The sequence below is a fragment of the Ascaphus truei genome, unplaced genomic scaffold (genome assembly GCF_040206685.1).
Source record: "Ascaphus truei isolate aAscTru1 unplaced genomic scaffold, aAscTru1.hap1 HAP1_SCAFFOLD_786, whole genome shotgun sequence".
NCBI lineage: Eukaryota > Metazoa > Chordata > Amphibia > Anura > Ascaphidae > Ascaphus > Ascaphus truei.
Window position 1 is genome coordinate 10,151 of NW_027457121.1, and position 143,166 is coordinate 153,316.

At 51.6% G+C, this 143,166-nt stretch overlaps 2 protein-coding genes across 3 annotated transcripts; one reads left to right on the forward strand and one right to left on the reverse strand.

Moving 5' to 3' along the window:
* The first annotated feature begins 47,975 nt into the window (after positions 1 to 47,975).
* LOC142486213 (immunoglobulin superfamily containing leucine-rich repeat protein 2-like) lies at positions 47,976 to 52,274 on the forward strand. The gene is made up of 2 exons (XM_075584850.1): positions 47,976 to 48,038; positions 50,718 to 52,274. The coding sequence occupies exon 2, from the start codon at positions 50,733 to 50,735 to the stop codon at positions 51,855 to 51,857; it is 1,125 nt and encodes a 374-aa protein (XP_075440965.1). The 5' UTR covers positions 47,976 to 48,038; positions 50,718 to 50,732; the 3' UTR covers positions 51,858 to 52,274.
* Positions 52,275 to 53,244: 970 nt separating this feature from the next.
* Positions 53,245 to 106,053, reverse strand: STRA6 (signaling receptor and transporter of retinol STRA6). 2 transcript variants are annotated; one of them, XM_075584847.1, is made up of 18 exons: positions 105,937 to 106,053; positions 100,450 to 100,571; positions 99,374 to 99,440; positions 97,167 to 97,252; positions 96,942 to 97,081; positions 88,617 to 88,783; positions 87,981 to 88,100; positions 76,496 to 76,557; positions 75,702 to 75,772; positions 73,980 to 74,041; positions 73,182 to 73,344; positions 72,469 to 72,544; positions 71,800 to 71,933; positions 70,441 to 70,558; positions 70,075 to 70,170; positions 56,046 to 56,209; positions 55,668 to 55,784; positions 53,245 to 53,625 (listed from the first exon to the last, which is right to left on the reverse strand). In XM_075584847.1, the coding sequence occupies exons 2-18, from the start codon at positions 100,551 to 100,553 to the stop codon at positions 53,462 to 53,464; spliced, it is 1,911 nt and encodes a 636-aa protein (XP_075440962.1). In that variant the 5' UTR covers positions 100,554 to 100,571; positions 105,937 to 106,053; the 3' UTR covers positions 53,245 to 53,461. The 2 variants fall into 2 exon arrangements, with proteins under 2 accessions (XP_075440962.1, XP_075440964.1); XM_075584849.1 differs by having other exon boundaries at positions 105,932 to 106,024.
* Positions 106,054 to 143,166: the final 37,113 nt, after the last annotated feature.

Consider the following 143,166-nt stretch of genomic DNA (forward strand, 5'->3'; position numbering starts at 1 on the left):
TTTCAAAGGCAGCCCCCCCCCCACCCGAGACTCCCGTACCAGTTTAATTCATATCACGGATCCCTGGGAATCTGGGGAGACCTCCATTTTAAAATCCCGGAGTACATCCAATTTTAAACGCTTCTATCTCCTGAACAACAACAACAAAAAAACAACACCCTGCATTGGAAATGGACGATTAGAGATCGCATACAGTAAGCTTGCTTCTTATTTCTCCTCCAAATGGTGGAGGGGGGGGGGGGGGGAAGGGGAGTTTAAGTTTAAAAAAAAACACATTTTTGAAAAATTTGATTTTGGGGGAGAGAGGAGGTGTCTCCTTGGGTTGAGGGGGGGAGCTGCCCCCTCGCTGGCAGTGACGGGGTTAAGCCCACTGGCGCTGCTCCCCTGCTGCGAGGCTGTGACGGGGTTAATAAGGGAGGAAACTTGGAACTGTATATAGGCCACGAACTGCTGTAAAGTGTCACTGTGCACACCACAAAACACACATAAACAAACACAATCATCGCACAAACACACATACACACATTGCATATGTATATATAATCGCATGCGCACACATACTGTATTCAGTATATATATATATATATATATATATATATAAACACATACATATATATATATATATATATATATATATATATATATATATATATATATATATATATATATATTACACTACACACATCCCACACACATACTGTACAGTATATGTATATAACACACACACACAATATATACAGTGATGTGAAAAAGAAAGTACACCCTCTTTGAATTCCATAGCTTTACATATCAGGACATTATAACAATCATCTGTTCCTTAGCAGGTCTTAAAATTAGGTAAATACAACCTCAGATGAACAACAACACATGACATATTACACCATGTCCTGATTTATTTAACAAAAATAAAGCCAAAATGGAGAAGCTATGTGTGAAAAACTAAGTACACCCTTACTGCTTCCATAGGAATTGAGATGCTAAGTAGCAGACAGGTGCTGCTAATCAAATGCCCTTGATTAATTGATCATCAGCAAGTGTGACCACCTCTATTAAAGCCGAAGTTTTAGCAGTTTGCTGGTCTGGAGCATTCATGTATGTGTTAACACAATGCCATGGAGGAAAGACATCAGCAATGATCTTAGAGAAGCAATTGTTGCTGCCCATCAATCAGGGAAGGGTTATAAGGCCATTTCCAAACAATTTCAAGTCCATCATTCTACAGTGAGAAAGATTATTCAAAAGTGGAAAACATTCAAAACAGTTGCCAATCTTCCCAGGAGTGGACATCCCAGCAAATTCACCCCAAGGTCAGACCGTGCAATGCTCAGAGAAATTGCAAAAAAAACCAAGAGTTACTGCACCGACACACTTTATTCGAGCAAATACCCAGTATGTACCTGGCAGATACCTGGAATGCGCCGCTCCTCACCTCTAACAAGCCCCGTTGCGTTTGCCTTCCCAGCCTGGGTTCATGCCTGGCTGACGGGCGGCTGATCTGTTAAATGATAATGATTAGGATTTAATAGGCTGCAATGCTTCGCGTGTCTACCAGATGGCATAAATTCATGAATTATAATGCAGTATATATATATATACTGTGCAGTATTGCAGCCAGCGGGAATAAAATGCTTCAATCCCTGCTTGGAAAATACCTCAATGCACTCGGGCAGAAAACAGTCACAAACCTCAATACACCCTGGTATACCCGAATTCGTGGGACTAGCCAAGCTCGAATAAAGTGTGTCGCCAGTGTACATCTCAGACTCTACAGGCCTCCGTTAGCAAGTTAAATGTTAAAGTTCATGACAGTACAATTAGAAAAAGACTGAACAAGTATGGTTTGTTTGGAAGGGATGCCAGAAGAAAACCTCTTCTCTCTAAAAAGAACATGGCAGCACGGCTTAGGTTTGCAAAGTTGCATCTGAACAAACCACAAGACTTCTGGAACAATGTCATTTGGACAGACGAGACCAAAGTGGAGATGTTTGGCCATAATGCACAGCGCCACGTTTGGCGAAAACCAAACACAGCATATCAGCACAAACACTTCATACCAACTGTCAAGCATGGCGGTGGAGGGGTGATGATTTGGGCTTGTTTTGCAACCACAGGGCCTGGGAACCTTGCAGTCATTGAGTCGACCATGAACTTCTCTGGATACCAAAGTATTCTAGAGTCAAATGTGAGGCCATCTGCCCGACAGCTAATGCTTGGCCGAAATTGGGTCATGCAACAGGACAATGATTCAAGCACACCAGCAAATGTACAACAGAATGGCTGAAAAAGAAAAGCATCAAGGTGTTGCAATGGCCCAGTCAAAGTCCAGACCTCAACCCAATTGAAATGCTGTGGCTGGATCTTATGAGAGCTGTGCATAAACAAATGCCTGCAAACCTCAATGAACTAAAGCAACGTTGTAAAGAAGAGTGGGCCAAAATTCCTCCACAACGATGTGAGAGACTGATAAAGTCATATAGAAAACGATTACTTCAAGTTATTGCTGCTAAAGGTGGTTCTACAAGTTATTGAATCATAAGGTGTTTTTAGTTTTTCACACATGGCTTCTCCATTTTGGCTTTTGTTAAATAAATCATGACACGGTGTAATATGTCATGTGTTGTTGTTCATCTGAGGTTGTATTTAAGTTTAAGACCTGCTAAGGAGCAGATGATTGTTATTATGTACTGATATGTAAAACCATAGAATTCAAAGAGGGTGTACTTTCTTTTTCACATGACTGTGTGTCACAAACACACACACACACACACACACACACACACACACACACACACACACACACACACACACACACACACACACACACACACACACACACACACACACACACACACATACATACACATACTGTACAGCACAGTATACATACACACATAATCCCTATTTCTATGCTGGGATACACAAAGTAACCATTTGTCTTTTCTATTTGTGCCTGAAATCTGTCCTTTGTTTTTACCCACTTGCAGTGAGGGGATAATGTGACTTTGTATCTTTGTACAGATAATCTGTGTATTACTGTTACCATTCTGTCAGGGGTAAGGGGGGGCTGACATTTTTTGAGGGTGTTTAAAGGGCTTCTTTTATAGTCCAGGTTATTACAAGTACAATATTTTGTTTCAATATTAGGGAAATAATATGTATGTTTGACTAGACTTCTTCCTATTGCCCCTTATAACCGCTCCCTATAACTCCTCCTATTACCCCATATAACCCCTCCCTATCACTCCTCCTATTACCCCATATAACCCCTCCCTATCACTCCTCCTATTACCACATATAACCCCTCCCTATCACTCCTCCTATTACCCCATATATATATACCCTCCCTATAACTCCATATAACCTCTGCCTATAATTCCTCCTATTACCCCATATCCTCCACCTATAACTCCTCCTATTACCCCATATAACCACTCCCTATAACATCACTGGGGCAGTTCACTTACCAGTGTAACCCTACCGTTACCTTGCTGGGGTTAATTACGGGGAAGGGTTTAAGCTTTAATGCATACTATTTCCCTAAATAAGAGAGTGTCTCGTTATCAGTAAAATGTTTTGTCGTTGTGAAATGTCTATTAAAAAGGTTTAAAACCCCACAACTTGGGAGTGTGAAAATTCAATAAAACCCTGGAACAAAAAGCATCACTGGCAGAGTTTATTACTTGTGTGATCTATCAATTGTAGGGTTTGGGTAGGGGGGCAGTTAGAGACACCCCACATCTTTATCTCCCTCTTTCTTTCTACCCTCTCTCACCCTTCATCTGTCTCTAATTCTTCGCTGTCTGTCATATTATACAGTATATATATATATATATATATATATATATATATATATATATATATATATATATATATACAATAGAACAAGGGCAGTTGGCACACTGTGAACTGAAAATAAACTGATGCTTATCCCATATGCACATGTAGAACAGATATTTACCAGAAGTTGATCCGGAAAGCAGAGACGGCACACAGCCAGGTAAGTGTAACAACTGTATTCACATAGAAAATACAAGGCACTGCATCCAATGTTTCGGTCAGCGGAACGTGACCTTCCTCAGGGATGTGCACATGTTTACTGGATCAACTTCTGGTAAATATCTGTTATATATATATATAATATTAAGGTAATGGTGGGTAAAAAAAAGTGACAAAAACCCTCCACAGTAAAGCATATAGCAAATGGAAATATTACTGTATGCTCATTTGCATGTCTTAGACAGGTCTGCAACCCCGCCTTTCACCATTATCACCCAGCACACAGCACTTGCTGCAGTGGAAGTGCTGTGTGCTGGGTGATAATGGTGAAAGACAGGGTTGCAGACCTGTCTAAGACATGCAAATGAATATACAGGAATATTTACAGTTGCTATATGCTTTACTGTGGAGGGTTTTTGTCACTTTTTTACCCACCATAACCTTAATAAGTGTGGTGAATACCTACTCTTAATCTCAAACCAGCAGAGCCAGCAACCAACCTCACACTGATGATATCCATCAAGGTTGAAACATATCTGTGAGTGGGTTTAATGGCTTTGCATCTTGCCCCAGCCTTTGCTTAAAATCTGTGTTTAAAGGAGCATGCATTGATTTAAGGGTTGCTCGTGTAATATGAGCTTGAGACAAAAGGTGGCACTGTGTGCTCATTTGCATGGCATTTCCCAGAATCCCTTGCTGCAGTGGATGTGCTGTGTGCTGGGTGATAATGGTGAAAGGTGGGGTTGCAGACCTGTCTAAGACATGCAGATGAACATACAGTAATATTTCCATTATATATATATATAAATAAAAATAAATAAACAACACAAACAAATAGCAGTGCTAGTAGTGTGTTAATATATGAATGGTGATTTAAGGGGGTGATATAATAAATATTAAACTAATACAAGTGTGCGTGATGTGGTGAACAATGTGAGATAATAATAACACAATATAAAACGTGATAAATTATATCAAACCAATCCTTGAGAAAGTCACAATCATGACGAAACACGTTGGACGTATTGACATGGTGACGCGTTGTTTGGAGGCAGGATGGTAGCACTGCCGAGGAGCAGGAGCCCTGCTGAGTGGCGTCTGGCACAGAAGGAGACAGGAAATTGTCTGAAGTTCTCCCAACAACAGATGAGTATCCCTCACAGCCCTGCAATGTGGCTTCTGTCGTCTAAGTGATATTAGCACTCGATCCGTCCTCCAGCATCTAGCGTCCATACACAGATTGTCTCAAATGAATGTGTTATTGCCCACTGTGTGAGTGTAAGTCCTAGTGACTACTCCCTGTTATAATACATTCCTTTTACATACAGTATTATGCTACGGAGCTTGCGCTTCTTTTCTTTTTTGTCTATATATATATATATGTATGTATAAAAAAGACAAAATACAAAAGGCGCAAATCAGAGACAACTGGTGGTTAAATGTCTAACACCTGTGGGATAAATACGTAGAATATCCTTATAAGAATCCAGGACGAGATATGATCTATAAAAGAGAAAAATGCCAATATGGTGAAGTACGTTTTATCATATAAATAAAGCGCAAGAAAAGTGGCTACTTACAATGTAGCTGAAATAAACAGGCATGTAAGGATAAAATCCTTTCTGTGACTGCAGCAGAGGGGCTGGTGATGTCAGGAACTCCTGATTTTTCTCTCCCTCTCTCATTCTTTTCACCCTCCCTCTCTTCTCCCTCCCTCTCTCAATCTTCTCTCTTCCTCCCCCTCTCTCATTATTCTCTCTCCCTCGCTCTCTCTCATTCTTTTCTCCCTCTCATTCTTGTCCCTCCCTCTCTTCTCTCTCCCTCTCTCTCCCCCCTCCCTCATTCTTCTCTTTCCCTCCCGCTCTCTCTCTCTCTCTCTCTCTCTCATTCTTCTCTCCCTCCCTCATTCTTCTCTCTTCCTCCCCCTCTCACATTCTCTTCACCCCTCCCTCTCCCTCATTGTGCTCTCTTCCTCCTCCTCCTTCATTCTTCTCTCTCTCTCCCTCCCTCCCCCTCTCTCATTCTTTTCTCTCCCTCCTTCTCTTCCCCTTCCCTCATTCTTCTCTCCATCCCTCACCCTCGTTCTTCTCTTCCTCCCCCTCCTTCATTCTTCTCTCTCTCTCCCTCCCTCCCCCTCTCTCATTCTTTTCTCTCCCTCCTTCTCTTCCCCTTCCCTCATTCTTCTCTCCATCCCTCACCCTCGTTCTTCTCTTCCACCCCCCTCCTTCATTCGTCTCTCCCTCTCGCTCTCTTTCTTCCCTCTCTCTTCCTCCCCTCTCTCATTCTTCTCTCTTCCCTCCTCTCTCTCATTCTTCTCTCCCTCTCATTCTTCTCTCTCCCCTCCTCATTATCCTCTCTCCCTCTATCTCATTCTCATCTCTTCCTCCCCCTCTCTCTCATTCTTCTCACCCTCTCTCTCTCTCTCATTCTTCTCTCACCCTTCCTCTCTCTCATTCTCTCCCTCCCTCTCTCTCATTCTTCTCCCTCCCTCCCCCTCTCATTCTTCCCTCTCCCTCCCTCCTTCTTCTCTCTCCCTGCTGCTCTCATCCTTCTCCCCCCCTCTCATTCTTCTCTCTCCCTCCCCCTCTCATTCTTCTCTCTCCCTCCCTCATTCTTTCCTCTCCCTCCCTCCTTCTCTCTCCCTCCCGCTCTCATTCTTCTCCCCCCTCATTCTTCTCTCTCCCTCCCCCTCTCATTCTTCTCTCTCCCTCATTCTTTCCTCTCCCTCCCTCCTTCTTCTCTCTCCCTCCCTCTCTCATTCTTCACTCTCCCTCCCCCTCATTCTCCTCTCTCCCTCCCTCATTCTTCTCTCCCCCCCTCTCATTCTTCTCTCACCCTCCCCCTCTCATTCTCCTCTATCTCTCCCTCACTCTTCTCTCTCCCTCCCGCTCTCATTCTTCTCTCGGACTTATTCTAGCATCTCCGATTCGTGTAAATCTGTCTGTAAAGAGCCCTTTTCCGATGGGATTGACATGCTTTGCTGTAAGCCCTTCTCACATGTTCAAGCCGTGCAGAAAAGGCTTTATTTAAAGTGGTTTCATTCTGTCTGTGCCAATCCATGCGGAGTGACCAAACTCAGTCAATTCTAGTAGCTCCGAAAAATGCAAAAGGCGAAACCGATTCTGCAATAAAAATGGCAGGGAATAGTAAGTATTTTAATCAATCTGGTGCTTCAGGGGTTAATGCAGTTACAGTTTGTCTTAAAAATACAATAACTGGGTGTATGACAGATCAAGACCCGCCCTGTGTCTGTGCTGATCTACAAAGAGGTATTAATTGGGGGTGTATCACAGATGACCCACTAAAACTGAAATGTGTGTAGTTTAGAAGGCTGCGGACAATAGCCAGGTCCTGGGCTGTCAGCCTCAAAGAAAACTGCGACATTCTTGAAATATCCTCAGTGCATCCCAGAGAGAGGTGACAAATAGGTCACCACTCAGTCTGAGGGCTTTACCAATTCTAAGAAATTATGGGCTTGACAGCAATTCATAAGAGTAACATAGATATCTGTCAACGTTGCAATTAGACAAGTCAAATCATACACACACTGCATGGCTAAGAGGCGCAAAAGACAGATAACTGTTTCTCCCGTGAAAACAGACGTTAGGTTAGGCTGGCACATTTTGGATGTAGGCGTGCATGTGGAGAGCGCGGACGCAGTCGGGAAGATAGTGTCTGCCAAAGGATTGGGGAAATAAAGTTATGAGGCCTTTTATATATTGAATACAAGGAGGGATGCAGGCCATCAATGATGTGGATTATAAAGGTACTTAGCTGCCGGTGCTTTGTCCAAGGGAGTCCAAGGGTCCCAGGGTCCCAGAAGATGCGTGGATGAGCAGTGAGAGACAAGCACAAGGACTTAAGCAGAAGAACTTTAACGTGTCAAATTAGACCAAACTTTCGGCAGTATCACGCTGCCTTTGTCAAGGTGTGGCACATTAAAATTATTCTGCTTAAGTCCGTGGCCTGTCTCTCACTGCTCATCCTGTTATATATTGAGTCAGGCTTTAAACATCAAGAAACAAGAGTATTTGTTTTCCTCGTCATAAAACAGTCAACTCAGTGTCTGATTGATGACCGGGGTGGGCTTATGTTGTTTCAACGGGGGAAAAAATAGTACATACAGTAAGTCTCATCAAGGTAATATGAAAAATCAGAATTCAACAAGAGATGTGTTATGGGATCAGACACGCGAGTTCTCATCTTTCCTACGCCAGTGACCTCTCTGGAGATGTTTTGTTTTATCCTTTTATTTGAAGAAACTGTTCTACATTTATTGTCATTGTGTGTTCTTGTCATCGTCTTTTTCGGGTAATCCAAGCACTACCTTTTTGTATATTAAAGCCAAACTTTGGACACATTTTGCTACAACAGATTTTTGTGTGTCAAGTGCATAGTTTTCTTTAATAATCAGGGACCTTAGACCTTGGCAGATATATATTAATTACATATTTTATTTGCACACTTCTTGGGTGGTGGAAGCAGATAGATATGATTGCAATCGAGTAAGCGGTTAATATTAACTCATTGGAGGTACCTTGCGCAGTCGAAAGGTGAGTTGGCCATAGCAGCCGTGTCTATTAACTCCGGTTGCATATCTAAGTCACTTGCTTACAAGTGTGCTGTTGGTGACAGGTGGTACATGGGCACGAAGGGAGGGGAGATATTGTGAATTTGAGAGACCTTTGCGGAAGGTAAAGAGTGGGTCAGCCAGGTAGTGGTGTATTAACCCTTGTCCCATATACTGGTCACGTGCTCACAGGTGTGCCATACGTGACAGCATCAAACTAAGGTGGTGTTGACCATAAAGAGAACGCCAATCCCACTGATTAAAAATGATTATCTAAGTTCTAACAACACAAAATAAACAATACAAACCGGCGCCGATACAGTCCAAAGGTGAGTATTAAAGTCCAATGGTATTAAAGTCTCTAATGGTAGATAACTGTTGGTATGACTTCCCAGCTTTTCTTCAGGATGTTAACTCCATACATATAATGCAGAAAGAAAAGAGACAAAGAAAACACATCATATTGCAAAAATGCAATTAAGTAACATGCAGGACAAACAAGACAAGACAAACACTACATGAAACAAGCAAGGCTGACTAATACTAAAGAATTAGTTTATTACACACAATAAAAAACTGTAGCAGATGTGGGATCCGGTGTGTTAAAACCAGAGTCCTACTTACAGAACTGCCACAGATCATAAGCAGAGGTTTGGGTGAATGGTGACCGGCTACAGCTCCGTCCGAGCACGTGACATCCAGGGGTCTCCTTCGCTCCGCAACCGGAAGTGCGTCACTCCAGGCGACTCTGGAGCTCTCCAGGAACTGTCAATCAGCCTGCCGCCGGAAACACGTCACTAGGGGCGGGTGAAATCGCCGAAAATCCCTTCTCCAAATGACTACTGCGGCAACGTACTATAAGTCCTCTGCCTCAGTCTGAGAGTAACAACAAAACTGCCCAACGCGTTTCGTGCGCCTGCGCACTTCTTCAGGGGAATAGATCACTGATCATGAGATACCTATATACTGACAGCCCCCTGTAAATTGCAAAAAAAGAAAAAATGCACCAGAGGAAGAAGGGGAGGTGTTAATAGATATAAATTGAAAGATGGTGGTTCATCTCAAAATATCTTTAACATCAGTCAGTATCAACTCACCAGTGTTGAAAAGAGGGTGTTAGGTAAAGGCCTTACATTTGCACCTATTTGCGGGCCAAATAGCTTCAATCTCCATATAGATGTACATAAATTTGCACGGAAATTAGCTTTAAAGAAATATTTTTTAAATGATCCTATTACAAATCAAATGGATCCAAGGCCAAGTGACACTGAAACCAGTTCAATTCAACCGAAAAATTTTAAATCAAGATCCACTTTTTACCCAAAATTAGCACAGGGTCATTTGGTAAATGCATTTATTGACATAGTGACAAAGGATTTGGAAAACAACAGTAGATCATACAAAATTCATAGAGATAATCTAGATCCACAAGAAAAGATGGCACTGCGTCAACTGGAAGACAATAAATTAATCGTTATAAAACCTGCTGACAAAGGGGGGGGGGGGGGAATAGTGGTGATGGACACCAAGTACTATATACAAGAATCAATGAGATTACTTGGGGACACCACCACTTACCTTCCCCTTGCAACGGATCCTCTGGGCCAATATGAAACAGAATATAAAATGCTGTTGAGTAAAGGCCTTGAAGAAGGAGCAATAACACAGGATGAGTCAGAGTTTTTGTATTCACCTTTTGCACGTACACCCATTTTTTATTTCCTCCCTAAAATACACAAAAATATAAGTTTTCCTCCTGGCAGACCTATTATTTCAGGTATAGCATCACTTACGTCTAATTTGTCACAGTTTATAGACTATCATCTTCAGCCCTTGGTATGTCAGGCAAAATCTTACTTGCGTGACCCAACCCATGTCCTTCAGATATTGAGGGACTTGGAGTGGCAGCCTGATTATACATGGGTGACTGCAGACGTAACATCTTTATATACAACTATTAACCATTATAAAGGCTGTCAAGCTGTGTCACGCATGTTTGAATCAGATTCCACAATTTCCACAGTACGCAAATCTTTTTTGTTAGAGTATCCGGTTTATTTTAACTCATAATTATTTTCAATTTAATTCACAATTTTTTTTACAGATATGTGGAACAGCAATGGGCACCAGGTTTGCCCCAAGTTACGCAAACATATTTATGGACAGTTGGGAAGAAGATTATGTTTGGAACAACTTTCCACTTGGGGCTCACCTGGTGCTCTGGCGCCGTTTCATAGATGATGTGATTTTTGTTTGGTCTGGCAGTCAAGAACAGTTAGAACTCTTTTTTGTTTATTTAAATAATAATGATAGGGATCTTTCATTTACTTTTAATCACAACAAACAACACATAGAATTCTTGGACCTTAATATATCTGTGAATAACAATAAGATCCAGACAAAGACTTATTTTAAATCTGTACAGGCGAATAATTACCTACGGGCGGACAGCCAACATGACCCTGGCTGGATACGCAATATCCCAAAGGGACAGCTCATTCGCCTGAAGCGCAACTGCTCTAACCAGGAGGAGTTTGCTATTCAGGCGGGTGAGCTAAAAGAAAAATTTAAGGTTAGAAAATATTCTGAGAAACTGCTTATAGAGGCATCACAGCAGGTAGATCAAATAGACAGAAAAAGCCTTTTAGAATATAAGAAACCAGCAAGTGATAAGGAATCTAATGCTAGTTTGGCCTTCGTTACGCAATATAACGAAATGGCCCCAAAAATTCGTCAGATTTTAAATAAACATTGGCCAATTCTTCTGTGTGATAACACGTTAGCACAATGTCTTCCAGCTAAACTTAAAATTATTTTTATAAAAGCAGCAAATTTAAAATCACGTTTGGCACCCAGTTGTCCTCTGGATCATTCTAAATCTGTGTCAACAAATGCTAGTAAAGGTTTTTTTAAATGTACTAAATGCACTGCTTGCTCTTATAGCTGTAACACCAAAACATTTAGATCCAATGTGACTTTAAAGACTTACACCATAAAATCCTTTATTAATTGTCACAACTCATATGTGATTTATTTACTTCAGTGCCCCTGCGGCCTTCAGTATGTGGGCCGTACAGGGAGGTGCTATCAGAGGAGGGTATATGAGCACATATATAATATTAAGAGAGGTCTCACGACACATAGTGTTTCGCACCATTTTTTAATCCATAACAATCAGAATCCGGTTGGATTGAAATGTCAGGCTATTGAGACAGTGCAGGCCAGTTGGAGGGGGGGGGGGGGAATCAGCTCAATCAGATCAGTAGGTGTGAAGCTTATTGGATCTATGAGCTGAAGACCCTCTCTCCTAATGGCTTAAATATCGATTTTGAACTGGGAGTCTTTTTAAAATAGTAACATTTTTAAAATAATAATATTTTTAAAATAATATATATGTATATATTTATATATATAATTTTTTAACATTTTGATATGTATTTATAATTTTAAAATAATAATTATTTATATAAATTATACATTTTATATTATGGATAAAAATATGTCACTTTGTCACATGGATTCTAATTTTGCATTTTGTTTATGATTAACACGTAGGTTTGGAGTGTTATAATACCATGTATGTAAATTATATTATACTATATAACTTAATTATTTGCATTTTATAAGCATGTTTTAATATTGTATTGGTAATTGTATTTATTGTGATTGTTTGTTATGTGTATAGCAAAAAAAGGTTGGAGCTTGCGTGTACTGATTGATCTGTGTGGTTGATTGAAGTGCTGGTTGGTTAAAGTGTGTGCAGTTAGAACCAGAAGCAGTTAAACAAGGTATAGTTATTGAAGTACAGTTTACTGTTAGTACTTCTAAACTTCATAGTTGCTAGAATGAGCAGGATTGAAAATGCCACTCAATGCACATCTTGCCACATGTATGTGCACTTGGAGCAGTTGTTCCAAGGAGCATACCGCTGTGAGAAGTGTGAGCAGGTGGTCTCTTTAGAATCAGAGATTGCTGATCTGAAGAGGCAACTTGCAATATTGAGGGACATTGGCAATCTTGAAAGGGAATTAGAGCTCACTGAGCAGGCCCTTGCTTCGACTAGTGGTGCAGATGGTGGCGCTTTTAGTGAGGAGCAGGTAGGTAGCTTGGTTGCTGTTAGTGAGGAGCAGGTAGGTAGCTGGGTGACAGTTAGAAGGGGAAGCAGGGGCAATAGGGAGAGGCAGGTCGTTTCTGAGCTGACCCATCCCAATAGATTTGCCATGTTGAGTGAAGATATTGGGAATGTTGGGGCAGAAATGGCAAGGCTGGGGGAGACTAATTCCTCTAGCAGCCAGGGGAATAGTTCCTCCAGCACAGTGGGGACTCAGGATGCTCAGATGCAAAGAAAGATTGTGGTGGTAGGGGACTCCATTATTAGGAAGGTAGAAAGGGCAATCTGTTGCCGGGACTGCATGAACCGAACTGTTTGTTGTCTCCCGGGAGCTCGGGTTCGGCACATTGCGGATCGGTTAGACAGATTGTTGGGGGGGGGGGGGGCTGGGATTGACCCAGTGGTCTTGGTACATGTTGGCACCAATGACAAAGTTAGAGAAAGATGGAGGGTCCTAAAAAATGATTACAGGGATCTAGGCCAAAAGCTTAAGGCAAGGACCTCCAAGGTAGTATTTTCTGAAATACTACCAGTGCCATGCGCTACCGCAGGGAGACAGTCAGAGATCAGGGAGGTTAAGGCATGGCTAAGAAAGTGGTGCAGGAAGGAGGAGTTTGGGTTTTTAGAGCACTAGGACTCCTTTTCTGAGAGGTGCCATCTATATTCTAGGGACGGATTGCACCTCAATGAAGAGGGATCTTCTGTGCTAGGGGAGAGAATGCTAAAAAGGTTGGAGGAGATTTTAAACTAGGATGGAGGGGGGAGGGGAATGTAACAGATAATGAACTAAATGGAAAGATGAGGATACAAGGTGGTATGGAGGTAGAATGGGGGCAAGTGCAAGTGACAAGCAGTGAGATACCAATAGTAAATAGAGATAATACTAGAAAACTTCTAAAGACTAAACCAAGTGGGAGCAGAAAGGAAGGAGCAGATAAGATAATAGTACAGGCTGAAAAAAACTTAAATGCATGCTTGCTAATGCAAGAAGCCTGACAGATAAAATGGGGGAGCTTGAATTAATAGCTACAAGGGAGCAGTATGATATCATAGGCATTACTGAAACATGGTGGGATGAAACGCATGACTTGACAGTTAATTTAAAGGGGTATTCTCTTTTTCGGAAGGATCGAACAAATAGAAGGGGAGGTGGAGTATGTCTATATGTTAAACCAGATCTAAAACCTATTATAAGGGATGATGTCTATGAAGGGAATGATGAAAATGTAGAGACCTTGTGGATAGAATTTAGCAGTAGACGTAAAAGTATAAAGAAAATGTTTGTGGGAATATGCTATAATCCACCAAATATCTATGAGATTGAGGAAGCTAAAACACATTTGCAAATGGAGAAGGCATCAAAACTGGGTCATGTTTGCATAATGGGGGATTTTAATTATCCAGACATAGACTGGGGCAATGAGATTAGCGTTACAACAAAAGGAAACAGGTTTTTGGGGGTGCTTAAAGATAATTATATGACCCAAATTATTGAGGAACCAACCAGGAAAGGGGCAGTTCTGGATTTGGTCATATCAAACAATGTAGAAGTAATAACAAATATTCAAGTCCTGGAACATTTGGGTAACAGTGATCATAACATGGTCTCATTTGAAATAAATTATCAAAAAACAGATTACTTGGGTTCAACAAAGACCTTAAACTTTAGAAAGGCAGATTTTAATAAACTGAGGTCTAATCTAGTAGTAATACAATGGGATGATGTTTTTGCAGGGAAAAATGTAGAAGATAAATGGGCAGTCTTTAAAACATTGTTAGAAAAGCACACTTATTATCAGTGTATACCCTTGGGTAATAAGTATAAAAGAAATAAGTCAAAACCAATGTGGCTAAATAAACAGGTAGGGGAGGAAATGGACAAGAAGAGGAAGGCGTTTAGATTCTTTAAGTCAGAAGGGACAGAGACATCGTATCAGAATTATAAGGAACTAGCTGATATACCCAGCGTTGCCCGGGATGTAATTTTGGGGGGGCGGGCGACAGGGTTGGCCTTCCCCCCCCTTGACAGCTAGGTGGGTGACTCAGTTGACTGAGTGTGTGGGCGGATGGGTGACTGAGTGGGTGGGTCGATGACTGAGTGGGTGGGTTGGTCGGTGACTGAGTGGGTGGGTCGGTGACTGAGTGGGTTGGTGTGTCGGTTACTGAGTGGGTGGGTGGGTCGGTGACTGAGTGGGTGGGTGACTTTGGGTCGGTTTGAGTTTGGGTCGCTGGGTGGGTGGGTGACTTTGGGTCGCTGGGTGGGTGACTTTGGGTCGCTGGGTGGGTGGGTGACTTTGGGTCGCTGGGTGGGTGGGTGACTTTGGGTCGGTGGGTGGGTGGGTGACTTTGGGTCAGTGGGTGGGTGGGTCATTGACTTTTGGTCGGTGGGTGGGTGGGTGAGTGGGTGGGTGAGTGGGTGGGTGAGTGGGTGACTGGGGGAAAGTGGGTGACTGGGGAAAGTGGGTGACTGGGGGAAAGTGGGTGACTGGGGGAAAGTGGGTGACTGGGGGAAAGTGGGTGAATGGGGGAAAGTGGGTGATTGAGTGAAAGTGGGTGAGTGAGTGACTGGGTGGGTGTGTGGGTGGATGTGTGGGTGTGTGGGTGACTGGGTGGGTGACTTTGACTGGGTGACAGTGGGTGGGTGGGAGACGGTGGGTAACTGGGTGACAGTGCGTGGGTGGGAGACGGTGGGTGACTTACCTTGACCGGGTGGTGTTTCCTGGCGGTAGATGGTTCCCCTCCTGGCACGGATATCCCTGTGGCATCAGGCTGGGGCAGGAGGTGGGTTCGGAAGCTGGCGGGGGGGCAAGAGTGGCAGGCTGGGGCAGGAGACCCGCGCCACGTGAGGGTGAGTGCAGGAGGCCCGGCCCGCGCTTCCCCTCCGTCCGGGAGCGCACGTGATAGTGCGTGCAGGAGGCCGGGGGAGTGCAGGAGGCCGGGGGAGTGCAGGAGGCCGGGGGAGTGCAGGAGGCCGGGGGAGTGCAGGAGGGCCGGGCCGCGCTTCCCCTCCGTCCGGGAGCGCACGTGATAGTGCGTGCAGGAGGCCGGGGGAGTGCAGGAGGCCGGGGGAGTGCAGGAGGCCGGGGGAGTGCAGGAGGCCCGGCCCGCGCTTCCCCTCGTCCGGGAGCGCACGTGATAGTGCGGCTGGGGATGTTGCGGAGCGTGCAGGTTTGGGGGAGGTGGGGGAGAGAGTGAGGGGCACCGGGATAGGGGGGGGGAGGTGAGCTGCGGTCGACGGGGGAGAGTGAGGCCAAGCAACAGTGTGTGTGTGTGTGTGTGTGTCTCCCCCCCTTTGGCCCGTCACTCCGCGTCAGGCCAATGATAGGTGTGCGGGGGCGGGCGGCCCAAGGGACCAATGAGATTTCCCCTAGGGACACAGGACATCCAGACAGGCATACAGTGCTTTCACTAATATAGTATAAGATGTAACAAAAATTGCAAAAGGGCAATTAAATTAGCAAAAATGGATAATGAAAAAAGGATTGCAATAGAAAGTAAGGTCAACCCTAAAAAGTTCTTTAAGTACCTTAATAACAAAAAAATGAGAAAAGAAAATATAGGACCCTTTCAGTGTGAGATGGGCAGGCAGATTATTGGAGATAAGGAAAAAGCTGAGGTATTAAACAAATTCTTTGCCTCTGTGTTTACTAGGGAAGAATCAAGTTTAATAGTAGCGCCACAGGAGGAAGCCACAACCTCCATATTAATGAACAATTGGTTAACTGAGGAAGAAGTTCATAAGCGACTTGAAAAAATTAAAGTAAATAAGGCACCTGGCCCCGATGGCATACATCCAAGAGTTCTCAAGGAGTTAAGCTCAGTAATAGCAAAACCATTATATTTAATATTCAAGGACTCCATTTCCACAGGCTCAGTACCACAAGATTGGCGTAAAGCAGATGTGGTGCCTATATTTAAAAAGGGAGCTAGATCACAACCGGGGAATTACAGACCTGTAAGCCTGACTTCAATAGTAGGGAAACTACTTGAAGGTTTAATACGGGATAATATTCAGGAATACCTAATGGAAAACAAAATTATTAGTAATAGTCAGCATGGATTTATGAAGGATAGATCATGCCAAACTAACCTTATTTGTTTCTTTGAGGAGGGAAGTAGGAATTTAGACCAGAGTAATGCAGTTGATGTGGTCTACTTAGATTTTGCAAAGGCTTTTGATACGGTTTCACACAAGAGGTTGGTGTACAAAATAAAGAAAATTGGGCTCAGTAACAATATACTGCACCGACACACTTTATTCGAGCAAATACCCGGTATGTACCTGGCAGATACCTGGAATGCGCCGCTCCTCACCTCTGACAAGCCCCGTTGCATTTGCCTTCCCAGCCTGGGTTCATGCCTGGCTGATGGGCGGCTGATCTGTTAAATGATAATGATTAGGATTTAATAGGCTGCAATGCTTTGCGTGTCTACCAGATGGCATAAATTCATGAATTGTAATGCAGTATATATATATATGTACTGTGCAGTATTGCAGCCAACGGGAATAAAATGCTTCAATCCCTGCCGGAAAATAACTCAATGCACTCGGGCAGAAAACAGTCACAAACCTCAATACACCCGGGTATACCCGAATTCGTGGGACTAGCCGAGCTCGAATAAAGTGTGTCGCCAGTGTATGCACCTGGATTGAAAACTGGTTAAAGGACAGACAACAGAGGGTTGTCATAAATGGAACTTTTTCAGGTTGGGATAAAGTCGTGAATGGAGTACCTCAAGGATCGGTACTGGGACCCCTGCTTTTTAACTTGTTTATTAATGACCTTGAGGTTGGCATAGAGAGCAAAGTCTCCATCTTTGCTGATGATACTAAATTGTGTAAGATAATAGAATCAGAGCAGGATGTAATTTCTCTTCAGAAGGACTTGGAGAGACTGGAAACGTGGGCAGGTAAATGGCAAATGAGGTTTAATACAGATAAATGTAAGGTTATGCATTTGGGATGCAAGAATAAAAAGGCGACTTACAAATTAAATGGAGATATATTGGTGGAATCCTTGATGGAGAAGGATTTAGGAGTGCTTGTAGACAACAGGCTTAGCAATAGTGCCCAATGTCATGCAGTAGCTGCAAAGGCAAACAAGATCTTATCTTGCATCAAACGGGCAATGGATGGAAGGGAAGTAAACATAATTATGCCCCTTTACAAAGCATTAGTAAGACCACACCTTGAATATGGAGTACAATTTTGGGCACCAATCCTAAGAAAAGACATTATGGAACTAGAGAGAGTGCAGAGAAGAGCCACCAAATTAATAAAGGGGATGGACATTCTAACTTATGAGGAGAGGCTAGCTAAATTAGATTTATTTACATTAGAAAAGAGGCGTCTATGAGGGGATATGATAACTATATACAAATATATTCAGGGACAATATAAGGAGCTTTCAAAAGAACTATTCATCCCACGGGCAGTACAAAGGACTCGGGGCCATCCCTTAAGGTTGGAGGAAAGGAAATTTCACCAGCAACAAAGGAAAGGGTTCTTTACAGTAAGGGCAGTTAAAATGTGGAATTCATTACCCATGGAGACTGTGATGGCAGATACAATAGATTTGTTCAAAAAAAGGTTGGACATCTTTTTAGATGGGAAAGGTATACAGGGATATACCAAATAAGTATACATGGGAAGGATGTTGATCCAGGGATTAATCCGATTGCCAATTCTTGGAGTCAGGAAGGAATTAATTTTTCCCCTTAATGGGATTTTGTGTTTTCCTTCCTCTGGATCAATAAGTAAGTATAGATATAGAATAAAGTATCTGTTCTCTAAATTTAGCATAGGTTGAACTTGATGGACGTACGTCTTTTTTCAACCTCATCTACTATGTAACTATGTAACTATGTATATTTGTTAGTGAGGCTGATTGTATATTGGGCGTGACTGACAGACTTTTAGACCAACCACAAAGATGGATTTTGGTTTTATCATCCAATAGTATTGGCTCTGTCAGTATACAGTATAGGTATCTCATGCTCAGTGATCTATATCCCCTGAAGAAGTGCGCAGGCGCACGAAACGCGTTGGGCAGTTTTGTTGTTACTCTCAGACTGAGGCAGAGGACTTACAGTACGTTGCCGCAGTAGTCATTTGGAGAAGGGATTTTCGGCGATTTCACCCGCCCCTAGTGACGTGTTTCCGGCGGCAGGCTGATTGACAGTTCCTGGAGAGCTCCAGAGTCGCCTGGAGTGACGCACTTCCGGTTGCGGAGCGAAGGAGACCCCTGGATGTCACGTGCTCGGACGGAGCAGTAGCCGGTCACCATTCACCCAAACCTCTGCTTATGATCTGTGGCAGTTCTGTAAGTAGGACTCTGGTTTTAACACACCAGATCCCACATCTGCTACAGTTTTTTATTGTGTGTAATAAACTAATTCTTTAGTATTAGTCAGCCTTGCTTGTTTCATGTAGTGTTTGTCTTGTCTTGTTTGTCCTGCATGTTACTTAATTGCATTTTTGCAATATGATGTGTTTTCTTTGTTCTTTTTCTTTCTGCATTATATGTATGGAGTTAACATCCTGAAGAAAAGCTGGGAAGTCATACCAACAGTTATCTACCATTAGAGACTTTAATACCATTGGACTTTGGACTGTATCGGCGCCGGTTTGTATTGTCTATTTTGTGTTTTGTTCTACTAACTGTGTCTTGGTGTTAGTATCACCTGGCAGCCTAGTTTAATTATTGTATTATTATTATATAGTTAATTTTGTGCAGGGTCACCTATTATCACATACACTGTATTGTTATTTTTAACATCTTTTAGCGCTATTTACACCAATTTTTTCTTGTTTTAAGTTCTAACAACAGCAACAAAATTAAATCCCTGGAACAAAGAATGGAAACAATATTCATGACTGGTAGCTTATGCGTGTTACAACTTCTAGTGTATAAAATGTTTACATTTAATATATAAACGTCCAGGTGCGCTAAGACGACTACCCCACCCCCGCTTTATTTTCTGCAGCCCTTTCTCCTCTTTATGTAAATTATACATTAATAAAATACATATTAAATAAAAAATAAAAATACCCCTGTCAACGACACTGGCCCAAATTTCCTAAAGGTCTGGCTACCGTGGTTAGCACAGACAGATATTCAGGGGGTGAGCAATGCCACCATATGGCTATGATAAGGTTAGGTGAGTTCTCCTATAATTAAACGCAAACAGAAGAGGATTTAACTAAAAAATAGACTAGGTCCCCATCACAGAAACCTCTAGGACCTCCGTGGTAAATGAAGTCAAATTTTAAAGGATATCAGGTCAACGACACTGAAAAATTATGGAAACCCTGCCTCATCCTCCCCCCCCCCCCCAGTGCCCCCCCCACTGCCCCCCCCCCCACCCCCCCCCGCCCCCCCACGTGAGTTATGTTGTGAGTAATATGTTGTTAATGCAAAAAATGTTGGAATAACCACAAAATGGAGGAACTTTAATGCAAAAGAATTTATTGTAATACCATGTACTGCAAACAAAAACCAATAAACTTCAAGTTATAAAAAAACAAAAAAAACCCCACCCCTGTGACCATTTCCACTTCCCGGTTACCAGTTCCATGTACCCTGTGCACAAAAAGGAGCACAGCTGAAAACCCCGAGAGATGTATGGATGTATGGCTTTATTTCAATAGCGCCCACAGTGTTCTCAGCGCTTTACAAAGACGATACAGCACAGGGTATTATAATACAATAAGTGCCGCAAAGTCAGACAATAGGCGAGGAAATCTCTTCCCCGGAGAGCTTACAATCTACGTGGTATGATGGGAGACTTCCAGAGACAGCGGGTAAGGGAATAAGTGCTGTAGATGGCAGTCACAGAGAGATAACAAATGACACAAATATAACACAGACAATAATTCCCTGGCGCACTATCAGATAATAAACCTGACGAATCGGAGTAGTCCCATGAATCAAAAGATGGTATAAAGAAGATCCACAGTCCACAATGTCCCGTTCTTTTACACAGAATGCTGGTCTGAAAATACAAATAAAACAACCATTGCGCAGTACCCTATGGTCAGTAATCCAAGACCCCACCGTTGCTATCTACTTACTTAAAAATAGATAAGAATGGGCCTCAAAAGGTTTCTTTAAGTCCCCCCACGATTGGCTCCGACTGATTCCTGCTGCTGGTATCACGCTTTACACTTCCAGCATCAGCATCACCATACCGATTGGGAACAGAAAGGGGCACCAATAGTATAGCACTATAACATTTATTGTTAAAAAATGACAAGCATAAAAACATGCACTCACATGCGAGAATGCCCTATGTGCGTCCTACAACGTGCCGTCCGCTTCACATGGGAGGATGCCGAGGGATTGCAGGGGGAGGCTGGAGCCGGCGTGGGTCCCCGCTTCGTGGCCGCGACTCGGAGCGCCTAGTCCCTCCTCCGATGACGTTCCCCGTCAATCAACCTCCTTTCCTTCCACAGGGTCTGCACGTTGCAGCACGTTCAACAAGCTCCACCCAACGCGCGTTTCGTGACTCTGACGTCACTTCTTCAGGGGTAATGGAGCTGTGGGGGCACTTGAGGTATTTTATACCCTTGTGCAAAGCTGACAGGGAGTTCCCATTGGTTGAATGTCTGATTGGGAACTCCTATTAATTGTCCACTTGTTGGCTGATACCTGGCAATTCGTGTGTTTAGCAGGTTTAACCACTTCATGCCTGGATATACAATTGCACTAGATGATTACATTCTAGCATGCTGTAAAACACTTTACAAAAAATTATTTTATACATCAGTATCATAAAAACCATAATAAAACTCTATAAATTGTAGAAATAAAAAGTAATTAGCAACCTTGTGGCTTATTATTCAATGTGCGAGATAGCTATTTGTATTAATCCCTGTTGCTAACAGCATAAAGGACCCAGAGGTGGAAAGAGATTATTTGCATAGCAAAAAAACAAAAACAGATAACCTGGTTATGCAATATTCAACATCAGCAGTTACAGACCTAACTGTCCCTCAAGAATGCTGCCAGGTCAAATTCGATGTTTAGTCCTCTCGGCGTTATGGTTTTGAGGGTATATATCCAGTAGCTTTCGCGTCTGGATATAAGATTGATTTTATCACCCCCCCTCCAATTCTGCTTAGGGCAGTCGATCCCTTTACAGATTAACCCTTCCGGATTTTGCCCATGTTTATTTTTTTTTTTTCCAAACTTTTTTATTGGGTAGATACACAGTTACATATATGCAATTGTCAACATTTACATCCCAACATATTACACCATTTTCAAATTTTGTGGAAGAGAGGCAAGGAAACTTGCCCATGAGGAGCACTTCCCAAGAGGGGGAAGCTTAGTATAGTACCGAAGAAGGAGAAGAACAGGTGTGGGGGGGGGGGGGGAGGGGGAGGAAAAGAGGGGGCGGGGAGGGGCGGGAGAGTGTATCTTCTTCTGGGCGGCCTGCGTCCCAGTTTATTAGGGTAGTAGTCCTTTATGAAGGGGATTCCTGTTTCGACCCTGGAAGGGGACCCTAGTCCTGTAATGTCATCCACGGTTCCCACACCCTTTCGAATGGTTTAATTTTTTGCTTTAGGTAGGCTGTAAGCTTTTCCATAAGCATCACTTCGTTGATTCTTTTTTTAATCATTCCCTTAGTAGGGGGGGCTACCTTCTTCCAGGAGGACGCTATTTCACATCTCGCCGCTGTGAGGATAAAGGAGATCAATTTCCTAGTTGGGCGACCAATTTCCTCAGTTGGTCTGGCCAGTAGGTAGGTCAATGGCTCAATGGGTAACTCGAGGTCTGTGACCTCTTTTATTAAATTTTGGACCGTAGTCCAGTATTTCTTAATTTCTGGACATGCCCACCATATATGGGCCATGTCCCCCCTTTGGCCACAGCCTCTCCAGCACAGATCTGATGCCAGAGGGTAGATTTGTTTTAATCTCACTGGCGTGAGGTACCAATAGAAGAGTACTTTATAAATGTTTTCCCTTGTAGTGGTGCAGATGGATGTCTCTGCGGCCGCTCCCCAGATTTCTTTCCAGTCTTCCTCCTCAATAGTTATATTTAGGTCCGCGGCCCATTTAAACATGTAGTCATGTTGAGGAGATCCCTCCCTTGTTTCCATTTCCGAGTAGATCTTGGATATTAGTCCCCTTTGGTCCGAGTCAGACTTGCAGAGTCCCTCAAATCTAGTGGGAAAGGGGAATTCCAGGCTTGGCGATACTTTTTGAGCGAAATGTCTGATTTGGAGGTACTTAAACGCATCCAAGTTCGGGATCTTATATTTTGCTTTCAGGTCTCGGTAGCTTAGGAGACTTTCTAGACACATTATGTCCATTAGCGTCTTTATTCCTTCTGATTTTAGTTGGTCGAACTGTTTTGATGCACATCCCGGTGGGAACTTAGGGTTGTCAAATACTGTATTGGTGTAAGTTGCGAGCCCGTAGAGGCGAGCTTATATTTGTTTTTAGTTTTTAGCCAAACTTCCCATGTGTGCCTTGCTGTTCTTAGTTTAAATTTTTGCGGTGGCATGTCTCCCCTTTCCATACTCCATAGGCATGCTGGCAGAGAAGGCATTTTAGCATAGAATGTTTCTATTTGGAGCCAACATCTTTGGGTCGAGTCTGCGTTCCATAGTACCGCTTGCTTTAGTTGAGCAGCCTGATAATATTTTTGGATATCCGGGACTCCCATGCCCCCTCTCCCCTGTGATGACAGCAGAACTGATCGGGCTACTCTGGGTCTTTTGCCTTGCCAAATGAAATGGAACATCCTGTTTTGGATGTTTTTAAGCTCTGAGCCGGGGACATGGACCGGAAGGGTTTGGAAATAATACAGTAATCTTGGGAGAATATTCATTTTTAGAGATATCATCCTTCCGATCCATGATATTTGGTAATCTTCCCATTTGCTCAAATCCTTTTTGATTTTGTCAAAGAGAGCTGGTAGTTACACTGATATAGTGACTGGTAGTCCCTTGATACATTCACTCCCAGGTATTTGATGTGTGAAGGGCTCCATTTGTATGCAAAGTTTATTTTGATTAGTTTCACTTCTGGCTCTGTTAGACTGATGTTTAGGGCCTCCGATTTATCACTATTAATTTTGTATCCTGATATACCTCCAAAGTCCTCGAGCTCCTTCTGGAGATTGGGAAGGGAGGTCTGAGGCTTGGTTAGCGTTAGAATGATATCATCGGCAAACAGGGAGATCTTATATTTATTTTTCCAATCGTTATGCCCTGGATATTATATTGTTTCGAATTTTAGCCGCCACGGGTTCTATGGTGAGAGCAAAGAGGAGGGGGGACAAGGGGCATCCCTGTCTTGTACCATTTTTTATTTGGAATCTCTCTGAGTTTCCTCCTGGTAGTTTTACAATTGCTGACGGGTTTTGGTACAACGCCTTTACTCCTTCTAGGTATGTATCTTTTGAAACCGAATTTCTCCAACGTTTTAGTGAGGAAAAGCAATCAATTCTATCAAATGCCTTCTCTGCATCTAAACTTAATAGCATTGCCTTGGAGTTTGTAAGATGGAACGTGTTCAATGATGTCAAAAATCTTTCTGGTATTGTCCGAGGCTTGACGCCCTTGGACGAACCCAACCTGGTCTATATTTATTAATCTTGGCAGAATGGGGTTCAACCGATTCGCCAGGATTTTACTATATAGTTTCAAATCATTATTTAAAAGTGAAATGGGTCTGTAGCTCCCACACTGTGTTGGGTCTTTCCCCTCTTTATGAATAATGGCCAGGTTAGCTAGGGACATTGATGAAGGGATCGGGTTCCTTCCAGGAATGAGTTAAACAGGTTCATCAAATGCGGGGTCAGGATTGGGAGGAACTTTTTATAATAGGTATTGGAGAAGCCATCTGGGCCTGGTGCTTTGGATGTTTTAGAGACCTTTACCGCAGATATCAGTTCTTCTTTCGTGATTTTGGAGTTGAGGTGGGAATTTTCTTCCTCCGTCAACTTGGGTAGATCACAATCAGCTAGATAGCTTAAGATTGCTTCTGCCTTTGCCGACTCTGAGGCCCCCTTTTGAGTCTTCAAATTGTAGAGTTTAGTATAAAATTTAGTGAATTCGTCCGCTATTTTCTTCTCGTTATATAGCACCTCACCAGACCCCTTTCTGATCGCCGTGATCTGGGATCTTTTTTGTACGCCTCTTAGTTTAGAGGCCAACAGTCTATCAGCCTTATTACCCTTATCGTAATACCTCTGGTTTGTCCATTTGAGGGCCTTTTCCACCCTTTCAAGTTGGATGTTCTTTAACTCATTTCTAGTGGTGATCAGGGCTTATAGATTCTTTTTGAAGGGTTAATTTTATGTTGTTGTTCCAAATTGGTTATTTTTCTCTGTCAGATCCTTTGTTATTTTTGCCTTGACTTTTTTCTTGTGGGAGGCAATTGAGATAAAGTTACCTCTGATTGCAGCCTTATGGGCTTCCCACAGTATTGCAGGAGATGAGACCGTACACAATTGTTAATGAAGTACTCCTTAAGGGCCTTTTTGATCTTTCTCTCCACCTCTGGGCAATTTAGCAGTGTGTCATTTAATTTCCAATTGTAGGAGAATGTTTTTATGAAGGGGACCGATAGGGTTAAAGTGATTGGCGCATGATCTGACCAGGACGTTGGGCCTATGTCTGAGCCTACTGAGGCCTCTAGGATATTTCTGGATCCCAGAAAGTAATCAATACGAGAATAGGTCTGGTGAGGTGCTGAGAAGAATGTGTAGTCTCTTTGGCCCTGATGTTGGGTTCTCCATACAGTATATCCATCAAGGAAAATTCCTTTAGTATTTCTCTGAATCTCTTCCCTTTGCTAAGGGATTGGGGCAGGTGTGGTCGGCCTGGGGTGGATGATTTATCTTCTGTTGGGTCAAGGGCCATGTTCAGGTCTCCCCCCACTATCACTGATGACAGGTATCTCGGGGTCTAAGTCCCTCTAGTACTTTTTTCAGAAATACTATCTGGTTTCATTTGGGGCATATAGATTGACCAGAGCGATTTCCGTACCCGAGAGTGTGCCATACACCACAAGGAATCTACCCTCTGGATCTGTTACTGTTTTTGTTAAATTGAATGGGGTTCCTTGGCGGACTAAAATTGCAACTCCCCTTTTTTTACTGCTAAATGAGGAATAAAACCCCCAAGGGGAATGCATTTTGGAATGTTTTAGGCGGATCCTGAGATGTAAAATGCGTCTCCTGGAGGAAAATGATATCTCCACGCGATCTCTTCATTTCTTGAAGAGCTAATCGTCTTTTTCTATTATTTTGTAGACTTTTTACATTAAGAGAGACCAATTTAATTGCAGATATGCTAGCCATAGGAGCTTTTATCAGCATAGTTTTTTAGGGGCCTCACTTTCCCAACGGCGAGGTCCTGCTTAGCGCTTCGTTTATTTCCTTTAGGGTGTGGGGCCGTGCGGTCTGTGGGGCGTGTGTCTCTACGTTTGGGTCGCCTCCCCAGGGGAAGGGGGGGGGAGGAGGGGGGAGGGGAAGTACAGGGGTGGGTAGGGGGGTGGAAGTCCTGCTGGGACAGTATCAGCAGGGGTTGTGAGAAGAAAATGAAAAGGACTAGGCTTTTGAGTGGCCTAGTACAAGTAGTGACCGGTAGTCTACTCAAGCCGGTTGTTGGGCTTAAGGCCCTTGGAGGTGGTTCCGGGTCTGTCTCCTCTCTGGTCGGGCAGGGAGACGTGGACCTTTACCTAGTGTTTTTGAGTACACCTTGTTTCTGACTTTGGGTTTAATGTTGGAGTCACGAGTAGGAGGCCGGTTAGGTTCAGTTGGTTAGTGTGGGCGGAGAGGGAATATTTGGTCGGGGGGTTGGGATAAGGTGGAGGGTGGAGGAGAGGAAGGGGAGGCTGGGGTGAGAGGGGAGGGAGGGAGAGGGCAGAAGGGGAAGTGATAGCGGGTGGAGGAGGGGAAGGGTGGGGCGGGGGAAGGGGTGAATGGTGGGGGAGGGGTTAGGATAGGAACGTGTTTGTATGAGTAGTCCAAAGGGGGCCCCATGACATATTATAGCACATTTCAGCACAGAGGGGATACGTGGGCCACAAGCTAGAATCATCACATTTCAATAACTTTCAACATTTCCCCTTTGGGGCCACAGTGTACATATAACTTATGTTTAATTTGGAACACCCGTGCTGGCAAAACAGGGGGGGGGGGGGGTGAGGGTGGGAGTGAGGGGGGGGGGTGGCGAGGGGGGGGAGGGAGAGGGGGCGAGGGGGGGGGGCGAGGGGGGGGTGGCGAGGGGGGGAGGGAGGTGGAGGGCGAGGGAGGGAGAGAGGGGGGAGGGGGGGGAGGGAGAGAGGGGGAGGGGGGGGAGGAAGGGAGGGGGGGATGGAGGTGGGGGGGGAGAGAATAAGGAACATATCTTATATGAGTAGGTCAGGGGTGGTCTCATATTATATTATAACATCTTTTCAACTCGGAGTGGCTGTGTGAGCCTAGAACCAGATTCAACACATTTCAATAACTTTCAACATTCCCCCCTTTGGGGTGTCAGTGCACATACTGTATAACTTATGCTTTAATTTGGAGCACCCATGCTGGGCGGGTAGGGCGGGTGGGGAGGAGGGGGGGAGGGGAAGGAAGAGGGGAGAGGGGGGAGGGGAAGGAAGGGGGGAAGGGGAGGGACGTGGAAGGGGGGAGGGAGGGGGAGGGAGGGGGAGGGGAATGAGGGGGGGAAGGGAGGGGGGAGAGGAGGGGGGAGGGGGGAGAGGGAGGGGGGGGAGGTGGATGAAAGGTGGGGGGGAGAGAATAGGGAACATATCTTATATGAGTAGGTCAGGGTGGTCTCATATTATATTATAACATATTTTCAACTCGGAGTGGCTGTGTGAGCTAAAACCGGATTCACACATTTCAATAACTTTCACACATTCCCCCTTTGGGGTGTCAGTGCACATACTGTATGACTTATGCTTTTAATTTTGGAGCACCCATGCTGGCGGGTAGGGGGGGTGGGGAGGAGGGGAGGAAGGGAAGGAAGGGGGGAGAGGGGGGAGGGGGAGGGAGGGGGAGGGGGAAAGGGGTGGGAGGGGGAGGGAGGGGGGGGAGGAGGGGGAAAGGAGAGGGGGGGAGGGGAGGGGAAAGGGAGGGGGGAGGAGGGGGAAAGGGGGGAGGGAGGATGGAGGGGGGGAGGGAGGGAGTGGAGGGGGGGGAGGGAGGGGGGAGGGAGGGGGGGGGAGGGAGGGGGGGAGGGGGGGAGGGAGGGGGAAAAAGGGGAGGGGAGGAGAGGGGGGAAAGGTGGGAAGGGGGAGGGGAGGATGAGGGTGGGGGGTGGGGAGGAGAGGGGGGGGAGGGGGGAGGGGAGGAGGAGGGAGGTGGGGTGAGGGGGGGAGGGAGGAGGGGAGAGAGGAGGGGAGCCCATGTTTATTTTTAAAGTGACTGGAGACACTATGTGTCTCCAGACCCCTTTTTATATTATAAACATGTTCTGCAAGACGTCGTTTCAAAATGGTCTACCCTGTTCGCCCTACATATTGTAGTCCACAAGGGCACTCTAACAGGTAGACCACAAAAGGAGTCTTGCAGGAAATGAACGATCTTGATAGGAAATCTGACACCTGTAACATTGGATTGAAAATGTTTGCATTTACTGCTGTACCTACACAGCCAATACATTTGTCACATGTAAAGAATCCGTCCAATTCCTTAAGCCATGTTGTACTTTGTGTTTTTACGGAATTGAACGGACAGCTCGGGGACAGTTGAAGCTTTAAATTATTGGCCCTTTTAAACACTATCTGGTGGGTGTTTAGGTAGTATTGTTTTAAGTATAGCATCCCCCTGGAGAATACTCCAGTGTTTTCCTAATTATTTGTGTTATTTTGTTTGACATCCCATTAAACTTGGTTATAAAGGGATGAACTCTACACCCTCTATTTGTTTTGATTTCTTATTGTCCATACTGATAAGGTCATTTCTATCTATGTCCTTTACACTTTCTAAGGCCTTCTCAACCATTTTGGGATTATATTCCCTCTGGATAAATTTATCCTTAAGATCATTGGCCTGCATCTCAAATATTTCTGGTTGAGAGCAATTTCTTTTAGTTCTTAAGAACTGGCCCTTGGGAATATTGTTAATCCATCTATGGTTGTGATGGCTAGATGCCAAAAGGTATGTATTGGCATCTACTTTTTTATAAAAGGTCTTAGTTTGAATAGTCCCTCGCTCTATGAACAATGTAAGATCTAAAAGTCTATACTTGTGGGGCTGATGTTAAAGGTGAATTTTAAGTTCATATTGTTGTTATTTAAGTATTTTTGGAACTCCCCAAGTTTCTCAACACCTCCACCCCAGATACATAGCACGTCGTCTATATAGCGTTTCCATAGTACAAGGCCCGCCCCAAGTGGGCCGCCGGAATGGATGTATTCCTCCTCCCACATGCCCATAAAGATGTAGCATAACTAGGGCGAACCTTGTACCCATGGCAGTGCCACATATCTGGAGGTAGTGGCTGTTGTCATAGCTGAAGAAATTATGTGTAAGTATATAACGTATCCCTTCTATTATAAAATCTCGAAATCCCTGTTCTAGACTATTATCTTGATTTAACACCCTACTGATTGCTCTGATACCCAGGTCATGATTTATGACGGTATACAGAGACGTCACGTCACACGTGACCCAAATATAATGATCTTCCCTTTTAGGTCCCTAACTAGATTTAATACGTGTGTGGTGTCTCTTAGAAAAGACGGGATTTTAGGGACATATTTCTGCAGAGTGAGTCAATAAACTGCGATAAATTGGATGTCAATGATTTGATCCCCGATATTATGGGGCGTCCAGGGGGATTCCAAAGATCTTTATGGATCTTTGGAATAAAATAGAAAATTGGAATCCTTGGTTGTGATACATCCAAGAACTCCAATTCACCCTTTGAGATATTACCATCTAAGAAACCCCTACTAAGGTATTCCTGAAGTTCTGTCTTAAACTCTATGGATGGATTACCTGCAGTTTTTTTATATGTAACTCCATCACTTAGGATTCTCAAGGACTCTTTTTTTATAGTAGTCAGAGTCCATTATAACTATGCCTCCCCCTTTGTCCGCAGACTTAATTACAATTTGTTTGTTATTTCCAGACTCTTTACTGCATCTTTTTCTAACTTACTAAGATTGTTTTTGGGGATTTTAAACTCACTGGTTGCCTTTTCCATGTCCTGAATGACTAGTTCAGAAAAAGTTTCTAAGAAACTACCCTTCATGTGTTTAGGATAAAACACTGAGGGTCTTTGAATGGAGTGGTGAAGGACGATCTGCTCTCACTATTTTTATTACTCTGGAGAGTTTCCCTACTTACAGCATCTTTTATAAAGTACTTTTTAAGTGTTAACCTTCTTACAAATTTTTGGGTGTCTATGAATAAGTCAAACATATTGGGTCCTTTAGAGGGAGCAAAGTTTAAGGCCTCTGGACAAAACTTTTTCCTCAACCTCAGTGGTTTTGTAACTGCTGATATTGAATATATTGCCAACCTCTACCGGTGGTTGGCTGCTCTGACTTTTTTCTCTTTCCTTCTTCCACCTCTTTTTCCTCTGAATCCTCTATTCTTTTGCGTCTCGCTGACCTGGGGGTGTCTTGTCTCCCCACTGCGTTCTCTACCTCGCTGTTTTTCCGTATAGGGAAATTGTACTCTCTGTCGTGATCTAAAAAGACAATTGATGTTGATTATTTTCATAGTTGAAAGAAGGTGCATTAAAGGGCCTGAATTGTTAGATCTAAAAACATTATTATCATACCCTCTATATGCTTCTCTGGGTCCATCATGATAATAATCATGGTGCCCATACCCATCATTCCCATTGGCATACCCTCCTCATGGTGGGCCATGGTATCTATGATGTTCCTCCCTTACAGGTGCTTGTGGCCTAGCTCCCATGTAGGGCCTATGGGGTCCCCATCTTTCTATTTGATGTATTTTCTTTTTCATTGTCTTTTTTTGATTTTGGTTTAATATCTTCCTTTTGTAGCACTTTGTTATTTGGAGTGGATCTCACCTCAACTGTAACACTACAATATGTAGGGCGAACAGTAGACCATTGAAACGACGTCTTGCAGAACATGTTTATAATATAAAAAGGGGTCTGGAGACACATACTGTAGTGTCTCCAGTCACTTTAAAAATAAACATGGGCAAAATCCGGAAGGGTTAATCTGTAAAGGGATCGACTGCCTAAGCAGAATTGGAGGGGGGGTGATAAAATCAATCTTATATCCAAGACGCGAAAGCTACTGGATATATACCCTCAAAACCATAACGCCGAGAGGACTAAACATCGAATTTGACCTGGCAGCATTCTTGGGAGACAGTTAGGTCTGTAACTGCTGATGTTGAATATTGCATAACCAGGTTATCTGTTTTTGTTTTTTTGCTATGCAAATAATCTCTTTCCACCTCTGGGTCCTTTATGCTGTTAGCAACAGGGATTAATACAAATAGCTATCTCGCACATTGAATAATAAGCCACAAGGTTGCTAATTACTTTTTATTTCTACAATTTATAGAGTTTTATTATGGTTTTTATGATACTGATGTATAAAATAATTTTTTGTAAAGTGTTTTACAGCATGCTAGAATGTAATCATCTAGTGCAATTGTATATCCAGGCATGAAGTGGTTAAACCTGCTAAACACACGAATTGCAGGTATCAGCCAACAAGTGGACAATTAATAGGAGTTCCCAATCAGACATTCAACCAATGGGAACTCCCTGTCAGCTTTGCACAAGGGTATAAAATACCTCAAGTGCCCCCACAGCTCCATTACCCCTGAAGAAGTGACGTCAGAGTCACGAAACGCGCGTTGGGTGGAGCTTGTTGAACGTGCTGCAACGTGCAGACCCTGTGGAAGGAAAGGAGGTTGATTGACGGGGAACGTCATCGGAGGAGGGACTAGGCGCTCCGAGTCGCGGCCACGAAGCGGGGACCCACGCCGGCTCCAGCCTCCCCCTGCAATCCCTCGGCATCCTCCCATGTGAAGCGGACGGCACGTTGTAGGACGCACATAGGGCATTCTCGCATGTGAGTGCATGTTTTTATGCTTGTCATTTTTTAACAATAAATGTTATAGTGCTATACTATTGGTGCCCTTTCTGTTCCCAATCGGTATGGTGATGCTGATGCTGGAAGTGTAAAGCGTGATACCAGCAGCAGGAATCAGTCGGAGCCAATCGTGGGGGGACTTAAAGAAACCTTTTGAGGCCCATTCTTATCTATTTTTAAGTAAGTAGATAGCAACGGTGGGGTCTTGGATTACTGACCATAGGTACTGCGCAATGGTTGTTTTATTTGTATTTTCAGACCAGCATTCTGTGTAAAAGAACGGGACATTGTGGACTGTGGATCTTCTTTATACCATCTTTTGATTCATGGACTACTCCGATTCGTCAGGTTTATTATCTGATAGTGCGCCAGGGAATTATTGTCTGTGTTATATTTGTGTCATTTGTTATCTCTCTGTGTATGCCATACAGCCCTTGTGGATAGGGTTGTTATATTCCCAAGGCAGCCATTCCCCAACCTGCCACAACAGGCTGTGAGGAATTCACATTAGGTTTTTTTCTTATATTGGACACCTTAAATATTTATTTTTATTTTGTAAGCACCTGGTTATTTTAGCTAATATTTAGGTATAGTTTTATAGGTTTGAGCGCTGATCACATGCTTTTAGTTTAAATTTTCCTCACTATCTGTAAGTGGCAGTGCCTGGCCTTGATGGTGGGTAGGTGCAGTAAATGGCAGTGCTTGGTAGGAGTGACTGTGGATGTGGGACAGTAGTCAGGAGCTCAGTTATTGGGATGCTTGATTTAAGAGGTGAGTTTTAAGGTTGGTCGGTATGAAATTAGATGAGTTACCACCCCTTAGCAGGGAGGGAGGATGAGGCAGGGAGGTGTGAGCGAGAATATGTGACAGTGAGTTTTCCATGTTCTGATCCTCTTCGGTCTGACACCAGTACCTCCTTCATCACAAGGGCCCTTAAACTTGTCTGTATTGATCTTTTGGAAATATTTTAGGAGGTGTGACTCATTTATATATACTTTGCAAAGACATTAGCATATCTCCCATGGTACTTCAGGTGTGTTCATTTTTCAGCACAGGCATCTCTCCCTAAGTTACTTGGTTGGAAATTTTAGGGGACATATATACAACTGGAGACATTATAAAATTGGAAGTTATACTCCCCCCCTGATTTCATTCCACAACTTCTGAAAAGAACTTCACAGCTATGAGAATAGCCCCCCTCATACTCTCTCTGTATGTATGTATGTCTTTACCACAATTAGATCACTTTTGGTGGGTGAAAAGGTGTGCTCATTTGCATATAATTTCCCAGAATCCCTTGCTGCGGTGGAAGCACTGTATGTTAGGTGATAATGGTGAAAGGCAGGGTTGCAGCCAAGTCTACGACATGTGAATGTGCTCACAACTGATCTTTTTATTTGCTGTATATCTTTATATATCGATATATATATATACACACACACAGTATATAGGGCGTCACAGCGGTAATACACGTAACATGATAATATAACATAACGGGAATAAGCGATGAGACATAAAAGTAACATTAGGAAAAGAAGTCCCTGCCCCGCAGAGTTTACAATCTAAGTGTTAAGTAGGGTGAATTTTCAGAGACAGTAGCAGGGTGTTCTGGTAAGTGCGTCTGCAGAGGGAGAGGGTGCCAGTGGGATAGTGAGGGGGGAAAGGGCATTGCAGAGGTGTGGGGCAGTGAGGGAGGGAGAGGTGTGGGGCAGTGAGTGAGGGAGAGGTGTGGGGCAGTGAGTGAGGGAGAGGGTGCCAGTGGGATAGTGAGGGGGGAAAGGGCATTGCAGAGGTGTGGGGCAGTGAGTGAGGGAGAGGGTGCCAGTGGGATAGTGAGGGGGGAAAGGACATAGCAGAGGTGTGGGGCAGTGAGGGAGGGAGAGGTGTGGGGCAGTGAGTGAGGAGAGGTGTAGGGCAGTGAGTGAGGGAGAGGTGTGGGGCAGTGAGTGAGGGAGAGGGTGCCAGTGGGATAGTGAGGGGGGAAAGGGCATTGCAGAGGTGTGGGGCAGTGAGTGAGGGAGAGGGTGCCAGTGGGATAGTGAGGGGGGAAAGGGCATTGCAGAGGTGTGGGGCAGTGAGTGAGGGAGAGGGTGCCAGTGGGATAGTGAGGGGGGAAAGGACATAGCAGAGGTGTGGGGCAGTGAGGGAGGGAGAGGGTGCAAGTGGGATAGTGAGGGGGGAAAGGGCATTGCAGATGTGTGGGGCAGTGAGGGAGGGAGAGGTTGCCAGTGGGATAGTGAGGGGGGAAAGGACATAGCAGAGGTGTGGGGCAGTGAGGGAGGGAGAGGGTGCAAGTGGGATAGTGAGGGGGGAAAGGGCATTGCAGATGTGTGGGGCAGTGAGGGAGGGAGAGGTTGCCAGTGGGATAGTGAGGGGGGGAAAGGACATTGCAGAGGTGTGGGGCAGTGAGGGAGGGAGAGGTGTGGGCCAGTGGGATAGTGAGGGGGGAAAGGGCATTGCAGAGGGGTGGGGCAGTGAGGGAGGGAGAGGTGTGGGGCAGTGAGTGAGGGAGAGGGTGCCAGTGGGATAGTGAGGGGGGAAAGGGCATTGCAGAGGGGTGGGGCAGTGAGTGGGGGAGAGGGTGCCCATGGGATAGTGAGGGGGAAAGGACATTGCAGAGGGGTGGGGCAGTGAGGGAGGGAGAGGGCGCCAGTGGATAGTGAGGGAGGAAAGGACATTGCAGAGGTGTGGGACAGTGAGGGAGGGAGAGGTGTGGGGCAGTGAGTGAGGGAGAGGGTGCCAGTGGGATAGTGAGGGGGGAAAGGGCATTGCAGAGGTGTGGGGCAGTGAGGGAGGGAGATGGTGCCAGTGGGATAGTGAGGGGAAAAGGGCATTGCAGAGGTGTGGGGCAGTGAGTGAGGGAGAGGGTGCCCGTGGATAGTGAGGGGGGAAAGGGCATTGCAGAGGTGTGGGGCAGTGAGGGAGGGAGAGGGTGCCAGTGGGATAGTGAGGGGGGAAAGGACATTGCAGAGGTGTGGGGCAATGAGGGAGGGGTGTGGGGCAGTGAGTGAGGGAGAGGTGTGGGGCAGTGAGTGAGGGAGAGGTGTGGGGCAGTGAGTGAGGGGGAGGTGTGGGGCAGTGAGTGAGGGGGAGGTGTGGGGCAGTGAGTGAGGGGGAGGTGTGGGGCAGTGAGTGAGGAAGAGGTGTGGGGCAGTGAGTGAGGGAGAGGTGTTGGGCAGTGAGTGAGGGAGAGGTGTGGGGCAGTGAGTGAGGGGGAGGTGTGGGGCAGTGAGTGAGGGAGAGGTGTGGGGCAGTGAGGTAGGGAGAGGTGTGGGGCAGTGAGTGAGGAAGAGGTGTGGGGCAGTGAGTGAGGGAGAGGTGTGGGGCAGTGAGTGAGGGGGAGGTGTGGGGCAGTGAGTGAGTGAGAGGTGTGGGGCAGTGAGTGAGGGAGAGGTGTGGGCAGTGAGTGAGGGAGAGGTGTGGTGCAGTGAGTGAGGGGGAGGTGTGGGGCAGTGAGTGAGGGAGAGGTGTGGGGCAGTGAGTGAGGGAGAGGTGTGGGGCAGTGAGTGAGGGTATAGGACACGGGGCAGTGATGTGCATCCGCAGACGTCTTCGCTTCTGATAATTCCTAGGACAGAAACTCACACCTCTGCACACAGGCTGCCTGCCACCTGTCAGCACAGGGCTCCCAGCACTCTCACATTCCTGGAAAAAAGGATGGTGTGTTTAGCGCTAAAAATAAAAGTGTATACAAATGCAATGCAAATATTAACAACAACAACGTGGTGAATAGTATGATATTACAACATGGCAAGGCTGCCAGGAAAAACTAACCCAAACACAGTTAGTGATAGACAAAGAAAGCAATACAGACCGGCGCCTTAAAGTCCAAATGGGAGATATAAAAGTTCAATGGATGATTTGGAATATCCAATGGATGTTGCTCTGGTCCAGTGGACAGCAGGTTCCTCAGCAGCAGAAATGTTAGGACATGCAGGGGAGACAAGAGGACAAGATCATAGTGTAACACAGTGTGGTTATGACAAAAAACACATAGACATACTGTAGACAAACAGACACACACAACACTAAACAATAGGCTGACTATTAATAAGATGATTTAATAAACACGATAAAATGCAGCTGGCTGGTGACGAGCAGGTCTAGGATCCGGTGTGTAAAAACCGGATCCTACTTACAGCAGGTCCCTAGGACAGGCGCAGGTGAGGGTAGTGTAGGTGTCCGACGGATGGTGTTGGTGGACGCGTGCCACGTGTAGATGCCTGCAGGAGCTTCCTTGGATAGCTGCCGATGATGGCGACGCTTCCTTCTGCTACACGTGACGTCCTCCGTTGGCGCCCGGAAGTGCGTCACAACGGGCGGGACGACACACCGGGTATCACTGCCGATACCAACTCCTATACACTGCGACTCCAGAGACTGTCTAACAATAATACTTCAATCTTATATATGCGCAGAAGAGCTGACAATCTACCTGTTCTATCCTCCTCTTCGCTTCTCCATATGTATCAGTCTGTGTATGCTTCAGGCTCACCCTCCACGCGTGTCTCTCTCCCTCCTCCTCCGAGTTACCCTCTGCCTTTCTCTCTCATCTGGGGTCTCTCTTTCTATCCTCGGCTTCTGTTTTCTCTTACCCCTCTCTCTCTCTGTGTGTCACTCTCCCTCTCCCCCTCTGCGTGTCACTCTCCCTCTCCACCTCTGCATGTCACTTTCCCTCTCCCCCTCTGCGTGTCATTCTCCCTCTCCCCCTCTGCATGTCACTCTCCCTCTCCCCCTCTGCATGTCACTCTCCCTCTCCCCCTCTGCTTGTCACTCTCCCTCTCCCCCTCTACGTGTCATTCTCCCTCTCCCCCTCTGCATGTCACTCTCCCTCTCCCCCTCTGCGTGTCACTCTCCCTCTCTCCCTCTGCGTGTCACTCTCCCTCTCCCCCCTGCATGTCACTCTCCCTCTCCCCCTCTGCATGTCACTCTCCCTCTCCCCCTCTGCATGTCACTCTCCCTCTCCCCCTCTGCATGTCCCTCTCCCTCTGCATGTCACTCTCCCTCTCCCCCTCTGCATGTCACTCTCCCTCTCCCCCTCTGCACGTCACTCTCCCTCTCCCCCTCTGCATGTCACTCTCCCTCTCCCCCTCTGCATGTCACTCTCCCTCTCCGCATGTCACTCTCCCTCTCCCCCTCCGCATGTCACTCTCCCTCTCCCCCTCTGCGTGTCACTCTCCCTCTCCCCCTCTGCGTGTCACTCTCCCTCTCCCCCTCTGCGTGTCACTCTCCCTCTCTCCCTCTGCGTGTCACTCTCCCTCTCCCCCCCTGCATGTCACTCTCCCTCTCCCCCTCTGCATGTCACTCTCCCTCTCCCCCTCTGCATGTCACTCTCCCTCTCCCCCCTCTGCATGTCACTCTCCCTCTCCCCCTCTGCATGTCACTCTCCCTCTCTCCCTCTGCGTGTCACTCTCCCTCTCCCCCCCTGCATGTCACTCTCCCTCTCCCCCTCTGCATGTCACTCTCCCTCTCCCCCTCTGCATGTCACTCTCCCTCTCCCCCTCTGCATGTCCCTCTCCCTCTGCATGTCACTCTCCCTCTCCCCCTCTGCATGTCACTCTCCCTCTCCCCCTCTGCATGTCACTCTCCCTCTCCCCCTCTGCACGTCACTCTCCCTCTCCCCCTCTGCATGTCACTCTCCCTCTCCCCCTCTGCATGTCACTCTCCCTCTCCGCATGTCACTCTCCTCTCCCCCTCTGCGTGTCACTCTCCCTCTCCCCCTCTGCGTGTCACTCTTCTTCTGTTTCTCTTACTGTACCTCTCTTTCTGGATCCCCCCCCCTCCTTCCCTGATTCTGTAATGTCTGTCTCTCCCTTTCTGCACGCGAGAGAGAGGGCGAGAGAGAGAGGGCAAGAGAGAGGAAGAGTGAGAGAGGGCGAGACAGAGAGAGGGCAAGAGAGGGAGGGCGAGAGAGAAGGCAAGAGAGGGCGAGAGAGCGAGGGCGAGAGAGAGATGGCAAGAGAGGGAGGGCAAGAGAGAGTGAGAGTGAGAGAGGGCAAGAGAGAGGGAGGGTGAGAGAGGAGAAGGCAAGAGACGGCAAGAGAGAGAGAGGGCAAGAGAGAGGGCAAGAGCGAGAGGGCGAGTGAGAGGGCGAGAAAGAGAGAGGACGAGTGAAAGAGAGCACGCACCCGAGTGATAGAGTGCGCACGAGTGAGAGCGTGCTGTTTGAGTGAGTGAATGTGTGTCGCACTGTAACTCGACCCATCTGTTTCTATGTTCTCGCCCCCTCTCTGTATCGCACTCCCTCCCTCGGTTTGTATGTGTCACTCTCCCCCCTCTCACTCGCCCTGATTAGCTGTAACCACTGTCCTGATATCTCGGACGCCCTGACTCACGCAACACTCATCCTACAGTCATCGGGCTCATTCACTCTCCCCGTCTGGGAAAGTCTCGCGGTCAGGAACGCAGTCTGTTTCACGCGTAAGGGCCCTCACCTTGACAAAGACTGTGTGGCAGCCGAAACGTTGGTTCTATTGCTGAATACATATACAGAAGCCCGTGTGCCTGGATCTCGCTTCCTTCATGCGATTCCCCTGGGATTTCTCAGGACTATCCCTTCCAGCCGCGAGCCCCGGCAGGAGATATGTTTTGTACATAGAGGAAACGTGCGACAGGCGGCCACTCCAACGTCTCACGGTCACCCATAACCTGCGTGTCCTGTTCCACCTGCGCCCGTCTCTTTATTAGAGGAGTGTGACCTCCTCTCGTTCCGGATGACACGTTTTTTTTTTCCCACCTGCGACCTCTCGCAGAAAAAAAAAAGGTCGCATTTTTCCCGCCAGCAGCGTCTTCGAAACGGTTTTCCCAACTTCGGGGGGGGGGGGGAATGGCAAAGTATCCGTTTTTTTTCAGAGCGTTCTCACTCCAAATTTCAGCAACGCTTCTGTTGTTTCAGCAACTCGCGAACGAAAACGGCGCTAAAAATACCAGGGTCACGTGACCAGCGCGACTTGCCCGTTAGTCATGTGACTTTGCCAATGGAAAATCCTGCAATAAGTGTGCGCGTCTTTGGCTGCGCTTACAGTGCCGGCGACGCGACCGATGACGTCACCCGTCGCCATTGCGATAGATGCAATTCAAGTTTAGGCGACGTCGCTGGCTACAAGGCCAGTGACATCAGAAAGGGGGACGGCAGAGGGACGGAAAAGCTCTCTGATTGGCCGCAAGGAGAGACCGTCGCCGAAAAAATCAAGTAAGAGTGACTACCAGATTTTTGGTCGCGCTGTCGCTTGGTCGCCATCGCGCGCACTATAAGCGCCGACGCATTTGTTTTTGACGCGACGGAGCGTCGCTGTCGCCGGCACTATAAGCGCAGCCTCTCTCTCTCTCGCTCTGTAGCTCGCTCGCGTGGCCTGTCTCTCGCTTTTCGAGTGTCTCACTTCACCTCCGATGAGTAACCTCTCTCTCATGTCACTGCACACATCTTTCTCCCTCTCCTCCCTCCCTCCTCTCACCCCCCGCCCCCCCCTCTTTCTGAGGATCCCCCAGGCCGAGATACAGAGCACTGGAAAAGCTTTTATGAGAAGGTGTGACAATTATCTGACCTCAATCTGACAGCTGGGAGAGCAGAGGAGTGCAAGGCAGAGGAAGTAATGTGGGAGTGCAGGGAGGGGTAACGGAGGAGAGGGATATGTACCCTGTGGTGCTGAGCAAATGAGGGTCGTACTCAGACTAACCCCTGCCAAACCTTTACCCTAATATGAAAGCCTAACCCTAATATACCAGCCTAGACCTAATACACCAGCCTAACCCTATATGCCCGCCTAAATCTTACTCTAACATGCCATCCTAATCCATACCCTAATATGCCAGCCCAAGACCAATATACCAGCCTAACCGTTACCAGTATGGTCTCTGTGCTGACAATCTGAGAGAAAATCATGGCCGGGTAAATAAGGGAGAGAACGGGGGGGGGGGGGGAGAGAAAGAGAGGTGTGGGGGGAGAGAGAGGTGTGTGGGGAGAGAGGTATGGGGGAGGGAAAGAGGTGTGGGGGGAAGAGAGGTCGGTGGGGAGAGTGGCCAGGGAGGTGTGTGTGGGAGAGAGGTGTGTGGGGGGGGGGGGGTGGAGAGAGGTGTCTGGGGGGTGGAGAGAGGTCATGGGTAGAGTGGTCGGGGAGGTCTGTGTGGGGGGGAGAGGTGTGTGGGGGGGTGGAGAGGTGTGTGAGGGGGTTGAGAGAGGAGTGGGGGGGTGGAGAGAGGAGTGGGGGGATGGAGAGAGGAGTGGGGGGGGGTGGAGAGAGGTGTGTGGGGGGTGGAGAGGTGTGGGGGAGGGAAAGAGGTGTGGGGGGAAGAGAGGTCGATGGGGAGAGTGGTCGGGGAGGTCTGTGTGGGGGACAGAGGTGTGTGGGGGGGGGGTGGAGAGGTGTGTGAGGGTGTTGAGAGAGGAGGGGGGGTGGAGAGAGGAGTGGGGGGGGTGGAGAGAGGAGTGGGGGGTAGAGAAAGGTGTGTGGGGGGTGGAGAGGTGTGGGGGGTGGTGGAGAGGTGTGGGGGTTTGGAGAGAGGTGTGGGGGGTTTGGAGAGGTGTGGGGGGGTTGGAGAGAGGTGTGGGGGGTTTGGAGAGAGGTGTGGGGGGTTTGGAGAGAGGTGTGGCGGGGTTGGAGAGAGGTGTGGGGGTTTGGAGAGAGGTGTGGGGGGGGTGGAGAGAGGTGTGTGGGGGGGGAGAGAAGTGTGTGGGGGCAGAGAGGTGTGTGGGGGCAGAGAGAAAGGTGTGGGGGCAGAGAGAGAGGTGTGGGGCAGAGAGAGAGGTGTGGGGCAGAGAAAGAGGTGTGGGGGCAGAGAAAGAGGTGTGGGGGCAGAGAAAGAGGTGTGGGGGCAGAGAGAGAGGTGTGGAGGAGAGAGGAGTGAGGGGGGGGGGTGGAGAGAGGAGTGGGGGGGGGGTGGAGAGAGGAGTGGGGGGGGTGGAGAGAGGTGTTCGGGGGTGGAGAGGTGTGGGGGAGGGAAAGAGGTGTGGGTGGAAGAGAGGTCGGTGGGGAGAGTGGTCGGGGAGGTCTGTGTTGGGAGAGAGGTGTGTGGGGGGGGTGGAGAGGTGTGTGAGGGGGTTGAGAGAGGAGTGGGGGAGTGGAGAGAGGAGTGGGGGGTGGAGAGAGGAGTGGGGGGGTGGAGAGAGGTGTGTGGGGGGTGGAGAGGTGTGGGGGGTGGTGGAGAGGTGTGGGGGTTTGGAGAGAGGTGTGGGGGGTTTGGAGAGAGGTGTGGGGGGTTGGAGAGAGGTGTGGGGGGTTTGGAGAGAGGTGCGGGGGGTTTGGAGAGAGGTGTGGGGGGGTTGGAGAGAGGTGTGGGGGTTTGGAGAGAGGTGTAGGGGGTTGGAGAGAGGTGTGGGGGGGGGGGACTGGGGGGGGGGAGAGAAGTGTGTGGGGGCAGAGAAGTATGTGGGGGCAGAGAGAGGTGTGTGGGGGCAGAGAGAAAGGTGTGGGGGCAGAGAGAAAGGTGTGGGGGCAGAGAGAGAGGTGTGGGGGCAGAGAGAGAGGTGTGGGGGCAGAGAGAGAGAGGTGTGGGGGCAGAGAAAGAGGTGTGGGGGCAGAGAGAGAGGTTTGGGGCCGAGAAATATTTGTGGGGGCCGAGAGAGAGGTGTGGAGGCAGAGAGAGAGGTGTGGGGGCAGAGAGAGAGGTGTGGGGGCAGAGAGAGGTGGGGGGGCAGAGAGAGAGGTGTGGGGGCAGAGAGAGAGGTGTGGGGCAGAGACAGGTGGGGGCAGAGAGAAGTGTGGGGGCAGAGAGAGAGGTGTGGGGGCAGAGAGAGAAGTGGGAGCAGAGAGAGATGTGGGGGGCAGAAAGAAGTCGGGGGCCAGAAAGAAGTCGGGGGAGAAGAGGGAGGTCGGGGGAGGAGAGGGAGGTCGGGGAGATGGGTGAAGAGAGAGAGGTCGGGGAGAGAGAGGTCGGGGGGAGAGGTGTGTGGGGGGAGAGGTGTGTGGGGGGAGAGGTGTGTGGGGGGAGAGGTGTGTGGGGGGAGAGGTGTGGGGGGGGGAGAGGTGTGTGGGGGGAGAGAGGTGTTTGGGGGGAGAGAGGTAAGAGGTGGAGAGAGGTGTGCGGGTGAGAGGTGTGGGGGGGTGGTAGAGAGGTTTGGGGGGAGAGGTGTGTGGGGGGGAGAGAGGTGTATATATGTATGTCTTTATTTATATATTGCCATTAATGTACATAGTGCTTCACAGTAGTAATACAGTACATGTGACAAACATATAAATAACAAATAATACAAATAACACATAATGGGAATAAGTGCTTCAGACATAAAAGTAACATTTCGGAAGAGGAATCCCTGCTCCGAAGAGCTTACAATCTAATTGGTAGGTAGGAAGAACGTATGGAGACAGAAGGAGGATGTTCTGGAAAGTGCATCTGCAGGGGGCCAAGCTTTATGTATCATGTGTATAGTATTATCCACAGTGCTATTCATATGCTTCTTTAAGCAAGTGTGTCTTAAGGTGGGTGTTAAAGCTGGATAGAGAGGGTGCTAGTCGGGTATTGAGGGGAAGGGCATTCCAAGGGTGTGGGGCAGTCAGTGAGAAAGGTTTAAGGCAGGAGAGGGCTTTAGATACAAAGGGGGTAGAAAGAAGACATCCTTGAGCAGAACGCAAGTTGGGTGGTGCGTAGTGAGAAATTAGGGCTGAGATGTAAGGTGGGGCAGAAGAGTGTAAAGCTTTAAAAGTGAGGAGGAGAATTGAGTGCGAGATACGGGATTTGATCAGAAGCCAGGAGAGGGATTTCAGAAGGGGAGATGCTGAGACAGATTTAGGAAAGAGTAGAGTGATTCTGGCAGCAGCGTTTAGGACAGATTGTAGGGGAGACAGGTGAGAGGCAGGAAGGCCGGACAGCAGGAGGTTACAGTAATCAAGACGGGAGAGAATGAGGGCCTGAGTCAGAGTTTTAGCAGTCAGAAAGGGCGATATTGCGGAGGAAAAAGGGACAGGTTTTAGAAACGTTTTGAACGCAAGAGGAGTCGAGTGTGACCCACAGGCAGCATGCTTGTGCTACTGGGTGAATAATCGTACTTCCAACAGTAATGTTGAAGGAGGTAGAAGGGCCAGGTTTGGGAGGCAGTATGGGGAGCTCTGTTTTTGCCATGTTAAATTTAAGGCGGCTGTCACGGTGAGATTATGGCAGGCTGTATAAGGTCACATAAATATATATAACAGATGATATATATTTATCACTGGGTCTGAACTGAAACGAGTCTTAGATATAATAAAGTTTATTTATTCCTTTGGATAGGTGAACACACGAATAATACAGTAACAGACAAGAAGTACACTTACTTTGGGGTTGGGGAATGAGAAGTATATAGCATAGCAATTCTCTCGCAATCAGGTAGCCATCAGATGATAAATTGAAGACAAAGGATACAGGGTGAACAGCAGTTTATAAACCTTTTGTGCCCTATACTTAACATTGAGTACCTGGGATTGGTGCTCAATTACCTCTAGCCAGTGGCTAACGTGGGAACACTTTTTGACCCATGCCCCCCCGGCCAGTTGGGATATGCGCAGTAGAGCTCGGGGGTCCCATTTCTCTAACCCCTCCTCTATATCAGGAATGCCAGCTAGTCTACCAAATGGAGTACAGGGCAGGAAATCCTTTGTTGTGAGGTGTGAAATGGAACACTTGAAGACTACTCTGGTTTGAGGAGTCTCCACCCTCATGCAAACAGTGGAGGTGACAAAATCCTTTGAAACATACTAAGGTCCTAGACATGGGGTCGCCTTTCTGGCCATATGCTACTCTGGTATGCAAAGGAATTTCCTCTGAGTTGTACCCATATCTTGGAATACAGTATGTGGGATAAAAAATGAACATATTAAAATATCCGGTTCCTTTGGGTCCAGCAGGTCCAAACTTCCCAGTTCTCAATGCCGGAACTGGGACACCCTATGGTCCAATTTGCGACCTGCTACGACCTGGGAAACCAGAGATACACAAATACTCTTAAAACCGTTTTACATTTTAATACAAAAGTCTCCGCTAAAAGAAATCACGTTTTTTCACTAAATCCCCATTGAAAACCACCGGCTTCGCCGCCATAGACTTTCAATGGCAATCCGCCGCCATGGGCGGCTATGGGAATCCCCGCCATAGACTTTCAATGGGGCGATGCCGCCGTTGAAGTCAATGGGAGTTTTCCACCGTAGCCGGTCAATGGGGTTTGGCCGCCATTGGAGTCTATGGGAAAAATCCCGAACTTTCAAGGGGGTCCATACTCCATCGGGTTGGTCTCAGAGGGTCAAGGATGGTTCTGCAGCGATGCCGGAGCAGTGGCTACAGATACCCCAAACCCCGACTCTCTGGACTCTCCAGAACCGGAGCTATGGAATACCAAAATTCAGCCTTTCACACTTAGCCGTTTTCCTGAGCCGGTTCGGCCTGCAGCCATTGGAACCTATGGCGCGGCCCGCTCTTATGGGTTCGACCCTTATCGGGGGTCCAGGATACGGGGACCCGGTTGTGGTCGAGTGGGAGGAAGCCTAGGAACTAGGGACAGAAAGAATTTTATTTCTAGGGCCCCCAGAACTGTTTATTCCCACATCACTTGTCGTTGAACTTGACTTGTAAGTGATCAAAGCTCTCCTATTGAAAATGTATCCGCTTTGCGGTTAAGCGGTTTGGACGGCAGCCAACTCGTTCCTGGAAAGCTCTTTCGAGGGTTTCTCCATTGAAGTCAATGAGCCCATAGACTTTCAATGGGAAACCGCCGCTCTCCCTCTCGGACGCCATCTGCTGGTCTTCTCAGGAACCGGACTCCACAGCAAGATTCACCATTAAAAAGCATTGAGCCCTAATGGCGGCCTATGGGAACCTGCAAAATGGTGCATGAAAAGGCGGGAAAATCTACACAAAGGGCTATAATCACTATACAACTATTAACCCTGGTGCTCCCGGATGGATCCCAGTGTGTGTGGGCTGCAGACCAGATGTTACAATAAAACAGGGGAAACAGGGGAATACACATGTACATGTCATTACAGGGGTTAAATCACCGTTCTGGGTCTTAGCCCAGTTAACCCTTTGACTCCCGGGTGAGGTCAGGGGATGGCCAAATGGGGTGTAACCCCTTTAATCCCGGGCCACCCCATTTCTCCCTCTACAGCGGCGAAGGGCCATCCAGGGTGATATCGCAGAAACACATTCCGAAGCTTTGGTCTGTACAGCAGGTGTAAGGTCAGGGGTTGAAAAGTAAATTTGTGTTTCGTCAGCATGGAGGTGATATTTAAACCCAAAAGATGTGATTAGGTCACCTAGAGTGAGTGTGTACAGAGAAAAGAGGAGCGGTCAAAGGACAGAGCCCTGGGGTACCCCCACAGAGAGATCAATAGGAGGAGGTGTTAGTAGAAAAGACACTGAAAGTACAATGGGAGAGGTAGGATGAGATCTAGGATAGAGCTTTGTTACGAATACCAAGAGTATGGAGAATGTGAAGGAGAAGAGGGTGGTCCACAGTGTCAAATGCTGCAGAGGTTGAGTAATATGAGCAGAGTGTAATGACCTCTGTCTTTGGCAGCATGGAGGTCTTCGGTTATTTTAGTGAGGGCTGTTTCAGTGGAGTGAGCAGTGCGGAAGCCAGATTGTATAGGGTCTAGGAGAGAATAGGTGTTGAGAAAATAGAGCAAGCGATAGAATACAAGATTTTCAAGGAGTTTAGAGGCAAAAGGCAGGAGGGAGACAAGTCGATAGTTAGAAAGACAGGTAGGGTCAAGCTTGCAGTTTTTTAGTAATGGTATAACTGTTGCATGCTTCAAGGAGGATGGAAAGGTTCCAGAGTAGAAGGAGGAGTTAAAAATGTGTGTGAGCGTAGGGATTATAGTAGGAGCAAAAGGTTTTAGGAGATGGGAGGGAATGGGGTCAATAGGGCAAGTGGTAGAGGGAGAAGAGGAGATCAACAGTGATACATCCTCTTCTGTGACAGCTGAAAAAGAGTCTAGTAAGGCAGGAGGAGAGTTGGGAAGCGATGTAGGATGGGAGGAGGAAACAGAAGGGATGTTCTGACGTATGAATTCCACCTTTTCCTTAAAATAGTCAGCAAAGTCCTGAGGTGAGATGCAAGAAGTAGAGGCAGCTGAGGGTGGTTTGAGTAGAGAGTCAAAGACAGAGAAGAGTCAGCGTGGGTTAGACTTGTGTGTGTTGATTAGTGAAGAAAAGAAGGTTTGTTTAGCTGAGAGAGGGCAGAGTTGAAGCAGGATAGAATAAATTTGTAGTGAAGGAAGTCTGCGAGAGTGTTTTCCTCCAGAGGCGTTCAGAGGAACGCAGCATGCACGTGTGGGAATTTAGCCAGGGTCTAGGGTTAGAAGGGCGAGGACGGCAGAGAGAAAGCGGGGCATGTAGATCAAGGGAGGAGGATAAGGCAAAGTTGTAGTTCCTGACCAGGTTGTCAGGGTCTGTAGCAGTACTGAGAGAGGAGAAGGAGGAGCATAAAGTGGACTCAAAGGCTGGTAGATTAATAGAGCGCAGGTTTCTGCAGAACCGAGGGGTAGATGGAGGTGGAGAAGGGGAGAAGCGAGAGAGAGAGAAAAAGAGACAAGGTGATGGTCAGAGAGAGGAAAGGGGGAAATGGAGAAATTAGAGAATTTTTTTTAGTGAAAACCAGATCTAGATAGTGGCCGTCCTTGTGGGGGCAGTCCACTGTTGAAGGCCAAAACAAGAGGTTAGAGAGAAAGCAGGCAGCCCAGGGGAGAGGGGTCATCAATGTAGCAGTTGAAGTCCCCAAGGAGAAGAACAGGGGAGTCTGAGGAGAGAAAGAAAGAGAGCCAGGATTCAAAGTGAGAGAAAGGCAGAAGGGGGATGAGTAGAGATAGGTGGGCAATAGATGACCGCCACGTGGACAGGGAGAGATCTGGACAGTGTGAGCCTTAAAGGAGGGAAAAGCAAGAGAGGGGGGAATAGGAAGGGCATGGTAACGGCAAAGAGAGGAGAGCAGGAGCCCCACGCCTCTACCCCTGCCATCAGGGCACGGAGTGTGAGAGAAAGAAATGCACCATAAGGGAGGGCAGCTTCTAGAGCAGAGTCAGACAGAGTGAGCCAGGTCTCAGTTATAGCAAATAGGAGCAGAGTGAGAGAGAAAGAAGTCATGCAGAGAGGAACTTGTTAGAAAGGGAGTGTCCATTCAAAGAGCACAGGAGAAAGGGAGAGAGGAGGGAGGGTGGCAGGGGATGGGTATGAGGTTGGAGGGGTTGACACCAGGAGTAGAAGTTGCAATTGACAGGCGAGGACAAGCGCATGTAGGAATAAGACAGGGACCAGGATTGGGAGAGATATCCCCAGAAGCAAGGAGGAGAAGCATGGATAGAAAGAGGATGTGTGAGGATGATTTGTAGGGGTGTGATTTAGTGCAGGGTGTACAGCTGTGCAGTGTCAGAGGGCGCAGGTAAGAAAGGAGTTCAGGTGATCGGAGAAGTGGTGAAGGAAGGAGAGATGGAGATATATGAATAGAGTTAGAGACATACTGAGGCTGGTAGAAAGAAGTGCATAATTTTAGAAGTGAGGTCACAGCCAATATAAATAGTAAAGGCGGCATCACAGCAATAGTAACGTGCTGCGATGCGTAGTCTGGGATAGATAATATCCTCCTTTCCAGCGTAGTTCAAATCTGGGAATCAGGGCCAGTACGTGTTGTCCACTTCTTCACTTCTTCTGAACTTCCTTTTAAACTTCAGTTTTGCTGCTACTTACAATGTGCTACTTGGAGATGTGCTGCAGGGGGGGGGGGAGAGGTGTAGGGTGGGAGAGAGTTGTGGGGGGGGGAGAGGTATGGGAGGGAGAGAGGTATGGGAGGGAGAGAGGTATGGGGGGGAGAGAAATGTGTGGGGGGGAGAAGTGTGTGGGGGGAGAGAAAGGTGTGGGGGCAGAGAGAGGTGTGGGGGCAGAAAGAAGCTGGGGGAGAGAGGTCAGGGGGGGGAGGTCAGGGGGAGAGACAGAGGTCGGGAGGGGGGGAGATAGAGGTCATGGGGGGGAGAGAGAGAGGTCGGGAGGGGGAAAGAGATAGAGAACTAGGGAGGGAGAGAATTTAAAGATGGCCTCCTTTCTGCACGGAGCTTGATGTTATTCATCATATTTTCCCCCTCCACTTAACCCCTCTATTGCCAGACAGGCCTCACACTAAAAATTGTTTTTAAAATCAGTGAGTCTGACCTCAGGTCAGTGAGAAGGGACTCAGAGAAAGCGACTGCAAAGGATTCTGGGCCTTGTATCTGGCAGAGGAATGGAGTTTGGCTTAATGATGTTATTTTTGGGGTTGTTCCCAGCCCGTGGGGAGGAGGAGGGGGGGGGGAGAGGGGATGTGTTTACTTATTGAATCCGATTAACAGAGGAGAAGAGAAAAGACTGAGGTACTGCAGCGTGGCGCGAGAGTTTGGGGAGAGGGGAAAAGGGGGTAGGGAGGTGAGGGGGCGCTAGAGAGAAGGGAGGATAGAAAAAAGTAGGGTGGGGCGAGAGACAGAGACACAGAGAGAGACACACACAGAGAGAGACAGGGAGAGGTGGGGGGGGCAGATAGGGAGAGGTGGAGGGAAAGATAGGGAGAGGTGGAGGGAAAGATAGAGAGAGGTTTGGGAACAGAGAAATAAAGAGAGATAGTGGTAAAAGGGAGAGACTGATCAGAGTGCCTGGGAGTGTGGGTGAGGGTTCCGGGAGAGAGGGAGAGACTGATCAAAGTGCCTGGGAGTGTGGGTGAGGGTTCCGGGAGAGAGGGAGAGACTGATCAGAGTGCCTGGGAGTGTGGGTGAGGGTTCCGGGAGAGAGGGAGAGACTGATCAGAGTGCCTGGGAGTGTGGGTGAGGGTTCCGGGAGAGAGGGAGAGACTGATCAGAGTGCCTGGGAGTGTGGGTGAGGGTTCCGGGAGAGAGGGAAGAGACTGATCAGAGTGCCTGGGAGTGTGGGTGAGGGTTCCGGGAGAGAGGGAGAGACTGATCAGAGTGCCTGGGAGTGTGGGTGAGGGTTCCGGGAGAGAGGGAGAGACTGATCAGAGTGCCTGGGAGTGTGGGTGAGGGTTCCGGGAGAGAGGGAGAGACTGATCAGAGTGCCTGGGAGTGTGGGTGAGGGTTCCGGGAGAGAGGGAGAGACTGATCAGAGTGCCTGGGAGTGTGGGTGAGGGTTCCAGGAGAGAGGGAGAGACTGATCAGAGTGCCTGGGAGTGTAGGTGAGGGTTCCGGGAGAGAGGGAGAGACTGATCAGAGTGCCTGGGAGTGTGGGTGAGGGTTCCGGGAGAGAGGGAGAGACTGATCAGAGTGCCTGGGAGTGTAGGTGAGGGTTCCGGGAGAGAGGGAGAGACTGATCAGAGTGCCTGGGAGTGTGGGTGAGGGTTCCGGGAGAGAGGGAGAGATTGAGATATGATGCAAGTGAAAGAGAGGCTCGAGAGAGCGAGTTGGGGCGAGGGAGGACGAGGAGGGCGATAAAAGGAGAGGGGAGAGAGAGAGGTGGGGAAGAGAGAGGAAGGAGAGAGGGGGAGAGTTAGAGGTGGGAAAGAGAAGGGGGAGAGAAGAGGGGAGGAGAAAGTGAGGGGGAGAGAGAGATGGGGAAGAGTGATCGGGGAAGAAAGATGGGGGAGAGAAGGAAGAGAGAGGTAAGAGAGTGAGGGAAGAGAGAGAGGGGGAGAGAGAGAGGGGAGAGAGAGGAGGGGTGAGAGAGAGGGGAGACGGGGAGAGAGGGGGGAGAGAGAGGGAGGAGAGGGGAGAGAGAGAGTGGAGGGGGCGAGAGGGGAGAGGGAGAGAGAGGTGGGAAGAGAGAGAGGGGAAGAGAGAGAGAGGGGAGAGAAGGGAGAGGAGTGAGTGAGAGGGAGGGGAGTGAGCGAGAGGGAGGGGAGTGAGCGAGAGAGACGGGAGTGAGCGAGAGACAGAAGTGAGTGAGAGAGAGGGGAGTGAGAGAGAGGGGGAAGAGAGAGAAGAGAGAGATAGATGGGGAGAGAGAGGGAGGGAAGAGAGAAATGGGAGAGAGGGGATGGAGAGGGGGGAAAGAGAGAGAGAAGAGAGAGATAGGGGAAGAGGGAGAGAGGGGGGGAAGAGAGGGAAGAGAGAGATGGGGAGAGAGAGGGAGGGAAGAGAGAGATGGGAGAGAGGGAGGGGAGTGAGAGAGGGAGGGGAGTGAGAGAGGGGAGTGAGCGAGAGAGAGATGAGAGAAGGGGGAGAAAGAGAGAGGGGGGAAGAGGGAGAGGGGGGAAGATAGAGAGGGGGAGAGAGAGGGAGGGGAGTGAGAGAGAGGGAAGTGAGAGAGAGAGAAAGAGAGAGAGAGAGAGAGAGCGAGAGAGAGGGGAAAGAAAGGGGGGAAAGAGAGAGGGGAAGAGAGTTTTCACATCTCCTTCCAGACAGAGCATTTGCTTGCATCATGTGAGGGAAGCGTGTGAATCTGGGACAGGGGACAGGGGCTGCCAGAAATCTTATACTCCCACTGCCAAGGAACACAGAGAGGGGGGGGGGGAGGGGGAGAAGAGAGGCAGGGGGGGGGGGGAGAAGAGAGGTGGGGGAGGGAGAGAAGAGAGGGATGGGGGGAGAGAGGGGCTGTGGGAAGAGACAGTGGGGGAGGAAGAGAGAGAGCGCGAGGATGAGGAAGAGAGAGAAAGAGAGGGGGGAGGGATAGAGAGAAGGGGAAGAGAGAGGGAGGAGAGGGGGAGAGAGTGAGGGGATAGTTAGAGGGAGGGGGCAGAAGAGAGATGGAGGGGGGAGGAAGAGAGATGGAGGGGGGAAGATAGAGGGGGAGGAAGAGAGAGGGGGAGAGGTAGAGAGAGAGAGGATGAGAGAGAGAGCGGGGGAGGATGAGAGAGAGGGGGAGAGGAAGAGGGGGGAGGGCGACTGGGAGGGGTAGAGAAAGGGGGGGGAGAAAAGGAGGAGGGAGAGAGAGAAATGGAGGTAGAGTGTTAGATGGGGAGGGAGGGGAGGAAAGAGAGAGAGGGGGGGGGGGAGAGTTTTTACATCTCCATCCAGACAGAGCACTTGGTTTCACCAATGTGCCCCGTCCTGAGAGAGAAACATCTGTTGTAAGGACCCCCCCCCCCACATTTGACTGTCTCCTTGCAGGTGGGTGTAAGAAACATGGCGACTGTTCTCCTGTTCCTGGGCACTGTGTGGTACCTATGTCTGGCACCGGGCAGCCCCTGCCCTGCCAACTGCCGCTGTGTCACCCGCAGTACCCGCCCTTCCGCCGACTGCTCTTACCGTGAGCTGCAGTACGTACCAACAAACCTTCCGTTCAACATCACTCAGCTCAGCCTCTCTGTCAATGACATCTGCGCGCTCAATGCCACCTCCTTCTCCAATGTCTTGGGCGTCACCTCCCTGTGGCTAGCATATAACAAGATCGCCACCATAGACACCGGTACCTTCAGAGACCTAGTGCTGCTTCAGAGCCTGGATCTCAGCCATAACCAGCTCTCAGACTTCCCCTGGAGTGACCTCTCCACTCTCCCCGCTCTCCAGCTCCTCAACCTCAACCACAATCAGCTGGTCACTCTTCCACGAGGCGCCTTCAACTGGTCCCAAAGTCTGAGATCCCTCCAGCTCAGCAATAATCACTTCTCGGTCCTGGCTGATGGGACCTTCGACCCGTTGACTTCTCTGTCCCACTTTCAGCTCCACAGCAACCCCTTCCACTGCTCTTGCCCTTTGGTGTGGCTTAAGCACTGGCTGGAGAAGGCTAGGGCCACCATTAATTGGAGGAAAGATGTTACCTGCTCATCTCCAGAGGAGCTGAGTGGTACCTCATTGGAGAGAGTCCCTGATCTAGAGTGCACGAAACCCTCTGAGGTGCAAGGTGGAGGACCCATGGCGGAAAAGGTCTGGCTGCTCTGCCATGAGGCTGGCGTTCATCATTTGACGGTCCACACAGAAACAAAGGGGTCCACAGGATACAGGGAGCTTGAGGTAGCCATCAAAGTGTTTACGAACAGGAGCATCGCAGTGACTCCCATTAAACATGACATGGTCTATCTCTGCCGGGTCACCAACAACACTGATGCCACACCAGGGGAGGTCACCGTTTCCCTTGACGGCTCAGAGAGGTCAGGCTGGCTCAGGAAGCAGGGGGAGAAGCTCATGCTTGTACTGGTATCAGAGAGGTCAAGGGCAGAGAGGAACAAGGGGTCAAGTGCCCTGGCAGTGCCAGTGTTATGGTGGCTGGGACTACTCATGGTGTGGTGGTTGGCACTCCTGGGGCACTGAATGCAATAGGTCACTTGGTATGGAGGATGTCATAAGACACCCCAGCTTCGTGTCACCTTACAGTCCACAGGTAGCACACATTGTAGGGCAGGGTGACGTGTCTGTTTTATATTATACACATTACCGTGTACACTGGCAGCATTATACAGCACTGCTCATGTTAATTACACAATCAAGTGGTAAGAGACAGAGACCCAGAGGGAGAGAGAGAGACAGATACCCAGAGGGAGAGAGAGAGACAGAGTGACAGAGACCCAGAGGGAGAGAGAGCACGAGACAGATACCCAGAGGGAGACAGAGTGGCAGAGACCCATAGAAAGAGACAGAGGGAGAGAGAGAGAAGGGGGGGAAAGCGTGAGAGAAGGGGGAGAAAGCGTGAGAGAGAAGGGGGAGAAAGCGTGAAATGGGAGAAAGTGTGAGAGAGAAGGGGGGAAAGCATGAGAGAGAAGGGGGAGAAAGCGTGAGAGAGAGAAGGGGGAGAAAGCGTGAGAGAGAAGGGGGAGAAAGCGTGAGAGAGAAGGGGGGAAAGCATGAGAGAGAAGGGGGAGAAAGCGTGAGAGAGAGAAGGGGGAGAAAGCGTGAGAGAGAAGGGGGAGAAAGCGTGAGAGAGAAGGGGGAGAAAGCGTGAGAGAGAAGGGGGAGAAAGCGTGAGAGAGAAGGGGAGAAAGCGTGAGAGAGAAGGGGGAGAAAGCGTGAGAGAGAAGGGGGAGAAAGCATGAGAGAGAAGGGGGAGAAAGCGTGAGAGAGAAGCGGGAGAAAGTGTGAGAGAGAAGCGGGAGAAAGTGTGAGAGAGAAGGGGGAGAAAGCGTGAGAGAGAAGGGGAGAAAGTGTGAGAGAGAGAAGGGGAAGAAAGCATGAGAGAGAAGGGGGAGAAACCGTGAGAGAGAGAGGGGGAGAAAGCGTGAGAGAGAAGGGGGAGAAAGCGTGAGAGAGAAGGGGAGAAAGTGTGAGAGAGAAGGGGGAGAAAGCGTGAGAGAAAGGGGAGAAAGCGTGAGAGAGAAGGGGGGGAAAGCGTGAGAGACAGGGGAGAAAGTGTGAGAGAGAAGGGGTGAAAGCATGAGAGAGAGGAGGGAGAAAGGCAGAGAGAGGGCAGAAAGTGTGAGAGAGAGGGAGGAGGAAGAGTTAGACAGAGAGAGGGAAGAGAAAGCGTGAGAGAGGGGGAGGAGGAAGAGAGAGAGGGAAGAGAAAGCGTGAGAGAGGGGGCAGACAGTGTGAGAGAGGGGGAGGCCCAGAGACTGGAAAGAAAGTCAGAGAAGGGGGGAGAGTGAGAGAAAGAGGGGGAGCCCCAGAGACTGGGTAGAAAGTCAGAGAATGGGGGGGGGGGGGGAAGAGAGAAGGGGAGGCACATACACAGTGGATCAAGTCATCGGCACAAGAAGCAAGCCGGTACTCTTGGAGAAATATATTTTACTGACGTCTTTAAGAACCTACAAAAATAACGGGGTCACCCCAAAACCCAGGCAGTGGGGCGTGACCCTCCCCCCAGCACCCCCCCACTCCTGCCCAGCAGTGCCCCTGTGGTGTGAGTGGGAGGGAGAGGGGGAGGGGGAAGAGGTAGCTATGTAACAAGAAGTGCTTGGTCGGTGCCAGGCAGTGGCGTGTCCTTAGGTTTTGTGCGGGGTGCCCGCACCGTTGGCACAGGGGGGCACCCGTTGGGAGAGGAGACATGGGTTGTGGATAAGGGTGTATGCCAGGCTCCAGCGGGCACGGGCGAGGTGGGAGCGCCCACCCTTCTGGGGTCTGCCGCCTGGAGGCATCAGCTGCATTCCTGGGGGGGGTCAAAGGTAGAGGGTCAGTGACCTGTGTCGCCAGAGCGGTGGAGAGAGGGGGGGGGAGAGGTATAGGGAGCAGGTATATGGGGCAATAGGAGGAGTTATAGGGAGCGGTTTTATGGGGCAATAGGAGGAGTTATAGGGAGCGGTTATATGGGGCAATAGGAGGAGTTATAGGGAGCAGTTATATGGGGCAATAGGAGGAGTTATAGGGAGCGGTTTTATGGGGCAATAGGAGGGGTTATAGGGACAGGCTATATGGAGCTATAGGAGGGGTAATAGGGAGGAGTTATATGGGGTAATAGGAGGAGTTATAGGGAGCGGGTATATGGGGTAATAGGAGGAGTTATAGGGACAGGCTATATGGGGCAATAGGAGGAGTTATATGGGGTAATTGGAGGAGTTACAGGGAGGGATTATATGGGGCAATTGGGAGGGGTTATACAGGGTTAATATGAGGAGTTATATGGAGGGGTTGTATGGGGTAACAGGGGTAATAACAAGCGCTTATATGGGGCAATACGTTATAGGGAGCGTTAATATTTGGGGCACACCTGTACTGAATATTCGAACATCTGACCTCTCTTTTATGGCCTGAAACCTCTGTGAAACCAGCGAAGGAATCGTAACTAAAAAGGTTCACAGTATACCAGACGACGCTGGTCCAGAATTTGTTTTTTTTTGTACACTAACGAGATGAGCATTTTTCCTGCCAGCGAAGGGTTAATTGGACACACGAGAAACAGGAGAGTTTAATGGGTCCAGGATTTTTTTAGGTAATAGGGTTAGCGGCTTTTGATGGCCCCGTAGATCAAATTACAGAAACATTGGATAACAAGGGGTTGATTGTAAGGGTGTCTTCCTGTATCTTTTGAAAGGAAAGTGCTTTGATCCCATTAAATGCCCTATTTAGCATCCCTTTTCCCCTGTTGATCTCCCAGCTTTTATCTGTAAGTTTTTTAAACATCCCTTATAATAAAAGGCGTTATTAATGTGTGCGTGTGCTGGGTTGGTTTCTGCGGTCATGTTTATCTATTCCTGGGGCCCTGCTTGTTGGGGCTTGGTATCTCAGGGATGGGAGAAGCAAAGAGCAGAGTTGAAGAGAGCAGGGTTAGGTGTTTGTAGGGGACATAGATATACTACAGATAGGGAGAGAGACAGAGGAAGATAGACATAAAGACAGACAGACACAGATAGAGCGAGACAGAGAGAGAGACACAGAGAGAGAGAGAGAGAGAGAGAGAGAGACACACACACACAGAGACGCAGAGAGAGAGAGAGAGAGAGACACAGAGAGAGAGAGACACACAGAGAGAGAGAGAGAGAGAGAGACACGGAGAGAGAGAGCGAGAGACACAGAGAGAGACACAGAGAGAGAGACACAGAGACAGAGAGAGAGACACACACACAGAGAGAGAGAGACACAGAGAGAGAGAGAGCGAGAGACACAGAGAGAGACACAGAGAGAGAGACACACACACAGAGAGAGAGAGACACAGAGAGAGAGCGAGAGACACAGAGAGAGAGAGCGAGGAACAGAGAGAGCGAGGAACAGAGAGAGAGCGAGGAACAGAGAGAGAGAGCAAGGCACAGAGAGAGACACACAAAGAGAGAGACGCGCACACAGAGAGGGAGATGCACAGAGAGAGAGAGACCGCACAGAGAGAGAAACCGCAAACAGAGAGGGAGATGCACAGAAAGAGAGAGTGAGACGCACACTAAGAGAGAGAGCAAGATGCACACAGAGAGAGACACGCACAGAGAGAGAGAGAGAGAGACGCACACAGAGAGAGAGAGATGTGTGCACAGATAGAGAAAGAGAGCGAGACGCACAGAGTGAGAGAGCAAGACCCACAGAGAGACACAGAGAGAGAGAGCGAGAGGGAGATGCACACAGAGAGCGAGATGCAAACAGAGAGAACGAGAGCTAGTGAGAGAGGGTGCGAGAGAGAGACCGAGACAAAGAGACAGGCAAAGAGACAGAGACAAAAAGGTAGCGAGAGAGAGACCATGAGATACACACACACGCATGTCTCACCCTCCTCCAGGTCAGTCTGCGTGTCCCCCGGGCGTCTCAGGAGAAGACAGAACGCTCTAACCAGCGGGTGACCCTCACTGACCTCCAGCACCAAGAAGTGACAGTAATTCCTGTACCCTGCAGCAAGGGGTATATGTGACAGAGGCCAGGGAAGGGGTTAACAGAGCGACGCTTTGCAGGCCTATGGCAGGGAAGGGGTTAATGGAGAGATGAGCTGCGTGGTCTCTGGCAGGTAAGGGGTTAGCGGAGCTATGCTCTGCAGGTCTCTGGCAGTGATGGGGTTAATTGCGCAACGCACTGCGGGGTCTCTGGCAGGGAAGGGGTTAGCGGAGCAACGCTCTGCAGGTCGGGCAACGGGGTGCGACACGCTGCACATACCTGGGTCCCAACCCTGCGCGCTGTGCTGCAGCAGGCTTAGGTCCAGACGGCAGAAGTGGGTGAGATTAAAGATGGCGGAGACCAGGAGGCGACAGAGAGAGAGCAGTCCTCCCCGCAGGGCGTTCACTGGGAGCAGCAGGTAAGTGAGCAGGAAGAGAGCCCTCCTGAGACCAGCCGTAGGGGCAGAGAAACCCATTATTGTGTGTATATTACATCGTCATCAGAGACACACACACACCTTTCTCCGAGTCCCTCCATGGCAGTACACACAATGGGGGTATAGGCCTCTCCCGCCAGCGTGGTAGGTAGGACCATCTTTGCCACAGCGGTTAAATAAGCTCCTTCCACCTCAGATCCCCACTCATTTGTTTGGCCAAGCTTCCAGACTTTCCTCAAACTCTACGACATCCCAGAGCACAAATAATATTCATAAAAGAACTAGTCGGGACAGGAAAAGTCTGCGTCCTGCCATGGAGGGACAAAGAGAAAGAGAACAGCAAGCAATGTACTGTATACCTTTCCCCATCGTCCCCCATGACCGTACACACGATGAGGATGTACAAAAGCAATCCCAGTTAAGGGTGGGAAAAGTGTGTGCCAAGCTTCGATGATCAAGTCTCTGCTGTTCATGAGCTTCGTAAGGCTCTCCCACCAACTCCAACTCTCTCGACAGGTGGACTGTCTGCGAATGATTCTGGGGATCTTTGTCCCAACCTTGCAGAAGACTGGTCCGAAGTGGCCTGTTATGGAATGGTGCCCATGGCAATGCCTCGATGGCCAAAGTGAAGAGGCCCAGTACCATCTAAACTGGCCTGCTGAAACAGGAGAACCTGACTCCGCTCCTTTGCTGCCCATGAAATCTTGAGGACTTTCTGATGAAGCAAAACCACTTTGCCTATTTGGGCATTCAACTGAATTGCCAGGAACCTCCGGTTCATCGAAAGGAATGATGAGCTCTTTTCCATGTTTATAAGTCACCCAACTCCTAGAAGCTCTTGTTCTCTTGACAGGAGATCTTGCGTCTGGGACGAATGGGCTCTGATCAAGATGTATTGTATTGTATTGTATGTCTTTATTTATATAGCGCCATTAATGTACATAGCGCTTCACAGCAGTAATACACGTGGTAATCACATAATTAACAGATAATATAAATAACAGGTCATGGGAATAAGTGCTTCAGACATAAAAGTAACATTAAGCAAGAGGAGTCCCTGCCCCGAGGAGCTTACAGTCTAATTGGTAGGTAGGGAGAACGTACAGAGACAGTAGGAGGGAGTTCTGGTAAGTGCGTCTGCAGGGGGCCAATCTTTATGTATCCTGTGTTCAGAATATCCACAGTGCTATTCATACGCTTCTTTAAGCAAGTGTGTCTTAAGGTGGGTCTTAAAGGTGGATAGAGAGGGTGCTAGTCGGGTACTGAGGGGAAAGGCATTCCAGAGGTGTGGGACAGTCAGTGAAAAAGGTTTAAGGCGGTTGAGGGCTTTAGATACAAAGGGGGTAGAAAGAAGACTTCCTTGAGAAGAACGCAAGAGTCTGGATGGTTCATAACGAGAAATTAGGGCTGAGATGTAAGGAGGGGCAGAAGAGTGTAAAGCTTTAAAAGTTAGTAGAAGAATGGAGTGTGAGATGCGGGATTTGATCGGAAGCCAGGAGAGGGATTTCATGAGGGGAGATGCTGAGACAGATCTAGGAAAGAGTAGAGTGATTCTGGCAGCAGTGTTTAGGATAGGTTGTAGGGGAGACAGGTGAGAGGCAGGAAGGCCGGACAGCAGGATGTTACAGTAATCAAGACGGGAGAGAATGAGGGCCGGAGTCAGAGTTTTAGCAGTCGAGCAACAGAGGAAAGGGCGTATCTTTGTTATATTGCGGAGGAAAAAGCGACAGGTTTTAGAAATGTTTTGAATGTGAGGGGCGAATGTGAGGGAGGAGTCGAATGTGACCCCTAGGCAGCGTGCTTGGGCTACTGGGTGAATGATCGTAGTTCCAACAGTAATGTGGAAGGAGGTAGTAGGGCCAGGTTTGGGAGGAAGTATGAGGAGCTCTGTTTTAGCCATGTTGAGTTTAAGGCGACGGAGGGCCATCCAGGATGATATAGCAGAGAGACATTGAGAAACTTTGGTCTGTATAGCAGGTGTAAGGTTAGGTGTTGAAAAGTATATTTGTGTGTCGTCAGCATAGAGGTGATAATTAAACCCAAAAGATGTTATTAGGTCACCTAGAGAGAGTGTGTACAGAGAAAAGAGAAGAGGTCCCAGGACGGAGCCCTGGGGTACCCCCACAGAGAGATCAATAGAGGAGGAGGTGTTAGCAGAAGAGACACTGAAAGTACGATGCGAGAGGTAGGATGAGATCCAGGATAGAGCTTTGTTCCGAATACCAAGAGTATGGAGAATGTGAAGAAGAGGGGGGTCCACAGTGTCAAATGCTGCAGAGAGGTCGAGTAATGTGAGCAGAGTGTAATGACCTCTGTCTTTGGCAGCATGGAGGTCGTCAGTTATTTTAGTGAGAGCTGTTTCCGTGGAGTGAGCAGTGCGGAAGCCAGATTGTAGAGGGTCAAGGAGAAAATAGGTGTTGAGAAAATGGAGCAAGCGAGAGAATACAAGACGTTCAAGGAGTTTAGAGGCAAAAGGCAGTGAAAAAGGTTTAAGCGGGAGAGGGCTTTAGATACAAAGGGGGTAGAAAGAAGACTTACTTGAGAAGAACGCAAGAGTCTGGATGGTTCATAACGAGAAATTAGGGCTGAGATGTAAGGAAGGGCAGAAGAGTGTAAAGCTTTAAAAGTGAGTAGAAGAATGGAGTGTGAGATGCGGGATTTGATCGGAAGCCAGGAGAGGGATTTCATGAGGGGAGATGCTGAGACAGATCTAGGAAAGAGTAAAGTGATTCTGGCAGCAGCGTTTGTAGATAGATTGTAGGGGAGACAGGTGAGAGGCAGGAAGGCCGGACAGCAGGAAGTTACAGTAATCAAGACGGGAGAGAATGAGGGCCTGAGTCAGAGTTTTAGCAGTCGAGCAGGACAGGTCGATAGTTAGAAAGACAGATAGGGTCAAGCTTGCTGTTCTTGAGTAATGGTATGACTGTTGCATGTTTGAAGGAGGATGGAAAGGTTCCAGAGCAGATGGAGGAGTTAAAAATGTGTGTTAGAGTAGGGATTATAGTAGGAGCAAGAGGTTTTAGGAGATGGGAGGGAATGGGGTCAAGAGGGCAAGTGGTAGAGGAAGAAGAGGCGATCAACAGCGACACATCCTCCTCTGAGACAGTGGAAAAAGAGTCAAGGAAGGCAGGAGGAGAGTTAGGAAGACGTGAAGGATGGGAGGAAGAAACAGAGGGGATGTTCTGTCATATGGATTCCACCTTTTCCTTAAAATAGTCAGCAAAGTCCTGAGCGGAGATGGAGGAAGGAGAGGCAGCTGAGGGTGGTTTGAGTAGAGTATCAAAGACAGAGAACAGTCGGCGTGGGTTAGATTTGTGCATGTTGATTAGAGAAGAAAAGTAGGCTTGTTTAGCTTGCAAGAGGGCAGAGTTGAAACAGGATAGCATAAATTTGTAGTGAAGGAAGTCTGCGAGAGTATGAGATTTCCTCCAGAGGCGTTCAGAGGAACGAGTGGAGGAACGCAGCATGCGCGTGTGGGAATTTAGCCAGGGTCTAGGGTTAGAAGGGCGAGTGCGGCAGAGAGAAAGCGGGGCATGAAGATCAAGAGAGGAGGACAAGGCAGAGTTGTAGTTCCTGACCAGGTTGTCAGGGTCTGTAGCAGAGCTGAGAGAGGAGAGGGAGGAGCGTAAAGTGGACTCAAAGTCAGGTAAGTGAATAGAGTGCAGGTTTCTGCAGAACCGGGGAGTAGATGGATGTGGAGAAGGGGAGAAGCGAGATAGAGAGAATGAGATGAGGTGATGGTCAGAGAGGAAAAGGGGAAATGGTTAAATCAGAGAGAGAAGTTTGTAGTGAAAACCAGGTCTAAGTAGTGGCCATCCTTGTGGGTGCTGGCTGCAGTCCACTGTTGAAGGCCAAAAGAAGAGGTTAGAGAAAGAAAGCGGGAGGCCCAAGGGAGAGAGGGGTCATCAATGTGGCAATTGAAGTCCCCAAGGAGAAGAACAGGGGAGTCTGGGGAGAGGAAGAAAGAGAGCCAGGATTCAAAGTGAGAGAGAAAGGCAGAAGGGGGATGAGTAGAGGTAGGTGGGCGATAGATGACCGCCACATGGACAGGGGAGGAGAGAAGATCTGGACAGTGTGAGCCTCAAATGAAGGAAAAGCAAGAGATGGAGGAATAGGAAGGGTTCGGTAACGGCAGAGAGAGGAGAGCAGGAGCCCCACACCTCCACCCCTGCCATCAGTGCGCGGAGTGTGGGAGAAGGAAAGGCCACCATAAGAGAGGGCAGCTTCCAGAGCAGAGTCAGACTGAGTGAGCCAGGTCTCAGTTATAGCAAATAGGAGCAGAGAGTTAGAGAGAAAGAAGTCATGTACAGAGAGGAACTTGTTAGAAAGGGAGCGAGCATTCCAAAGGGCACAGGAGAAAGGGAGAGAGGAGGGATTGTGGCAGGGGATGGGTATGAGGTTGGAGGGGTTGACACCAGGGGGAGTAGTTTGCAATTGGCAGGCGAGGACGAGCGCATGTAGGAATAGGGCAGGGACCAGGATTGGGAGAGATATCCCCAGAAGCAAGGAGGAGAAGCATGGATAGAAAGAGGATGTGTGAGGATGATTTGTAAGGGTGTGTTTTAGTGCAGGGGATATAGCAGTGTGGTGTCAGAGGACGCAGGTAAGAAAGGAGTTCACGCGAACAGAGATGTGATGAAGGAAGGAGAGATGGAGATATATGAATAGAGTTAGAGACATACTGAGGCTGGTAAAAAGAAGTGCATAATTTGAGAAGAAGTGAAGTCACAGCAAATATAAATGGTAAAGGCCACATCACAGCAGTAATGATGCAGTCTGGTATAGATGATATCCTCCTTTCCAGCGTAGTTCAAATGCAGGAATCAGGGCCAGTTGGGGGTGTCCACTTCTTCTTCACTTCTTTTGAACTTCCTTTTAAACTTGAGTTGTTCAGTAGTCTTGCCACTTATAATGTGCCACTTGGATATGTGCAGATGTCTAGATCTATGTCTGAGATGAGCCTTGGTGACTGTTGTCTGAGCCGCGGCTAGTCAGAAAGGAAGTGCGACAAACTGATAATGCGTCTTCATCGCACAAAGTCTCACATACCTTTGATGGGATATCTTTATAGGGATATGTAGATATGCATCCTTTAGATCTATTGAAGCTAGGACCTCCCCGGGTTGAAGTGTGTTGAGAAAGGAGTTTAGGGATTTCATCTTGAAGCGACTGACCCTTAAAAACTGGTTGACGAACTTGAGGTCTAGAACGCGCACAATTCCTGAGTCCTTGGAGATCATAAATAGATTGGAATAAATTAATTTCCCTTCTGGGACCCTGTGAATAACGTTTTGTTGGCACATCTTGTCAATATCCCGTTTGGGGAGCGTTGAGATAAGAAAGCGGTTCCTCTAAGGAATCTCGTTGAATTCTAACGCACAGCCATCTTTGATGATCTGATCTGACCCATGCGCCTGTTATGATGTAGGCCCACTGATCCCTGAAAAGAGATCTTCTTCCCCCTACTGGAGAAGATTCTAGGGACGGACCTGCTGACCTTCAGGAAGTGGAATTTTTAACAGAGGGTCGGATGGTACCAGGCTTGTTCCAGCTCCGTAGTGCGGATAAGGCTGAAAAGTATGTTTGGGGTATGATTTCCCAGGTCTGTAAGCTCTGGAGTCTTGAAAGGAGCATATATCTGGATAAATACCTGAGGCCTTAGTAACTGTAGGATCTAGCGCCTCACAGAACAATGCATCACCTATGAAAGGCAGAGAAAGAAGTCTATTCTTGGAAAAAGTATCAGCCAACCAAGTCGGTAACCAGAGAGATCTTCCAGCCCAAACTGCTAGAGTGGGGGACTTGTCCGTTAGCCTGATGGCATCAAATGAAGCATCGCACATGAAATCAACTGCTTCCTTGATAGCATCACAATCCTTAAGGATTCTCGGTCTGTTCACACCCGACCCAAGTTGCTCTTCTATCTGGGCCTTCCATCATTTTATGGTGCGAGCCATGCATTTCATGGATATCATAGGCTTGAAAGTTGTTCGAATATTGTAATAATCTTTTGGGCGCCGACTCCAGCTTCTTATCCATGAGATTCTGGAAGGAACCATCCTGAGGAATCGTTGTCCGCCTTGCAATTCTGGCAATAGCCAGATTCACCATAAAAAGGAAGTTCTCACTGGTTCGTACCTTGATCAACCTTCTGGTCTGGATGTGTCTCTGACTACTTGGTGAACAGGAAAAACCCTTACTGTTTTTTTAGGGCCAAAAAATACCCTATCCACGGTTTTAAGATCCTGTCTGACATCCTGATGTCCATAGTTTGTTTCATACCTTTAATGAGATTATCCACAATTTCTGATGAAGATTGTTGCCAGCCAGACCAATAGGTGCCTTTCATATCAGTCTGCAGAAGGGGATTTTGATCTCGTATCAGACATGCTCTTATCTTCCAGTCTGAAAGCCTCACAGGTCTTCAAGACGGAAGTTTCTAGCCATGAGAAAAACGCCTTAATCTGAGAGAGATTGAATGTAGGTGGGGCAAGCTCTCTTATAATAATTATTAAGTAATGTGTACAGTGCTTAGATTTGGCCGTAGCCTTCTTATTTTGAGTAGCCACCTGCTCAGGAGCCCCTGTGTAACAGGGAAGCAACCCTGTCTCAATGAGGCTGCAATACAAAGCCTCAGTATGCTGAGAAACCAGCAGGGAGCTGGTTAATTGCAGCTACACAATTAACCAGTCTCCACCTGGTAATCAGACAGGTTTAAAACTCCTGCTGAAACTGCAGCCAGAGAGGCTTGAGCACACAGGAGGACTGTGTGTTGACAGCAAGACACGAGGGAACCAGACGTCTATGCCTGGACATAGAGGACGCAGGACCCTGCCAGAGGCTGGACCCTCAAGCAGACAACTATCCAGACCCCAGAGACTGACATGAAAGGCCGCCTGCATTGAGGTACCTTGAGACTTTGAGGTGATAGACTGGTAAGGGGCTTTCTTCCCAGGAACTAGACAGACTGGGGACTGAGAAGTGAGTTAGTCCTTACACAGGGATTGGTGTTTGTTTATTTTGTTTCTTGCTGTATGTTTTGCCTTGTTTAAAGGGACAGGCTGAATAAAGCCATGTTTTAATTTCCCCAAACCTGTCTCCTTGTGTGTACGTCTGCACCTGCCTCTTACATATGGTTTAAGAAGTGGGATGAGAGGTTACGCTTGAATTTCAAAGGGGCCGCGGAGACTGCCTGGGAATTTTTGTGTGCGTTTGCCTGCATACAGTTCCTGCAACAACCTAAGCAACAAAATAGAGAACAGCAGTGACTAGATTTAAAGGGTTATACATCCAGGCAGGAAAGCTACACTGCACTGGAGAAAGCCACAACACCACAGTTTGACTGGCGGGGACTGCGACAGACGGTGACTCACACAAGGTACTGATGTTGTGACCAGAGTCTACCCCACCACTTGTGAATAAAACAAACAAAAACCTGGGTTTTTAAAATTGCCGCCAAGCTGAAGTTAAGTACAAACTCTGCATGAATGGAGAAGAAAATGTGTTCCTGGTGTGGAGAGCCCAACCACACGGAGCAGTGTCCTTCAGGCCTTATTCGGATGATGAGGATGATCCCTATGTGGCCCCAGAAAAAGGGCTGCAGCCAGAGGAATATTTTTTTCAACGAGCCAAGGAACTGCAGCAGCAAGCAGTGCGCTGTGGTCACAAGGAAAATGCAGAAGTTTTTATTAGCAAGGGCACATCCAGTATCACTGATGAGAAAGAATGTGTGCACAGTACTGCTGATGTCTCAGAATCTACCAAAGTAAAGAAGAAAAAGTCTACAGACGCCTGTGAGAGCTACGAACTCTGCAAGCAAAGTCTGCCCACCTGTAGGACTACCAGCTGGGGTTCTAGCGAATTCAGAGAAAATCGCTGCAATAGCGCCTCCCCTAGGTCAGGGGGAAGAATACACCCGATACTGCCAAAATGGAGGGCAACATTTTGTGTTGCTGTACTGAACCCGGCCACACGGAAGAGTGTCCCTTCCGCTCCTACGAAGATACGGATGAGGATGAAGATATCTCTTATGTGGGCCCCCGAAACGAGACGCACCCACAAAGGACCCCTAGGATGGTGGAGGTGCCTAAACTCGGTACGCACTGAACAAACAGGTCTCTATGACCCCGAATATTCCTGCCAGCTAATGCAATTGAAAGAAAAGCATGGTGGATGCTGTGAAACTGCTGAAGTTTCAAACAAAGAAGGAGACCCCAGTACACCTGACGTAACCGAGTTGTCCAAAGCAAAAAGGCAGAAAAAGAAAAAGCGGTTCTTCGCTTACCGTGGAAGGAACAGACACGTCCGCAGATCCCGCAGGGAAAAGGGGGATCCGTGATGCCCTGCAGCCTAGAACAAATGGAGAATTCGTCCCGCGGATGACAGAATATCCAGAGGGCCCAAGGCAGAAGTCGTATACCCCAAAGCAGTGTCTATCTGGTGCTGGCAGTGAGAAACCCTCAAGCTATATCAGGGAAGCGAAGCCAGAACCAATGAGTGACGATCCCTTGACCAGCCCTGAAGATGCACTGCAAACTGCCAGGCCTGACTGTGATCTGCTCCGGGAACAATTGAGACTGGAGAGGGAAGATAATGCTGCGCTACAGAAGACTGTGCTCGCAATGTACTCTGAATCCAGGACCGAATTGGAGGACCTAAGGACGGATCTACAGTAGATACTGCAAACACTAGCTACTATTACCGCCATGGATGAAAAGCAGAGCAAGTCTGATCGAATGATTGCTAATCTGAAACAGAAGTATGAGGAGGCACTGAGAGAGATTAGAGTCTCTCAGCAAGAGGTTTGCAATTGCCATAGAGAGTTGGAAGTCTCTCAGAATGAGGTTCATACTCTCCGCATAGCACTGGATGCCTCACACCAAGAGATCAGCAGTTGCCGAACATAACTGGAAGTCTCTAAAAATGAACGTCACATCTCGCTGAGGAGCTGGACATCTCTCAAAAAGCTGTCTGCAGTATTAGTATGGATCTTAAAATCTCTCAGAAGGAGCTTCAGACCCTCAACCTAGAGATAGAAGTCTCCCGCCAGGAGACCGGAAGTCTCAACTCAGAAGTGCGTAAGTGGAAGGAGGACTATGAAGAGGCCCTCAAATTTATTGAGACTGTAAAAAGAGAAAATACAAGGCCGACCATGTCAATGATGGGAATGAAAAGCTGCACAAGAATATGAATATGAAAAGTTAGAAGCATTGGAGCAACGCACACAAGCAGAGCACATACTGCAGAGCCAACTGTTGGTAGAAATACGGGGAGCGCAGGTAGCCAGAAAAATAGAAAACAAAATATAGAGCAATATCGTCTAATACAGGTGAAAAAAAGGGGGGGGAGGGTCAGCTCTCGGCAAATGTGCACGCATAATGTATGTGAAGTCATCAGGCATCAACTCCCTACAATACAATAGCAGATGTGTGCCGTAAATGGGGAAAAAGTGTTCAGTATCACAGTCAGTGGGGTCTCAGCGGCTTCCTCCGGCGCTTGCGTCCTGGAGCTGGTGCGCTGTCAGCTCCCTGGACACCCGGGTCTCTCTGCCTCTCCTCCCCTCTCGTGACGCGATAGCGTGGTGACGTAGTTTCCTCTGAAATGGCCCTCTGCCCCGACCCTACGTGTTTTGCTCCTTGCTTCGTCAGGAGTCAGCACCAGCTCCAGGACGCGAACACCGGAGGAAGCCGCCGAGACCCCGCTGACTGCGAGACTGAAGACTTTTCCCCTATCCACGGCGCACATCTGCTATTGTTCATATGCTTATCACCGGTGGCTAAATTGTAAGTGTGTATTTGGCTTGCTATTGCTTGCAATATACTGCACCGACACACTTTATTCGAGCAAATACCCGGTGTGTACCTGGCAGATACCTGGAATGCGCCGCTCCTCACCTCTGACAAGCCCCGTTGCATTTGCCTTCCCAGCCTGGGTTCATGCCTGGCTGATGGGCGGCTGATCTGTTAAATGATAATGATTAGGATTTAATAGGCTGCAATGCTTCGCGTGTCTACCAGATGGCATAAATTCATGAATTGTAATGCAGTATATATATATATATATACTGTGCAGTATTGCAGCCAGCGGGAATAAAATGCTTCAATCCCTGCTTGGAAAATAACTCAATGCACTCGGGCAGAAAACAGTCACAAACCTCAATACACCCGGGTATACCCGAATTCGTGGGACTAGCCAAGCTCGAATAAAGTGTGTCGCCAGTGTAGTACCATTACCATCTGCACTATCCCGCTGCTCTCCTTATTTACATGGGACACCTGCGCTTCCTCATACTGCACCTTATGCTCGGACATACTGGATTGTGATATCACGAGGCGTGAGGAATATTGATCCAAAGCCTAAGGGAGTTGATGCCTGATGACTTCACATACATTATGCGTGCACATTTGGCGAGAGCTGACCCTCGCCCCCCTTTTTTCACCTGTATTAGACGATATTGCTCTATATTTTGTTTTCTATTTTCCTGGTTACCTGCGCTCCCCGTATTTCCACAAACAACTACCATAAGAACCACGGAGGAGCAATCAACGAGGGTAGAGCTGCGATAACTGGTCATTTATTCCATCATATTATATTTTATATGTTTTTATTCCTTCATTAATTCGCGTGTTATTATATACATTTATTTTTACATTTGACTCACTGAGGCTAGTTTCATGGATTGTTACTCACTATACAGTTTGGGGATTGTTGATCACTTATACAATTTGAGCGCCAGTTGAATATTCGTTCACTGGCAGAACCAGCGGCAAGGTCAGCATACTCACCTACAGGATGATGAAGAGAAGCAGCGATCTCTGCAGGAAGACAATCTGCAGGCTGCTAAAGAAGTACAAGTGCTGCAGGAACATCTGATTACCCAGTGTGTCCCCGCAGAGCAGCATGAGGAACTGAAGGCTACCCTGAGCATCACCAGAGCATCGCTAGAGACCAAGCTTAGAGGCCAGGTGACTCGGTACAAGAGGGAGCACAAGAAGGTCCAGAAACCGAGTCAAGCAGCTGCGGCCCGAGTGAAGAAATCTGCAGAGCTCCAAAATATAATGAAGAATGCGTTGATGCACACTCAGAGCAAGCTCCAGAAACAGGATTCTCTCGCTGATGAGCTAAACTTGTTAAAAAGGGAGAAAAGCAGAAATACTACAAAGCTCTTGTGCAAGCGAGGTTGGAAAGAGAAATGTATCTGTGCAAACACTCTGTAGCACTCACCATACAGGCTGCCTACAGAGGAATGGACACTTGTCGGCTAAACCACCAGAATAAAGTAGCCTGCCTTCTCCAATCCATACGGAGAATGCGACGACAAAGAAAGAACTATGAATATTTGAAGCAATGGGTTGTTTTGTGCCATACTTATACCTATTGTCTTCCACGTTACCAGACCCGGCTCACGTACCTTGACTATCCTTGTCTTCAGCCTGCCTCGACCTCTGCATCCACACCGACTACGCAACTCTGCTGCTAGCCCTGACCTTCGGCTTACGACTCACTACTCTATCAGGACTCTGTCCCTCGGCTCAGGTCGGTTCTTTCACCTCCCTACCTCAGCCTTGCGGGTCGCTTCTTGCTTGAGACGAGCATTGTTACACTTACACGGGGATAGGTGTTTATTTTGTTTCTTAGTGTATGTTTTGCCTTGTTAAAGCCATGTTTTAAATAATCCAAACCTGTCTCCTTGTGTGTACGCCTGCACCTGCCTCTTACACCCTGACTCCATGATGAGCTCAGGTGAAGCATCAGAAGCGGACAGAGCTCAGGAAGCAGCAGCAACAAGGAATAAACAGATGAATAAAAGGTACTGAAAAGAAGGGCTCCTTGTATTTTATGCTCCTCCCAGGAGCGCCCTCGCGAGATATTACTTCTTGGGACCATTCTGGCGCCAATACAAGGAGTCAGAGCCTTTTCCACCCGCAATTCCGGTTGGGCGGCGCAGTCTATGGCCCGACCGGAAACTGGCCCCAGAAGCATACCAGGCCTCCATCCCCTACTCAGACATCGATCAGTGGCTCACGGTGTCAGAGCCATCAGTGACCTGGCTCTGGGAGCCTGCATCGAACCTCAGGGAATCCAGCCGGTTTGTACGCCAGAGACCTGGCTCCAGGAGGCTGCATCGAACCTCCGGGAATCCAGCCGGTTTGTACGGCAGAGACCTGGCTCCAGGAGGCTGCATCGAACCTTGGGGAATCCAGCCGGTTTGTACGGCAGAGACCTGGCTCTAGGAGGCTGCATCGAACCTCGGGGAATCCAGCCGGTTTGTACGGCAGAGACCTGGCTCCAGGAGGCTGCATCGAACCTCGGGGAATCCAGCCGGTTTGTACGGCAGAGACCTGGCTCCAGGAGGCTGCATCGAACCCCAGGGAATCCAGCCGGATTGTACGGCACAGACCTGGCTCCAGGAGGCTGCATCGAACCCCAGGGAATCCAGCCGGATTGTACGGCAGAGACCTGGCTCCAGGAGGCTGCATCGAACCCCAGGGAATCCAGCCGGATTGTACGGCACAGACCTGGCTCCAGGAGGCTGCATCGAACCCCAGGGAATCCAGCCGGATTGTACGGCAGAGACCTGGCTCTAGGAGGCTGCATCGAACCTCAGGGAGTCCAGCCGGTTTGTACGGCACAGACCTGGCTCCAGGAGGCTGCATTTCAGATCTCGATCAGAGGATTTGAATATGGGTGGGACCAGTACGCCGGAAGCCACCCTGTAACCCCAATCCTTTCCTGTATTTGGGGGGACCTGAATGCCAGAAGCCCCCCTGTACCCCCAATACTTTCCTGTATATGGGGGGACCAGAATGCCGGGAGCCCCCTGTAACCTCTATCCTTTCTTTTGTATATGGGGGGACCAGCAAGCCGGGAGCCCCCTTGTAACCCCAATCCTTTCCTGTATATGGAGTGACCAGAACGCCGGAAGCCCCCCTGTAACCCCAATCCTTTCTCTTGTATATGGGGGGACCAGCAAGCCGGGAGCCCCCTGTGATCCCAAAACGTTCTCCTGTATATGGGGGGCCACCATGCTGGGAGGCCCCTGTAATCCCAATCCTTTCCTGTATATGGGGGGGACCAGCATGCCGGGATCCCCCTGTACCCCAATAATTTCTCCTGTATATGGGGGGACCAGCCCACCGGGAGCCCCCCTGCAACCCCAATCCTTTCCTGTATATGGGGGGGACCAGCACGCCGGGATTCCCCCTGTAACCCCAATCTTTTCTCCTGTTGGAACTTCGGAGGGAACGTCTGCAAACAGGTAGGGAAACATGACTTGGAATGAGGTGGGGGAAGCATATTTTACCACTTTGCCAAAGGCCATCCTACCTTGCAGGAGGAGGGGCATAACATCATTGTGTGTACTGGCATGGGGGACGACAGAGAGAGACACACACACACACACACACACACACCTGTTATTGATCATGGTGTAGCGATATATTGGTTACTTATCGGTATATACCAGTTGATTTGGGTGTACCTATACATTGGTTATTGATCGGTATAACCCTGTTGATCTGGGTGTAACTATATATTGGTTATTGATCGGCATATATCTATTGATCCGGGTGTAGGTATATATTGGTTATTGATCAGCATATATCTGTTATTGATCTTGGTGTAGGTATATATTCGTTATTGATCGGTATATACCTGTTATTGATCTGGGTGTAGCTATATATTGGCTATTGATCAGAATCTGTTATTTATCTGGGTGTGAGTATATATTGGTTATTGATTGTATATACCCGTTATTGATCTAGGTATAGCTAAATATTGGTTACTGATCAGCATATATCTGTTATTGATCTGAGTGTAGATATACAATGGTTATTGATCGGGTGTAGGTATAGGTTATTGATCGGTATATACCTGTTATTGATCTGAGCAGGCTGCCCCTGCAGGAAGAGGAACCGGGTACAGAGATGCTGCAGTAATGTCACCAGGAACAAGAGCAGCCAGAATGGCCTAAGGGAGAGGGATACAGAGGGACAGTGTTACCCACAGTCCAAACTTCTCCCAGTCACACCCACAACGTCACTGTCACCCCATAGTGACAGGGACAGACTCCACGGTCCCTGCGATCTGTTACAGTGTCAATCTGCAGTGGGACGGGACAATCTCTACGCCCCCTGTCTGTCTGTATCACTGTGTCACCCTATGGTGAGGGACAGACTCCATGTCATGGTGTCACCATGGTGTCACACTCTGGTGACACCCCCCAGCGGTCACACTTACCACGTAGTCTCCAGGACCCCGAGGAGGATCTGGAACTTGCCATATGCGATGGGAATAATGATGAGGAAGGTGACAAACAGGTGACACAGAAACAAGACCACGTGCTGAAGGACGAGACCTGGGTGCAGGGAGCACAGCTATCTGTCAGTATACAGGGGGGAGCACAGCTATCTGTCAGTATACAGGGGGAGCACAGCTATCTGTCAGTATACAGGGTGAGCACAGCTATCTGTCAGCATACAGGGGGGGAGCACAGCTATCTGTCAGCATACAGGGGGGGGAGCACAGCTATCTGTCAGTATACAGGGTGAGCACAGCTATCTGTCAGTATACAGGGGGAGCACAGCTATCTGTCAGCATACAGGGGGGAGCACAGCTATCTGTCAGCATACAGGGGGGGGAGCACAGCTATCTGTCAGTATACAGGGTGAGCACAGCTATCTGTCAGTATACAGGGTGAGCACAGCTATCTGTCAGCATACAGGGGGGGAGCACAGCTATCTGTCAGCATACAGGGGGGGAGCACAGCTATCTGTCAGTATACAGGGGGAGCACAGCTATCTGTCAGCATACAGGGGGGGGAGCACAGCTATCTGTCAGTATACAGGGGGGGAGCACAGCTCTCTGTCAGCATACAGGGGGGAGCACAGCTATCTCTCAGTAAACAGGGGGGGAGCACAGCTATCTCTCAGTATACAGGGGGGGAGCACAGCTATCTCTCAGTATACGGGGGGAGCACAGCTATCTCTCAGTATACAGGGGGGGGCACAGCTATCTCTCAGTATACAGGGGGGAGCACAGCTAACTCTCAGTATACAGGGGGGAGCACAGCTATCTCTCAGTATACAGGGGGGCACAGCTATCTCTCAGTATACAGGGGGAGCACAGCTATCTCTCAGTATACAGGGGGGCACAGCACAGCTATCTCTCAGTATACAGGGGGGCACAGCACAGCTATCTCTCAGTATACAGGGGGGGGAGCACAGCTATCTCTCAGTATACAGGGGGAGCACAGCTATCTCTCAGTATACAGGGGGGCACAGCACAGCTATCTCTCGGTATACAGGGGGGAGCACAGCTATCTCTCAGTATACAGGGGGGGGCACAGCTATCTCTCAGTATACAGGGGAGGAGCACAGCTATCTCTCAGTATACAGGGGGGGAGCACAGCTATCTCTCAGTATACAGGGGGGGGGCACAGCTATCTCTCAGTATACAGGGGGGGGAGCACAGCTATCTCTCAGTATACAGGGGGGAGCACAGATCTCTCAGTACACAGGGGGGGAGCACAGCTATCTCTCAGTACACAGGGGGGGGGGGCAAAGGGGGGGCGGCACAGCTATCTCTCGCTGTAGATACCTAGACAGGTGACAGCCGCCTGGTAACTGATGTGACTCATCCAGCTGCAGAGAGCCGGGTGAGAGGCGCGGAGAGACTGGGGGCGCAGGAACACGGAGGGGGCCTGACCAGCGCACAGAGACTGCAACGCCCACCTGGGGGGGGGGGGGGGTGAAGGAGGAGAGAGGGGGGAGAAAGGAGAGAAGGGGGGGAAAGGAGAGAAGGGGGGGAAAGGAGAGAAGGGGGGGAAAGGAGAGAAGGGGGAGAAAGGAGAGAAGGGGAGAAAGGAGACAAGGGGGAGAATGTATGAGACAAGGGGGAGAATGTATGAGACAAGGGAGAGAAAGAAGGAGAGGGGGGAGAAAATAAGGAGGGGGAGAAAAGAAGGAGAGAGGGGTTCAAAGTAGAGATACGTGGGAGAAAGAGAGAGGGAGGAGAGAAAGAAGAAGAGATGGGGAGAAAGAAGGGGAGGGGGAGAAAGAAGGAGAGAGAGGGGGAAAGAAGGAGAGGGGGAGGGAAAGAGGAGTGAAAGAAGAGGGGTAAATACGGGGAAGAGAGAGAGGGGGGAGTGTACAAAGGGAGAGGGGCACAATATAATCTGGTGAAAATACATTATTTTTATCATTTAATTTCTCAAACCTTCTCACCGCCCTCCCCCCACCCCCCCGGGGGCTGTCCTCCCCCCTTTACCTCTGCCTGTCGAGTGATCTCAGAAGCATGGTCACCGTCACAGCGCAGGACAGGACCAGCGCCGCAATGTAACACACTGCAGGGGAGGGAAGAGTTAACAAGGCACCCCATCCTGACACCCCCCCTACATCGCCCCCTGGGGGTGACCCAACTCCTGAGGGCCTTATCACCCTGTGGTGACCCAATACCTGAGGGCCTTATTGCCCTGGGGTGACCCAACTCCGAGGGCCTTATTGCCCTGGGGGTAACCCAACTCCGAGGGCCTTATTGCCCTGGGGGTAACCCAACTCAGAGGGCCTTATTGCCCTGGGGGTAACCCAACTCAGAGGGCTTTATTGCCCTGGGGGTGACCCAACCCCTGAGAGCCTTATCGCTCTGGGGGTGACCAACTCCTGAGAGCCTTATCGCCCTGGGGGTGACCCAACTCCTGAGGGCCTTATTGCCCTGGGGTGACCCAACTCCGAGGGCCTTATTGCCCTGGGGGTAACCCAACTCCGAGGGCCTTATTGCCCTGGGGGTAACCCAACTCCAAGGGCTTTATTGCCCTGGGGGTGACCCAACTCCTGAGGGCCTTATCGCCCTGGGGGTAACCCAACTCCTGAGAGCCTTATTGACACCACAGTTATTCCCCAACCCGAGGGCCTTATTGCCCTGGAAATCATTGGAGGCTCAGGACGGAGTCCCCCAGGATACCCCCCCCCCCCCCTCCTTACCCTCCACGGCCCAGATATAATACACAATGTATTCCACCGCTCGGGATTTATCTTCGTCCACCGTCAGGCCGAAGCCGGACAACATCAGGATGAAGTCCGGGTTAATGCCGCCTCGGATCTTGCGCAAAGTGGGGAGGAAAGTGACCAGAAGCAGCAGCGCCACCTACACGGGGAATGGGGGGGGGGGAGAAGAGTCGGGCCTGTAGTGCATTCTGGGTAGGGTGACCAGACGTCCTGATTTAGCCGGGGCAGTTCCGTTTCTTTTGCCGGTTGTCCCGGGCCCTGATTTTTTTGGCACCTGACCCAGTTTTTCTCTGCACCGTCCACGCATGCGCATGTGCGGCTGGCATGTGTTGATTGCGCAGTCGCCGCTCGCAGTACACACATGCTCAGTTTCCGCTCGTGATTGCGCGACATTTGTCCAGGTTTTTTCCTAATTCTGGGCCCTGTAGTCCTTATCTCCATCGTCTGTATGTGCAATGCATTTTGGGCCCTATAGTCATGCTCTCGCTTTCTGGTTCTGTATTTGCAATGCATTCTGGGCCATGTAGCCCTGCTCTCGCTCTCTGGTTCTGTATCTGCAATGCATTCTGGGCCCGGTAGTCCTGCCCTCGCTCTCTGGTTCTGTATGTGCAATGCATTCTGGGCCATGTAGCCCTGCTCTCGCTCTGGCTCTGTATGTGCAATGCATTATGGGCCATGTAGCCCTGCTCTGGCTCTGTATTTGCATTGCATTCTGGGCCATGTAGCCCTGCTCTGGCTCTGTATTTGCATTGCATTCTGGGCCCTGCCACGTACCTGGTAAGCAGATATTACAGATACGGTTACTGCGAGGACGGATCTCAGCGACAGGCGGAAACCTGCGGAGACAGAAGGGGAGTGACACGCGGGTCACCCTGACAAGGATAGAGAGAGCAAGGGATACAATACAACACTGCATGTCCCCTCTGGTCAGTCCCAACTGCCCGCCCATCTGCCGCCAACTGCCCCATCCCTCTGACGCCAACTGCCCCCCGCCACCAACTGCCCTCCCCCTCTGCCAACATCTGCCCACCCCCCTGTGCCACCAACCGCTCGCCCTCCCCTCTGCCACCCATGCCCCCCTTCTGCCACCAACTGCCCTCCCCTCTGCCATCAACTGCCCTCCCCCCTCTGCCATCAACGGCCCTCTCCCTCTGCCAGCCTTCCCCTCTGCCAACTGCCCGCGCCCCCTCTGCCAACTGCCCGCCTCCCATCTGCCAACAACTGCCCGCCCCCCTCTGCCAATAACCGCCCGCCCCCCTCTGCCAACAACTGCCCACCTCCCCTGTGCCACCAATCGCTCGCCCTCCCCTCTGCCACCCACGCCCCCCTTCTGCCACCAACTGCCCTCCCCTCTGCCATCAACTGCCCTCCCCCTTCTGCCATCAACGGCCCTCCCCCTCTGCCAGCCTTCCCCTCTGCCAACTGCCCGCGCCCCCTCTGCCAACTGCCCGCCTCCCATCTGCCAACAACTGCCCGCCCCCCTCTGCCAACAACTGCCCACCTCCCCTGTGCCACCAATCGCTCGCCCTCCCCTCTGCCACCCACGCCCCCCTTCTGCCACCAACTGCCCTCCCCTCTGCCATCAACTGCCCTCCCCTTCTGCCATCAACGGCCCTCCCCCTCTGCCAGCCTTCCCCTCTGCCAACTGCCCGCGCCCCATCTGCCAACTGCCAGCGCCCCATCTGCCAACAACTGCCCGCCTCCCCTCTGCCAACAACTGCCCGCCTCCCCTCTGCCAACAACTGCCCGCCTCCCCTCTGCCAACAACCGCCTGGCCCCCCTCTGCCAATAACCGCCTGGCCCCCCTCTGCCAACAACTGCCCGCCTCCCCTATGCCAACAACTGCCCGCCTCCCCTCTGCCAACAACTGCCCGCCTCCCCTCTGCCTACAACCGCCTGGCCCCCCTCTGCCAACAACCGCCGGCCCCCCCTCTGCCAACAACCGCCGGCCCCCCCTCTGCCAACAACCGCCGGCCCCCCTCTGCCAACAACTGCCTGCCTCCCCTCTGCCAACAACCGCCTGGCCCCCCTCTGCCAACAACCGCCTGCCCCCCCCTCTGCCAACAACTGCCCGCCTCCCCTCTGCCAACAACCGCCTGGCCCCCCTCTGCCAACAACCGCCGGCCCCCCTCTGCCAACAACCGCCGGCCCCCCTCTGCCAACAACTGCCCTCCCCCTCTGCCCCTGGTCTCACTGACTAACCCCTGGTCTCCCCGACTTCCCCTGGTCTCCCTGACTTCCCCTAGTCTCCCTGACTGTCCCTTCTCTGGCCTGTCTCTTCCACTCTCTCTCTGCCTGTCCCTTTTCTCTGTTCTCCTGTGCTCACTGTCCCTCACTGCCCCTCACTGCCCCTCACTGCCCCTCACTGCCCCTCACTGCCCCTCACTGTCCCTTCTCCTCATCCCTTTCCTGTCCTTCGCACAGTGTAACGATAACTTGGTGGGGAGGTGAGCCCTCCGACCCTCTGATACCAGGGGACCGGGGAGAGGAGGGTACCTGTGTTTGGAGTGTACAGGTAGGAGCACAGGGAGGCCGTCACCTTGGAACGTACGCTGGACGTCGCCTTCCTGCGCAGGACAGAAAAACACTGAACATTATAACGCTGCGGGCAGGCATGCAGACACCTCCAGGGTGGAACAGCACAGGGCAATACCTGCAGGTCTGTGGCAGGGAACGGGTTAGTGGAGCGACGCCCTGCAGGTCGGCGGTAGGGGTTAGTGGAGCAACGCTCTGCAGGTCGGCGGTAGGGTAAGGGTTAGTGGAGCGATGCTCTGCAGTCGGCGGTAGGGAAGGGGTTAGTGGAGCGATGCTCTTCAGGTCGGCGGTAGGGAAGGGGTTAGTGGAGCGATTCTCTGCAGGTCGGCGGTAGGGTAAGGGTTAGTGGAGCGATGCTCTGCAGGTCGGCGGTAGGGTAAGGGTTAGTGGAGCGATGCTCTGCAGGTCGGCGGTAGGGTAAGGGTTAGTGGAGCGATGCTCTGCAGGTCGGCGGTAGGGAAGGGGTTAGTGGAGCGATGCTCTGCAGGTCGGCGGTAGGGGTTAATGGAGCGACACTCTGTTGGTCGGCTGTAGGGTAAGAGTTAGTGGAGCGATGCTCTGCAGGTCGGCGGTAGGGAAGGGGTTAGTGGAGCGATGCTCTGCAGGTCGGCGGTAGGGTAGGGGTTAGTGGAGCGATGCTCTGCAGGTCGGCGGTAGGGTAGGGGTTAGTGGAGCGATGCTCTGCAGGTCGGCGGTAGGGTAGGGGTTAGTGGAGCGATGCTCTGCAGGTCGGCGGTAGGGTAGGGTTAACCCACCTGCTGGGTTTCCGTGTCAGAACGCCCTTGAGGTATTTCAGGTAATAACTTCTGTCTGAGACCTGGAGGGGAGAAAACGAATGAAGGTCACTATAGATCTAATTATCTTCAGCCCTTGGCGTCCCACTGCTGGATGAGGTATCCCCACTGCTGGGTGAGGTCTCCCCACTGCTGGATGAGGTCTCCCCACTGCTGGATGAGGTCTCCCCACTGCTGGATGAGGTCTCCCCACTGCTGGATGAGGTCTCCCCACTGCTGGATGAGGTCTCCGCACTGCTGGATGAGGTCTCCCCACTGCTGGGTGAGGTCTCCCCACTGCTGGGTGAGGTCTCCCCACTGCTGGATGAGGTCTCCCGACTGCTGGATGAAGCCTCCCCACTGCTTGATGAGGTCTCCCCACTGCTGGATGAGGTCTCCCCACTGCTGGATGAGGTCTCCCCACTGCTGGATGAGGTCTCCCCACTGCTGGGTGAGGTCTCCCCACTGCTGGGTGAGGTCTCCCCACTGCTGGGTGAGGTCTCCCCACTGCTGGATGAGGTCTTCCCACTGCTGGATGAGGTCTCCCCACTGCTGGATGAGGTCTCCCCACTGCTGGATGAGGTCTCCCCACTGCTGGATGAGATCTCCCCACTGCTGGATGAGGTCTCCCCACTGCTGGATGAGGTCTTCCCACTGCTGGATGAGGTCTCCCCACTGCTGGATGAGGTCTCCCCACTGCTGGATGAGGTCTCCCCACTGCTGGATGAGATCTCCCCACTGCTGGATGAGGTCTCCCCACTGCTGGATGAAGCCTCCCCACTGCTGGATGAAGCCTCCCCACTGCTGGATGAAGCCTCCCCACTGCTTGATGAGGTCTCCGCACTGCTTGATGAGATCTCCCCACTGCTGGATGAAGTCTCCCCACTGCTGGATGAGGTCTCCCCACTGCTGGATGAGGTCTCCCCACTGCTGGATGAGGTCTCCCCACTGCTGGATGAAGCCTCCCCACTGCTGGATGAAGTCTCCCCACTGCTGGATGAGGTCTCCCCACTGCTTGATGAGGTCTCCCCACTGCTTGATGAGGTCTCCCCACTGCTGGATGAAGTCTCCCCACTGCTGGATGAGGTCTCCGCACTGCTGGATGACATCTCCCCACTGCTGGATGAGGTCTCCCCATTGATCTCCCATGTACTACGGTTACAGCCGCTCTTCTCCACGTCACGCCAACACATTTTCTCATCCCATCCTCTCATCTCTCTTTTGGTCGTCGTCTTGGTCTTTTAATCTCTCTTGGAATCAAGTCGAGTTCCATCTTTATCCAACAATTTTATATTTCTTCTTGTGATATGTCCGGCCCACCTCCATTTTCATTTCTTCCCCCTTGTGATGTCACAGACTTTTGTTTGTTTTCAAACCCATTCATTCTTTTTCCGGTCTCATTGGTAATACCCAGCATGCATCTCTACATACTTCTTTGGGTAATACCCAGCATGCATCTCTCCATACTTCTTTGGGTAATACCCAGCATGCATCTCTCCATACTTCTTTGCGTTGTCTGAAGCACGGGCAGGATACACGGGTCACACTCCCGTACGTGAGCACGGGCAGGATACACGGGTCACACACCAGTACGTGAGCACGGGCAGGATACACGGGTCACACACCCGTATGTGAGCACGGGCAGGATACACGAGTCACACACCCGTACGTGAGCACGGGCAGGATACACGGGTCACACTCCCATACGTGAGCACGGGCAGGACACACGGGTCACACTCCCGTACGTGAGCACGGGCAGGATACACGGGTCACTCTCCCGTACGTGACCACGGGCAGGATACACGGGTCACACTCCCGTACGTGAGCACGGGCAGGATACACGGGTCACACTCCCGTACGTGAGCACGGGCAGGATACACAGGTCACACACCCATACGTGACCACGGGCAGGATACACGGGACACACACCCGTACGTGAGCACGGGCAGGATACACGGGGGACACTCCCGTACGTGAGCACGGGGCGGATACACGGGTCACACTCCCGTACGTGAGCACGGGCAGGATACACGGGTCACACTCCCGTACGTGAGCACGGGCAGGATACACGGGTCACACTCCCGTACGTGAGCACGGGCAGGATACACGGGTCACACTCCCGTACGTGAGCACGGGCAGGATACACGGGTCACACTCCCGTACGTGAGCACGGGCAGGATACACGGGACACACACCCGTACGTGAGCACGGGCAGGATACACGGGTCACACTCCCGTACGTGAGCACAGGCAGGATACACGGGTCACACTCCCGTACGTGAGCACGGGCAGGATACACGGGTCCAACGCTTTCCTCTAGAGACATAAACACACATACATCTACACACGCATATGTAAACGCAGAGTGATATAACACACGCAAATATACAGATTATAATTAATTAGATTGTAAGCTCTTCGGAGCAGGGGCTCCTCGTCCGAAATGTTACCTTTCTGTCTGAAGCACTTATTCCCATGATCTGTTATTTGTATTATTTGTTATTTATATGATTGTCCCGTATATTACTTCTATTAGCGCTTCGTATATTACTGACGCTATATAAATAAAGACATACATACAGAAAAATAAACAGGGGCGCAATATAGATGTAAATATTACAGGTAGTCCCCGTGGAGAAGACCACACGTGGATTGGATAGATGTAGAAGCGTGCAGTCCTGATGCAGTTTCTGAAATAATAAAGGGGCTACGGGGGTCATGCACTAAGCAGCGGAGAATTGCATTCGCCAGGGGTTTGAATTCGCCGTGTTTTTGGCATGTTGCCCTCGCTGTATGCAGGAAAGGCCGAATCCCTGGCGAATCACAGCGAGAGCAACATTGCCAAACATGGCTCTAGTAGACCATGTGACAGAGACTTTGGGGAGAACGGATGTGACGTCATTTAAAGCCTGTCACATGGTACTAGAGACAATCAGAGTTGGGATGTATTTCCCACGCTCTGATTGGCTACCGTACCATGTGAGGCTGGCCATCTTTCTTTTCATGACGTCATCTTAAAGGCAATTGAAGCACAGCCATTCTGATTGGCTGGTGTCATTGCCTTTAAATGATGTCATCAAAATTAATTCCCCCCCCCCAAAATCACATGGTTTTCACGGCCCAATCAGGGCCGTGGGAACCATATGACGACAATGTGACGTCATAGGCCTATAAAAGCCCATGTCGTCTCATTTTGAAGGCAGACGCCGAGGAGGACGGACCTCCGGAAGAAAGAAGAGAAGAGGGCGTGGCAGCAGATGGTAAGAAAACCCCCAGAAGACCCCAGAAGAAGCCGGAAGACGGAAGAACACAGATGAAGACGGTGACGGAATGGATTACAAATAAAAGACAAGCTTCGTTTATTATTTTATGGTTTATTATTTTATGTTTTTTTATTTTATGGGTTCCTGTTGCAGTGCGTGGATTTGTTCGAGAGCTTGGTGTTCAACGGGAGTCGGAGAGTGGGGCAGCTAATGGTAAGTTAACAAAATAAATGTATTTTTTTTTAACTTTAACTGTTTTTTATAATTTTTTATATGTGATACAATTTTTTTCCATTCTCATTTCTTGCCACTGTATGTATGTATGTATGTATGTATGTCTCTATCGATTATATACATACAGGGTAAGAAATGATTTGGTTGGGAATGCTTGTTTTGCACTATGTAAATGTATTTTGATATGCTGCTATTCTTAAATGTGTGTAATGTTATTATTAATTAGATAGATGTATTTTTTGGTGTTATATGCTGTACTTTAGGTCAGGGTGAGGCTTGCTTTTTTATAGTGGTTTTTTTTGGTACTACTATTTTGTCAGATGTTAACTTTGTTGGATAACGGGTTTGTTTAACGATTAAAAGAGTTAATTGTGTAATTGATTTGGATGGTATTTTAATTGTTTTGGGATTTGATTCATTAATGGTAATTTATTTCGGTTGCCTTGCTTGGTTTAAATAGTATACTTGTTTGGATTTCAGTGTATTTTCTTTTGAATATTTTATTGTTAACATTGATTGGCAGAGTGTACATGGTGCACAGATTTTATGCATCATGTATACAATGTAAATTCAATGTTTTGATTGGCATTTGATGCTTTTGATTGGCAGATGAGAATGATTTTATTAGGAAATAGGATTTTGTTAGACTGTGGCTGATATGGAGAAGTGGTATTTTTAGATGTGCATGTTTTTGTTAACCCTTAAACTTTTTTTATATATTGGTTCATCATGTGTGTATATATATATATGTATATATATAGTTGCATGATGAAGCCACTGTACAAATGAATGGGTGAAGGGTGGGTATCCGGCCAGGGTGGCTTAACCCCTTAATTACCTTTGCGGTTATTATCCGATAAGGTGATTAAGGGGTTAATTGATATCAGAATGTAATTGCAATTTATTGGCTATGTATTTTGTTGGCAACGGAGGACACGGATTTTGCTGGCGAGGGGGCTTCTTATTGATGAGGTGAGTAGAACTTTATTTATTTTATTATGCTACTAAATGTGTTTAATAATAGGCAAATAATCTATTATCCCTATCTGGATAATAGTTATTTTGCACATTATTGTACTGTATGTGTTGGGGGGGGGGGGGGGATTGATGTATTTAATGTATAGGACATGTTTATTTTTTTTACATACAGGGTTGTTTCCTCAGGTCTGCGGGTGACCTATGGAGACCACCTGCGGTCTCCTCGGGTTTCTCACGGGTAAACGGCTGCTGGGTCCACGGGGGACACCTGAGGGGAAGAACCGGTGGCCTCACATCTGTGGGGGCACCGCTGACCCATAGGGAACACCCGAGGGCACCCAGACCCCCGTGGGAACCACCCGTGGCCCCTCAGATACCTGTGGGTCTGACCCAGGGGCCCCCAGACAGCCGAGGGCCTACTCGTGGGGACCCCATTGTGGCCCACGGTGACCCGCGGAGGCCACCTGGTGGACCACAGCGCCTGGCGGGGACCACCCGTAGGCCTTCAGACCCTGTTTGAAACATGATGCTGGACACCTGTAGGTCTGTGAGGTGACCCATCAGGCCCACCGGGGACTCCCGTGGGCCTGGTGTATTAACCCTGTATGTAAAATAATAAATTATGTATTTATGGGGGGCACAGGGGGTGGGTTATGTATTTAATAAATAGAATGATGTTTATTGTGGGGCTGTGTATTGTTTTTATTGTGGGTACTGGGGGTGGGGGAAGGGGGTATTGGCCCCAAGGGTATGTGGGTAGGCCTCCCGGCTGGGTATTCTGTGAGTGAGGGTGGTTAGGCCTCATGGGGTGGGGGGGTAGTGGGGGAGGGTATGTAGGCCTCCCGAGTTGTGGGTGAGGGTGGGTTAACCCCTTAATGACTGTAGCGGTTAATAACCGCTATGGTGATTAAGGGGTTAGGGGACATTACATTGTCCGTTTTTATTCTTGTTCATGTTTTGCAGCATCGGAGGGGGTATGGATGGTGATGAGGATGGCCTTCATCGTGGCAGCCGGACAAGGGTGAGTGCTATATGTATTTAATGTATTTATTGTTCTGTATGTATTTTAAATGGGCAAATGCACTATTATCCATTTGTGGATAATAGTAAGTGTGCCCGTTACTATACTGTATGTGTTGGGGGGGGGGGGGGGGGTTATTTCTTTATAAGTATGTACTGTATGTGTTTTGACATTAATTTGGGGGGCACGGAATTGGTACTGCAGGCCCGCGGGTAACACCCGAGGGCCCCCGCCGGCCTATAGTATCATTGCTGTGCATATATGTGTATGTTAGGGGGGTATAGGGGTTGTTGGTGTAATATATATTTATTTATTTATATATTTATTTATTTATTTAGTGTGGGGCTGTTGTGTGTGTATTTTTTTATTGTGGGTAGCGGGGGTGGCCGAAGTGGGTATTAGCCCCAACGGTGGTTTATTGAGGGCTTGCGGGTGGGTAGCGGGAGAGCTTAACCCCTTCATGACCGTAGCGGTATTAACCGCTAAGGTCATGAAGGGGTTAAGTGCACCCGCAACCCCCCCGCAAGCCCTAAATCACCACCAAGGGCCAAATATCCCCTTCACCCACCCCCGCTACCCACAATAAACCTGGCACGGCTGGTTAACCCCTTCATTGCCTTAGCGGTTAGCCGCTAAGGTAATGAAGTGGCCTTTAAATGCATTTTTCCTGCCTCGGATGCATGCCGGGGGGCTCCGGGTTCTGGTATTATTGGTATCAGCTCAGGAGACCCCCGGCATCAATCCCAGCCAGGAAAAAGGCCAGAATTTTTTCTAAGTGCCGATCCGCCGCTCATCAGCAGCCTCTCACCATCAACTAGCCATCTTTTTGGGGTGAGACGGATTGGCGTGAAAATCTCAATTCTAGAGTGGCGAATAGCGGCGCAAACCTACTCGCCACTACTAGAATTGAGCGGGTTTCAAAACATGGCTAGTTGCGGCGCAAAGTGCCTTTTCGCCGCGCCGATGGCGGGGGGAAAAAAAACCGCCAACAAACTTGGCGTTTTTTTTTTGCTTTTTGCCAAGTTTTCGGCCCTTACTGAATCGGGGTATGCATTTTTGGCGCAAAGCGGGCGAAAAGTGACTTTGCGCCGCTTACTGCATGAGGCCCTACCTGTAATATTTATAGAGCATGCCTAGCCCAATTGGACGGCTACAGCCGGTGACCGGGGTCGCGGCCTCCCGAACCTGGTTGGCTGCAAGAGCTGCCAGGGGCGTGGCGGGGGAGGGGTCGGAGGGGTTAAACCTGCGACCAGGACCAAGGATCGGTCACTTGTTCCTGGCTCGCAGCAGATTAGCATTATTGGTTATTAGCGGATGTTAAGATTCCTCTTATTTTGCAGAAGCGTAAGACTTATCGGCGGCGAAAGATAAGGACGGAAAGATCCTGAAGGAGGGGACAAGGTTGGGCCAATTTGCTTTGTCGCGGCGGCAGTTGGGGGGGAGGGGGGGGTAGGTGCTTGTTCTGCCGGAGGGGGCTCGGGGCTGGTAAAGCGGGTTGAAGCGAGGGGGGCAGGTCACCAGGACGTACTTCCGGGTGCCCCCCCCCGTTTGCGTTACCTAGCAACGAGCACTTCCGGCGCGCACTGGTGGCACGGTATCTATCTCCAGTTATTATTGTGAATAAACAAAGCGGCGGCCATTACACCTCCAAACCCGTGTCCTCTCGTCACTTGTATGTTGGATGTAGATATAGGTAAAGGGTGCGGGGGGACGCCCGCGCCTCCTTGTCACAGTCTATATTGCGCCCCCTGTTTATTTTTCTATATGCATTTGTGGGTTTATTTATAAACCTAATACATTGTGACAGGATATTTAGACACCTGTATCCATATGCGAGTTCAATTTTGGAATCTGCGCATCCAATATCTTCATCTACATATATATATTTATACACACACACACATATATATACACACACGCATATATATACATATACACACACACGCATATATATACATATACACACACACGCATATATATACATATACACACACGCATATATATACATATACACACACACGCATATATATACATATACACACACGCATATATATATACATATACACACACGCATATATATACATACACACACACGCATATACAGGCAGTCCTCGGTTATCCGACACAATGCGTTACTCAAAATGGCGTTGGATAGCGAAACACGTTTTCCCACAGGAACACTGTTTAAATGAAAGGTTCTGTTCCTGAAGGCATTTTTAATGCTAAAATACACAAAATATTTTACTCCGGCAATAAGATATGCAGCACACACACAAATTATATAGTGTATATACTGTATTATATATATAATATAACATAATATATCATGTAATTTAATAATATAATATATTATAAAGTATAATATAATATTATATTATATGATATATATATTATATACACAAACAACTTTGCAAAGCATCGTAAGAGCGTTGGATAAGCCGTTTTGGCGTTGTAAAAATGAATATAGGTATGTATTGCATAGCGTTGGATAAGCCATTCGTTGTAAAGCGAAGCGTTGTAAAACGAGGACTGCCTGTATATACATATACACACACATGCATATATATACATATACACACACGCATATATATACATATACACACACGCATATATATACATATACACACACGCATATATATACATATACACACACACACATATACACACACACGCATATATATTTATACATATACACACACACGCATATATATTTATACATATACACACACACGCATATATATACATATGCACACACAAATACACACACACACACACACACACACACACACACACACACACACACACACACACACACACACACACACACACACACACACACACACACACACACAATCACCTGATAACTAATCAGAAAAACCCGTGTGCGATAACCACCTGTCGCCATGGAAACCAGGCTGATAAAGTCACATGGTTGGGATTTTCGGGACAATGAGTCTATTCAGAGCCCCTGGTCAACCCACCCTCTGCCCCCTCGCATCACGGGCAGGACTTAGGTAACATGGAGAGGGGCAGTGGCCGTGCCAGGCTCCCCCTCACGCCAAGCCATTCTGATTTAGAAAGTGGGTGCAGCACGGGCAGTGCCATCCTGCCCGGGTAATGTCCACATTTATACCCACAGCAGTGCCAGCCTCACACACACTGCCCGGGTAATGCCCACATTTATACCCACAGCAGTGCCAGCCTCTCACACACTGCCCGGGTAATGCCCACATTTATACCCAGGGCAGTGCCAGCCTCACACACTGCCCGGGTAATACCCACATTTATACCCAGAGCAGTGCCAGCCTCACACACCCTGCCCGGGTAATGCCCACATTTATACCCACAGCAGTGCCAGCCTCACACACACTGCCCGGGTAATGCCCACATTTATACCCAGAGCAGTGCCAGCCTCACACACCCTGCCCGGGTAATGCCCACATTTATACCCACAGCAGTGCCAGCCTCTCACACACTGCCCGGGTAATGCCCACATTTATACCCACAGCAGTGCCAGCCTCACACATACTGCCCGGGTAATGCCCATATTTATACCCAGAGCAGTGCCAGCCTCACACACCCTGCCCGGGTAATGCCCACATTTATACCCAGAGCAGTGCCAGCCTCACACACCCTGCCCGGGTAATGCCCACATTTATACCCAGAGCAGTGCCAGCCTCACACACACTGCCCGGGTAATGCCCACATTTATACCCAGAGCAGTGCCAGCCTCACACACACTGCCCGGGTAATGCCCGAATTTATACCCACAGCAGTGCCAGCCTCACACACACTGCCCGGGTAATGCCCACTTTTATACCCACAGCAGTGCCATCCTCACACACACTGCCCGGGTAATGCCCACATTTATACCCAGGGCTGTGCCAGCCTCACACACACTGCCCGGGTAATGCCCACATTTATACCCAGAGCAGTGCCAGCCTCACACACACTGCCCGGGTAATGCCCACATTTATACCCACAGCAGTGCCAGCCTCACACACACTGCCCGGGTAATGCCCACATTTATACCCACAGCAGTGCCAGCCTCACACACACTGCCCGGGTAATGCCCACATTTATACCCACAGCAGTGCCAGCCTCACACACACTGCCCGGGTAATGCCCACATTTATACCCACAGCAGTGCCAGCCTCACACACACTGCCCGGGTAATGCCCACATTTATACCCACAGCAGTGCCAGCCTCACACACACTGCCCGGGTAATGCCCACATTTATACCCACAGCAGTGCCAGCCTCACACACACTGTCCGGGTAATGCCCACATTTATACCCACAGCAGTGCCAGCCTCAAACACACTGCCCGGGTAATGCCCACATTTATACCCACAGCAGTGCCAGCCTCACACACACTGCCCGGGTAATGCCCACATTTATACCCACAGCAGTGCCAGCCTCACACACACTGCCCGGGTAATGCCCACATTTATACCCAGAGCAGTGCCAGCCTCAAACACACTGCCCGGGTAATGCCCACATTTATACCCAGAGCAGTGCCAGCCTCACACACACTGCCCGGGTAATGCCCACATTTATACCCACAGCAGTGCCAGCCTCACACACCCTGCCCGGGTAATGCCCACATTTATACCCACAGCAGTGCCAGCCTCACACACACTGCCCGGGTAATGCCCACATTTATACCCAGAGCAGTGCCAGCCTCACACACACTGCCCGGGTAATGCCCACATTTATACCCAGAGCAGTGCCAGCCTCACACACACTGCCCGGGTAATGCCCACATTTATACCCACAGCAGTGCCAGCCTCACACACCCTGCCCGGGTAATGCCCACATTTATACCCACAGCAGTGCCAGCCTCACACACACTGCCCGGGTAATGCCCACATTTATACCCACAGCAGTGCCAGCCTCACACACCCTGCCCGGGTAATGCCCACATTTATACCCACAGCAGTGCCAGCCTCACACACCCTGCCGGGTAATGCCCACATTTATACCCACAGCAGTGCCAGCCTCACACACCCTGCCGGGGTAATGCCCACATTTATACCCAGAGCAGTGCCAGCCTCACACTCACACTGCCCGGGTAATGCCCACATTTATTCCCAGAGCAGTGCCAGCCTCACACACACTGCCCGGGTAATGCCCACATTTATACCCAGAGCAGTGCCAGCCTCACACACCCTGCCCGGGTAATGCCCACATTTATACCCACAGCAGTGCCAGCCTCACACACCCTGCCCGGGTAATACCCACATTTATACCCAGAGCAGTGCCAGCCTCACACACCCTGCCCGGGTAATGCCCACATTTATACCCAGAGCAGTGCCAGCCTCACACACACTGCCCGGGTAATGCCCACATTTATACCCAGGGCAGTACCAGCCTCACACACACTGCCCGGGTAATGCCCACATTTATACCCAGAGCAGTGCCAGCCTCACACACCCTGCCCGGGTAATACCCACATTTATACCCAGAGCAGTGCCAGCCTCACACATCCTGCCCGGGTAATGCCCACATTTATACCCAGAGCAGTGCCAGCCTCACACACACTGCCCGGGTAATGCCCACATTTATACCCAGAGCAGTGCCAGCCTCACACATACTGCCCGGGTAATGCCCACATGTCTTGTCTCCACATACACAGACCTAATAGTAATACCCAGAGCAGGGCATATCATGGGCAGTGCTAACCTCCCCAGCACACACTGCTAAAGCCTTACCGATACATAGAGCAGGGCAGTGTACGCCTCCCCAACACACACTGCTAAAGCCTCCATCAATACACAGAGCAGGGCATATCATGGGCAGTGCCACCCTCTCCAGCACGCGGGCACTGCCAGACCAGACAACGGACACAGAGCAGGGCATATCATGGGCAGTGCCACCCTCTCTCCAGCACGCGGGCACTGCCAGACCAGACAACGGACACAGAGCTGGGCACATCGCGGGCTGTGCCAGCCTCCCCCATCTCACATTACCTGGTCAGTGCAGGGCGGCTGGCACAGGCTGCGCAGGAGCAGCGCGGGGTACAGAACGCCGAGAAGGAGCAGGCAGCCGATCTGAGGCAGCACGGAGAGCAGCGAGTAATATCTGTAAAACTGCGGGGCACAGGGGGGCAAAGTGTCAACTCATACCCACGTAGGCACCCAGCACCGCTATACATCGCTGACTGTGTAGCTCATCTCACCTCATCACTGCCCCCCCACCCACCCCCACCTCTCTCTCTCCCCATTGTCCATCTCGTCTATCCTTCCTCCTCATCTCTTTCTGCTCTCCCATCTCATTCCCCATCCCTCTCACCATCCCTCTCCCCATCCTTCACCCCTCCCTTATCTCAATCACTCCATCCCACCTTTGCTCCTCTCTCCCCCCCCATTATCTCCCTCCATCCCTCTCCCCATCCTTCACCCCTCCCTTATCTCAATCACTCCATGCCACCTTTGCTCCTCTCTCCCCCCCCCAATATCTCCCTCTATCCCTCTCGCCCCATTTCTCCCCCCCTCTAATTACCGCTCCCCTCCCCCCCCCCCCAACTCCTCTTCGTTCCCTCCCTCTCTAATTGGCTCTCCTTCTCCCCGCCCTCCCCCTCCGCCCCACCACCACCCCCCACTCACCTGTCGTGTTTGGGGGCACTCTGCCTTCTGCCAGATGAGGGCCCCGCAATGCAGCCAGGACAGCACGCTGCCCACGAGATACCCCGGGGCCCGCTGCACGCTCTGACACGCCAGCAGGGGGTAATACAAGGCGGGGTAATAGAACAGCGCCACAACCTTCCAAAGCTCTGCAAAGGGGGCAGAACACAGCAAGGGGAGGGGATTAATGGGGGTGGGGGGGGGGGTAATAACCAGTTCCAGAGGTGCCAGGCTCCATACCCACATACCCCTGTGTAAGAATAGTGTATGGTTAAAAAGATTATATGGTAGCTGTTGCCAAGCAAAGATCTCCGAGAGTTTAAACCTGTGACTTCCGCTATCTGAGAGTTAGATAAGGGGGAGCCCTTGTGCGCAAGATGCTAGTCATACAATATGTCAGACAGACAAAACATCCCAAGTCCTTGTACAGAAATACACTTGGAATAGGAAATGCCCCCGTGTGTAGTGTTTTGTGTATAAGAGACGGGGTTTAGGACAAGGTTCAGTTAGTCAGAGATGAGAGGAGCCCCCAGTTACCATCTTGGAGAACACACGTCAACTTGATTGGAATACTGTATGTCTGTAAGTGAATTTGAAGAATATAACGTCATTATCTGCCGAAACGTGGGGGCTGAAGTGTATGAATCTCGGAAGAAGAGAGGTTTATCACACTGCATTATCAAGTCCTAGAGGTGCCAGTCTCTGCATTGTACTATCCAGGGGTGCCAGGCTCAGACCTGCCAGGTGTCCAGTATTGAACCGGGCTGTCCTGTATTTGGACAGTGTCCAGTAAATAAAGAGAGGCAATACTGGACATGTATTACCTCTCTGGGCGTGTATGTGTATACGGGTATTACCTCTCTGGGCGGTATGTGTATACCGGTATTACCTCTCTGGGCGTGTCTGTGTATACCGGTATTACCTCTCTGGGCGTGTATGTGTATACCGGTATTACCTCTCTGGGCGTGTATGTGTATACCGGTATTACCTCTCTGGGCGTGTATGTGTATACCGGTATTACCTCTCTGGGCGTGTATGTGTATACCGGTATTACCTCTCTGGGTGTGTGTGTGTATACCGGTATTACCTCTCTGGGCGTGTATGTGTATACCGGTATTACCTCTCTGGGCGTGTATGTGTATACCGGTATTACCTGTCTGGGCGTGTATGTGTATACCGGTATTACCTGTCTGGGCGTGTATGTGTATACCGGTATTACCTCTCTGGGCGTGTATGTGTATACCGGTATTACCTCTCTGGGCGTGTATGTGTATACCGGTATTACCTCTCTGGGCGTGTATGTGTATAGCGGTATTACCTCTCTGGGCGTGTACGTGTATACCGGTATTACCTCTCTGGGCGTGTATGTGTATACCGGTATTACCTCTCTGGCCGTGTATGTGTATACCGGTATTACCTCTCTGGGCGTGTATGTGTATACCGGTATTACCTCTCTGGGCGTGTATGTGTACTGTATACTGGTATTACCTCTCTGGGCGTGTATGTGTATACTTGTATTACCTCTCTGGGCGTGTATGTGTATACCGGTATTACCGGTCTGGGCGTGTATGTGTATACCGGTATTACCTCTCTGGGCGTGTATGTGTATACCGGTATTACCTCTCTGGGCGTGTATGTGTATACCGGTATTACCTCTCTGGGCGTGTATGTGTAAACGGGTATTACCTCTCTGGGCGTGTCTGTGTATACCGGTATTACCTCTCTGGGCGTGTATGTGTATACCGGTATTACCTCTCTGGGCGTGTGTGTATACCGGTATTACCGCTCTGTGTGTGTGTATACCGGTATTACCTCTCTGGGCATGTGTGTATGTGTATACCGGTATTACCTCTCTGGGCGTGTATGTGTATACCGGTATTACCTCTCTGGGTGTGTGTGTGTGTGTATACCGGTATTACCTCTCTGGGCGTGTGTGTGTATACTGGTATTACCTCTCTGGGCGTGTACGTGTATACCGGTATTACCTCTATGGGTGTGTATACCGGTATTACCTCTCTGGGCGTGTATGTGTATACCGGTATTAACCTCTCTGGGCGTGTGTGTATACCAGTATTACCTCTCTGGGCGTGTACGTGTATACCGGTATTACCTCTCTGGGCGTGTATGTGTATACCGGTATTACCTCTCTGGGCGTGTCTGTTTATACCGGTATTACCTCTCTGGGCGTGTGTGTGTATACCGGTTTTACCTCTCTGGGCGGGTATGTGTATACCGGTATTACCTCTCTGGGTGTGTGTGTGTATACCGGTATTACCTCTCTGGGCGTGTATGTGTATACCGGTATTACCTCTCTGGGCGTGTATGTGTATACCGGTATTACCTGTCTGGGCGTGTATGTGTATACCGGTATTACCTGTCTGGGCGTGTATGTGTATACCGGTATTACCTCTCTGGGCGTGTATGTGTATACCGGTATTACCTCTCTGGGCGTGTATGTGTATACCGGTATTACCTCTCTGGGCGTGTATGTGTATACCGGTATTACCTGTCTGGGCGTGTATGTGTATACCGGTATTACCTGTCTGGGCGTGTATGTGTATACCGGTATTACCTCTCTGGGCGTGTATGTGTATACCGGTATTACCTCTCTGGGCGTGTATGTGTATACCGGTATTACCTCTCTGGGCGTGTATGTGTATAGCGGTATTACCTCTCTGGGCGTGTACGTGTATACCGGTATTACCTCTCTGGGCGTGTATGTGTATACTGGTATTACCTCTCTGGGCGTGTATGTGTATACCGGTATTACCTCTCTGGGCGTGTATGTGTATACCGGTATTACCTCTCTGGGCGTGTATGTGTACTGTATACTGGTATTACCTCTCTGGGCGTGTATGTGTATACTTGTATTACCTCTCTGGGCGTGTATGTGTATACCGGTATTACCGGTCTGGGCGTGTATGTGTATACCGGTATTACCTCTCTGGGCGTGTATGTGTATACCGGTATTACCTCTCTGGGCGTGTATGTGTATACCGGTATTACCTCTCTGGGCGTGTATGTGTAAACGGGTATTACCTCTCTGGGCGTGTCTGTGTATACCGGTATTACCTCTCTGGGCGTGTATGTGTATACCGGTATTACCTCTCTGGGCGTGTGTGTATACCGGTATTACCGCTCTGTGTGTGTGTATACCGGTATTACCTCTCTGGGCATGTGTGTATGTGTATACCGGTATTACCTCTCAGGGCGTGTATGTGTATACCGGTATTACCTCTCTGGGTGTGTGTGTGTGTATACCGGTATTACCTCTCTGGGCGTGTGTGTGTATACTGGTATTACCTCTCTGGGCGTGTACGTGTATACCGGTATTACCTCTATGGGTGTGTATACCGGTATTACCTCTCTGGGCGTGTATGTGTATACCGGTATTAACCTCTCTGGGCGTGTGTGTATACCGGTATTACCTCTCTGGGCGTGTACGTGTATACCGGTATTACCTCTCTGGGCGTGTATGTGTATACCGGTATTACCTCTCTGGGCGTGTCTGTTTATACCGGTATTACCTCTCTGGGCGTGTGTGTGTATACCGGTTTTACCTCTCTGGGCGGGTATGTGTATACCGGTATTACCTCTCTGGGTGTGTGTGTGTATACCGGTATTATCTCTCTGGGTGTGTGTGTATACCGGTATTATCTCTCTGGGTGTGTGTGTGTATACCGGTATTACGTCTCTGGGTGTGTATACCGGTATTACCTCTCTGGGTGTGTGTGTATACCGGTATTACCTCTCTGGGTGTGTGTGTGTATACCAGTATTACCTCTCTGGATGTGTGTGTGTGTATACCGGTATTACCTCTCTGGGTGTGTGTGTGTTTACGGTATTACCTCTCTGGGTGTGTGTGTGTATACCGGTATTATCTTTCTGGGTGTGTGTGTGTATACCGGTATTACCTCTCTGGGTGTGTGTGTGTATACGGTATTAACTCTCTAGGTGTGTGTGTGTGTATACCGGTATTACCTCTCTGGGTGTGTGTGTGTATACCGGTATTACCTCTCTGGGTGTGTGTGTATACCGGTATTACCTCTGGGCGTGTATGTGTATACCGGTATTACCTCTCTGGGTGTGTGTGTGTATACCGGTATTAACTCTCTAGGTGTGTGTGTGTGTATACCAGTATTACCTCTCTGGGTGTGTGTGTGTGTATACCGGTATTACCTCTCTGGGTGTGTGTGTGTATACCGGTATTACCTCTGGGCGTGTATGTGTATAACGGTATTACCTCTCTGGGCGTGTATGTGTATACCGGTATTACCTCTCTGGGCGTGTATGTGTATACCGGTATTACCTCTCTGGGTGTGTGTGTGTATACCGGTATTATCTCTCTGGGTGTGTGTGTGTATACCGGTATTACCTCTCTGGGTGTGTGTGTATACCGGTATTATCTCTCTGGGTGTGTGTGTGTATACCGGTATTACGTCTCTGGGTGTGTGTGTATACCGGTATTACCTCTCTGGGTGTGTGTGTATACCGGTATTACCTCTCTGGGTGTGTGTGTGTATACCAGTATTACCTCTCTGGGTGTGTGTGTGTATACCGGTATTACCTCTCTGGGTGTGTGTGTGTTTACGGTATTACCTCTCTGGGTGTGTGTGTGTATACCGGTATTATCTTTCTGGGTGTGTGTGTGTATACCGGTATTACCTCTCTGGGTGTGTGTGTGTATACGGTATTAACTCTCTAGGTGTGTGTGTGTGTATACCGGTATTACCTCTCTGGGTGTGTGTGTGTATACCGGTATTACCTCTCTGGGTGTGTGTGTATACCGGTATTACCTCTGGGCGTGTATGTGTATACCGGTATTACCTCTCTGGGTGTGTGTGTGTATACCGGTATTAACTCTCTAGGTGTGTGTGTGTATATACCAGTATTACCTCTCTGGGTGTGTGTGTGTGTATACCGGTATTACCTCTCTGGGTGTGTGTGTGTATACCGGTATTACCTCTGGGCGTGTATGTGTATAACGGTATTACCTCTCTGGGCGTGTATGTGTATACCGGTATTACCTCTCTGGGCGTGTATGTGTATACCGGTATTACCTCTCTGGGTGTGTGTGTGTATACCGGTATTAACTCTCTAGGTGTGTGTGTGTGTATACCAGTATTACCTCTCTGGGTGTGTGTGTGTGTATACCGGTATTACCTCTCTGGGTGTGTGTGTGTATACCGGTATTACCTCTGGGCGTGTATGTGTATAACGGTATTACCTCTCTGGGCGTGTATGTGTATACCGGTATTACCTCTCTGGGCGTGTATGTGTATACCGGTATTACCTCTCTGGGTGTGTGTGTGTATACCGGTATTATCTCTCTGGGTGTGTGTGTGTATACCGGTATTACCTCTCTGGGTGTGTGTGTATACCGGTATTATCTCTCTGGGTGTGTGTGTGTATACCGGTATTACGTCTCTGGGTGTGTGTGTATACCGGTATTACCTCTCTGGGTGTGTGTGTATACCGGTATTACCTCTCTGGGTGTGTGTGTGTATACCAGTATTACCTCTCTGGGTGTGTGTGTGTATACCGGTATTACCTCTCTGGGTGTGTGTGTGTTTACGGTATTACCTCTCTGGGTGTGTGTGTGTATACCGGTATTATCTTTCTGGGTGTGTGTGTGTATACCGGTATTACCTCTCTGGGTGTGTGTGTGTATACGGTATTAACTCTCTAGGTGTGTGTGTGTGTATACCGGTATTACCTCTCTGGGTGTGTGTGTGTATACCGGTATTACCTCTCTGGGTGTGTGTGTATACCGGTATTACCTCTGGGCGTGTATGTGTATACCGGTATTACCTCTCTGGGTGTGTGTGTGTATACGGTATTAACTCTCTAGGTGTGTGTGTGTGTATACCGGTATTACCTCTCTGGGTGTGTGTGTGTATACCGGTATTACCTCTCTGGGTGTGTGTGTATACCGGTATTACCTCTGGGCGTGTATGTGTATACCGGTATTACCTCTCTGGGTGTGTGTGTGTATACCGGTATTAACTCTCTAGGTGTGTGTGTGTGTATACCAGTATTACCTCTCTGGGCGTGTGTGTGTATACCGGTATTACCTCTCTGGGTGTGTGTGTGTGTATACCGGTATTACCTCTGGGCGTGTATGTGTATAACGGTATTACCTCTCTGGGCGTGTATGTGTATACCGGTATTACCTCTCTGGGCGTGTATGTGTATACCGGTATTACCTCTCTGGGCGTGTATGTGTACACTACCGACACACTTTATTCGAGTGTGGTCGGTACCGCAAGCCGGGAAATCTCCCGGCTTGCTAGTGGCCGCCCCTCGGCGTGCCGCGCGTCATAGACGCGCGGTCACGCGTCATCGGGAGCGTGCGCCCCCTGCACGCGTGTCCAGGGGCTCCCCGAGGGAGCCCTGGTGTCCCGCGATCGCGGGACAGCGGCAGGGGGTTCCGGGGGACCCGGCAGCGGTAGGGAGAGCGCCCCGATCGGAGGGCGCTCTTCCGCTGCTTCGGCGCGCGCCCGTCACACTCGGGCGCGCGCCAGGCTACTGCTGCGGCACAGAACGGGCAAATGCTCGAATAAACTGTGCCGCAGCAGTATACCGGTATTACCTCTCTGGGTGTGTGTGTGTATACCGGTATTAACTCTCTAGGTGTGTGTGTGTGTGTATACCGGTATTACCTCTCTGGGTGTGTGTGTGTATACCGGTATTACCTCTCTGGGTGTGTGTGTGTGTATACCGGTATTACCTCTCTGGGTGTGTGTGTGTATACGGTATTACCTCTCTGGGTGTGTGTGTGTATACCGGTATTACCTCTCTGGGTGTGTGTGTGTGTGTATACCGGTATTACCTCTCTGGGTGTGTGTGTGTATACCGGTATTACCTCTCTGGGCATGTGTGTGTATACCTGTATTACCTCTCTGGGCGTGTATGTGTATACCGGTATTACCTCTCTGGGTGTGTGTGTGTATACCGGTATTACCTCTCTGGGCGTGTATGTGTATACCGGTATTACCTCTCTGGGTGTGTGTGTATACCGGTATTACCTCTCTGGGTGTGTGTGTGTATACCGGTATTACCTCTCTGGGCGTGTATGTGTATACCGGTATTACCTCTCTGGGCGAGTATGTGTATAACGGTATTACCTCTCTGGGTGTGTATGTGTATACCGGTATTACCTCTCTGGGTGTGTATGTGTATACCGGTATTACCTCTCTGGGCGTGTACGTGTATACCGGTATTACCTCTCTGGGCGTGTGTGTGTATACCGGTATTACCTCTCTGGGTGTGTGTGTGTATACCGGTATTACCTCTCTGGGAGTGTATGTGTATACCGGTATTACCTCTCTGGGCGTGTGTGTGTATACCGGTATTACCTCTCTAGGCGTGTATGTGTATACCGGTATTACCTCTCTGGGCGTGTATGTGTATACCGGTATTACCTCTCTGGGCGTGTATGTGTATACCGGTATTACCTCTCTGGGCGTGTATGTGTATACTGGTATTACCTCTCTGGGCGTGTGTGTGTATACCGGTATTACCTCTCTGGGCGTGTATGTGTATACCGGTATTACCTCTCTGGGTGTGTATGTGTATACCGGTATTACCTCTCTGGGCGTGTATGTGTATACTGGTATTACCTCTCTGGGCGTGTGTGTGTATACCGGTATTACCTCTCTGGGAGTGTATGTGTATACTGGTATTACCTCTCTGGGCGTGTATGTGTATACTGGTATTACCTCTCTGGGCGTGTGTGTGTATACCGGTATTACCTCTCTGGGCGTGTATGTGTATACCGGTATTACCTCTCTGGGCGTGTATGTGTATACCGGTATTACCTCTCTGGGCGTGTACGTGTATACCGGTATTACCTCTCTGGGCGTGTATGTGTATACCGGTATTACCTCTCTGGGCGTATATGTGTATACCGGTATTACCTCTCTGGGCGTGTATGTGTATACCGGTATTACCTCTCTGGGCGTGTATATGTATACCAGTATTACCTCTCTGGACATAGTGACCTGACCGGCTTGGGGGGGCTGCAGGATTTCCCCCTAAGCAGGGCGAGAGCAGGGCTGTTGCTAGGGGGCTGGGCCGCTTCCTCTATCCTGATTGGCTGTATTACCCAGCAGCAGCCAATCAGGAGGTGCCAGGAGCCTGGGGGTGGGGCCAAGGAGGAGGAAACAACATGGATCGGTGTCTCAAGCACGTTGCACCTTTCACCATTGTGTCAAGTATTTGGGGAGAAGCCACCTGGCAACAATGTATACTGTCCAGCCCTCGAGGTGCCAGGCTCGGCACTGTCCAGTCCTAGAGGTGCGTTACCTCGGTGCGCTCCTGCGGGGTCCGGGACAAAGAGGAGGGCAGTCGGGTCCAGGAACAGTCGGCAGAGAGAGGTAAAGACTAAGCCAAAAACTGCGCAAGGCACCCATCTGTTCCCAGAATCCTCCAGGAGGTTGAGAGGACTGCAAAGGAGGGACAGAGGTCAGAGGAAGGGTGAAGAAGGGACAGGCAAAGGGTCAAGAGAGGGGTGCAGGGGGGAGCACGTACCTGAGGAGACCAGGAACCCCCCCACAGCAGGCTCTGTAGAGCGCCCTGCGCCGAACCAAGAAGGAGAGGAGCAGCAGAGCGAGGAGCTGCGGAGAGAGGGAGCGGTTATATGGGGGAATAGGAGGAGTTATAGGGAGCGGTTATATGGGGGAATAGGAGGAGTTATAGGGAGAGGTAATTCTAATTCTGAGGTAATAGGAGGAGTTATAGGGAGCGGTTATATGGGGGAATAGGAGGAGTTATAGGGAGAGGTAATTCTAATTCTGAGGTAATAGGAGGAGTTATAGGGAGCGGTTATATGGGGGAATAGGAGGAGTTATAGGGAGCGGTTATATGGGGGAATAGGAGGAGATATAGGGAGGGGTTATATGGGGGAATAGGAGGAGTTATAGGGAGCGGTTATATGGGGTAATAGGAGTTATAGGGAGCGGTTATATGGAGGAATAGGAGGAGTTATAGGGAGCGGTTATATGGGGGAATAGGAGGAGTTATAGGGAGCGGTTATATGGGGGAATAGGAGGAGTTATAGGGAGCGGTTATATGGGGGAATAGGAGGAGTTATAGGGAGCGGTTATATGGGGGAATAGGAGGAGTTATAGGGAGAGGTTATATGGGGCAATAGGAGGAGTTATAGGGAGAGGTTATATGGGGCAATAGGAGGAGTTATAGGGAGCGGTTATATGGGGCAATAGGAGGAGTTATAGGGAGCGGTTATATGGGGCAATAGGAGGAGTTATAGGGAGCGGTTATATGGGGCAATAGGAGGAGTTATAGGGAGGGGTTATATGGGGTAATACGAGGAGTTATAGGGAGCGGTTATATGGGGCAATAGGAGGAGTTGTTGGGAGCGGGGTTCTTGGTGTGATGGGAGCGGGGTTCCGGGTATGTTGGGAGCGGGGTTCCGTGTATGTTGGAAGCGGGGTTCCGGGTGTATTGGGAGCGGGGTTCCGGGTGTGTTGGGAGCGGGGTTTCCAGGTGTGTTAGGAGCGGGGTTCCGGGTGTGTTGGGAGTGGGGTTCCGGGTGTGTTGGGAGCGGGGTTCCGGGTGTGTTGGGAGCGGGGTTCCGGGTGTGTTGGAAGCGGGGTTCTGGGTGTGTTGGGAGCGGGGTTCCGGGTGTGTTGGGAGCAGGTTTCTGGGTGTGTTGGGAGCGGGGTTTCTGGATGTGTTGGGAGCGGGGTTCCGGGTGTGATGGGAGCGGGGTTCTTGGTGTGATGGGAGCGGGGTTCTTGGTGTGATGGGAGCGGGGTTCTTGGTGTGTTGGGAGCGGGGTTCCGGGTGTGTTGGGAGCGGGGTTCTGGGTGTGTTGGGAGCGGGGTTTCGGGTGTGTTGGGAGCAGGTTTCTGGGTGTGTTGGGAGCGGGGTTCTTGGTGTGATGGGAGCGGGGTTCCGGGTGTGTTGGGAGCTGGGTTCCGGGTGTGTTGGGAGCGGGGTTTCCAGGTGTGTTAGGAGCGGGGTTCTGGGTGTGTCGGGAGCAGGGTTCTGGGTGTGTTAGGAGCGGGGTTCCGGTTGTGTTGGGAGCGGGGTTCTTGGTGTGATGGGAGCGGGGTTCTTGGTGTGATGGGAGCGGGGTTCTTGGTGTGTTGGGAGCGGGGTTCCGGGTGTGTTGGGAGCGGGGTTCCGGGTGTGTTGGGAGCGGGGTTTCGGGTGTGTTGGGAGCGGGGTTCTTGGTATTATGGGAGTGGGGTTCTGGGTGTGTTGGGAGCGGGGTCCGGGTGAGTTGGGAGCGGGGTTCTGGGTGTGTTGTGAGCGGGGTTCTGGGTGTGATGGGAGCGGGGTTCTGGGTGTGTTGGGAGCGGGGTTCTTGGTGTGATGGGAGCGGGGTTCCGGGTGTGTTGGGAGCGGGGTTCTGGGTGTGTTGGGAGCGGGGTTCTTGGTGTGATGGGAGCGGGGTTCCGGGTGTGTTGGGAGCGGGGTTCCGGGTGTGTTGGGAGCGGAGTTCTGGGTGTGATGGGAGCGGGGTTCTTGGTGTGTTGGGAGCGGGGTTCTGGGTGTGTTGGGAGCGGGTTTCTTGGTGTGATGGGAGCGGGGTTCCGGGTGTGTTGGGAGCGGGGTTCTGGGTGTGTCAGGAGCGGGGTGCCGGGTGTGTTGGGAGTGGGGTTCCGGGTGTGTTGGGAGCGGGGTTCTGGGTGTGTTGGGAGTGGGGTTCCGGGTGTGTTGGGAGCGGGGTTCCGGGTGTGTTGGGAGCGGGGTTCCGGGTGTATACTCACAGACACGGGCCCGAGGATGAGGTGGTACAGACCGTCTGACAGGGTGAGAACACATTCTGGGATAATTCTGGGGGGAGATGTACAGCGAGTCACGCAAAGGCAGGGTGGCAGCTCTAATACACAGAGAGGGGGCGTCTCTAATACACAGAGAGGGGGCTTCTCTAATACATAGGCAAGGGGGTGTCTCTAATACACAGAGAGGGGGCTTCTCTAATATACAGGCAAGTTGGCGTCTTTAATACACAGAGAGGGGGACTTCTCTAATACACAGATACAGGGGCTTCTCTAATACACAGAGACAGGGGCTTCTCTAATACACAAGCATGGGGGTGTATAATACACAGAGAGGGGGCTTCTCTAATACACAGGCAAGGGGGCGTCTCTAATACACAAAGACAGCGGCTTCTCTAATACACAGATACTGGTGCTTCTCTAATAGACAGAGACAGGGGATTCTATAATACACAGAGACAGGGGCTTCTCTAATACACAGAGACAGGGGCTTCTCTAATACACAGAGACAGGGGCTTTTCTAATACACAAGCATGGGGGTGTCTAATACAGAGAGAGAGGGTTTCACTAATTATTAATACACAGGCAGGTGAGCTTCTCTAATACACAGGCTGGTTGTCTTCTCTAATACACAGGCAGGTGAGCTGCTCTAATACACAGGCAGGTGGGCTTCTCTAATACATAGGCAGGTGGGCTTCTCTGATACACGGAGAGGGGCCTTCTCTAATACACAGAGAGGGGGCTTCTCTAATATACAGAGAGGGGGCTTGTCTAAAATACAGAGATGGGTGCTTCTCCAATACACACGGGGCATCTAATACACAGAGAGGGGGGCGTCTCTAATAGAAACAGGGTCTTCTCTAATACACAGGCAGGTGGGCTTCTCTAATACACAGGCAGGTGGGCTTCTCTAATACACAAAGGAAGGTGGGGTTCCCCAATACACAGAGGCAGGGGGGTTTCTCTGACACACAGAGAGGGGGCATCTCTAATAGACAGAGAGGGGGGCTTCTCTAATACACAGCCAGGGAGTGGGGGGCTTGTTGAATACAAGTCTCACTTACTCATGGGGGGGCACCGTTGGTTCTTGGGGTTCATCAATGTACCAGTCGTCATACGACAAGTCCCCCTCACGGGGCTCCGCGCTCCCCTGGACGTGTAGTGACATGACGCGACGCCACTGCTCCTGCACAGTACAGAGAGAGAGACCCCCTTATATACAGAGGTCAGCTGACCCCTGGCACAGCATCCTTTTGTTCAGGGGATTACATGAGCCGACCCAAACATTCCTTCAGGGGTCAGCGAGAGTCAAGGGTGCGGAATAGTAGGGTGGGGGCTGCGCTGGAATAGTAGGGTGGGGGCTGCGCTGGAATAGTAGGGTGGGGGCTGCAGGGCAAGGGGGCATCACTGGAATAGCAGAGGGAAGCTGAGTGCAAGGGGGCATCACTGGAATAGCAGAGGGAAGCTGAGTGCAAGGGGGTATCACTGGAATAGCAGAGGGAAGCTGAGTGCAAGGGGGCATCACTGGAATAGCAGAGTGGGGCTGCAGGGCAAGAGGGCATCACTGGAATAGCAGAGGGAAGCTGAGTGCAAGGTGGCATCACTGGAATAGCAGAGGGAAGCTGAGTGCAAGGGGGCATCACCGGAATAGCAGAGTGGGGCTGCAGGGCAAGGGGGCATCACTGGAATAGAAGGGTGGGGGCTGCAGGGCAAGGTGGCATCACTGGAATAGTAGGGTGGGGCTGCAGGGCAAGGGGGCATCACTGGAATAGCAGAGTGGGGCTGCAGGGCAAGGGGGCATCACTGGAATAGCAGGGTGGGGGCTGCAGGGCAAGGTGGCATCACTGGAATAGCAGAGTGGGGCTGCAGGGCAAGGTGGCATCACTGGAATAGCAGAGGGAAGCTGAGTGCAAGGTGGCATCACTGGAATAGTAGGGTGGGGGCTGCAGGGCAAGGGGGCATCACTGGAATAGCAGGGTGGGGGCTGCAGGGCAAGGTGGCATCACTGGAATGCAGGGTGGGGCTGCAGGGCAAGGGGGCATCACCGGAATAGCAGAGTGGGGCTGCAGGGCAAGGTGGCATCACTGGAATAGAAGGGTGGGGCTGCAGGGCAAGGTGGCATCACTGGAATAGCAGGGTGGGGGCTGCAGGGCAAGGGGGCATCACCGGAATAGCAGAGTGGGGCTGCAGGGCAAGGTGGCATCACTGGAATAGCAGGGTGGGGCTGCAGGGCAAGGGGGCATCACCGGAATAGCAGAGTGGGGCTGCAGGGCAAGGTGGCATCACTGGAATAGTAGGGTGGGGCTGCAGGGCAAGGGGTCATCACTGGAATAGTAGGGTGGGGCTGCAGGGCAAGGTGGCATCACTGGAATAGCAGGGTGGGGGCTGCAGGGCAAGGGGGCATCACCGGAATAGCAGAGTGGGGGCTGCAGGGCAAGGTGGCATCACTGGAATAGCAGGGTGGGGCTGGAGGGCAAGGTGGCATCACTGGAATAGTAGGGTGGGGGCTGCAGGGCAAGGTGGCATCACTGGAATAGCAGGATGGGGGCTGCAGGGCAAGGGGGCATCACCGGAATAGCAGAGTGGGGGCTGCAGGGCAAGGTGGCATCACTGGAATAGCAGGATGGGGGCTGCAGGGCAAGGGGGCATCACTGGAATAGTAGGGTGGGGCTGCAGGGCAAGGGGGCATCACTGGAATAGCAGGGTGGGGGCTGCAGGGCAAGGTGGCATCACTGGAATAGCAGGATGGGGGCTGCAGGGCAAGGTGGCATCACTGGAATAGTAGGGTGGGGCTGGAGGGCAAGGGGGCATCACTGGAACAGCAGAGTGGGGCTGCAGGGCAAGGGGGCATCACTGGAATAGAAGGGTGGGGGCTGCAGGGCAAGGGGGCATCACTGGAATAGTAGGGTGGGGGCTGCAGGGCAAGGGGGCATCACTGGAACAGCAGAGTGGGGCTGCAGGGCAAGGGGGCATCACTGGAACAGCAGAGTGGGGCTGCATTGGAATAGCAGACACACAGCTGTGTGGGGCTCGGTACAGGAATAGCAGAGGTGGTAGTGTCAGAGATACTGGCTCCTTAAGGAGCATCCTCCCCCCCCCCCTTAGCTTGTGTCACCTCCCTCTGAAGAGTCTGACCCCGTCACACCCCCTCATTAGTAATATGAGAGTACATATTAATACCCCCCCCCCCCCCATGTCATACTGTGGGAATAATGCTTCGAGTGATAACTCAGGATACCCGGAGGTAACCCAACTCCTGTGTTGCAGGAGACCTGCAGAGGACTGCAGAGCATCGCACCGCTAACTCCTTCCTTGCTAGAGACCTGCAGAGCATCTCACTTCAACCCCTTCCCTGTCAGAGGACTGCAGAGCGGCGCTCCATTAACCCGTTCCTTGCCAGAGACCCGCCGAGCATCGCACCGCTAACCCCTTCCCTAAAAGAGACCCGCAGAGCATCGCACCACTAACGCCTTCCCTGCCAGAGGCCTGCTGAGCATCACACCCCTAACCCCTTCCCTGCCAGAGGACTGCAGAGCGTCGCTCCACTGACACCTTCCCTGCCAGAGACCTGCAGAACATCGAACCGCTAACACTTTGCCTGGCAGAGCATCGCCCCATTAACCCCTCATGACTTGCTCCTCTTGCTGCATGTTCTGAATATAGTGCTGGCAGTGAAGGGGTGTCTGACTTAATGAAACCTTTTTATTACACCCATATATCACCCCCATGGGACGCCCCTCCTTCCTCAACCGGGTAATAATGGGGCAGGGGGGCTTAATAAAGCAAAGTCATAACTCTTCCCAGCATTGAATGTTGGGGGTGAGAGGCCATGAGAGGGGGGGGGGGGAGAGAGCAAGATAGGGGGAGGGAGAGCAAGAGAGGGGGGGAGGGAGAGCAAGAGAGGGGGGGAGAGAGCAAGAGAGGGGGGGAGAGAGCAAGAGGGGGGGAGAGAGCAAGAGAGGGGGAGAAAAGAGCAAGAGAGAGGGGGAGGAAAGAGCAAGAGAGAGGGGGAGGAAAGAGCAAGAGAGAGGGGGAGGAATGAGCAAGAGAAGGGGAGGAATGAGCGAGCGAGAGGGGGAGGAAAGAGCAAGAGAGAGGGGGAGGAAAGAGCGAGAGAGGGGGAGGAAAGAGCAAGAGAGAGGGGGAGGAAAGAGAGGGGGAGGAAAGAGAGGGGGAGGAAAGAGCGAGAGAGAGGGGGAGGAAAGAGCGAGAGGGGGAGGAAAGAGAGAGAGAGAGGGGGAGGAAAGAGAGAGGGGGAGGAAAGAGCGAGCGAGAGGGGGAGGAAAGAGCGAGAGAGAGGGGGAGGAAAGAGAGAGAGAGATAGGGGAAAGAGCAAGAGAGAGAGGGAGGAAAGATAGAGAGTGTGTGCGAGAGAGAGAGAGGGGGAGGAAAGAGTGGGAGAGAAGGAAGAAAAGAGAGCGAGAGGGGGAGGAAAGAGCATGCGAGAGGGGGGAGGAAAGAGAGCGAGAAAGGGAGGAAAGAATGCGAAAGAGTGCGAGGGGGGAGGAAAGAACGCAAGAGAGAGAGCGACAGGGGGAGAGGAAAGCGAGGCAGAGGGTGAGAGGGGGTAGGAAAGAGCGGGAGGGGAGGAGGAAAGAGCGCGAGAGAGCAAGAGGGGTGAGGAAAGAGCGCGAGAGAGCAAGAGGGAGGGGGGAGGTAAGAGCGAGAGAGAGAAAGAGGAAAGATCGCGCACGAGAGATAGAGAGAAAGGAGTGCGAGAGAGAGCGGGAGGTGGAAGGAAAGAATGGGAATGGAGTAAATAGCGTGAGAGAGCGAGAGGGGGGAGTAAAGAGAGAGAGGGGGGAGGTAAGAGCGCAAGAGAGCGAAAGGGAGGGAGTAAAGAGAGAGGGGGGAGGTAAGAGCGAGAGAGCGGGAGGAAAGAGCACGAGAGAGGGGGAGGAGGGAGCGTGAGAGAGGGAGGAAAGAGTGCGAGAGAGGGGGAGGAGGGAGCGTGAGAGAGGGAGGAAAGAGTGCGAGAGAGGGGGAGGAGGGAGCGAGAGAGCGGGAGGAAAGAGCGCAAGAGAGGGGGAGGAGGGAGCGTGAGAGGGAGGAAAGAGTGCGAGAAAGAGGGAGGAAAGAGTGCGAGAGAGAGCGAGAGGTGGAAGGAAAGAATGAGAGGGAGTAAATAGTGTGAGAGAGCGAGAGGGGAGAGGAAAGAGCACGAGGGGGGGAGTAAGAGCAAGAGAGGGGAGGAAAGAGAGCGAGAGGGGGGAGGTAGATAGGGGGAGAGAGAGATGGGAGGGAAAGAGAGATGGGGGGGAGGAAAGAGCATGACAGAGAGGGGGAGGAAAGAGCTCGAGAGGGGCATGTAAGAGCGCGAGAGAGAGAGAGAGGAAGGAGCGCGAGAGAGGGGGGAGGAAAGAGCGCGAGAGAGGGGGGAGGAAAGAGCGCGAGAGGGGGGAGGAAAGAGCGCGAGAGAGCGAGAGGGAGGATAGAGCGCGAGAGGGAGGTGAGAGGAAAGAGCGCGAGAGGGAGGTGGGAGGAAAGAGCGCGAGAGGGAGGGGGAGGAAAGAGAGCGAAAGAGGGGAGGAAAGCGCACGAGAGAGCGGGGGAGGAAAGCACGTGAGAGAGAGCGAGAGGGTGGGAGAAAAGAGTGCGAGAAAAGGGGGGTAGGAAATAGCACGAGAGAGCGCGAGGGGGAGGAAAGAACACGAGGGGAGGGATGTAAGAGCGAGAGGAAAGAGCGCGTGCAAGATAGAGAGAGAGAGGAAGGAGCGCGAGAGAGGGGGGAGGAAATAGCGCGAGAGAGAGAGGGGGGAGGAAAGAGCGCGAGAGAGGGAGGAAAGAGCGCGAGAGAGAGGGGGAGGAAAGAGAGCGAGAGGGGGGAGGAAAGCACATGAGAAAGGGGAGGAAAGAGAGCGAAAGAGGGGAGGAAAGCACATGAGAGAGCGGGGGAGGAAAGAGCGCGAGAGCGGGGAGGAAAGAACGCGCAAGAGAGAGCAAAGGGGGAAAGGAGCACGAGAGAGCAAGAGGGGGAGGAAAGAGCGCGAGAGAGAGCGAGAGGGTGGGAGAAAAGAGTGCGAGAAAAGGGGGGTAGGAAATAGCACGAGAGAGCGCGAGGGGGGAGGAAAGAACACGAGGGGAGGGATGTAAGAGCGAGAGGAAAGAGCGCGTGCAAGATAGAGAGAGAGAGGAACGAGCGCGAGAGAGAGGGGGGAGGAAATAGCGCGAGAGGGGGGGAGGAAAGAGCGTGAGAGAGAGCGCAAGGGGAGGAAAGAGCGCGAGAGAGGGGACAGGGGGTGAAAGAGGGGAGGGGGTGAGAGAGGGGAGGAGGGAGTGAGAGAGGGGAGGAGGGAGAGAGGGGAGTTAAGAGAAATAAAAAGACGGATTTATGAAGTGTCAGCGAGCGCTCCTCTGCTTCACCATCTGTGTCAGGCACTACTACCCCAGTACTATCCCAGTACTAACGCTGCACCTCAATTCTGCCCTAACCCCCCCCCCTCTGTATTCCAGCACTGACCCTCCCTACGGACACACAGATGTCCCAGTATGCTCTGCTGTTCCAGTAACCCCCCCCCCAGTAGCCCCCCCCCCCACGAGACAAACCTGACCTCCCGTGACCTCCCTGCTTCAGTGCAGGTGCAGAGCTGAGGCACCTGTGCAGGGCTGGCGGACCGGGGTAGTGGTGTGAAATTTCTCTGCGTCCTCCTCTTGTCTGGGTGTGTAGGGGGGGGGGGGGTGAAGTCTGATTTATCTAAGCCTGAGGTGGTGGGTGGGGGGGGGGGGGGGAGAGACACTCAGACGGAGCAGGCAAAGTTCAGAGGGAGGGGGGGGGACTTTACACCCCGCACAGGAGTGGGGAGGTAGTGGAGGTTAGCCAAGAGGGGGGTGGGGGGAGGACGTGATAACACTACATCAGCAGCATTACTAACATCCTGAATAGCCTCACGCTTCTGCTATTCCAGTACTGACCCCACACCTATTCCAGTACTGACCCCACACACCGCTCTGTCACTGCACCTCCATCCTGCCCTCTCTGCTATTCCTGCAATTACACACACAGCTCTGTCACTGCACCTCCATCCTGCCCTCTCTACTATTCCTGCAATTACACACACAGCTCTATCACTGCACCTCCATCCTGCCCTCTCTGCTATTTCTACAATTACACACACAGCTCTGTCACTGCACCTCCATCCTGCCCTCTCTACTATTCCTGCAATTACACACACACAGCTCTGTCACTGCACCTCCATCCTGCCCTCTCTACTATTCCTGCAATTACACACACAGCTCTGTCACTGCACCTCCATCCTGCCCTCTCTACTATTCCTGCAATTACACACACAGCTCTGTCACTGCACCTCCATCCTGCCCTCTCTACTATTCCTGCAATTACACACACACAGCTCTGTCACTGCACCTCCATCCTGCCCTCTCTGCTATTCCTGCAATTACACACACAGCTCTGTCACTGCACCTCCATCCTGCCCGCTCTGCTATTCCTGTTGTGACAGTAGGGGTCAACAAGGCTGCTGTTAATAAAGGTTAACCCCTGCACTACCCCTACCTGTCAACAATACCGTTGTATTATGTTATATATGTAGGGCACTTTCCCCCCACCCCCTGGGAGATATGGCGGCTACGGTGTGTGTGGTGCGTTACCCGCGGCTCACAGGAGGCCTGAACCTCCGCCGCTGTGAGCCTGGGGTGTACCTGGTCCATCGGGTGACAGCGCCTCCACCTGCGCGGGATCCTAAGAATGCGGGATAACCCCGTGCAGGACAATGTAATAAGCACACACCCGTGAGATATAACAGCATTTACTGAACAAGATATGGTACTAATAACACTACCGCAACTCTCAGGCCTCACAGGGCCGGAACCCCTCCCCGTGCTTCCCCAACACCGTGTCTACACCCTTGTAGGGTTTGCCCCACCGTACTGAGGTGCCCCACGGCACCAAACCACCCCGGTGTCCACAGAGTCAAACACCCACCCAAGTGTGTGAGACAGCGCTGCCCCACTAGCCCGTGTACTGTTGGTGCACTTCATTAGGTGAGGTACCTGCCGGGTGTATCCACACCCGGGCACGCAGATGAAGAAGATGAGATCCACGGATCCAGCGACGGGTATCCGCGAAGCCTCCGCCTCTATGTTGGGTGGGTCCCGCGCTCGCGTGGAGTGTACCACCTTTAACAGTCTGGTAGTAGCAGGTGTCTGGTCCCAGATCACCTGAGGCCAGGATGTAGCCGCACCCTGGCTGTGTCCCTCACCCTAATGCTACAGGGGCAGTGTCCCTATCTATGGGCCTGACCCTGCAGCAACCACAAGCTGAGGGGAGTCGGGGCCTAGCTGGGGCCTAATAGGGGGTACCTGGCCAAGTGCAGGTGCCACAAACACCTGCACACACAACCTACCCCTTCCTTGTCCCAGCTCCGACTGCTGGCGTGGTCTCAGCGTGCGAAATGTATCTATCTGCACGCAGGGGGATCCAGCTGCGCGATTGGCGGCTAGGCGTCATGTGTTATACAGCCCCTCGGGCTGTTGGGAATTGTAGTTCCCCTGCAGAGCTGTTGGGTGTAATGGCCGCCTCTGTGTACCTCTCTGCACATGCGCAAGGTGCACCAAGATGGCAGCCGCAACATAGACTTGTACTGAGCATGCGCGATCTTTTCCAAAATGACGGCGCCCTGCAAAGGGAGCTGCCGGCGACTCTGTCGCCTCTCTCTCCCCACCTCGCTGGATCCTTCCGCCTGCCAGAGACACCCGCGCTGCTGCAAGGGTGAGCGGAGACTTAAGGGGAGCTGGGGGGTGGGGGACCAGGTTACATATATGTACTGTATTGTATATCTGTCTTGTAAACCTGGTTCCAGAACTTCAGGGACCCGGGGGTTAACTTTATGTTCAGTTGGAAAGTTGCAAAGCTGTCTGGATCTTTCCATGTATCTCTTCTTATGTTGCTCATTTTAATGTTGCATTTCTATGTAGCCAGCACCTGGCCCTGAATGTTGCAACATGGTGGGTTAGGGGTATAAACAGGTGGGGAGTGAGACCCCTAGCAGTTCAATTCAGCTCAGTTCAGAGACAGAAGAGTTGCAGAAGATTTAACTAAGGGAAGCTGCAGCGTCCGCTCCTGTGCTAGTGCCAGGAATAGAGTCCAGTTCAGAGGACATTCCAGGGGGAAGATCAGAGAAAATCTCTCTAGGGAGGTCCCTGTGTCTAGGATTACAGGTTACCCCAGAATGTTGTCTGTGCATATGTATTGTTGTGGATTACTGCTTCCCAATAAATTTATTTTATAAACTCTTGTGTTTCTGTCTGGTGATATTGATCCCTGGTATTAGTCCTGGTCTCCCGTGACAGGCTATTTTCTGGTGGCAGCAGGTGGGATCACCAGGCTCCGCACTGATATTCTTCATGTAATATCTGTCCTGAGTGAGGTTTCCATCGTGAAGACCACAGAACTCAGTTACAACTGCACAGTACGTACACCCTTACCAGTCAATGTAGCTTAGTTAACGTACAGACAAGACTACAAGGATCACATGAAAAGAAACGAAGAAAGCGCACAACTTCTCATAGTGTATAAATGTATATATAATAAAACAATAATTTGTGATATAACATGCAATCAATTAGGCAGGGCATGTTTACCGCTCAGGTGTCAATGAATTCCCACTCCGTGAAGAACAGCTGTCCTCATGGGCTCCCACTCCGGTCAGTCCAGACGCTCCTGTTCCAAGCTGCCCAAGTCTCTGCATATACACACGGCGCTGGAGAACGTTCACGCGGCAGTCAAATTACACCCGGCAAGGACTCGGGATACTCGGCGGAACAATCTAAACCCAAACTGCTGTCTCTAGGGTAAAACCCACAAAACAAGCCACAGCTCCACGTTGCTACCAGGCTATACCGGTGATGTCACTAGATGCACCGCACTAAGGCGACTGACTAGCACTGACTCAGCGGAGCAACCACAATCTACTGGATAAATGTAAGCAGTGATTGGGGAAATAAAGCAATAAGCCAGACACAAATCTCCTACGCGTTTTGTTGAACTAGTCAACTTCTTCAACGAAACACGTAGATTTGTATCTGGTGGTGGCCCACGGTGCCCCTTAAACCTACAGTGCCATTCCAGCCCTGACAGACTGATCCCGCCCGAACCAACACAAGCTCGTGGTGGCCAGCCACAGCGCCTACCAGCACTCGGCCGGCGCCTACCGAGTTTGTCCATGAACGGCGGTGCTTCAGGTGCAACCAGATGTGGCACATGAAATGTGACTTTTCCAAGTTTCTCTGGCCCCAGGGTACAGGAGCTGGGCAATGTACCCCAGCAGTCCAGGCTGTCGCCTGGATAGGCAGCCCAGATGATCCAGCACCCCCACCTACGTTCCAGATGCCAGTCAAAGCGACCCAAGCGACCAACCCCGCTGTTCCAGCCGAACCAACATCCCAGGTTGCCAGGGTCGGGCTTGGTCCCACTGACTTCCGGATCGAGTACCTCTGACCGGTAAGCATTGGGGACTGGATGACCGCTGGTATGCTGGATTCCGGTGCTTCTGTTACTCTGGTTAGGCCTGATATGGTCAGGCCAAAGCACTTTTTACCTGGGGAGGGGATGAGGGTGACTGGTGGAATGGTGCAGCAAATCCCTCGAAGTGGGCCACGTTTTCCTGGACTGTGGCACGGCCAAGGCATCTGCGATGTCGGCATTCTGCCCGGCTTAGATGCTCCTGTACTATTGGACAATGACTTGGGTCGACTCCGATGCAGCAACGAGGAGAACGATGGCGTATCTGTAGCCGCAATTACTCAAAGCCAGAGTCTCCAGGAGCCCCACCCAGCATCAGTTGTGGTTCAGGGTCCCACTCCTGAACCCATCACTTACCAGACCTTGGAACCCCCAGTCGTGGACATTCCGGAGAAGGTTGACCGAGTAAGATGAGCGGAACCTGCCTTGACTGAGACTGATATCCCTGACTGTGTGACTAGGGTCAGTTGGCCGGAGCAGAGTTAAATATTCCGGGAAGCCGTACAGACGGACCCGAGCTTGGAGGGCATGAGGCAGTGTGCTGTTAGACCGTCCTCCGAGTCCGGATCCGAGTGGATCCAGTGGCGCCATGGACTCTTATACCAGGAAAAAGCCCCGGCAGCTCCGGACAGACCATGGACAGCCAAATGTCAGTTAGTGGTGCTATTCAGTACCGGGCACAGTTGCTGCACTTGGCGCATGCGATCCCATTAGCGCAGGGCATCAGGGGGTTATCTGTACGATAGCCAGGCTGACCCAGAGTTTCTACTGGCCGTGTGTATTGCGGGAGGTATCGGCATTCTCCCACACCTATGATACCTGCCAGCGAGTGGGGAGGCAAGGTGATCGGGCGAAGGCCCCCCTGAGGCCACTACCGGTGATAGAGGAACCATTTTAGCAGGTGGCAGTAGAGATTATTGGTCCCCCGATGATTCCCAGTAGGTCGGGAAGAGGTATATCTTAACGGTCATGGACTTCGCGACCAGGTATCCAGTGGCTCTTTCCTCCATTGACACCCGGAAGGTGGCCGAGGTGCTTATAAATATTTTTACTGGGGTAGGTTTCCCTAGTGAAATCCTGACTGACCAGGGAGCACAGTTCATGAGTGAGCTGCTCCAAAGTCTCTGGGCTGCATGCGGGGTGACCCCTCTCTGCACGGCCCCCTACAACCCTCACCCTACAATCCTCAAACCGATGGACTGTGTGAGCGGTTCAATGGCACCCTGAAACAAATGCTGCGGGCATTTGTGGAGAGCGAAGGAGGGGACTGGGAAGCACACCTGCAGCACCTACTATTCGCATACAGGGAGGTGCAACAGGAGTCTACCGGTTTCTCACCCTTCGAGCTTCTATATGGGAGCTGGGTCCGTCGACGCTCGACCTGTTCCGGAGGGATGGGATGGGGAGACCATCATAACGGATGCAACGGTGCTCCAGTATGTGGTGGAGCTCAGATCGGTTGTCAGTTCTAATGGGATTAGCGCACAGTAACCTCAAGGGAGCTCAGTCCAGGCAGAAGCGCAGGTATGATAGGAATGTCCGTAGTACAGAGTTAATTCCGGGGCAGCAGGTGCTTGTTCTGAAGCCGACTCACCAGAACAAACTCCAAGCTGCCTGGTCCGGTCGTATCCGGTAATCCGGCAGGTGAGGGAGTCAAATTACGTGGTACTGCACCGACACACTTTATTCGAGCAAATACCCGGTATGTACCTGGCAGATACCTGGAATGCGCCGCCCCTCACCTCTGACAAGCCCCGTTGCGTTTGCCTTCCCAGCCTGGGTTCATGCCTGGCTGACGGGCGGCTGATCTGTTAAATGATAATGATTAGGATTTAATAGGCTGCAATGCTTCGCGTGTCTACCAGATGGCATAAATTCATGAATTGTAATGCAGTATATATATATATACTGTGCAGTATTGCAGCCAGCGGTAATAAAATGCTTCAATCCCTGCTTGGAAAATACCTCAATGCACTCGGGCAGAAAACAGTCACAAACCTCAATACACCCGGGTATACCCGAATTCGTGGGACTAGCCGAGCTCGAATAAAGTGTGTCGCCAGTGTAGCTCTGGATCAGGAGTTCGGTAGACATCAGAGCTACCACATCAACATGTTAAAGGAATATCATGCGAGTGGGCCGGTGGTGATGGCGGTGTGTAGGTCACCATCGGGAGATGCGGCAAGCAGAGCTCTGCCTGGTCTCCTAGGGGAGACTAAGCAGGGAGGCTCTGTAGAGGATATGGGGCTAGGGTCCCAGCTCATGGCTTCCCAACGAAAGCAGATGTGAGAGTTGTTAGGAAGGCATGGGAGTTTGTATACGGACAAGCCAGGATGGACTCACCTCACTAATCATCCGGTCAACACTGGTGATCAGAGACCCTTCCGTAAGTCAGCGTACAGTGTATCTGTGGAGGTAAAGTGCAGCATATAGAAGGATATTGAGGAGATGGGGGTGATCTCCATGTCAAAGAGTACCCAGAGCCTCGCCAGTGGTCCTTGTTCCCAAGAAAGACAGAACCACCTGGTTTAGGATAGACTATCAGCAGTTAAATGCCCAGGCCGTGTCGGAAGCCTATCCCATGCCTCGGATCGATGAGCTGGGGGAAAGGTATCTGACCACCATGGACCTGTGCCGTGGGTACTGGCAGATCCCATTGACCCACGAGGCGTGGAAAAAGTCGTCGTCCTTCATCAAGCCAAGTGGCCTGTATACATTTTCGGTCATGCCATTTGGGATGAAGAACGCACCGGCTACCTTCCTGGGCATGTTCAATCGCCTGCTGGATGGAATGCAGGGGTATGCCAGGGCGTACTTAAGACAACCTGGTGGTCTTTAGTAATTCCTGGGCTGACAATCTTACTCATGTAGCTTCTGTAAGGATTCTGCCCGATCCGTGCCAGGGGTTTGTTGCAGTTCGGGTGTTCCAGCTTGCCTGCTCTTTCTCCTCAGTTCAGCCATTTTGGTTACTGGCAGCCTGCTACTTAAGGCTGCAGTTTCCAGTGGGAGTCGCCGAGCAATTTTCTGTTTGCTGCAGGTCCTGTTGGCCTTTCTGAGCGTTTAAAGGACGAACTGACTTGCTGGGACATTCCCAAAGATCTAGAAGAACCGATTGCCCTCTGTATCAGAATGGACATCCGGATCCGAAAACGTCAGACCGAGCGAAACCCCAACACTTCTGCTAGCTCCCCATTTCAACACTCTTCTTACTGCACCTCGCCCAGATGAGGAACCGGTGCAATTAGGGGATACCAAATTAACTGAGCAGGAGAGAACTAGGAGACGAACCAGGGGGCTGTGCCTCTCCTGTGGGCTCAAAGGTCATCGTGTCTGAGACTGTCCTATATCAGGACAACCCCAATGCCCAGTGAAGATAGAGGAATATTCTCTGGACATTTCTTCTATTCTTCCTTCACGGCTCCTCCTGCCGGTTGCACTCTCCTGGGGACCAGCCTCCATCTTCACTCAGGCTTTTGTGGAATCTGGAGCCGCAGGAAATGTCATTGACTGTGAATTCACGGAACTCCTCTCCATTCCTCTCCGCACTAAGGAGATTCCACTAGCGGTAGTGACTTTTGATGGAAGATACCTGGGACCATCACCTACGAGACTAATCCGTTGCTGGTTTTGGTTGGGGTACTTCACAAAGAAACACGTCCCTGGTTGCAGCACCACAACCCCAAAACAGATTGGACTAGCAGTCAAGTGATAGCCTGGGGCCAACCTTGCCATGGATCTCGTCATCCACGATCTCCGAGGTTCGGCTACCCACGGAGACCTTCTCGTCATCCCTTCCAGTTTCCTACCAAGACCTTGCCGATGTACTCGACAAAAAGCAGGCAGAGGAGTTACCACCACACTGACCTTACGATTGTGCCATCGATCTGCTCCCAGGGGCCAGCCCTCCTCCAGGTCGCACTTAAACCCATTCAGAATCAGAAAACAGGGCAATGCGGGAATACATTTCGGAGAACCTCCAGCACGGGTTTATCCGCAAATAAGGTTCCCCCGCTGGTTCGGGTTTCTTCTTTGTTTCCAAAAAGGACGCACTGCTCTGTCACTGCACCTCCATCCAGTAGTCACTGTTATTCCTGTACTTACACACACAGCTCTGTCACTGCACCTCCATCCTGCCCTCTCTGAGGTTCCTGTACTTACACACACAGCTCTGTCACTACACTCCATCCTGCCCTCTCTGCTGTTCCTGTACTTACACACACACCGCTGTCACTGCACCTCCATCCTGCTCTCTCTGCTGTTCCTGTACTTACACACACACACACACACACACACAGCTCTGTCACTGCACCTCCATCCTGCTTTCCCTGCTTTTCCAATACTGACCCCACACACCGCTCTGTCACCGCACCTCCAGTTTGCTATGACTTTCCTGCATACACCCCCTACCTGCCTGTCACTGCACCTCCATCCTGCCCTCTCTGCTATTCCTGTACTTACACACACACAGGTCTGTCACTGCACCTCCATCCTGCCCTCTCTGCTGTTACTTACTTACACACACACACACAGAGTCTGTCATTACACCTCCATGCTGCCCTGCCCTGCTCTGCTATTCCTGTACTTGCACACACATAGCTCTGCCACTACACCTCCACCATGCCTTTTCTGCTATTCCTATACTTAAACACAGCTCTGTCACTGCACCTCCATCCTGTCTTCTCTGCTATTCCTGTATTTTTACACACGCACACCTCTGTAACCCCCCTTGGGATTACTATGGCCTCAGACGGCAATCCACTCCCAGTTCTGCCTGGTGATTAATGTCACAGTAGGATATATATAGTGAGGGAGAAGTATCTGGAAGGCAGGTTCCTGGAGGAGTTCAATGTTGAGGAGCCTCACTGTGCATGTGCATAGTATATATAGGTTAGTGTATAGATGATCTTATAATAGGGCAGGGGTCTTTAGGAGATGGGTGCAGAGGTGTTTAAAACAGGAGGCGTTCTTAAGGGAAAATCAAAAGAAGGCTTTTATTATCCAGAATCTTCCAAACATACACAGCTTGGAATCAGCAAAACAGGGATAAAGGAAAACAAACATGACTCCTACATGGAGCACTAACTAAACAGCAGCATACCCCCTGTCTAGGGGTCGGGGGCTAGGCCCCTTACCAACAACAAATGACAAACCAGGACGGAGGTCAGTTACCTTCGGCTGGGGTAGGGGTCTGAAAGTCCTTGTGCAAGATTTCACTCCTCAGTGGTCCAGTACCTTCTTGGGCCACAGAGATGTCGTTTCCCTGTGATCTCTCCAGCAGTCCAGGGTGTCTCCCTGGTCTGGAGATCTTCCAGCACTGAGAGCGTCAAGCTTTATAAAGAGACTGGGATACTGAGGACAGAAAGGAAAGGGCACATGGCCCAGATGGGGCCCCGGCAAGGGACGGGGAGCCACAACACTATAAAGGAAAGGGATCCGTTAGGTAACATGGTGAATAAAGCCGCAGCTCTTCCCTAGCGGGCGGAGATTGGGGCCGCTGGGGAAGAGAAGAGAGACAGGACACACGGTGGAGGAAAGTACGGCTGTACAGATTGTAAAGTGTATGTGGTGGCTGAGCGTTTATCCCCGGCGGGTAATCAAGTTCCTGGCGCCCATCGTATTCCCGACGCCAAGCCTGCACGGATCCAGCGCCGCGACAAGGTAACAGGCTGAGCAAGCCATGGACATACTATGCATGTCAACTCCTATAGTGCAGGGCAAGGAGGGGAGCACCTCCATCCTGTCCTCTCTGCTATTCCTGTACTTACACACACAGCTCTGTCACTACACCTCCATCCTGTCCTCTCTGCTATTCCTGTACTTACACACACAGCTCTGTCACTGCACCTCCATCCTGTCCTCTCTGCTATTCCTGTACTTACACACACAGCTCTGTCACTACACCTCCATCCTGTCCTCTCTGCTATTCCTGTACTTACACACACAGCTCTGTCACTACACATCCATCCTGCCCTCTCTGCTATTCCTGTACTTACACACACAGCACTGTCACTGCACCTCCATCCTGCCCTCTCTGCTATTCCTGTACTTACACACACACAGCACTGTCACTGCACCTCCATCCTGCCCTCTCTGCTATTCCTGTACTTACACACACAGCTCTGTCACTACACCTCCATCCTGCCCTCTCTGCTATTCCTGCACTAACACACACAGCAATGTCACTGCACCTCCATCCTGCCCTCTCTGCTATTCCTGTACTTACACACACAGCACTGTCACTGCACCTCCATCCTGTCCTCTCTGCTATTCCTGTACTTACACACACAGCTCTGTCACTACACCTCCATCCTGTCCTCTCTGCTATTCCTGTACTTACACACACAGCACTGTCACTGCACCTCCATCCTGCCCTCTCTGCTATTCCTGTACTTACACACACAGCACTGTCACTGCACCTCCATCCTGTCCTCTCTGCTATTCCTGTACTTACACACACAGCACTGTCACTGCACCTCCATCCTGCCCTCTCTGCTATTCCTGTACTTACACACACAGCTCTGTCACTGCACCTCCATCCTGTCCTCTCTGCTATTCCTGTACTTACACACACAGCACTGTCACTGCACCTCCATCCTGCCCTCTCTGCTATTCCTGTACTTACACACACAGCTGTCACTACACCTCCATCCTGTCCTCTCTGCTATTCCTGTACTTACACACACAGCACTGTCACTGCACCTCCATCCTGCCCTCTCTGCTATTCCTGTACTTACACACACAGCACTGTCACTGCACCTCCATCCTGCCCTCTCTGCTATTCCTGTACTTACACACACAGCACTGTCATTGCACCTCCATCCTGTCCTCTCTGCTATTCCTGTACTTACACACACAGCTCTGTCACTACACCTCCATCCTGTCCTCTCTGCTATTCCTGTACTTACACACACAGCTCTGTCACTACACCTCCATCCTGCCCTCTCTGCTATTCCTGTACTTACACACACAGCACTGTCACTGCACCTCCATCCTGCCCTCTCTGCTATTCCTGTACTTAGACACACACAGCACTGTCACTGCACCTCCATCCTGCCCTCTCTGCTATTCCTGTACTTACACACACAGCACTGTCACTGCACCGCCATCCTGCTCCTCTGCTGTTCCTGTACTTACACACACAGCTCTGTCACTGCACCTCCATCCTGCCCTCTCTGCTGTTCCTGTACTTACACACACAGCACTGTCACTACACCTCCATCCTGTCCTCTCTGCTATTCCTGCACTAACACACAGCTCTGTCACTGCACCTCCATCCTGCTCCTTTGCTGTTCCTGTACTTACACACACAGCACTGTCACTGCACCTCCATCCTGCCCTCTCTGCTATTCCTGTACTTACACACACAGCTCTGTCACTACACCTCCATCCTGTCCTCTCTGCTATTCCTGTACTTACACACACATCTCTGTCACTACACCTCCATCCTGTCCTCTCTGCTATTCCTGTACTTACACACACAGCTCTGTCACTACACCTCCATCCTGCCCGCTCTGCTATTCCTGTACTTACACACACAGCACTGTCACTGCACCTCCATCCTGCCCTCTCTGCTATTCCTGTACTTACACACACAGCTCTGTCACTACACCTCCATCCTGTCCTCTCTGCTATTCCTGTACTTACACACACAGCACTGTCACTGCACCTCCATCCTGCCCTCTCTGCTATTCCTGTACTTACACACACAGCACTGTCACTGCACCTCCATCCTGTCCTCTCTGCTATTCCTGTACTTACACACACAGCTCTGTCACTACACCTCCATCCTGTCCTCTCTGCTATTCCTGTACTTACACACACAGCTCTGTCACTACACCTCCATCCTGCCCTCTCTGCTATTCCTGTACTTACACACACAGCACTGTCACTGCACCTCCATCCTGCCCTCTCTGCTATTCCTGTACTTACACACACAGCACTGTCACTGCACCGCCATCCTGCTCCTCTGCTGTTCCTGTACTTACACACAGACAGCTCTGTCACTGCACCTCCATCCTGCCCTCTCTGCTGTTCCTGTACTTACACACACAGCACTGTCACTACACCTCCATCCTGTCCTCTCTGCTATTCCTGCACTAACACACAGCTCTGTCACTGCACCTCCATCCTGCTCCTTTGCTGTTCCTGTACTTACACACACAGCACTGTCACTGCACCTCCATCCTGCCCTCTCTGCTATTCCTGTACTTACACACACAGCTCTGTCACTACACCTCCATCCTGTCCTCTCTGCTATTCCTGTACTTACACACACACCTCTGTCACTACACCTCCATCCTGTCCTCTCTGCTATTCCTGTACTTACACACACAGCACTGTCACTGCACCTCCATCCTGCCCTCTCTGCTATTCCTGTACTTACACACACAGCACTGTCACTGCACCGCCATCCTGCTCCTCTGCTGTTCCTGTACTTACACACAGACAGCTCTGTCACTGCACCTCCATCCTGCCCTCTCTGCTGTTCCTGTACTTACACACACAGCACTGTCACTACACCTCCATCCTGTCCTCTCTGTTATTCCTGCACTAACACACAGCTCTGTCACTGCACCTCCATCCTGCTCCTTTGCTGTTCCTGTACTTACACACACAGCACTGTCACTGCACCTCCATCCTGCCCTCTCTGCTATTCCTGTACTTACACACACAGCTCTGTCACTACACCTCCATCCTGTCCTCTCTGCTATTCCTGTACTTACACACACACCTCTGTCACTACACCTCCATCCTGTCCTCTCTGCTATTCCTGTACTTACACACACAGCTCTGTCACTACACCTCCATCCTGCCCTCTCTGCTATTCCTGTACTTACACACACAGCACTGTCACTGCACCTCCATCCTGCCCTCTCTGCTATTCCTGTACTTACACACACACAGCACTGTCACTGCACCTCCATCCTGCCCTCTCTGCTATTCCTGTACTTACACACACAGCACTGTCACTGCACCGCCATCCTGCTCCTCTGCTGTTCCTGTACTTACACACAGACAGCTCTGTCACTGCACCTCCATCCTGCCCTCTCTGCTGTTCCTGTACTTACACACACAGCACTGTCACTGCACCTCCATCCTGTCCTCTCTGCTATTCCTGCACTAACACACAGCTCTGTCACTGCACCTCCATCCTGCTCCTTTGCTGTTCCTGTACTTACACACACACAGCTCTGTCACTACACCTGTATTCTGACCTCTCTGCTATTCATGTACTTACACACACAGCTCTGTCACTACACCTCCATTCTGACCTCTCTGTTATTCCTGTACTTACACACACAGCTGTCACTGCACCTCCATCCTGCCCCCTCTGCTGTTCCTGTACTTACACACACACAGGTCTGTCACTGCCCTCCATCCTGCACCTCTGCTGTTCCTGTACTTACACACACAGCTCTGTCACTGCACCTCCATCCTGCTTTCACTGCTGTTCCTGTACTTACACACACAGCTCTGTCACTGCACCTCCATCCTGCCCTCTTTGCTATTCCTGTACTACAACTCAAGTTTAAAAGGAAGTTCAAAAGAAGTGAAGAAGTGGACACCCCATCTGGCCCCGATTCCTGCATTTGAACTATGCTGGAAAGGAGGAAATCATCTATTCCAGACTGCATCATTACTGCTGTGATGTGGCCTTTACCATTTATATTTGCTGTGACTTCACTTCTTCTCAAATTATGCACTTCTTTTTACCAGCCTCAGTATGTCTCTAACTCTATTCATATATCTCCATCTCTCCTTCCTTCACCACTTCTCTGTTCACATGAACTCCTTTCTTACTTGCGCCCTCTGACACCACACTGCTATATCCCCTGCACTAAAACACGCCCCTACAAATCATCCTCACACATCCTCTTTCTTTCCATGCTTCTCCTCCTTGCTTCTGGGGATATCTCTCCCAATCCTGGTCCCTGCCTTATTCCTACATGCGCTCGTCCTCGCCTGCCAATTGCAAACTCTATTCCCTCTGGTGTCAACTCCTCCAACCTCATACCCATCCCCTGCCACCCTCCCTCCTCTGTCCCTTTCTCCTGTGCCCTTTGGAATGCTCGCTCCCAAGCGAGTGCCTCTCTGTACATGACTTCTTTCTCTCTCACTCTCTGCTCCTATTTGCTATAACTGAGACCTGGCTCACTCAGTCTGACTCTGCTCTGGAAGCTGCCCTCTCCTATGATGGCCTTTCCTTCTCCCACACTCCGCGCACTGATGGCAGGGGTGGAGGTGTGGGGCTCCTGCTCTCCTCTCTCTGCCGTTACCAAACCCTTCCTATTCCTCCCTCTCTTGCTTTTCCCTCCTTTGAGGCTCACACTGTCCAGATTTTCTCTCCTCTCCCCGTCCATGTGGCGGTCATCTATCGCCCACCTATCTCTACTCATCCCCCTTCTGCCTTTCTCTCTCACTTTGAATCCTGGCTCTCTTTCTTTCTCTCCTCTGACTCCCCTGTTCTTCTCCTTGGGGACTTCAATTGCCACATTGATGACCCCTCTCTCCCTTGGGCTTCCCGCTTTCTTTCTCTAACCTCTTCTTTTGGCCTTCAACAGTGGACTGCAGCCAGCACCCACAAGGATGGCCACTACTTAGACCTGGTTTTCACTAGAAACTTCTCTCTCCGATTTCTCCATTTCCCCTTTTCCTCTCTCTGACCATCACCTCATCTCATTCTCTCTATCTCGCTTCTCCCCTTCTCCACCTCCATCTACCCCCCGGTTCTGCAGAAACCTGCGCTCTATTCACTTACCTGACTTTGAGTCCACTTTACGCTCCTCCCTCTCCTCTCTCAGCTCTGCTACAGACCCTAACAATCTGGTCAGGAACTACAACTCTGCCTTGTCCTCCTCTCTTGATCTACATGCCCCGCTTTCTCTCTGCCGCCCTCACCCTTCTAACCCTAGACCCTGGCTAAATTCCCACACGCGCATGCTGCGTTCCTCCACTCGTTCCTCTGAACGCCTCTGGAGGAAATCTCATACTCTCGCAGACTTCCTTCACTACAAATTTATGCTATACTGTTTCAACTCTGCCCTCTCGCAAGCTAAACAAGCCTACTTTTCTTCACTAATCAACATGCACAAGTCTAACCCACGCCGACTGTTCTCTGTCTTTGATAATCTACTCAGACCACCCTCAGCTGCCTCTCCTTCCTCCATCTCCGCTCAGGACTTTGCTGACTATGTTAAGGAAAAGGTGAATCCATACGGCAGAACATCCCCTCTGTTTCTTCCTCCCATCCTACACCTCTTCCTAACGCTCCTCCTGCCTTCCTTGACTCTTTTTCCACTGTCTCAGAGGAGGATGTGTCGCTGTTGATCGCCTCTTCTCCCTCTACCACTTGCCCTCTTGACCCCTTTCCCTCCCATCAACTAAAACCTCTTGCTCCTACTATAATCCCTACTCTCACACACATTTTTAACTCCTCCCTCTGCTCTGGAACCTTTCCATACTCCTTCAAACAGTCATACCATTACTCAAAAACAGCAAGCTTGACCCTACCTGTCTTTCTAACTATCGTCCTGTCTCCCTCCTGCCTTTTGCCTCCAAACTCTTGAACGTCTTGTATTCTCTCAATTGCTCCATTTTCTCAACACCTATTCTCTCCTAGACCCTCTATAATCTGGCTTCCGCATTGCTCACACCACGGAAACAGCCCTCACTAAAATAACTGACGACCTCCATGCTGCCAAAGACAGAGGTCATTACACTCTGCTCATATTACTCGACCTCTCTGCAGCATTTGACACCGTGGACCACCCTCTTCTCCTTCACATTCTCCATACTCTTGGTATTCGGAACAAAGCTCTATCCTGGATCTCATCCTACCTCTCCCATCGTACTTTCAGTGTCTCTTCTGCTAACACCTCATCCTCCTCTATTGATCTCTCTGTGGGGGTACCCCAGGGCTCTGTCCTGGGACCTCTTCTCTTTTCTCTGTATACACTCTCTCTAGGTGACCTAATAACATCTTTTGGGTTTAATTATCACCTCTATGCGGACGACACACAAATATACTTTTCAACACCTGACCTTACACCTGCTGTACAAACCAAAGTTTCTGAATGTCTATCTGCTATATCAGGGGGGCGCAAACTTTTTTCCCTGCGCCCCCCTGACGGCTGTCCCCTCGCTCCCGCGCCCCCCCCCAACCCCAACTTACCTGCGCTCCGGCGTAATGACGTCACGTTGCCATAGCAACGTGACGTCACATGACCTCGCAGCGTCATTTTGACGCCGCGTTGCCATGGCGACGCCGGGAGGAAGCCGCCGGAGCCACGGGTAAGTATGGTTTACAGAGGCCCTGCAGCTCCCCCGGCACTTAATTTAAGTGCCTTCGGGAAGCGCGCGGGGCCTCTGTAAACCCCGCGCCCCCCGTCGGCAGTCTCGCGCCCCCCCTGGGGGTCGCGCCCCACAGATTGCGCACCGCTGTGCTATATCATCCTGGATGGCCCTCTGCCGCCTTAAACTCAACATGGCTAAAACAGAGCTCCTCATACTTCCTCCCAAACCTGGCCCTACTACCTCCTTCCACATTACTGTTGGAACTACGATCATTTACCCAGTAGCCCAAGCACGCTGCCTAGGTGTCACACTCGACTCCTCTCTCACATTTGCCCCTCACATTCAAAACATTTCTAAAACCTGTCGCTTTTTCCTCCGCAATATAACAAAGATACGCCCTTTCCTCTGTTGCACGACTGCTAAAACTCTGACTCAGGCCCTCATTCTCTCCCGTCTTGATTACTGCAACCTCCTACTGTCCGGCCTTCCTGCCTCTCACCTGTCTCCCCTACAATCTATCCTAAACGCTGCTGCCAGAATCGCTCCACTCTTTCCTAAATCTGTCTCCGCGTCTCCCCTCATGAAATCCCTCTCCTGGCTTCCAATCAAATCCCGCATCTCACACTCCATTCTTCTACTCACTTTTAAAGCTTTACACTCTTCTGCCCCTCCTTACATCTCAGCCCTAATTTCTCGTTATGCACCATCCAGACTCTTGCGTTCTTCTCAAGGATGTCTTCTTTCTACCCCCTTTGTATCTAAAGCCCTCTCCCGCCTTAAACCTTTTTCACTGACTGCCCCACACCTCTGGAATGCCCTTCCCCTCAATACCCGACTACCACCCTCTCTATCCACCTTTAAGACCCACCTTAAGACACACTTGCTTAAAGAAGCATACGAATAGCACTGTGGATATTCTGGACACACGATACATAAAGCTTGGCCCCCTGCAGACGCACTTACCAGAACTCCCTCCTACTGTCTCTGTACGTTCTCCCTACCTACCAATTAGACAGTAAGCTCTTCGGAGCAGGGACTCCTCTTCCTTAATGTTACTTTTATGTCTGAAGCACTTATTCCCATGACCTGTTATTTATATTATCTGTTATTTATTTGATTACCACGTGTATTACTACTGTGAAGTGCTATGTACATTAATGGCGCTATATAAATAAAGACATACAATACAATACCGCTCTGTCACTGCACCTCCATTCTGACCTCTCTGTTATTCCTGTACTTACACACACAGCTCTGTCACTGCACCTCCATCCTCCATCCCCTCTGCTGTTCCGGTACTTACACACACACACACACACAACTGTCACTGCACCTCCATCCTGCCCTCTCTGCTATTCCTGCACTAACACACAGCTCTTTCACTACACCTCCATCCTGCACCTCTCCTGTTCCTGTACTTACACACACACAGCTCTGTCACTGCACCTCCATTCTGCCCTCTCTGCTATTCCTGCACTAACACACACACACAGCTCTGTCACTGCACCTCCATCCTGCTCCTTTGCTGTTCCTGTACTAACACACACAGCTCTGTCACTGCACCTCCATCCTGCTCCTTTGCTGTTCCTGTACTAACACACACAGCTCTGTCACTGCACCTCCATCCTGTCCTCTCTGCTATTCCTGTACTTACACACACAGCTCTGTCACTACACCTCCATCCTGTCCTCTCTGCTATTCCTGTACTTACACACACAGCTCTGTCACTCTCCTGTTCCTGTACTTACTGTATACACACACACACACACACGCAGCTGTCACTACACCTCCATCCTGTTCTCTCTGCTATTCCTGTACTTACACACACAGCTCTGTCACTGAACCTCCAGCTTGCTAAGCTATTCCTGCATACACCCACACCCCCTACCTGCCTGTCACTACACCTCCATCCTGGAAGGAGGGGGGGGGGTGGTGTTGGGGGGGGGGCAGACATCCTGTGTGGGATGTATTTATAGGGTGTCATTGTTGTTACTCCGCCCCCTTTTTGCAGGGTGACAGGTCAGTGACTATTCTCCCCCCTCAGGTCACCTGGTTACCTGGCTTGTCCCAAACAAACGGCAGCCAGGTGTGTGACACCCTCTCCGCCCCCCCCCCCCCCCCGCCTCTCTCTCTCTCTCTCTCTGCAGGTGCACAGACTGCAACTAAAGAGACAGTGAGCAGGGAGCACAGGGGGGGGGGGGAGGAAAGCAGGGAGCACAGGGGGGGAGAAAGGCAAGAGCAGGGAGCACAGGGGGGAAAGAGAGAAGGAGAGAGCCGCACAGGGGGGGAGAGCAGGGGAGAGAGAGAAGAGGAGAGCAGGGAGCACAGGGGGGGAGAGGAGAGCAGGGAGCACAGGAGGGGGGAGAGAAGAGGAGAGCAGTGAGCACAGGGAGAGAGAGAAGGGGAGAGAGAGAAGAGGAGAGCAGGGAGCACAAGGGGAGAGAGAGAAGAGGAGAGCAGGGAGCATAGGGGTAGAAAGAGAAGGGGCGAGCAGGGAGCACAGGGGGAGAGAGGAAAGAGCGGGGAGTACAGGAGGAGAGAGGAAAGAGCGGGGAGTACGGGGGAGAGAGGAAAGAGCGGGGAGTACGGGGGAGAGAGGAGAGAGAAGGAAAAAGCGGGGAGCAGGGGGGAGGAAAGAGCGGGGAGCAGGGGGGGAGGAAAGAGCAGAGGGAGAGAGAGGGAGCACATGGGGAGAGAGAAGGGAAGAGCAGGGAGCACAGGGGAGAGAGAAGGGAAGAGCAGGGAGCACAGGGGGAGAGAGAAGGGAAGAGCAGGGAGCACGGGGGAGAGGGAAAAGGGGAGAGCAGATAGCACAGGGGGAGAAAGGAAAGAGCAGGGAGCACAGGGGGAGAGAGAGAAGGGAAGAGCAGGGAGCACAGGGGGAGAGAAGGGGAGAGCAGGGCGCACGGGTGGAGAGGGAGAAGGGGAGAGCAGATAGCACAGGGGGAGAAAGGAAAGAGCAGGGAGCACAGGGGGAGACAGAAGGGGAGAGAGGGTGCACGGGGGGAGAGGGAGAAAGGGAGAGCAGATAACACAGGGGGGAGAGAGGAAAGAGCAAGGTGCACAGGGGGGAAAGAGCAGAGAGCACAGGGGGAGAGAGAGAAGGGGAGAGCAGGGAGCACAGGGGGAAAGAGAAGGAGCGCAGGGGGAGAGAGAGGATAGTGGGGGGAGCAAGGAGCCAGGATCAGATGTCTCAGAGTCTGTAACAACCCTGCCCCCTCTCCCCATGCCTGCCCCCGCCGCTCCCCCCATGCCGCCCCCCCCGGGCCCCCACGGCTGCGGCTGGATGATAAGGTGCTGGCTCTGGATTTCCGGGTGCTGGACGCTCAGTTTAATGAGCCGGGTCGGTACCAGCTGCAGCTGTGTGTGGAGAACCCCCTGCTGGAGGGCTCCGAGGCTGGCGTCAAGGTCTCCGTCAACCAGGGCGACATTCTCTACAGCAACCAAGCCGACTCCGACGTCGCAGAGCAGGGCGACCTGACGGACACACTTACCTTCAGCAAAGACACCTACCTCTTCATCCTGCCCCAAGGTGAGGTGACACCTACCTCTTCATCCTGCCCCAAGGTGAGGTGACACCTACCTCTTCATCCTGCCCCAAGGTGAGGTGACACCTACCTCTTCACCCTGCCCCAAGGTGAGGTGACACCAACCTCTTCACCCTGCCCCAAGGTAAGGTGACACCTACCTCTTCATCCTGCCCCAAGGTGAGGTGACACCTACCTCTTCACCCTGCCCCAAGGTAAGGTGACACCTACCTCTTCATCCTGCCCCAAGGTGAGGTGACACCTACCTCTTCACCCTGCCCCAAGGTAAGGTGACACCTACCTCTTCACCCTGCCCCAAGGTAAGGTGACACCTACCTCTTCACCCTGCCCCAAGGTAAGGTGACACCTACCTCTTCACACTGCCCCAAGGTAAGGTAACACCTACCTCTTCATCCTGCCCCAAGGTGAGGTGACACCTACCTCTTCACCCTTCCCCAAGGTGAGGGGGAACCTACCACTTCATCCTGCCCTAAGGTGGGGGCTGAGGGACATTTACCTCTTCATCCTGCCTAAAGGTTGAGGGGGAGCCGGGGGACACCTACCTCTTCATCCGGCGTGAGAGGGGGGGGGAGGATACCAGGGACTCCGCCCTCTTCATCATTCATGCCCTGGGGTGGGGGGGCAGTAGACAGTGGAAGACTGGAATAAAGTCAGTGAGACAGGGTATCACGGGGTCAAATGTAGCATTGCCAGACACACTTACCTAACCGCAAAACCACTCCCAATGTCCCCATGATCCCCCTGTCATACTACACCATACTGACTGACAGAGCTTACACTCTAATATACAGAACACTAATCCACAGAGCTTACACTCTAATGTACAGAACACTAATCCACAGATCTTACACTCTAATGTACAGAACACTAATCCACAGATTTTACACTCTAATATACAGAAACTAATCCACAGAGCTTACACTCTAATGTACAGAACACTAATCCACAGAGTTTACACTCTAATGTACAGAATACTAATCCACAGATTTTACACTCTAATATACAGAACACTAATCCACAGATTTTACACTCTAATATACAGAACCTAATCCACAGAGTTTACACTCTAATGTACAGAACACTAATCCAGAGTTTACACTCTAATGTACAGAACACTAATCCACAGAGCTTACACTCTAATGTACAGAACACCAAGATACTAAAGATACCGTTTCCTACCTGGTGCTGTCTCGAGTCTGGAGCCATGGCTGAATATATATATATGGGCACTTACCTCCTTGTCCTGCCCCGGTGAGAGGAAGCACAGGGAGAACTATCCCTTCATCCTGCCTGGGTGAGGGGGGGAGGGGGAGCGTGGGGCAGAGGGACACACCTCTTCAACCTTCCCCGTGGTGAGATGTAATACCTCCTTCTCCTCACCCTCTCCTCTTTAACTTCTCCTCTCTTTTCCTTCTCTTCCCCTCTCCTCTCTTTCCACTCTCCCCCTCTCCTCTCTTTCCCTTCTCCCTTGCTTTTCTCCCCCCTCTTCTTTCAATACTCCGTGCTCTCCTCTTCTCTCTCTCCCCTTCTCCGCCCCTCTTTCTCTTCTCCCCCTCTCTATCCCGTCTCCCCCTCTCTTTCTCTTCTCCCCTCTCTATCCCTTCTCCCCCTCTCTTTCTCTTCTCCCCCTCTCTTTCTCTTCTCCCCCTCTCTTTCTCTTCTCCCCCTCTCTTTCTCTTCTCCCCCTCTCTTTCTCGTCTCCCCCTCTCTTTCCCGTCTCCCCCTCTCTTTCCCGTCTCCTCCTCTCTTTACCGTCTCCCCCTCTCTTTCCTCGTCTCCCCCTCTCTTTCCCGTCTCCCCCTCTCTTTCCCGTCTCCCCTCATTCCCTTCCCCCCCTCCTCTCTTTCCCTCCCCCCCCCTCTCTTTCCCTCCACCCCCCTCTCTTTCCCTCCACCCCTCCTCTCTTTCCCTCCACCCTCCTCTCTTTCCCTCCCCCCTCCTCTCTTTCCCTCCCCCTCCTCTCTTTCCCTCCACCCTCCTCTCTTTCCCTCCCCCCTCCCTCTCTTTCCCTTCCCCCCATCTCTCTTTTCCTTCCCCCCTCCTCTCTTTCCCTTCCCCCCTCTCCTCTCTTTCCCTCCCCCCTCCTCTCTTTTCCTCCCCCCATCCTCTCTTTCCCTTCCCCCTCCTCTCTTTCCCTTCCCCCTCCTCTCTTTCCCCTCTCTTTCCCTCCACCCCCCTCTCCTCTTTCCCTTCCCCCTCTCCTCTTTCCCTTCCCCCCCCTCTCCTCTTTCCCTTCTCCTTCCAATCCTCTCTTCTCTTTCCAACAATCTCCTTCCCCTCCCCCCTGGTCTCGCTTCAACCCCCCCAAACTCTCCCCCCAGGTCTCTGCAAGAATGACAAACATCACGACGTTCGGCTGTGCATCAACGCCCTGAGGTTTGGGGGCGACCCCCTTACGGAGGGGCGGAGGGTGGGACAGGCCCTGTTTGCCATCTACCCCCGCACCAACCAGCCCCGGATAAACCTGCGTGCCGCCCCCTTCCAGCCTCTCTATCAGTACCAAGGGGTGATGGCGCTGCTCCGCGTGGGCGGCGACCAACTGGCCATGCACTGCGGCCGCCTGGCGTACAGCGTCTGCTTCCGGGAATACCAGCCCCCCCAAACCGAGGACACCCCCCCCAAACCCACCCACCTCCCTACGTGCCAATGTGAAGCCCACCCCTTCCCCTCCTGCCACCCCCAGACCTGACCTCTACCCGTCAGGCCCACCCAAACAAGCCCCGCAGCCTGGCACCCCCCTCCCAGGGCCGCTCCTGAGTGTCTATAACCCCTCAAATCTTCACCACCCTCAAACGCAAAGGAGACAACAACGCACCCCCTCTCCCGAGCCTGGATCGTCCCCAGATCAGGTGAGATTTGGGTGCAGGGGACAAGGTGTGTGTTATATAATGTGCCCTTCCTCCCATTACCCCATATACCCGCTCCCTATAACTCCTATTACCCCATATACCCGCTCCCTATAACTCCTATTACCCCATATACCCGCTCCCTATAACTCCCATTACCCCATATACCCGCTCCCTATAACTCCTATTACCCCATATACCCGCTCCCTATAACTCCCATTACCCCATATACCCGCTCCCTATAACTCCTATTACCCCATATACCCCCTCCCTATAACTCCTATTACCCCATATACCCGCTCCCTATAACTCCCATTACCCCATATACCCGCTCCCTATAACTCCCATTACCCCATATACCCGCTCCCTATAACTCCCATTACCCCATATACCCCCTCCCTATAACTCCTATTACCCCATATACCCCCTCCTATAACTCCCATTACCCATATACCCGCTCCCTATAACTCCTATTCCCCATATAACCGCTCCCTATAACACCTCCTGTAGTGACCCTCTCTCCCCCTCCTCTCTCTCTCCCCTCCTCTCTCTCTCTCCCCTCCCCCCTCCTCTCTCTCTCCCCCTCCCCCCTCCTCTCTCTCTCCCCCTCCCCCTCCCCTCTCCCCCTCCTCTCTCTCCCCCTTCCCTCTCCCCCTCCTCTCTCTCCCTCTATCCCCCCCTCCTCTCTCTCCCCCTCCCCACCTCTCTCTCCCCCCTCCCCACCTCTCTCTCCCCCTCCCCACCTCTCTCTCCCCCCCTCCTCTCTCCCCCCCTCCCTCCTCCCCCTCTTTCTCCCCTCCCTCATCTCTCTCTCCCCCCTCATCTCTCTCCCCTCCCTCCTCTCTCCCATCTCTCCCCTCCCTTCTCCCCATCTTGCTCTATTCCCTCATCTCTCTCCCCCCTCCTCTCTCATCCCTCCTCTCTCTCCCCCACCCTCCCTCTCTTGCTCTCTCCCCCCACCCTCCCTCCTCTATCGCTCTCTTTCCCCCCCACCCTCCCTCCTTCCTCTCTCGCTCTCTCCCCCCAACCCTCCCTCCTTCCTCTCTCGCTCTCCCCCTCCACCCTCCTTCCTCTCTCGATCTCTTTCCCTCACACCCTCCCTCCTCTCTTGCTCTCTTTTCCCCCTACCCTCCCTCTCGCTCTCTTCCTCCCCCCCCCAACCTCCCTCCTCTCTCGCTCTCTTCCCCCCCCACCCTCTCTCCTCTCTCCCCCCACCCTCCCTCCTCTCTCGCTCTCTCCCCCCGACCTCCCTCCTCTCTCGCTCTCTTCCCCCCTCTCTCCTCTCTCCCCCCTCCCTCCTTCCTCTCTCGCTCTCCCCCCAACCCTCCCTCCTTCCTCTCTCGCTCTCTCCCTCCACCCTCCTTCCTCTCTCGATCTCTTTTCCTCACACCCTCCCTCCTCTCTCGCTATCCCCCCCCCACCCTCCTCTCTCCCCCTCTCTCAGGATGACCTCCACTCCCTGCACTCTCTCAGTGATGCTTCGGACGTCCCCCCCTCACCATCTCCTGTTCCTCTCGGGTCCAGCAGATTACCTGATGATGCCCCCCTGCTCTTACCCTCGCCCCCCCAAACACCAGCACCCCCCGTCAGACTCACGTGAGTACCCTCTGTGTGACTAAGAGACCTCCTAACCTTCAGAGGGGGGACAGGGACCGAAAGGGGGGAACAGGCAACAGAGACAGGACAGTGACAGGAGGGGAACAAGGAACAAATGGGACAGTACCAAATGTAAGGGACCGTGACGGTGAGGAGGATAGCAGAGTGGGACATAGTGTGTGTCAGCACAGGAATAGCAGAGTGGGACACAGTGTGTGTCAGCACAGGAATAGGAGAGCTGGTGTAGTGTGTGTGTGTGTGTGTGTGTGTGTGTGTGTGTGTGTGTGTGTGTGTGTGTGTGTGTGTGTGTGTGTGTGTGTGTGTGTGTGTGTGTCAGTACAAAAATTGCAGAGCTGGTGTAGTGTGTGTGTGTGTGTGTGTGTGTGTGTGTGTGTGTGTGTGTCAGTACAAAAATTGCAGAGCTGGTGTAGTGTGTGGAATGGAACGGGCACAACTCACTGGTGCAGTATTCCTAGATTTTGCAAAGACTTTTGACACAGTTGATCATGCTATCCTGCTTAACAAACTCCAGAGCTCTGGAATAGGGAAACATGCTTTAAACTGGTTTCAGTCCTACCTATCAGGAAGATCCCAACATGTGTCCATCTCAGGCTCTAACTCCAACCCCCTGGATATCACCTGTGGTGTCCCGCAAGGCTCTGTTCTGGGGCCTCTACTCTTCTCAGTGTTCATTAATGATCTTCCCAGAGCTTGTAAGGAAGCCTCAATACACATGTATGCAGATGACACAATCCTATATGCACACAGCCATAGCCTCTCTGACCTTCAACACATACTTCAGTCTGACTTTTTGAGACTCGAAAACTGGATTTCCCAAAACAAACTGTTTTTAACACTGACAAGACTGTGACAATGGTATTTGGGACCAAGACTAAATTTTTAAAGCTTCCAGTGACTGAGCTCCAGATTAGAACCAACGCTAACACCACCCTAACCGCTGTCACTAGTTTTAAATACCTGGGCTTATGGTTTGACTCCCACTTAACATTCGGATGCACATTGATACCCTGACAACCAAGACCTATGCCAAACTAGGGGGCACTTTACAGGAACAAATCCTCCCTAAGCCTGCTGGTCAGAAAGTATCGCACAGCAGATGCTAATGCCAATTATTGACTATGGAGACATAGAATCGGCTCGGCACCCCAAACCCACCTTAGCAAACTTGACACCCTCTACAACTCAATTTGTCGTTTTGTTCTCCAATGCAACTACAACACACATCACTGCGAAATGCTCAAAGAACTAGATTGGTCATCACTAGAGTCTAGGCGCAAAGTTCACCTTTCCTGTCTTGCCTTTAAATACTTTCTGGGCAAGCTACCCAACTACCTGAACAAGCTTCTACCCCTGCCACATGCAGCACCTATCATCTGAGATCTGACTCCAAAAGACTGTTCATGGTCCCAAGGCTCAACAAAGTATCCGGACGCTCCTCCTTCTCTTACCATGCACCCCAAAACTGGAACAACCTACCGGAGACTCTCACAGCCGCCACCGGTCTAAGTTCTTTCAGAACTAAGGCTGTCTCACATTTTAATCTGGTCTGTAACTGTTACATACGCCCATAATATATATTATCTCTTACTGTGCATGCAATGTATTGTGTATAATGTATACCTTGTTCATTTATGTAACTATGTATTTGTACCATGTATTATTTATAATCTTAACTCTGTGCCCAGGACATACTGTACTTGAAAACGAGAGATAACTCTCAATGTATTACTGCTCTCTCGCTGTGTTCTGGTAACACATTGTATAAATAAGTGTGTGTGTGTGTGTGTGTGTCAGTACAGGAATAGCAGAGCTGGTGCATTGTGTGTTTATTTATACAATGTTGTTACCAGGAAGTAATACATTGAGAGTTACCTCTCGTTTTCAAGTATGTTCTTGGCACAGAGTTATGATGACAAATACATAGTTACATAAGTGAACAGTGTATATGTACATTATATACAAGACATTGCATGCACAGTAAGAGATAATATATATTATACACTGGCGACACACTTTATTCGAGCTCGGCTAATCCCACAAATTCGGGTATACTCGGGTGTATTGAGGTTTGTGACTGTTTTCTGCCCGAGTGCATTGAGGTATTTCCAGGCAGGGATTGAAGCATTTTATTCCCGCTGGCTGCAATACTGCACAGTATATATATATATATACTGCATTACAATTCATGAATGTATGCCATCTGGTAGACACGCGAAGCATTGCAGCCTATTAAAATCCTAATCATTATCATTAACAGATCAGCCGCCCCATCAGCCAGGCATGAACCCAGGCTGGGAAGGCAAATGCAACGGGGCTTGTCAGAGGTGAGGAGCGGCGCATTCCAGGTATCTGCCAGGTACATACCGGTATTTGCTCGAATAAAGTGTGTCGGTGCAGTATGCGTATGAAGGGCTGCGCTTATAGTGCCGGTGACGTCGCCTGAAAACAAAAGCATTGCCGCCGTCACGTGCGCTTATAGTAAGCGTGACGGGAGCGACGCAAATTCTTGAACCCGATAAAATTAGATTTTTCAGAGGCTGTTGCCACATGTGACAGCCTCTGAACCAATCAATGGCCAGGTCGCCAGCGACGCCGCCGTAAGTTAAATTATAACTTTCACGGGTGGCGACGGGTGACGTCACCCGTCGCGTCGCCGTCGCCCGCACTATAAGCGCGGCCTAACAGTTACAGACCAGATAAAAGTGTAAAAAAGCTACAAGGGCTGACCAGATTACTGACCAGATTACTGACCAGATTACTGACCAGATTACAAATGTAACCAAATAGAATAATAAAATACTGTGACCCGTGACCCCGTGACCCCCTCGTATCCCTCAATATCGGTATTCGCCTCCGAGTCCAACGTCCGCAGCTCGGAAAACCCTTTTGGGGAACCTTTCCTTGTCCCCCAATTGGAGAAGTGGAAGCACAGACAGGAATGTGCCCCCTGTGCACGGATGGGGTGTGAGCTAAGTCTGGCTTGTTGCCCGTCTGCCTTTCTGATAGGTTTGTGGCTGTATTGTTCTCTGTGGACTCGCGCTCCCCGTGTCTTTTGCTTCCAGATAAAAATGTGAAGCAGCTTTAGTTTTGAAAGAACTTCGGCCTCGCTCAAACAGAACGCGATGCCACGTGTGCCACTCTCTCGGTGTGTGCCACTCTCTTCTCTCGCTGTGCGCCACTCTCTCGCTGTGTGCCACTCTCTCGCTGTGTGCCACTCTCTCGCTGTGCGCCGCTCTCTCGCTGTGCGCCGCTCTCTCGCTGTGTGCCGCTCTCTTCTCTCGCTGTGCGCCACTCTCTCGCTGTGTGCCACTCTCTCTCTGTGTGCCACTCTCTCGCTGTGCGCCGCTCTCTCGCTGTGCGCCGCTCTCTCGCTGTGTGCCACTCTCTCGCTGTGCGCCGCTCTCTCGCTGTGCGCCGCTCTCTCGCTGTGTGCCGCTCTCTTCTCTCGCTGTGCGCCACTCTCTCGCTGTGTGCCACTCTCTCGCTGTGTGCCACTCTCTCGCTGTGCCCGCTCTCTCTCGCTGTGCGCCACTCTCTCGTTGTGTGCCACTCTCTTCTCTCGCTGTGCGCCACTCTCTCGCTGTGTGCCACTCTCTCGCTGTGTGCCACTCTCTCGCTGTGCGCCGCTCTCTCGCTGTGCGCCGCTCTCTCGCTGTGTGCCGCTCTCTTCTCTCGCTGTGCGCCGCTCTCCTCGCTGTGCGCCGCTCTCTCGCTGTGCGCCGCTCTCTCGCTGTGCGCCGCTCTCTCGCTGTGAGCCGCTCTCTCGCTGTGGGCCGCTCTCTCGCTGTGCGCCACTCTCGCTGTGCGCCACTCTCTCGCTGTGCGCCACTCTCTCACTGTGGGCCCGCTCTCTCGCTGTGCGCCACTCTCGCTGTGCGCCACTCTCTCGCTGTGTGCCGCTCTCTTCTCTCGCTGTGTGCCGCTCTCTCGCCGTGTGCCGCTCTCTCGCCGTGTGCCGCTCTCTCGCTGGGCGCCACTCTCTCGCTGTATGCCGCTCTCTTCTCTCGCTGGTGTGCCGCTCTCTCGCTGTGTGCCGCTCTCTCGCTGTGTGCCGCTCTCTCGCTGTGTGCCGCTCACTCGCTGTGCGCCACTCTCTCGCTGTGCGCCACTCTCGCTGTGTGCCGCTCTCTCGCTGTGCGCTCTCTCGATGTGTGCTGCTCTCTCGCCGTGTGCCGCTCTCTCGCCGTGTGCCGCTCTCTCGCTGTGCGCCACTCTCTCGCTGTGTGCCGCTCTCTTCTCTCGCTGTGCGCCATTCTCTCGCTGTGCGCCGCTCTCTCGCTGTGTGCCGCTCTCTCGCTGTGCGCCGCTCTCTCGCTGTGCGCCGCTCTCTCGCGGTGCGCCGCTCTCTCGCGGTGCGCCGCTCTCTCGCTGTGCGCCGCTCTCTCGCTGTGCGCCGCTCTCTCGCTGTGCGCCGCTCTCTCGCTGTGCGCCGCTCTCTCGCTGTGTGCCGCTCTCGTCTCTCGCTGTGCGCCACTCTCTCGCTGTGCGCCGCTCTCTCGCTGTGTGCCGCTCTCTCGCTGTGCGCTACTCTCTCGCTGTGCGCCGCTCTCTCGCTGTGCGCCGCTCTCTCGCTGTGCGCCGCTCTCTCGCTGTGCGCCGCTCTCTCGCTGTGCACCACTCTCTCGCTGTGCGCCGCTCTCTCGCTGTGTGCCGCTCTCTCGCTGTGCGCCGCTCTCTCGCTGTGCGCCACTCTCTCGCTGTGCGCCGCTCTCTCGGTGTGCGCCGCTCTCTCGCTGTGCGCTGCTCTCTCGCTGTGTGCCGCTCTCTCGCTGTGCGCCACTCTCTCGCTGTGCGCCGCTCTCTCGCTGTGTGCCGCTCTCTCGCTGTGTGCCACTCTCTCGCTGTGTCGCCGCTCTCTCGGTGTGCGCCGCTCTCTCGGTGTGCGCCGCTCTCTCGGTGTGCGCCGCTCTCGCTGTGCACCACTCTCTCGCTGTGTGCCGCTCTCTTCTCTCGCTGTGTGCCGCTCTCTCGCTGTGTGCCGCTCTCTTCTCTCGCTGTGTGCCGCTCTCTCGCTGTGCGCCGCTCTCTCGCTGTGAGCCGCTCTCTCGCTGTGGGCCGCTCTCTCGCTGTGCGCCACTCTCGCTGTGCGCCACTCTCTCGCTGTGCGCCACTCTCTCACTGTGGGCCGCTCTCTCGCTGTGCGCCACTCTCGCTGTGCGCCGCTCTCTTCTCTCGCTGTGTGCCGCTCTCTTCTCTCACTGTGTGCCGCTCTCTCGCCGTGTGCCGCTCTCTCGCCGTGTGCCGCTCTCTCGCCATGTGCCGCTCTCTCGCCGTGTGCCGCTCTCTCGCTGTGTGCCGCTCTCTTCTCTCGCTGTGTGCCGCTCTCTCGCTGTGTGCCGCTCTCTCGCTGTGTGCCGCTCTCTTCTCTCGCTGTGTGCCGCTCTCTCGCTGTGTGCCGCTCTCTCGCGGTGCGCCGCTCTCTCGCTGTGCGCCGCTCTCTCGCTGTGCGCCGCTCTCTCGCTGTGTGCCGCTCTCTCGCTGTGTGCCGCTCTCTTCTCTCGCTGTGCGCCACTCTCTCGCTGTGCGCCGCTCTCTCGCTGTGTGCCGCTCTCTCGCTGTGCGCCACTCTCTCGCTGTGCGCCGCTCTCTCGCTGTGCGCCGCTCTCTCGCTGTGTACCGCTCTCTCGCTGTGCGCCGCTCTCTCGCTGTGCACCGCTCTCTCGCTGTGCGCTGCTCTCTCGCTGTGTGCCGCTCTCTCGCTGTGCGCCGCTCTCTCGGTGTGCGCCGCTCTCTCGCTGTGCGCCGCTCTCTCGCTGTGCGCCGCTCTCTCGCTGTGTGCCGCTCTCTCGCTGTGCGCCACTCTCTCGCTGTGCGCCGCTCTCTCGCTGTGCGTCGCTCTCTCGCTGTGTGCCACTCTCTCGCTGTGTCGCCGCTCTCTCGGTGTGCGCCGCTCTCTCGGTGTGCGCCGCTCTCTCGGTGTGCGCCGCTCTCGCTGTGCACCACTCTCTCGCTGTGTGCCGCTCTCTTCTCTCGCTGTGTGCCGCTCTCTCGCTGTGTGCCGCTCTCTTCTCTCGCTGTGTGCCGCTCTCTCGCTGTGCGCCGCTCTCTCGCTGTGAGCCGCTCTCTCGCTGTGGGCCGCTCTCTCGCTGTGCGCCACTCTCGCTGTGCGCCACTCTCTCGCTGTGCGCCACTCTCTCACTGTGGGCCGCTCTCTCGCTGTGCGCCACTCTCGCTGTGCGCCGCTCTCTTCTCTCACTGTGTGCCGCTCTCTTCTCTCGCTGTGTGCCGCTCTCTCGCCGTGTGCCGCTCTCTCGCCTTGTGCCGCTCTCTCGCCATGTGCCGCTCTCTCGCCGTGTGCCGCTCTCTCGCTGTGTGCCGCTCTCTTCTCTCGCTGTGTGCCGCTCTCTCGCTGTGTGCCGCTCTCTCGCTGTGTGCCGCTCTCTCGCTGTGTGCCGCTCTCTCGCTGTGTGCCGCTCACTCGCTGTGCGCCGCTCTCTCGCTGTGCGCCACTCTCGCTGTGTGCCGCTCTCTCGCTGTGCGCCGCTCTCTCGCTGTGCGCCGCTCTCTCGCGGTGCGCCGCTCTCTCGCTGTGCGCCGCTCTCTCGCTGTGTGCCGCTCTCTCGCTGTGTGCCGCTCTCTCGCTGTGTGCCGCTCTCTCGCTGTGTGCCGCTCTCTCGCTGTGTGCCACTCTCTTCTCTCGCTGTGCGCCACTCTCTCGCTGTGTGCCGCTCTCTCGCTGTGCGCCACTCTCTCGCTGTGCGCCCCTCTCTCGCTGTGCGCCGCTCTCTCGCTGTGTGCCGCTCTCTCGCTGTGCGCCGCTCTCTCGCTGTGCGCCGCTCTCTCGCTGTGCGCCGCTCTCTCGCTGTGCGCCGCTCTCTCGCTGTGCGCCGCTCTCTCGCTGTGCGCCGCTCTCTCGCTGTGCGCCGCTCTCTCGGTGTGCGCCGCTCTCTCGCTGTGCGCCGCTCTCTCGCTGTGCGCTGCTCTCTCGCTGTGTGCCGCTCTCTCGCTGTGCGCCACTCTCTCGCTGTGCGCCGCTCTCTCGCTGTGTGCCGCTCTCTCGCTGTGTGCCGCTCTCTCGCTGTGTCGCCGCTCTCTCGGTGTGCGCCACTCTCTCGGTGTGCGCCGCTCTCTCGGTGTGCGCCGCTCTCTCGGTGTGCGCCGCTCTCGCTGTGTGCCGCTCTCTTCTCTCGCTGTGTGCCGCTCTCTCGCTGTGCGCTGCTCTCTCGCTGTGTGCCGCTCTCTCGCTGTGCGCCACTCTCTCGCTGTGCGCCGCTCTCTCGCTGTGTGCCGCTCTCTCGCTGTGTGCCACTCTCTCGCTGTGTCGCCGCTCTCTCGGTGTGCGCCGCTCTCTCGGTGTGCGCCGCTCTCTCGGTGTGCGCCGCTCTCGCTGTGCACCACTCTCTCGCTGTGTGCCGCTCTCTTCTCTCGCTGTGTGCCGCTCTCTCGCTGTGCGCCGCTCTCTCGCTGTGAGCCGCTCTCTCGCTGTGGGCCGCTCTCTCGCTGTGCGCCACTCTCGCTGTGCGCCACTCTCTCGCTGTGCGCCACTCTCTCACTGTGGGCCGCTCTCTCGCTGTGCGCCACTCTCGCTGTGCGCCGCTCTCTTCTCTCGCTGTGCGCCGCTCTCTTCTCTCGCTGTGTGCCGCTCTCTCGCCGTGTGCCGCTCTCTCGCCGTGTGCCGCTCTCTCGCCGTGTGCCGCTCTCTCGCCGTGTGCCGCTCTCTCGCCGTGTGCCGCTCTCTCGCCATGTGCCGCTCTCTCGCTGTGTGCCGCTCTCTTCTCTCGCTGTGTGCCGCTCTCTCGCTGTGTGCCGCTCTCTCGCTGTGTGCCGCTCTCTCGCTGTGTGCCGCTCTCTCGCTGTGTGCCGCTCTCTCGCTGTGTGCCGCTCTCTCGCTGTGTGCCGCTCACTCGCTGTGCGCCGCTCTCTCGCTGTGGGCCGCTCTCTCGCTGTGCGCCACTCTCGCTGTGCGCCACTCTCTCGCTGTGCGCCACTCTCTCACTGTGGGCCGCTCTCTCGCTGTGCGCCACTCTCGCTGTGCGCCGCTCTCTTCTCTCGCTGTGCGCCGCTCTCTTCTCTCGCTGTGTGCCGCTCTCTCGCCGTGTGCCGCTCTCTCGCCGTGTGCCGCTCTCTCGCCGTGTGCCGCTCTCTCGCCGTGTGCCGCTCTCTCGCCGTGTGCCGCTCTCTCGCCGTGTGCCGCTCTCTCGCCGTGCGCCACTCTCTCGCTGTGTGCCGCTCTCTTCTCTCGCTGTGTGCCGCTCTCTCGCTGTGCGCCGCTCTCTCGCTGTGAGCCGCTTTCTCGCTGTGGGCCGCTCTCTCGCTGTGCGCCACTCTCGCTGTGCGCCGCTCTCTCGCTGTGCGCCGCTCTCTCGCTGTGCGCCGCTCTCTCGCTGTGCGCCGCTCTCTCGCTGTGCGCCGCTCTCTCGCTGTGCGCCGCTCTCTCGCTGTGAGCCGCTCTCTCGCTGTGGGCCGCTCTCTCGCTGTGCGCCACTCTCGCTGTGCGCCGCTCTCTCACTGTGGGCCGCTCTCTCGCTGTGCGCCACTCTCGCTGTGCGCCACTCTCTCGCTGTGTGCCGCTCTCTTCTCTCGCTGTGTGCCGCTCTCTTCTCTCGCTGTGTGCCGCTCTCTCGCCGTGTGCCGCTCTCTCGCCGTGTGCCGCTCTCTCGCCGTGCGCCACTCTCTCGCTGTGTGCCGCTCTCTTCTCTCGCTGTGTGCCGCTCTCTCGCTGTGTGCCGCTCTCTCGCTGTGTGCCGCTCACTCGCTGTGCGCCACTCTCTCGCTGTGCGCCACTCTCGCTGTGTGCCGCTCTCTCGCTGTGCGCTCTCTCGATGTGTGCCGCTCTCTCGCTGTGCGCCGCTCTCTCGCTGTGCGCCGCTCTCTCGCTGTGCGCCGCTCTCTCGCTGTGCGCCGCTCTCTCACTGTGGGCCGCTCTCTCGCTGTGCGCCACTCTCGCTGTGCGCCACTCTCTCGCTGTGTGCCGCTCTCTTCTCTCGCTGTGTGCCGCTCTCTTCTCTCGCTGTGTGCCGCTCTCTCGCCGTGTGCCGCTCTCTCGCCGTGTGCCGCTCTCTCGCCGTGCGCCACTCTCTCGCTGTGTGCCGCTCTCTTCTCTCGCTGTGTGCCGCTCTCTCGCTGTGTGCCGCTCTCTCGCTGTGTGCCGCTCACTCGCTGTGCGCCACTCTCTCGCTGTGCGCCACTCTCGCTGTGTGCCGCTCTCTCGCTGTGCGCTCTCTCGATGTGTGCCGCTCTCTTGCTGTGCGCCGCTCTCTCGCTGTGCGCCGCTCTCTCGCTGTGCGCCGCTCTCTCGCTGTGCGCCGCTCTCTCGCGGTGCGCCGCTCTCTCGCTGTGTGCCGCTCTCTTCTCTCGCTGTGCGCCACTCTCTCGCTGTGCGCCGCTCTCTCGCTGTGCGCCGCTCTCTCGCTGTGCGCCGCTCTCTCGCTGTGCGCCGTTCTCTCGCTGTGTGCCGCTCTCTCGCTGTGCGCCGCTCTCTCGCTGTGCGCCACTCTCTCGCTGTGCGCCGCTCTCTCGCTGTGCGCCACTCTCTCGCTGTGCGCCGCTCTCTCGCTGTGCGCCGCTCTCTCGCTGTGCGCCACTCTCTCGCTGTGTGCCGCTCTCTTCTCTCGCTGTGTGCCGCTCTCTCGCTGTGCGCCACTCTCTCGCTGTGTGCCGCTCTCTCGCTGTGCGCCACTCTCTCGCTGTGTGCCGCTCTCTTCTCTCGCTGTGTGCCGCTCTCTCGCTGTGCGCCACTCTCTCGCTGTGTGCCGCTCTGTCGCTGTGCGCCACTCTCTCGCTGTGTGCCGCTCTCTCGCTGTGCGCCACTCTCTCGCTGTGTGCCACTCTCTCGCTGTGCGCCGCTCTCTCGCTGTGCGCCGCTCTCTCGCTGTGCGCCACTCTCTCGCTGTGTGCCGCTCTCTTCTCTCGCTGTGTGCCGCTCTCTCGCTGTGCGCCACTCTCTCGCTGTGTGCCGCTCTCTCGCTGTGCGCCACTCTCTCGCTGTGTGCCGCTCTCTCGCTGTGCGCCACTCTCTCGCTGTGTGCCGCTCTCTCGTTGTGCGCCACTCTCTCGATGTGTGCCGCTCTCTCGCTGTGCGCCGCTCTCTCGCTGTGCGCCGCTCTCTCGCTGTGTGCCACTCTCTCGCTGTGCGCCGCTCTGTCGCTGTGCGCCACTCTCTCGGTGTGTGCCGCTCTCTCGCTGTGCGCCGCTCTCTCGCTGTGCGCCGCTCTCTCGCTGTGCGCCACTCGCTGTGTGCCGCTCTCTCGCTGTGTCGCCGCTCTCTCGGTGTGCGCCGCTCTCTCGGTGTGCGCCGCTCTCGGTGTGTGCCACTCTCTTCTCTCGCTGTGCGCCGCTCTCTCGCTGTGCGCCACTCTCTTCTCTCGCTGTGTGCCGCTCTCTTCTCTCGCTGTGTGCCGCTCTCTCGCTGTGTGCCGCTCTCTCGCTGTGTGCCGCTCTCTCGCTGTGCGCCGCTCTCTTCTCCCGCTGTGCGCCGCTCTCTCGCTGTGCGCCACTCTTTCGCCCTGTGCCACTCTCTCGCTGTGCGCCGCTCTTTTCTCTCGCTGTGTGCCACTCTCTCGCTGTGCGCCGCTCTTTTCTCTCGCTGTGTGCCGCTCTCTCGCTGTGTGCCACTCTCTCGCTGTGCGCCACTCTCTCGCTGTGTGCCGCTCTCTTCTCTCGCTGTGTGCCGCTCTCTCGCTGTGTGCCGCTCTCTCGCCGTGTGCCGCTCTCTCGCTGTGCGCCACTCTCTCGCTGTGCGCCACTCTCGCTGTGTGCCGCTCTCTCGCTGTGCGCTCTCTCGATGTGTGCCGCTCTCTCGCTGTGCGCCGCTCTCTCGCTGTGCGCCGCTCTCTCGCGGTGCGCCGCTCTCTCGCTGTGCGCCGCTCTCTCGCTGTGCGCCGCTCTCTCGCTGTGTGCCGCTCTCTTCTCTCGCTGTGCGCCACTCTCTCGCTGTGTGCCACTCTCTCGCTGTGTGCCGCTCTCTTCTCTCGCTGTGCGCCACTCTCTCGCTGTGCGCCATTCTCTCGCTGTGCGCCACTCTCTCGCTGTGTGCCGCTCTCTCGCTGTGCGCCACTCTCTCGCTGTGCGCCGCTCTCTCGCTGTGCACCGCTCTCTCGCTGTGTGCCACTCTCTCGCTGTGTGCCGCTCTCTCGCTGTGCGCCACTCTCTCGCTGTGCGCCACTCTCTCGCTGTGCGCCACTCTCTCGCTGTGCGCCGCTCTCTCGCTGTGTGCCACTCTCTCGCTGTGTGCCGCTCTCTTCTCTCGCTGTGCGCCACTCTCTCGCTGTGCGCCGCTCTCTCGCTGTGCGCCGCTCTCTCGCTGTGTGCCGCTCTCTCGCTGTGCGCTACTCTCTCGCTGTGCGCCGCTCTCTCGCTGTGCGCCGCTCTCTCGCTGTGCGCCGCTTTCTCTGTGCGCTGCTCTCTCGCTGTGTGCCGCTCTCTCGCTGTGTGCCGCTCTCTCGCTGTGTCGCCGCTCTCTTGCTGTGCGCCACTCTCTCGCTGTGCGCCGCTCTCTCGGTGTGCGCCGCTCTCTCGCTGTGCGCCGCTCTCGCTGTGCACCACTCTCTCTCTGTGTGCCGCTCTCTTCTCTCGCTGTGTGCCGCTCTCTCGCTGTGTGCCGCTCTCTCGCTGTGCGCCGCTCTCTCGCTGTGCGCCGCTCTCTCGCTGTGCGCCGCTCTCTCGCTGTGCGCCGCTCTCTCGCTGTGCGCCGCTCTCTCGCTGTGCGCCGCTCTCTCGCTGTGTGCCGCTCTCTTCTCTCGCTGTGCGCCGCTCTCTCGCTGTGCGCCGCTCTCTCGCTGTGCGCCGCTCTCTCGCTGTGCGCCGCTCTCTCGCTGTGCGCCGCTCTCTCGCTGTGCGCCGCTCTCTTCTCCCGCTGTGCGCCACTATCTCGCTGTGCGCCGCTCTTTCGCCCTGCGCCACTCTCTCGGTGTGTGCCACTCTCTTCTCTCGCTGTGCGCCACTCTCTCGGTGTGTGCCACTCTCTCGCTGTGTGCCGCTCTCTCGCTGTGTGCCGCTCTCTTCTCTCGCTGTGCGCCGCTCTCTCGCCGTGCGCCACTCTCTCGCCGTGCGCCGCTCTCTCGCCGTGCGCCGCTCTCTCGCCGTGCGCCACTCTCTCGCTGTGTGCCGCTCTCTCGCTGTGTACCGCTCTCTTCTCTCGCTGTGCGCCGCTCTCTCGCCGTGCGCCGCTCTCTCGCCCTGCGCCGTTCTCTCGCCGTGCGCCGTTCTCTCGCCGTGCGCCGTTCTCTCGCCGTGCGCCGTTCTCTCGCCGTGCGCCGCTCTCTCGCTGTGTTCTGTGGGAGTGCAGAAAACGACCCCTTGGTGGCGACGTGCACTTGTGCTCTGAAAGTGAATCAGGAAAGTGGTGAGCACACCGTGTGCTCTGAAAGTGAATCAGTAAAGTGGTGAGCACACCGTGTGCTCTGAAAGTGAGTCAGGAAAGTGGTGAGCACACCGTGTGCTCTGAAAGTGAATCAGGAAAGTGGTGAGCACACCGTGTGCTCTGAAAGTGAATCAGTAAAGTGGTGAGCACACCGTGTGCTCTGAAAGTGAGTCAGGAAAGTGGTGAGCACACCGTGTGCTCTGAAAGTGAATCAGTAAAGTGGTGAGCACACTGTGTGCTCTGAAAGTGAATCAGTAAAGTGGTGAGCACACTGTGTGCTCTGAAAGTGAGTCAGGAAAGTGGTGAGCACACCGTGTGCTCTGAAAGTGAGTCAGGAAAGTGGTGAGCACCGTGTGCTCTGAAAGTGAATCAGTAAAGTGGTGAGCACACTGTGTGCTCTGAAAGTGAATCAGGAAAGTGGTGAGCACACTGTGTGCTCTGAAAGTGAGTCAGGAAAGTGGTGAGCACCGTGTGCTCTGAAAGTGAATCAGTAAAGTGGTGAGCACCGTGTGCTCTGAAAGTGAATCAGGAAAGTGGTGAGCACACCGTGTGCTCTGAAAGTGAGTCAGGAAAGTGGTGAGCACACCGTGTGCTCTGAAAGTGAATCAGGAAAGTGGTGACACACCGTGTGCTCTGAAAGTGAGTCAGGAAAGTGGTGAGCACACCGTGTGCTCTGAAAGCGAGTCAGGAAAGTGGGG

Bases quoted from the DNA above. Each gene is read 5' to 3' on its own strand.
- LOC142486213 (XM_075584850.1), top strand. From the start codon at position 50,733: ATGGCGACTGTTCTCCTGTTCCTGGGCACTGTGTGGTACCTATGTCTG.
- STRA6 (XM_075584847.1), bottom strand. From the start codon at position 100,553: ATGTCACTACACGTCCAGGGGAGCGCGGAGCCCCGTGAGGGGGACTTG. The intron at 97,082-97,166 runs GTACGTGCTCCC...CCTCCTTTGCAG, and splicing joins GGGGTTCCTGGTCTCCTCAG to TCCTCTCAACCTCCTGGAGG. The intron at 55,785-56,045 runs GTATGTGCAGCG...CCCTTGCTGCAG, and splicing joins CGCGCAGGGTTGGGACCCAG to GGTACAGGAATTACTGTCAC.